The 142,425-nt window shown below is 42.5% G+C and overlaps 2 protein-coding genes across 2 annotated transcripts; one reads left to right on the plus strand and one right to left on the minus strand.

Moving 5' to 3' along the window:
* Window positions 1-3,412: 3,412 nt before the first annotated feature.
* On the plus strand, window positions 3,413-92,655 carry BMP6 (bone morphogenetic protein 6). The gene is made up of 7 exons (XM_063402067.1): window positions 3,413-4,141; window positions 66,300-66,492; window positions 78,423-78,571; window positions 79,714-79,911; window positions 87,629-87,705; window positions 89,714-89,824; window positions 89,916-92,655. The coding sequence occupies exons 1-7, from the start codon at window positions 3,718-3,720 to the stop codon at window positions 90,063-90,065; spliced, it is 1,302 nt and encodes a 433-aa protein (XP_063258137.1). The 5' UTR covers window positions 3,413-3,717; the 3' UTR covers window positions 90,066-92,655.
* TXNDC5 (thioredoxin domain containing 5) lies at window positions 91,177-115,778 on the minus strand. The gene is made up of 10 exons (XM_063402081.1): window positions 115,493-115,778; window positions 110,900-111,049; window positions 108,106-108,211; window positions 106,747-106,843; window positions 104,331-104,446; window positions 102,155-102,241; window positions 99,247-99,387; window positions 96,354-96,436; window positions 93,442-93,571; window positions 91,177-92,871 (listed from the first exon to the last, which is right to left on the minus strand). The coding sequence occupies exons 1-10, from the start codon at window positions 115,699-115,701 to the stop codon at window positions 92,749-92,751; spliced, it is 1,242 nt and encodes a 413-aa protein (XP_063258151.1). The 5' UTR covers window positions 115,702-115,778; the 3' UTR covers window positions 91,177-92,748.
* Window positions 115,779-142,425: the final 26,647 nt, after the last annotated feature.

The raw sequence follows: 142,425 nt of genomic DNA on the forward strand, positions 1-142,425 counted from the left end.
TGTTGTTGTTTGATTCTTTGCATTCTGAAGGCTTTCAACTAAAGTGAATTAACTCTTTACCCTTTAAGTGCTTTACATGTCTTGAATTGCTCCTCACAACTTTAGCATAAATCAACGAGGAAACTTAATTTGCTTAAATAAGAGCAAGGACTGATTTGATAAAAGTAGACAATTGAAAATCCAGTAAATCCTCTCTTACTAGAAACAGGTAGCTCAGCTTTTAATGGCACACAATTTAACACTGTCGTTACCAGGAGAAATTAACTGCTGTAGTTAACCCTTGCTGGCTCCATGCCACGCCTTGGAATGGGTGTTCTGTGGGGTACAGGCTCTGTTCATGGTCATGTATAAAAGACTTTCTTCATGAAGCACTGAGCAGGTGTGGGATTGAATATATACTAAAGTTTGGCTTAAGGGCAGAAAATTACATCAGGATTAGTCTGGGGGAGGGAGGAGACCTCTTTGCATTATATAGAGGGGGATTTGGTAATTTTTGGTTTGGGGTTGTTGGTTTCGTTTGGTGTTTGTTCGTTTGTTTGAGAGACAAAGAAAAAGAAATTTTATTGCTAACTTTCCAACCAGGGAAACTTCGAGGAACAGACCCGAGTTTCTCCTTTTTGCCACCAGATGTCCGTCATGAGCAGGGAAAGCCGGTGACTTGTACGATACCCGAACACCTGGATACGCAGCATTTTTGAAGATCTGACAGAGAAAACTCGAGTGAAATTACGTGTCGCTATAGAGTGTGGACAGCGGGTATGCTGCGAAGGCTTGCCGGTAGCTCTAAAATATATGTTTAAATCTTAAAACGTGTGTGTCTCAGCCTGCAGTACTTGTAGAATACAGAGCCTATGCGCTCCTCCAGAGAATTAGGTACGCAGCTCTCATCCAAATTCCTAAAATCTTTTTGGGAAGCTTGACCTTTACGATGGCAGGAATATCTGAAAGCAGTCACTGCATGTGACCTCTGGAAGGAGTCCTAGTCCTTTTCAGCCTCATCGAGCTGCTGAGTGACGCTGTAACTTTCGTAAGTCCAGTAGGATTAACTGAGCCCCACAGTAAAGCATTCACATCCCCAAGCAAGCACATTTCCAGGTGTAGGCAGCATACAGCTCTGGAAAGCACTGCTGGAAAAAAAGTGCAGCACTTAAACTTAACAAGGTGCAATGACTTCTGAAGGAGGGAATTAGCTTCCCACCTACAGGAGGGAATTTAAGTTACCTCTAGACAAGGTAACTTAAGAGGGAAGTACTGGAAGGCTTGCTGTGTGTCCCTGTCCTCAGACTTCTTTAAACTCAGATGCCCGAATGCTTGCAACTGTTATAACAGCTGCTGTTTATTGCAATAACCCCTATTTCAGATTAAAAATGTAAAGGTGATACACGTTTGAGACTCGAGCAAAAACACCCAAGAGCTGCTCCAGAGTTTGACACTGTCTGTTGCTAAACAAGCACCATCTCTTCTTGTCTTCGAGAGAAGCAGGGAACACTTCAGCAATAACTGTGTAAAGAGACATTTCCCTCTTTCATTGTCAAAACAGGAAGCCGAGGCTACAAAGCTCTTCTGGACACAGCCACAGGAGCTACACCCAAACGCTCAGAGAGCGGGAAGTGAATGTCTGTGGGAAGTGGCTGCTCTCCTCCCCCACCACCTGTGGGGTAAATACCTGCCTAGGAAACGTCCCTCCCTCACCTAAGGGCTTCTGCACTTCCTGCCAGCCTCCAGACACCCTTCCTAAAGGGCTGCAAGATGTCCTGCATCCCTCTCAGCTCACCAAGGGGGCAGCTTGTACACTGGACTCTACTCCTGGGAATCTGGGTTTTCCCAGCAGGATCCCACACTGCCTTACAGAAGGAAAGGTGTGTTGCTCACCTCCTCTCTGGGATTGAACCCTAGTCTCCTCATCTAATAAAAGCAGCCCCACTGCTCTATGTTGAGCAAAGTGAATAAATGAACCAGCAGTACAAAAATTTCCGTGGACACTGCCGCCTTCAATCCTTCCTGGGAAGCACAGACCTCTTTCATGAAGGTAGTGGGATCCACTACAGCAAAAGGAGCATGTTGGGTCTGTGCTGTCCCGTGCACCCCCTTTCCAAATTTCGAGTGTCTTCACAATCTGGGAAGAAACAAACAAACAAACAAACAAACAAACAAAACAACAACAACAACCCCCCCCAAACCCCCCAAAAAACAAAACAAAACAAAACAACCCTTCCCACAGTTTCAAAAACAACTTGCAACTCCCACCCCCCTGACTGCTATGTTCAAATCTCCTCACAGATGCTCTTTTTCCTATCAAAACAAGTTTTTAAATATCCAGCATTACAGCGTTCCTTGACTGGTGCCATTCAAACACACATCTGTAACCTTGCTTTCAGAGACGTGAAGGCTCAGTGTAACCTCCACTTCTGACAATAAAGTATTCTGTCCTGAATATTCTCAGCTGTGTCTCTGGGAAGCTGAAGATGAGCTTATTGCCAGATTCTGATTCTAATAAAGTCAATGGAAATTTTGCCAGTGACTTCAAATGGTCCAGATATAATTCTCAGGCCATCTCCTATGAAGTTATCCCAGTTCAAACCTAGAGCAATTGCACTGATTTCAGTGAGACTAGACTGGCTTTACTCATTCAATGCGAGGGAGATCCATGAAGTCAGAGATCAGGGTATGGAAGAGCTCAACCAAACTGCTGTTATTGGAGTGTTGGATGGTGTCTGGGTTCAGGGGTTTTTTTTCACTCTTTGATGAAAGTGATGAAAGCAGAGCTGCAGCATTACTGTAGGACGGGTTATGTTCTTTTCTGGCAGTATAACCTGCTCGGCAGGATGCAGACCGTACTCCATAAGTCAGGGCTGGCGGGGGGTACCTGGGTACACCCAGCCATGTACCGCAGTTCCCTGTTTTGATCCGCAAAACAGAAAGAAACAAAAGCTGTGTGGTATGCCGTAACCTGCTAAAATGAACAGCAAAGCTTATTCAGATTTAGAAAACTCCACCTATTTTCAGGACAAATAGCCAACACCTGCCGGGGGCAGGAAGGGTGGCCGAAACCCTTCCTTTAACAAGAAACAAGCCGGGAGAGTCCGGGGTAGAGGCGGCCGGAGCCGCGGCTTGGCGGAGCGCCGCTCCAGCGCAGCGAGCCCGTGACCCCCGACGGGGCCGGCGCTTCCCAACCTGCCCGGCCGCCCCCGGCCCTCCCGTCCGCCCCGCGGGGCCGCGCTACCTGCGCCCGCTCCCCGCCCCCGAGGAGCGGCCGCCCGCCCCGCTTAGAGGCGGGCGCGCTGCTCATTTGCTTTCGCTGTCAGCAGCCGCGCTCCGGCCAGCCCGCGGGGACCGGGGCTGCAGCCGCAGGAGCCGCTCGCTCTCTCGCTCGCTGGCAGCGAGAAAAGTTTGCAGCTCTTCACCCTGCTCCTTCTGTCCCCGCACGCAGCCCCCGCGGCCCGGCGCGGATCCCCCGGGCGGGGGCATGGCCAGCGGAGCGGCCCGGGGGCGGCCCCGCCGCACCTGAGCGGCGGCGGGCGCGGGGGGCTCGGCGGCGCGCTGCCCCGCGGGCGGCCATGCAGCGCGGCGGGGGCCGGCGCTGAGCGCCCCCGGCCTGGCCGCCCCCCGCCGGCCCGGGCCGAACCCGCCGCGGGGGGGCAGGGCTGGAGGGCGGCGGGCAGCCCCCGGGGACAGCGGGGAGCGGGGACGTCGCCCGCCCGCGCCCGGCCGAGCGCCATGCCGCGCCGGCTGGCCTGGCTGTGCTGCTGCTGGGCGCTGCTGAGCGGCGCCTGCCGCCCCGCAGAGCCCGCGCTGCCCGCCGAGGGCGGGGAGCCGCCGCCCGCCGCCGCCTCGGGCTTCCTCTACCGGCGGCTGAAGTCGCACGAGAAGCGGGAGATGCAGCGGGAGATCCTCTCGGTGCTGGGGCTGCCCCACCGCCCCCGGCCGCTGCCGCGGGAGCCGCCGGCCCCGCCGCCGGGACGGCTGACGGCGGCACCGCGCTTCATGCTGGACCTCTACCACTCCCTGGCCGAGGGCGCGGAGGGCAGCGCGGGCGCGGAGCGCGGGGGCCGCCCGCCCACCCCTGCCCCGCCGCTGCCCAGCCCGCAGGACAGCGCCTTCCTCAACGACGCCGACATGGTCATGAGCTTCGTCAACCTGGGTGAGTGAGGGAAGGAGGGAGTGAGTCCTGGGCTGCGCGGAGCCCGCCCAGCCGCGCACCGCGCCCGTCCCGCCGACACCCCTGGCCCGGGCAGTGCGGACGGGGCTTTGCCGGCGCGACCCACCTGGGACTGCGCGTGTTTCGGCCAGGAGGGCAGCTGACTTCGGGGAAGGGCAAAACCTCTCGCCAGCAGTAAAAAAATAGTATACACCCCAGCGTGCAAAACCTTGACGGGGGAGTGAGAGGAAGAAAAGAAGGAAGAAAAAAAGAATAGTTATTTTTTTTAGTAGTCCTTTTTCTGATGGTAGTGGTCCGAGCCTGTTGTTCAGAGTTAGGCACGCCCTCCTCTCCTTCTTGGGCAGCAGAGCTGGGGTCATGCCAGAGTACAGGTTGTATTCACTCTATACAAGGTCCCACAGCACAGAGATGCTTTTCTGGCTGGAACTAAGTACAGCCACTCCACGGCATCCTCTTCTTCTCCTTTTTAATTTTGTTTGTTTTTAAGGGATCAGAGCTAGTGTGGTGCTGAATATGTGACTCTGTGTAGGGTATGCTGGCGATTGAGCACGGGAACATGATAAAAATCTGTGTCATGTGGAAATCTTGAATCAAGTTCTGTTAGACGTCAACCTGCTCTTCAAACAAATCATCCTGTCAGCGATGTGAAGGGCTCTGAGGCGAGCATTGCAGTGGGAAAGTCATTAGGCTTTTTTACTTAAAGGAACTCTTAATACTATGCAATTGTAAAGAAACAGTGTAATTAGATTCTGCCTAATGTGGATAATGAAAATATTTCAGTTGGCAAATTACAGTTCCTTTTTTTAGGGAATTCCTGTGAAGCTCAAGTCTCTTAGCCGGTCAGCTGAAAACTTTGCCTTTTTAATTGTATTGCCAGAGCTGTGTGCCAGAACAACAACAGCTTGTCTTATTAAAAAAACAAAACCAAACCAAAAAAAACACCAAACCCAATTTGTTGTGTGTTTACTCGTTTGGAGTAGGGATATGTCACTGCAGCAGGAAATTTCTTGGAGCTGCCAGTGCTGGTACAGGTGTTCAATAGCTTTATACCATGCTGTCTGCATCTAGAGCAGGAGCTGATTAATTTTGGTACCTGGTGGAAATCACGTAGTAGCTCAGAAGAGTTGCAAATAGTTGTTTAAGGATTTGTCTACATTGAAACCAACGTGACCACAACTCGTATGGGTACAGCTGAGCTGCCTGAGGTGCTCAGACCTTCCAGGAGGGTGGAGCCCTGTTGCCTCCTTGTATTGCAGGTGTGTACCTGTCAGGGTCTCAGCTGCCTTGTTTAAAGTCAGCTTGGGGATGTTGGGTGGTGCTGCAGTCTCAGAGCTCAGATGTGTTTGATTGAGACATCCTGAAACTGTCCATCAATGGAACCAGTGTGGTTTATGCTCTCAGAAGCTGAGATCTGGGAAATACTGTACCGGTTTCAAGTCCAAAAGGGCACCTACCTCTGTTTTTCTTCCCTCCCAGCCTCCCCAAACTTCTCTGTCCTTTGAATACCCAGAGCTGCTGCTGCTGTCTCTGTTCTTTGCCTTGGGGACTTTCAGGACCTATACTTGGAGCTGTGAATTTAAGGAGTGTAGTGCTGGCTGTAGCTGTCTGTAAGCAACCCCCATGGCACATTTTACTTGAGGGATGTGAAACAAGGTGCCTGCAAGGGGCTAGGCAGCTCCTAAAAGAGCTGATTTCAGGGATAGGGAATAAGCATGTGGTGTTCTAGAAGGTAATTAGCTGTTTATAAAGCACCAGGAGAGTATTATTAGATTGTAGACCTGAAAGTATGTGTTGCTTTTGAAAATAACCCCTTCCACTCATGTGATTCAAATCAGTTCTGATAACTTGAATCTAGACACTTATGTAACAACAAGGAAAATTATTCATGTAATGTAGTAAAATAGTGCAATTGAAACGCTAGTTATGCATCTCAGGAAGCATGAATCAACTGTAGAAATTTCTCATCGGCTTCCAAATCCCTAGTCATAAACCATAATGTCATTTAATGTGATTGTTTGCTACCAGAGTGTTGACAAATCGATGGGCTGGGACTGAACAGCTGTTTGGCTGTTTGCTGTGGCTTCTCTGACATACCAGGGATTTTTTTGGGTCTTTCACCTGTTTATTGACATTTACTTTTCCATTTAATGGTAATTTGGGTCAGAAAACTAGAGGAAGCCTAAGGTTATATTCCAATATAGAAACCAAAGTTTTGATGGGAGAAAGCCAGCTTGTGATCTGTCAGAGTAGCTTATTAGATGAAGTCAGAAATGCAGCAAAAGATGGTGGGATCACTGCAGAAAGGGAAGAATTCTTGATTTCTAGCACACTGACTATTCCAATGAAGTACATGTCAAACAACTCTGAAAACTCCCAGCTGAAGTCTCCGTATAAGTGGACACTGCCAGAATTATTTTAGCTGGGACTTTCTGCGTGTGTCCATAGATACAGTTACTTCTGTTCAGTTAAAATTGACTTCTGAAGAACTTTGTGTTCAACCTTGAAGGCTTCCCTTTCCATTATTGAAGGGGCAACCACCAAAGAGATGTGAGGAGCCCTTGCTGCTCTCTCAGGGTGAGGAGTGTATGGTATCACCTGGGGATGTGTGTGCTTGTGGCTGTGTGGGTGTCAAGTCAGTGTGGGTGACCTGCCTTCAGGTGCTGATGCTGGTTCTGCTGCAGCTTAGAACTAGACAAAAGTTTGGTGCATCTTGTTGGGCTGGACAGGCATCATCTAGGTCAGCTGTGCAGAGGAGTCTGCCTTTGTAATGAGAGTTTGGCGGTGTTGATGTTCTTAGAAGAGCACATTTAATTTTTCCAGCCCTGTAGCTCAAAAAGAGTCACTAGCTTGTAGTCACTGCTGATTTTAAACATGCAGGGCTCCAGCCCTTCCTGAACGATCTACATTCTTCAGTATGGGGACTCAGCAGATGTGTTTTCTGTCTGGGGAAGGCTATGTTTCCATATGTGCTCTGGGTATGAGTCCTCTTTGCAGAGGTCTTGCAAAGCGGAGGGACTTTGGTGAGGTTTTGAATTATTCAGGCAGTGCAGTCTTGTCCCAGTCTCAAAGGTGATGGCGTTCTTGGATATGGTTTCTATTTTTATTTTATTTCTTTTTTTTTTTTTTTTAAGTGAAAAATGAAGGTCACAGAGGTGTGGAGGTTCTTCAGACACAGGTAGTTGCTGTCTTATAGGGAGGACAAAAAATATCACTCTTTGAAATGGGGAGTCTGGGATTTATCTTGCCTGCCTGGTGATGTCTGTAGCGTAGTATGGGCTTACAAGGTGTGGGCAATGATTCCCAGAAGGGCTGATTATAGGGGAGCTTGGTGTGTTCTGGGTTTCCAGGAGATGCTTAGCACTTAGTTTTATAAAGCACCTGGAGAGCAGTATCACACAGGAGAAATAATTTGTTGTTCCCATTATAAGCAAAATCACATGAGATATAAACCAGTTCAGTTAATTTAAATAATAAATTTAATCTATTGGGTTAAATGCCAAAAAATAATTTGACAGAAAATATAACCTGTCCTTGGTAAATCTGGATGCTTTTTTGGGAAGATGATCCTAGGAGTGTCTTTTTTGGGTGTTTTCATTAGGATGAGGCATCTGACAAGGCCTGTTTCTTTTCATTTCCCACATAGGAAGTCTGGATAGCTAGCACAAATGGAAACATCTGCATGGATTCACTGATGAAGCAGGGTACCAAACTTCTGTGCTGTGGAAATGGCTGTACAGCAGGGTTGTGGGAGTGCATTGTGGGCCAGCAGGAGACTTTGTGAAACTGTTCAGCTCTTCTTGTAGGAACAGCCTTGATATAAATGTGTGGCATGTCTTGACACAGTACTGTTGGGAGAATAACATCTGTTAATGTTTCCTGTCTGGAAAATGTACCTTCCTCATGACACCAGATAAGGTTATTTCCTCTTGGCAGAACGGCCCAGGGTTGGTGTGGAGATCTCTCTTAAGACGGTGATGCTGGATTGACAGCTTGACCCCAATGTTCTCAGGCACATCAGTGCTGATGTGAAGGGGATCTGCACTCCATCCTCTGTTTCACCAGCTGGTGTCTTCAGAGTAGTGAAGCAGCAGAAAGCAAGACTCTCAAAGACTTTGCTACTTGCGATGTAGGGTGAAATTCACCTCTCAGCTTCCTGGGACTAAGATAGGATATGTGAAGGCAACCGATAAAGAAGGAATGATCTACTTATTATCTGGGCTGCAGCACGAGGGAAAAGGAGAGCAACGGCCACCTCCTACCTACAACCTGGAGAGGTAATGAACACTCCCTTACCTGGATCTAGTGGTTTACAGGCACAAGAGTAATGTGTGATAAAGTGCACCTCACACTGGGAGTTGATGGGATAATGATCTGCTAGCTTGATCATCTTCTTGAAAGCATCATAAATGAAGATGAAGCTGAAGCATCATAAATGAAGATGAAGCTACATCCCAACTGCATCCAGAATTATTTGTCTGTCATGAAAGGTGCTGTGAAGCAGTCCTGTGTCAGAACATGGTCTTCACCCATATCTTCCTATCCTGGTATCCATCCTGAGAAGAAAAACAGCCAGGCACTTCCTACAATCAAACGCAAGGAATTCAGTGGCAGTCCGAGTTTCTGCCGTGACCCAAATCTGGGGCTGTGATAGCTTTGCAGGAAAAGTCTGAACCCATTAAACCTGTGTCCTGGTTTAGGACAAATTAGGGGAAAATCTCCAAAGGAGCCCCTTAAAGGAAACAAACCTTCACAACTCCTCCCTGCCCCCCCGAGTTCGGGAGGAATTTCCTTGGAGGAAAAAACTTGTTTATTAAGAAACAACAAAAACACTCCCCAACACAAGAAAAACAGCCCGAGATGACAACAAATGTTTTCACCAGTCCAAGAGAGGCTGAACGGCTTGGGCAGTCTGCTGGGGAGGGTGCCAAAGCTTCTCTCAGATGCCAACTCCGGGGGCACTCCTTGACGTTCCCAAATCAAGGTCCAAAGCAGGTCCGATGTCTTCAGAGAAGGGGAGGAAGGAAAGAAGGGGAAAAACAAAACCAGAAAAATGGCAAAAATGCTCAGAAAAGAGCAAAGCTAGCAAAGCAAGCCTAAAGCAAGCCACAGCAAGCAAGAGAAAGCAGCCGCGGGAGGGGCGCGCGGCTATAGACAAAACAAACTGGGAGCACGGGAACAGAAGAACATGATTGGGATACAAAGCATGAAAATGTCCTGTCACCCCAGGACAACCTGCCAGAGAAAAACATCAGAAAAGGTGTGCTTTGGGGTGTGGTACCTGGTTATTCAGCATTGCGGCTTTTTGTTTCAATGAAAATATTCATTGACACAAATGTTAGTATCCAACAGCACTGATTCACTGTACCTTTACTTTTGGAGAAAGGGTTTTCCCTTTTATCATAAGACCCACAGGTCCCTTGGGAGGGCTTCATGCAAAAGGTTGAGGGGAAGATCACCTTTTGCCAGGTAGTCCTGCAGTCAGCACTGAAGCTTCAACACTCTTTGAATTGAGGTTGTGGTGAAAAGCCTCTTCTATTTTTGAATCCCCAAACTCCAAGCAATCCCCATTCTCCCTACAAGGCTTCAAGTGTCTTCTGGGACAAGGATGCTCCCTTTCAGTGCAAGGAAGTTACTTGGAGGTAAATATAAGACTAGTTGTACAAATTCTCTCTCTCTCTCTCCTTGCCTATAAAGCAGCACTTTATGGATGTGATGTCTTACAAACACACTTTTCATCTTTTTGGCAGCAGTCACCTACCAGATTTCCTTCTAGGAACGATCTTGCACAAATCCATAGTACCTTAGTTGCAAGCAATATGCCTTTGTTCTGCACAGCTTTTCACAGGAGGGGAACAGTGCTCCAACATCCTTACACGTGTTTCTAAAGCAGGTGAATTTTTTCACCTGAATGGTTTGATCAGCCCACCTGCCTTTTTCCCAGTACCATGCTTGCTGTTGGGAGATCCGAAATGAGGCAACCAAGATGTCTCAGGGATGTTGCGTGATTGTATTGATGGGACTGTACCATTCATACTGACATCCCATCTGTTTGTACTCTTGGCCACGTGTTGTAAACGTCAAGACATCTACTCAGAGGGACTAACTGGAGTGTGTGAAGCTGGAGATCTGGCTGTGCTGCCAGCTGGCTGTGTACAGCCTCACTTGCTCGGCATGTGAGCAGTGTCCTCCACGTGTGTCCAGAGCAGGCCAGCATTAGAAATCATGAAGCTGATGATGGGAATGAGTTTACTGACTTCTGCCAAGCCTTGTATAGTGGGCTTTGATGCCAAGGCAGATTCCCAAGAGGTGAAGAGCAGCCTTATATTTGCTGTTCAACTGATGCAGTTTGAGATCCTCATTTATGTAGTCTCCTTGAAGTAGCTGCTGCTTGTGAGCTACCTGCTAGTGTGAAGTGCCTGACAACATGATTAAAGAAAGGGCCAATGGTCCTTTAGAAGTCCTCATCTCATCTGGACTTGGAGTTTGAGGGACTGTACTTTGGCTGGGAGCCCTGGAAGATGTGTGGCTCCTGGAAATGCTGCTCTTCAAAACCTGTACTGTTGAAATAAGTGGATGGTCATGTTCGTGTAAGCAATTTATTCAAGTCTGACTGTCATCTGGACTAGGCTACTGGAACCAGACAGTGTGACATTAGTAGGATTATTCTCTGTCTTGTGAAAGCTTTTCAGAGCTTGAGAATTTACAGCCTTATACTTCAACGTTTCACACAATTTTTTCTTCCAGCACCAACAATAACAACAGCAATTTATTGTAATTGTAGAAAGCTAGTATTGCCAAACCAGTCTTGATTACTTCAAGCCAAATTTTTTATCTGTAAATAAATAAAATGTTGCATTTTAAATTAGAAATCCAGGTGTGGGGCTGGTTGTGTTTTGTTGTTGTTGTTGGTTTGTTTTTTTGTTTTTTTTTGTTTTTTTTTTGTTTATAAAAACAGAACTTCCTAGTTCTTTCCCTCAGGAAAAAAATGAAGCTAAACCACTTCTTATAAAAAGGCTTTCTTTTGGCAGTTTTCTTCCAGCTCAACATGCTTTAGCAGAAAATCACTTGGGCAGCTGTCATGGATGTCTTGTGCTGAGCTCCTGCTGGGACTGCTTGCTGCAGGCTTGTACCTCTGCCAGGGAGCTGTGGGTCCTTGCTGGGTCTAGCCCGGTGCATTGCAGTGGTTACACTCTCTCTTGTAATTTTAAATATAAACTTCTAAGCGGTGTTTGTGATTTAGGAGGAAGGAAGGTGGTGTTTAGACTTTCCATGCCATGGAGTCACGATTCTTTTTAGGTCATCTTGCCTTATTGCTAACTTGTAGGGGGTTAGAGGAAGGTATGATTTACTTGGGATGTAAACAGTCCCACTGTGTGTTTCTGCTGTATCCCAGCAGATGCACAGCTATGCTGTGAGGTACAGCCCAGCTACTGATCATTCAGCATTGCCACTTGGCCATTTATATGGCAGTGTGAAGCAAAGAACAAGCACTATTGCCCAAATGGAAAAACGGCTCGTAGCTGAGAGATTCCCATTTGTTACAGCAGGTATCAGACCTCAGGGCCTGGGAGATGGAGGTTAAGGACTGGAAAGCTGTCTTCTGCCCACCTGATCCTTGGAGCCTGGTGTTGGGTCACACCTAGATTCCCTGTTTGATGGGGCAACAGTTTTAAACTCAAAGAGGGTAGGTTTAGATTGGATATAAGGCAGACTTTTTTCCAGCAGAAGTAGTGAAACACTGAAACAGGTTACCCAGAGGAGCTGTGGATGCCCCATCCTTGGAGCTGTTCAGCGTCATGTTGGATGGGGCTTTGAGCAATCTGTTCTACTGAAAAATGTTCAGGCTCATGGCAGGGATTGGTCTGGATGACTTTTGAAGATCTGTTCCAGCCCAAATTTCCTGGAATTCTAAGTGGGAATTGAAAGGGCACTTGGGACTGGGATTCTGTAGCCATGATATCTGAGGGTGAGGAGACGTGCCTGAAAAACATTCAGTGAGTCGTTTCTTTCCACCTTTTTTCAGTCGTGGCTGGCAGAGGATGAGGAGTGGTGCCTTGTGCAGAGCTGCAGCACTTGCAGCAGGGGTGGCTGGCAGCAGCACACCAAGTGACCCTGCACCCAGAGCAGGCTCCCACACAAGGGCTTTGGGAAGGGCATGGGGCTGCAGGGCTGTTGCAGGAGAAAAAAGCTTAATTAAAGAAGCTGAGTCCCTGTGGGATTGCAGGGGTGTTTAACACCTCGTAATGGACTTTGATTCCTAAAACCTGCTGTGGATTTGGGCTGGCATTTCCTGAACTTTCAGTTACTTAAGAGACAGTCTTGTAGTGTTGGGTAGAGTTTTGGAATGGATTTTTTTGTTTGTTTGAGTTTTGGTTGTTGGGTTTTTTTGGTGATGTAATGAGATTTTTTTTTGTTGTTGTTTGTTTGGTTTTTTGTTTGTTTTTTTTGGTTTTTTTTTTTTTGGTTGTTGTTGTTAAGGGCACAAGGATTTTGACAGCGCTGCTTTCAGCTCTTTTTATTTTATGTAGCAGTGTTCATCATAGCACAATGACAGAATTGAATCAATGGTAGCAACAGTGGGAACTTTTGGCAAAAAAGGATAATGTAGACAGAGCCGAAGTGTTCTGCTAACTAAAACAGTAGCTGTATTTTTCAGAGAGCTAGACATGACTGTTTTGATCCAATGTGGTGTTAATCACAAGAATACATAACTGCTTTCCTGTGAACTTTCCCCTTAAAAATATCCAATGATATCACCTGATGTTTTGCACGAATGCTCAGTATAACCAGAATTTAGAACAGCTGGCTCCATATAAACTTGGAACATTCATAGGTCAAATATTAGTGTATAAATAAAAACATTTTGAAAATGAAAACAGAAGCACAGTATTGGAAATATACTGAATGTGCAGATGTACTTCATGGCTTGAATAGCTTTACAAATTAATCAAGACAGTGTTAACACTTGTTCTGAAGAGTCAAATTTCCTGATAGTAAATGAGAGAGTGTTTTCAAACAGTATCCCAAAGATGTGTTATTCCATGTATGTTAATGGTTGTTTGCAGTGTGAGAAATGTATGAATTGGCTATTTGAAGCACTCTTTTAATGAATATATATTTGTTCAACCCAAAATCTTGTCAAACTGAGATCTACAGCTTCTTTTATCAAGTGCAGGCTGTAAAATGTGCCATGTTTAAAGCATGCACAGGGATGTTTATGTTGAAGTGTACTGCTGCAGCTTTCTTATCTTGTCGCTCACCGCATCGCGTTCGTATGGAGTGTATAGTCAAGGTATTAGACACTCTGTTTGTACAAGGGCTAAAGGGTGACATAATGTCTATTGAAGCACAAGTGTTAAGCTCCACACCAGGCAACAAAGAGCACTTAAAAAATGAGAACTGATTAGAGCTCATGAGCAGGGTCTGATAGTCACACATGTAAGCCAAGAGGTGTTGGAGGAGGAAAGGGTCTGCAGCTATGGTGTGAAACAGATGTGTCTTCTTGTATCCTTGTCTCTCTTGGGCTTTCCAGACCACTTGAGAGAGAAATCTGGAAGAGTAAAGCTCTTAGCAGTCAATTCCAGTCTTTTTGGAAGGAATAAAATTATCCAAATAAGTTGGAAAATAACGTTTAACTGTAACTAATGTGTACAAGGTGCAAAAGACTTGTCTGCTTCTGCATTTGTAAACTCTGTAATAATACAAAATTGTTTGAATATTAACACTTGCTGCAGCTTAACTTCTGTATTTTTCAAACTGCTTTAAAATATCTGGATAAAGGTTCTGTATCAGGGATTAAAGAAGTGGTCAGAGCTTTAATTCCTCATGGCACAGAGGTGCAAGCTCCCTCTGCCCAAATTCAGATGAGCAGAGGTAGAGGCAGCAGTCTTTAATCACCAGATGCTCTGCAGGTAAAAAGCAGGAGGCACTTCCTATTTCACTAATCATGGGCTTCCCATTCACATTTCTTCACTACTTTTGGCCACACCGGTGGTGTGGTGCAGGAAGAGGTCTTACACACTTTTAATGTACCTGAGTCTTCATAATGATGCCAAGCCTGGTTCTTCAAAACATTTGTGTGCAAGCCTAGACATGTGTGCACAATTTTGATGCAAAATAGTAGGAGGATAGTTCTAAAATTTAATCCTGATTTGAAACTCATGTTTTAATATCTACACAAAGATTTGATCCACAAATGCAGAATCCAGGTGCTCCATTTAAATGATGAAGGCTGGCAAAGAAACCCTGCATCTTAGAAAAGCAGCGGCCTCTCTTGCCCACAAACCTTCATCCTGAGACAGCATTTCAAGAATGCAGACCTTTCTGCTTAATTATTGTAACATCAAACATCTTTGACATGAAAGGGACCAAGCAGTGGCTATGCAAGATAATGACTTGTTTATAAAAATAATTTAAACAGCATATGAAAAGGATAAACATGCATGTCCTGCCAAAATTCACTGTATGTTCTGCAGGCTTTGGTGATTGTGAATCTCTTGGCTTGCTCTTTCAATTTTTTTTTAAATTTTTTTTAAACCCAGAAAGTAAAAAGGCAGAGGGGGAAGAGAGTGAAGAGAAATGAAGGGAGACTTAAAAAAAAAAAAAGAGTTCTCTTATTTAAGGAAGCTCCAACTTATTATGCTATGGAAGATAGCTGGAGAGAAAATACATTTGTTTAAAGTACCACAATAGATTTTCTCTTTGAGATGTCTGTGTCTTGTCTCTTGCATGTGATGGTTTTTCCACTTTAATGATTGTAGCAGCTGTCCTGTCCAAATATGTTCCATTCTGCAGGATATGTAATGCTCATTACTTGCTAGACAATATCAAGATACTACTCTGTCTCTTATTCAGAACCTCAAAACACTTCATAAGCATTGAAATCTCACAGTGCGCTCTGACAAATGTAATTCACTCTTATACTGATTTTCCAAATAACTAAGCTGAGGCTCGGAGATTGTGACTGGACCAGAACTGTGATGAGGTCCCTGAAATTCTTGCTTCTGGTCCTGCAATCTCACCATGAGCCTACGTGCTGTTTTACTGACCTGGCCTGTCCTCCAGTGGCTCACGGAGCCAGTGAAACAAGAGGGTCTTATTTGGTGAGCCCTGTCTTTTTTCAGGTGGCAGCATGAATCAGCTGGAGCGTACAGGTTCTCACTTGGCTTAGGCTTTAACTCTTCCTGCTTGTGAACCTTGCTTATCAGTGTTGCACAGTCTGTGCCTTCTGCAGCCACGCTCCATTAGGGACATAGCTCTTCAGACATCCTTGCTAACAGCTCAACATAGGAAAGGTGAAAGAGGTCACAGGCTAGCATGTTTCACTTGGAATTATCAGAGAGCCTGATAAAGTTTTGGTAGACTTTTGGTAATGCCTATGCTGCAGGGAAGCTAATAGAAGTTCTTTCAAGTTAACTGACTGTTCTGTTGAGAAATTTCCCTTAGGAACGCAGTGTAACCGCTGAAGTCGGTATAATGACTCCTTTATGTCTCAGAAGCTACTGGGATTGGGTCTGCCTGATACTTTCGCTATCTCTAGTCTCAGTAAAAACAGTTTTATGGGGTCCCAAAACAGTCTGTTGCTTCTGGCAGCCAGAGGGCTGGCAGCTCCGATGCACTCAGGCTTGAAGAGATAGTTCATTAATTCATGGCACTTTCCAGAACAAACATGGCAAACCTCCTCTGAAATAACAGACGGTAAATCCTCCTTGTCACTCAAGACTGCACATTTATCTTCAGAAGGGGGCTGTGAAAGAAGCTGTCCATCTCCCAGTGAATGAAAAAATAGAAGAAGAATTGTGCATTGTGTCATGCTTGACATGGTGAAGCTTTGGGGTGGAATAACAACAAACCTTTCCTCCCATCTTAGCCCTGTTAAGTGTGGACAGAAACCAAGCAATGCCCACTGGGCAGGCTATCAGATGGCATAAACTGTCATAGCTCTTTGCTAGGGATCCCTGGTGGGAATGCCAGCACTTTTTGCTCCTTCTTTGACTCTTTTTGGGAAGGTGGGTGTCAGCATCTCTCAGCTTCAGCTCCTCAGGGATAGGACCTCTGGTCTCTCTGTGCTGGGAGACGTGTGAAGGTTGCTGCAAGCCGGGGTTGCTCGGAGCGCACAGATGTTTTGTGCAGCTTGTTATTTTCTATGTTGGAGGTTATGAGTCAGATTACTGTTACCAAAATGTTTATGTGAAATCATTTCTGAGTCATATATTTGCATCATATACAACCTGTCTGACAATCAAAACATTCAGGGCTCAGCTAATGATTATACTAAGTTTTCCAACACTCTGCTCCAACATAACATAATTACATGGCAGAGTGCAATATATTATTTTGACAGAGTTCTTCATGCATCTTGTTATGTCAGAATATCATCATTGCTATTATTTTAAATTATCAGAGTTTGTTGCATGAAACAAAGCTAAAAATAGCGTGAGACAGTCCCTCAGAAACAAAACGCCCTGCAAATGTTCCTGGCCTCTTTCAGTCCCCCCAAAAAACATATTTCAAGAAGTTGCATAGTACTTTTAAGTTTATTCTCTCCAGAGAGTTGCTTGATCAGGACTTATTGATTTAATTGACAGATTAGCTGTGGACATTTGCCTGAAGAAATCATTTGGTGCCTGTGGGACTGCTTGGTAGTTTCTCTAAAATACATTTTTTAAGATAGAACCAGAGTATTTTTAGCAGCATAGAGTGTCTAAACTACAACTTAATGCACTTTATGTTTTTCTGTTGTGTGAGCTCTAACATAAATAGGAATTGCTTACAAACGTATTCTGAACAACTAGGGTGAGCATTTAAAATTACACTTGCCTTCAGGTGTGTGAGAACTCAGTGGGAGTGTTTGCCACCATGTTCCAGTGAATGCAGTAACTCCTCTTTACCAGTTTATTCTAGAGCAGGATGGGGAAAACTGAAGCATGCCCCAGCTCTGTGCTGAGGTAATGGTCAAGGAGATGAAAAGTGCATAGGGGCAAAGGGCTGCTCTTTTCTTTGTCTTGAAATACATGCTCATGAAAAAGCATGTGAATGTTGAAATGGAAAATGATGTTAGGGCTGACTTTGGTTTACAATCTTTTGGAATTGGTGTTGGGAGTGCAATTAAAAGTGTAAAGGGCACAGGCAGGTCCCTTTAAATACAAAATATCATTGTGTTTCATTGCTCTTACTGAGCTGGCAGGGTGCAAAGTGCAGGATGGATTATGATGGCATTCTTTATGTTCCTAGTGAAAAAAAAAAGTGTGAGCAGTACAGTAGTGGACTTTCCTGGGCTGTGCTGAGTAATTAGGGAGCCTGCATTTGGAGCAATAAAAGCATCCCTGTATAGTATTAGTGAGCACCATCTTTGCTTATGCACTCTCCTTAGCCAGCATCAGTGGCAAATACATAATTGGTCTATGAGGACCAATATATTGTGAAGTGTAGTGGAAAATGCCAAAATAAAATTTCAGTTGGATGGAGTCCATTTGTCCTGTGCTAATTTCTAGCCCTGTAAACAAACACAGCTGCTGAACGTAGAATCAGTGCTCGGAGAGGTTAAAAACAGTGATGCATTGCGAGTGAGATCACAGCAGAAAAAAATATGTAACACATGAGGCTGCAGTAAGGATTAAGACTCTCTCCAGCTCTGAAAAATTGTTTCTGTTTATATATTTTTATCTATTTATGATGCTTAGTATGTAGATTACTGTTGATTGTCATACCATTCAGCTGGGACAGTCAGCATATTACGTATTGATGAGCCAGTTACCATTAACTTCTGCAAAAGAGTGAATTGGCAACCAAAGGCTTCATGAATGTATATGTATGTATTTTATATTTCTCTCTTTTATACCTATATATATCATCCATTTGGTCATCTGGGCTTTGTTGTTATTTGTTTATGAATATGAAGGATCCATGCAGGTAGGTTTGCCTGCCACTTCATCTTAATTAAAATGTCTTTAGGAGCACTGCAGTACTGAACAAGGAACATGAGACTTCAAACATTAGAAATCTCAGGGCCAAGCCTGCTAGGTCATTGGCAAAGTAGCAGCACTTACACTGTAATTTGTCTCATGGCTCAGTTATATGTTTTGACATCCCTGAGCTGACTAATTGCTCTGGGGAAAAAAAGAATCTTGGTTACTGTAGTAGAAAAGAGTGTTTCCAACCTCTTCTGTCCATCAAATCTCTTATCTAGGGACAGCTGCATGGTCATCTCCAGAGCTGGCAGAGTAGGGCACTTTTGAACAGCATCAGTTTTAATGTTTTAGGCGTTTAATAGCTATCCTGGGGCTTTGACTCGTGGTAGGTGCTTCACTCCATGCTCTTGCACAGCACATGTTGGTGCCTTCCTCTTCAGAAGCCTCCTGGTGCTGCAGGAATAATTGGGTGTTCGTGTTGCTGTGCACTGGACTCGTGCCATCATGGATTTTGTCATGTCTGCAGAACACGACTGGGGTCCATCAGTGGCCTGGGTTCTGGAAACTCTCCTAGCCCCTACCCCAGCTCAGCTACAGGCTGGCATGGAGCATTTAAATCTCAAACTGTCAGTCTGGCACATTCCATAAACACTAAATTGACTCAGAGGGGCTAAGTCTAGTGCTATAAAACATACTGTTCAGGTATTATTGCCAAGGAAAAAAATTACCTGTAAATAGCAGACTTACAGCATAGGGGCTTGTTTCTGTGCTTATGCTTTTTACATTTCCATCTTTGCATCAGCTTGGCAAGAAGGTAACTTAAATGTCAAAACTATTTTTTGTAAATATATGCATTATTGAATCTCTTACTCATAAGGCAAATAGTACTTTAAACCCATACAAAACAGTTGAAGCTATATATATTTTCTCACTACTGAATTTGGCTTTTAATAACTTGGAGTGAACTGTCCAAAATAAAGTTAGGAATCAAGGGCACTTTATTTTCCAGCTAGTAACATATGTATTCTTGGCTTTGCGCTGTACCAATCTGAGATGGAAGAAAACCTGGACTTGTACTACAGATCCTCTCAGCAATCAAGAAGAAAGAAATACCATAGTTAAATAAACTCATTATTTTAAAATTAATGAAATTTTCTAAAACTGTATGAAGCTACAAAAAATATGAAGGACTACTAGGAGACTGTGGAGGCTTTGATATCAAACAGTGGTTTTCTAATGCGCTTCTCCTGCTGGAAGTGCAGCCTTGTGCCAGAGTCAGAGGCAGCAGTTACACAGAGAAAAGATTTCACTGAGGAGTAAGGACAGCAAAACTTGCCCTCAGCACGTACAGACAAAACCTCAGCTGAGGTTAGGGATTGTGTACTAAGCCCAGGTCATAGCAGCCTGGAAGGAGACGCTTGCTGTCCTTTGTGGGTTTCATGGTTTGTCTCCATGTCATGGATTTTCTTGCCCCGCTGCCCTCCTGCCTGCAGGAAGTTACTCGAGGTTGGTTCTGGATCTGAAAGATAAAGTGGGAAAAGTTGCATCAGGAAGTCATGCAGACAAGAGCTTGTTACTGAAGAGTGCCTGGCCAGTGCTCTGCCATCGCGTCCTGTGGGATCCACTTTGTGGCTGTCTTATTGCTCCCTGCCACTTGCTCAGTGTCAGAGCCACTGTAGCAGAGGTCTTCACTGCTTTTGCTTTGCCCTCTGTGCAGCAGGAGTTCCCTGAGCATGTGGGTGTGTTCGGGCTAACTGGGATGCAAAGAAGCAAGAAAGAGGAAGAGGGGAATCCTCAGCAGAATTGCATACGATCTGCCATCCCCGATTTCAGTTCAAGCTTGTAAGTCAATTATCCAGCAATTCAGATCATCTCTGGCTGGGTTGCAGGGTATTTGCCTTCCACTGTGTGTGGCATGAAGGACACACATTGCTGCTTCTGCCCTTTCTTGTTGAGTAAACCCAAGCTGTACTCGAGGAGAAAAAAACCTGTTGGAGTGTTTTCTGGGACAGCTGGGCTGTGAAAGCTGCTTTGGTTATCTGAGGCTGAAGTACGTGTGAAGTACAACTGGGGAAGACCCCTGAAAAAAGGCAGCGCTTGGAACGTTGGATACATTCACAAGCAAAATATGAAAGACTCCACCAGAGTTGTAGTAAATGCAGCAGCTGGTCATGGGTGGGTCATGTCCAGAAAATCACTTGGACTGGCCATGCATGCCTGATTTCATGGGCATGAAAGAGAGGAGAAAGTCTGGAGAAGGAGGAATGAACTGGACCAGAGAGAGAGTCGTGGCTCTTGCCTGTACAGGCAAGTGAATTTGAGGGATGGTGACTAAGAGATTCTGGTTTTCTAAAAATAATGCTTTCCACTGACTGAAACCACAGCTCTTGCTGATGCAGCTTTTGATTATTTTACCTCTTATTCCGTCTTTCCTAGTTTGCATGATTCAGACTTATGTAAACACTGGTGATGGTGCCTCACTGCGGTGAGAGCAGTGCTGTGTGAAAGAGACAACGTTCACAGGGCAGGAGAGTTGTCCTGAAAGCCTTTTTGTCCATGAGACCCCCTGTGCATCCTCAAGCAGCTGCTGGAGTGAGGGGTCAGATATCTCTGTTTGGTGGTGCCCAGAAGAGAAGTCTGAAGAAAATGATGCTGCTTTCTTTTCTTGTAGTGTCCTCTCCTACAAAACTTCATCATAATGACTTTTGTTCTTTCTTGTTAAATGCAGTGTATGTGAAAAGGCTGCTGAGAATGGGGTGCCTCGGGTTATCTTTAAACACAAGCCTTAAGGAAAAATTGAAACAACAGATGAATAGAGTGGTTGTGGTTTAACTTGAACCATAAATACTATTTTCCTTTTCAAATATGTTTTTGGAAGGTGAGGGGAAACCAATTATGATTGAGTTTAAAGCAAGCAGACTATTCCTATGTGTGATTCATCTTGACCAGCTGTTTCTTCGTTTTTAAGTCATTCTGCTTGTGTTGCATTCATTCCCTGAGCTTATTTTGTTAACCTTGCCACCTGAACAAATTAAGCACATGTCTTCATGTGGTGTTCCCTTAATTATGTACCTGCTGGTCACAGTTGGGACACCTATATTTGCATCTGCTTCTTTGTGTAGCCAGAGGACAATTAATGCTGCAGGTTTTTTCCCAACCTTTGAAAACCTTTTTTTTGGGTATTGTGCAGATTATATTAAATCACTTCAATGTCCTGTTTTTCCATCATTTTGGCATTTCTCTGTGTGCTTGGAGAACAGAGGTAGTAAGCTAGAGTACAACAGTTGGTACTTTCTTTAGCAGTGGTGGTGAACACAAGAAGTCCAAGTCAGAACTAGAAAGACAAATTCATGTTAGGACTAGGAAGGACCCACAGAACTATTGAAAACAAAGATGTTGTAGGTGTTTTGTCCAGCAAGCTCCACAGAAACCTGTTCCAGTTTTCCTCCGTGTCTTGCAGGTCATAAGATTCCAGCCAGCTGCCCTGGAAAAAAAAAAAAAAAAAAAGTAGGAGTGAAGACGTGAAAGCCAGCACCTGCAGCTGTAGGCTGCTGGGGAAGATGTGCTGGGAGTGGGAGAGGCCAGCAGTGCCACTGCTGGGTCCTCACAGCAGTGCAGCAGCTGTTAGCTGGTGTTCCCAGGTGGATGTGAGCTGTTCTCAGTGTTACAGAGGGAAGAGAAAATACCTAACGTGCAAACTCCTCCTGCTGCTTTGATTTGAGGAAAATTTCATCTCTGGTCCTGGCCTTAGCATATGAGAGATTGTCAGTAATTCACCAATGGGGTCTGAGCAGGCTCTTGCCCCACAAGAGACACTGAGGCTCTCTAGCTTGGGTCAGTACTTGATGCTTCTTCACACGGCCACAGGAAAAGGTTCAGATTGTTGGTGCAAGTCATGAAATGTGGGACTGCTACAGTGTAACTATGGGCCAGATGAGCAGGGGAAAAAGAGTGATCTCCTCCCACTTGATTGTGCTCTAGCAGCACTGACAAATTTGACACCTCTGTCCTCATTTTCCAAGTTTCAACTTCCCATTTCAGAAGCTGCAGGAGCAGTGGTTAAGTAGGACAAAGCACACCTCAGCTCTTATCCCAGTTTTTCATGTGGATGTGTGCATGTGGTGCTCACACTCTCTTCCCCTCCTGCTCAACACCCTCAGCTTTCTGTCAGGAAAATCTAATCCTTTGCAGTGCAAAGGTGTTGGAGGCAGCTTGTGAGAGATGTAGAACACAGGTACTGTGTATTGGCTGTGGGGGGAAGGATCTGCTAGTTGAAATTTGGCTTTTTGTTCTGACTTGTGACATCTCTATTGGTATAACAATACAAGTGTTACTATTGGTAGGAGCAGTGACTGAACACTGTTCAGTGAATGCCCCAGACATGAGCGTTGGTTTAGATAAAGCTTGACTTTATATCCTTCTTACGTATATGGTGGAGAACAGACTCAAAGATCTCCAACTGCATGCAAAATTTCTTTGAGTGCCATGTGGCCAGTAGGTACCCTGTGCGAGAGTAACTGGTGTGTCAAGAAAATGAGACAGCTTCATGATAGTGGGGGAAAAAGCCCTAGGGTTTAACTGGAACAGCATTAACAGATTGTCTCTTCGAATGCAATCAGCAAGCAGTAAGTGTTGTTAAATAGATACAAAATTCAAGTGACTTTACTCTTAATAAAGAAACAGCTAAATAAATATTTCAAAAAAACAGTGAAGTCAAATTGCAATAAATTTTATTGTTTAGTGCACTTTTAAGGCCCCAGGACAGCAATGTATCTTCATTCAGGAAAGCACTTAAGCACATGCTTTCCTGAATAGGGACAGTCTAAGGCTTATACTTAAGTGCTTTCCTGAATGTGGGCCAAAGCCTCCTAAGAGTTTATTTTAAAGACACTCTGCCCTTAATTAAAACACTTGGTCAAATGTAACAATTAGGTGTCAGCTTGCTTACTGTCACACAGCAACCTTCTGTAACAGCAGGCGGTAGCACTCTACAATGACTGAGGTCAGGAAGCAAAGACTCCTTCATCAGTTGACACTGTGAGAGGAAACTCAATTTTTATGGGCCTCCCAATAGTTCCCTCTGGCAAGTGCTGGCAATCTAAAATAAATTGAAGAGTTTGGGGCCACTTCTCTGCCAAGAAGTGGCCCCAAACTGTTTACAGGGTCTGCAGTGGAACCAGCCTGAGCTCAAGGCTTCTCCCTGCCGCAGCAGTGCTGAGCAGCACTGGAGCTCTTGCTGGTGCCGCCAGTACGCGTGGTTGGACCTCAGTCATTCTGCCAGGTGTTCTGTTCCATTTACTGAGACCTTAAGTTTTTATTTGATCGTTCCTCACAAGCATCCTGCTCTTTTTCTCACTCAGGTGGCTGGGAGCCAGTTGTGCTAATGGTACTATCAGATGTGCTGGGGAAAGTGGAGTCATTGCAGTGCTGCTTCTCCTCGATCCGGGGTCCTGGTTGGCTCTGAAATGTAGATGAAGCAGTGGTGGTTCCTCCTGCCCTTCCCTGCCTTGTGTGTTTGATGCTTCCCACCTGGAGGAGCAAAAGTTTCCAAAGTAGTTAGGAAGTTGCCTTACTGGGAGGGAAAAGTGTGACCTGGTCAGACTAGTAATTGTGAAATGAAGTTATTCTGGAACATGTTGTCAAGGAGCCCTTGTTCCCCAAGAAGATGGCCTTCAAGCATCTCCTGTTGTGCCAGGAAACATGGAAAAGTAAGGTTTTTATTCCAGCAGCTCGGAGGCAGACAGGTGACTGATGGGAGGATTTCCCTACAGAGCTCACCTCCGGTGAACTTGAAAGTCACCTGTCCAGAAGCCATTTTGGTGAAGTGTTGGAAGTTGTGTTGAATTCCTGCCTTATTGCAGTCTCAGCTGTCCCATGAATGAGGAAATTCACTCTTTGGTTTTCCTGAGGAGCTGGACTTTAAATATAAAGTGTGTATGGTTTGAAAGCCTGTTGCAGTCTCCTTCCCTCATCTTAGTACGCCTGCCTTCCACCTCATATCTAAAGCAGTTCAGTGTCTTCCCCACTTCTGCTGTCCTTTTGAGTTGACTCTGTTGTTACGATGGTTGCCCTGTCTCACTTATTTTTATATTCTTTGCTCCAAATTTGTGATCTGTAATTGTGGGTAGCTCACAGAAATTCAAGCTGTTGCCTTCTTGTGTGTGGTTCTTCTGAGTGACCCCTGCATAGAGTTTTCATCAGGTTGCAGTAACTTTGATTTTTACATCATCACTTAATTTCTGACATCCAGGGATGTTAGATGTGGCAAGGATTTAAAAGGCAAGGTGTAAGCAAGTCCATACCATGTTCAAAACTGATCCTGAAATATTTTCCCATATGAGCCTCACATGCAGTTGTCCCTTTCTTGTCCTTTTGGATGTAGTTTCAACTTGAGCTTGGGAGGACCTAAAGCTTTCTCTTGGCTCTTCCTGGCAGAGAGGCAAAGAACAAAGGAGAAAATATTTTTTGTGGCAAAAGATGAAGAAGGATGTAAGATTTGGTAAACAAAGACTGAAAATTGCATCCCCGATAGGTTGAATTTTCCACTTTATAGAGAATGTGCCAGAATACTACAATAAAATACATAATGTGTTTCCTCTGCCTTCCCATTGTAAAACTTGAGAGTCATGGCATATTAACCAAAACCAGATACATCCATTGAGTTTCCATACTCTGAAGCAGTATAGGGTGGGGTGAAGTTGGTATTAATAGGTCTATTCATCACAATAAATGTTCCTGGTAGATGTGGGTGGTTCAGACTCAGTGAAGAAATGGCTCAGAAGTGATCAGTCTCCACCCAGAGAAGCAGGAATTTTTAGCAGGGAGTGTCCCACATACCGGCAATAAAAAATGATGGCTAAATGAAGAGCCTTTTCTTGAAGGGTTTTATTTTAAATTCAGGTGACCTGAGGTTTCATTACCACCAGGAGTCATTTTGGTTCCCCGGCTGTTTCCTAATGCAGCTTGCTAATTATTGGTCTGTACTCTATAGGTAAATCTGCATTTGATTAAGAGCTGGCTTTAGGCTGTCGTCTTCTCACTTCTGTCCCAGTGCACCATAAAAAGCTCTATAAAATACGGAGGTTCTTGAGAGAGTTGGCATCTGCAGCGCTGACTGACACTAAACTAGCATTTTTGTGAATTTGTGTCATTATGTAAGTTGTACATTCTCTTCAGAAATTTATCTATTTGTTCATGGATTTAATTGCTATTTCTTTTACAGCAGGGCTTGGAGTTTGTAATGAGAAGTCTGTGCTGGGCGTTGTACCAATACATAACAGAGAAGGCAGCTCTGCCCTTGACTGCTAAGAGGACATGACGGGATGACAGGAATAACAAAAGGGGTGGAGGACAGAGTAGCAAAATGTGCAGAGATTAACAGAAAAATATGTGTCTACCCACATCAAATAAGTTATTTGAAATACAGGGTGTTATGTATCAATATGCAGGAATATGCATTTTACAGTATTCCATATCACATTTGGAGATTTATGTGGCTTTTTAATCTTTAATGAAAAGTAAGGATTGTACAAGTTTATTTCTGTACAGGCAGAATAGTCTTCTGTACCTAATCTTGCTTCCATGTCCCTGGGAGGCATGTGTACGTGGAAATAATTTTTGTGCTGGTGCAGCTGAAACAGAAAATGAGACATTGGTGATGTCTGTGTTTAGAACTTGGATATCTGCTCATAAATGGATGTTTTCAACTCTGCTTGGTGGACAGTAAAGGGATTGCTTCTCATGTTGAGTGATGGACTTGTATTGATAGTTGGTCTCAGCAGAATATACAGAATCACTTGGTATTTTGGAGAACAATGTGTAGGGGATTGAGTCAGTCAGCTGAGAGAAGAGGAGAAGAGCAAGCAAATTTCTATTGCAGTTCAAAGCCCAAACATGAACAGAAAAAACCTTTTCCCTTAAAGTTATGTTTTTGGGAGGATGGCAAGTATTCGTATAGGGTTTGTGACACAAAACAGTCACTGAGGTAAAGGTAATCTGTCATTTGCTGCCCACATGATTTGCTGTGGGCATTTTTAGAGGCTTGTAGGCATGGCTTTGCATTTCATGGTATATTCTACAGGGGAGCTTATGGACTCCCTGGAGGTGAGAGGAGCACATTCTTCCTGTGTCTGCTGAATGGGCTTTCTGGCCATTTTGATGTCCATACTGTGAAGTCACAGAGACCAAGTGGGTTGAACAATGGGCAAAAGTTGCCTGAGAAGGCTGGAAATGCAAATGCATTCCCATTTTGCACAGTAATGTGGATGTTGGTCTCAGCTCTGAGTTTGTTTGCTGTGGGCTTTCTGCAGCGATTGAAGACAGCCCATGCCTCCATGGAGGAACATTATCTGTTCAGCTATGCAAGGGCTTGTAATTTGATCACGTAATTCTGAGGTGGTCGCATTTTTGTGGGTGAATGTGGGAGGCTATGTGCCATGTCTCACCCTTGCTGTCTTGGGTTTTACCATTTAAGCCTCCTGTTTGCTGATTATGCAAATGCTGGGGTTTCAGTCTTAGGGCTTTATTTCTGGGTCTTCCTGTTCTTAACTTTGAAGAAAGCAGCAATCTCCACCACAGTCCAGCCAGTGTTCACGATGTGTCTTCTGGGTTGGCTTTGTGCGCGCTGTGGTTTGCACTGATGAACTGCTAGCCCTCATGGGTGAGAGGTGGCTGGTGCCAGGGTGAGTTTGGATGCTTGTGAACTCTGGAACACGTGGCAGTGAAGAATTCAGATGGTAAATCACGTTCCTGGTTGGTGGTGGTGAGAACAGATGAGTAGTAAGTCAGGCTGAAGTGGAAAAAGTGGCCAGAGGCTGGGGCCAGGACTCTGCATTGGTCAGTGATGGAGGGGAGAGAAATGTGGGACTGGTGAAATAGATGAGTCAGGCAGGAACGTTTCTGCACAGATTCCTGGGTGGAGGAGGGGGTGAGGTGGATTACTGATGCACTGTGTGAGCAAGTTGGGGTGTAAGGCTGCTGCTGAGCTTCTGGTCGTAGCTGGCACAGCACTGCCGAAATGCCACGCTTTTTGTGGAAGCAGTGGTACATGGTGGCATTAAAGAAATTGGAAGAGTGTTCTTATGAGTTTGAGATGCTGAATTACCCTGCAAGTGATATTTTGAGGGAATGGACACGTTTGTAAAGAAATTTGGAATAATTTTGCTGCTGTTGACTTTCAGAGGTACTCTGACTTGATCTCAACCACAGCTGCAAGAAGGAGGAAAAGGCTCTTGAGCACTGGATGACAGAGTTCTTACTCCAACTTGTCTTCTGTCCGTGGCCAGTTGTCCTTGGGGATGAACAGGGTACCAGCATGATCCCCTCCACTTCCTGGAACCAGCCTGAGCATCCCTGCCACGAATATAAAATTATTCCAAACCTTCTTGCAGCATATCTGATTGAGGGGGAGAGCTGGGCATGGCCTTTGCTTGCCTCTTCTTCTGGAAGTGCTGGGGGCCACCAGCTTGCAGTTATTTTGGAGTCTGAGTCAGCTCACAGGTACCAACAGTGTGACTTGTCATGAGTTGCACTGCTGGGTTTCAGCATTATTGTTGGTCAGTCTTTTTTAAAAATTAATCTTTTAGCTTTTTTAACAAAAGAGCTAAAGTGTTATGGTTTGGACTTTTTAAGGACATTCTTCTTCTTTCTATTGAAATAGAAATGAAAAAGAGAAGAAAAAGAAAATCAAAAAAAATAGTGTCTTTCCCATTAAGAAAGATTCTTTCTTCCATCCTTTTACTGGCATATGTGATGGTTATTTGCAAAAGTTTCTTTCATTTTTTTAAGACCCCCTAGCCATTTTTTCTTAAAGGAAATGTTTTAAATATGGAAAACATCATTTTTCATTAACTTGATTTTTCATTAAAGGGGTTTTTCTTGCTGTAAGCTCAGTTTACCAACTGGAGCTGCCTAGTTGGTCTCTTGAATCTGTTGGTGAATCTCTGCTCTCTGAGGGAATAAAAGTTTTCCTGTTTTCCTTTTTTTTTTTTTTTTGCCAGAGTATGATTAGAATGAAAGAATCAGCCAAAAGATAGAGACTGTGCATAGATTAAACTGTTAGTCTAGATGATTTATGCAGAAAACGTGCATCTCAGGCATTGTGAAAAACACCATAAAAAAAGTAAAGGGGTATAATCTTTTGAAGGTTAGCTTGTAGTGTGCAAAGAAAATAACCAGATTGCAGCACTTTGGAGCAAACCTTTTGCTTCCCTTTTAAAATAATTGAAAAATCAGTTATTTTCATACAGTCATGCATAAGTATTTTAGTGCTGACCTTGCCTTTTCATAACTTTTTCTTACACAGTTCTTCAAAAATTCCTCTACTGTTTTTCTCAGATTTTATCTCAGAACATGTGTTTTTGTCATTAATTTCATTCTTATACCTCCTTTGTTTCACCAACTTTTTGTTGGCCTACAGTCTATCTGTTTGAGCCTTTCTATTAGTTCCAATTCAGTTTGTCCTACGAGCGTGATTTCTGCTCCTTCCCTTCCTCTCCCGGCTTTCCCCTCCAAGACTCCCTTTGTAGTGCTAAGCTTCTGATGCCTGGAAGATTGTGGCATTGTCTTGCATTTGGCCCTGAACATTTCTTAGTGGCCACCTTTGGAAACAAAGCTCTGGGTTTCCAGAGTTGTTGGTCTGGTCCATTAAAGCTGTTTCTGTGATCTCATCAATCTGACTCTCTCTGGTTAGGGCTGTAAATAAGTGTGACTTGCTAAGTGCCACATCACAGACAGAAGGATCAGCCTCAGCCCTCCATCAGCCTTTGTTGGCTGTTATTTTGGTTGAGCAAATGAAACGGAAGCAGATCCTTCAGTTTTTGAACTTTCCATGGAGCAATATCAAGAGACTTTACTGGAAATTATCCCTTTCTTTGCATGTTGTTGGTTTTCTTTTCTGAGAAGCTTTGCTCACGTATTGCCTTACAGCACCTGCCTCCAGGGCACGAGCTTGTGAGCACGAGCTTGTGAGGGACCCACAACCACTTCTGTCAATTTTCCCTCATCAGCCTTTTCCCACATGAAAACTGTAGAGAGTGGATTGCCAGCCTTTCTTTTTTGTGTATTTCTAGAGCAGAAATAAGCAACAAAGATCAAACTCCTCAGGTTGTTGGCTGAAAAGAACAAGTTGGTTAATATATTTGTTCTTTGCTTTTCAGTCTTTAGTTCTGAATTTTCCTGTAGAAATGTAGAAAGATACTTTTATATGTGTCATTCAATACCAGAAGGAGTTGTGTTTAGTTTAGTGGCTGACTCAAGGATTTTGAATATGTGACAACAAATACAAGTGTATAATATAAGACTCATGATCAATATGGGAATGGGATGAAGTGCAATATCGGTGGTACAAGGGCATCAGCTGCACTGTGGCTGCAGGAAACCCCTTCCTATTGATCTTCTGGACAGACTGTGCACCAGGCAAGCTGTGTTACTCTGATGAAAAAAAGTAGGCACCAGTAACAGCTGTTGCAGTTCTAGACCTGTTCATTAGACGTCCTTGAGTATATACCCAAGTGGTGAACTACAGACCTAGGAAAAAATAAACCTGTTATCAATATGGATTTAAGTTATGAGAGCACAAACAGGGGGTAACCTTTTGAGGTAAGGTTATTTGGTTTGGACATATCTACAATTAGAAAAACAAAAATGTGTAAACAGATGTTTCAAGATTTTGTTTTGTTTTGAATGAAAATATCCAGTCCTAGCTCAGGGTTTTTTAGGCCAAGTTCTGGTTCAAGGCAGGTGGGAGATCTTACAACTAACTTAGAAAGCTCTGACATGACTCAAAATGTGAGTACCAGCATAAATTGTAGTGATACCCATGGACATCACTGACCTACAGATTCAGAGTGGACAGGGAAGCTGAGCCCCTGCCACGTGGCAGTCCTGCAGTGGGGCTGTTTTCACTGATCCCTGCCTATGCACTGTGCACTGTGTTTTGGGAGGCAATGCTGTGGTTTCTGTGTGCTTTTTGGATCCTGCAAGAATTTGGTTGTTTTGGTTTGGGGCTTTTTTGTAGTCAAGTGAGTGGACAGATTAAAAATCTGTTGCTGGCATAAGAGTTTAGTAGGGTTGTATGTGTGAATGAAAAGGAGCTGCAGATTTAATGTCCATTGAACAAGCCAATGGGATGGCAGTGAATGGCTGGGTTGCAGCTGAGGGGCCCTGGGATTTAGCTGTTAAAAAGAGTGGAATGAATTATTCCAACTAACAGACCTGGGATTCACAAGCTAGTCATTGACAACTGGAAAATTGAATAAGGTCTTTTGACTGGTTAAATCCTTGAAGCATTAGTAACCTTGAGAAGAGTAGTGTTTGATAGGTGGGAGGACTGCTTCAGAAAAATAGAGAAACTAGTTCAAGAGTTTTTGTTGTTTTTTTTTCCTTTTATAAGTTGAAATTTGGAAAGACACCTTTCACAGCAACTGTCAGGAAAAGTGAGTGTGATATGAATTACCCTCACCCCCTTGAGAATCCTCAAAGAGCTGGCTGATGTTGCTCTCAAAACCTTTCTTGATGATTCTGAGACGTGTCTGATTTTAAAGGGCAAGAAAGAGGATGCTGGAAATTACAGACCAGTCAGTCTCATTTCTGTGCCTGGTACAGTTATGGAGTAAATTATTCTTGGAGGTATGGAAAAACACCTGAAAGACCACGCGGTCATTGGTCACAGCCAGCACAGCTTCATGAGGAGAAAGTCCTGCTTATCAAACCTGATTTCCTTGTATGACAAGTTAACCCAAGCACTTGGCCAAGGGAAGCCAGCTGGTGTGACCTGTCTGGATTTCAGCAAACCTTTTGATGCTGTGTCTCACAGGACCCTCCTGGACAAACAGCACATCATTGATGGGTGAACAAATGACTCAGGGGTCAGGCACAAAGGATTACAGGGAACGGGGTGACATCAGACCAGGGATCTGTCACCAGTGGGGCTCCACAGGGCCCTGTGCTCTTCGTAAATGACTTGGATACAGGACTGGAGGGCACACTGAGCAAATGATACAGATGATACAAAACTGAGAAGAATTGTTGGCGCCCTCAGAGGCAGAGAGGCCCTGCTGAGAGACTTTGACAAATGAGAGGGCTGGGCAATTACCAGCAGGAAATATCAACAAGGGCAAGTGCTGGATTCTGCACCTGAGATGGGACAGCCCTGGATGTATGGACAGACTGGGGAATGAGAGGTTGGAAAGAAGCCCCATGGAAAGGCACCTGGGGGTCCTGGTCAGTGGCAAGTTGAACACAAGTCAGCAGTGCCCTGGCAGCCAGGAGGGTGAAGTGTGTCCTGGGTACATCAGGCACAGCATGGCCAGGCAGGCAAGGGAGGGGATTGTCCTGCTCTGCTCTGAGCTGGGGCAGCCTCACCTCGACTGCTGGGGACAGGTTTGGGAGGCCCAGTATAAGAAATATGTTAAGCTATTAGCAAGTGTCCAAAGGAGGGCTTCAAAGATGGTGAAGAGCTTTGAGGGAAAGCCTTATAAGGTGTGACTGAGGTCACTTGGTCTGTTCAGTCTGGAGGAGACTGAGGGGAGACCTCATTGCAGTCTACAGCTTCCCTTGTGAGGACCCAAGGGAATGGCCTAAAGTTGTGTCAGGGAGGTTTAAGTTGGATATTTTCACCCAGAGGATGGTTGGGCACTGGAACAGGCTCCCCAGGGAAGTGGTCACAGCATGAAGCCTGACAGAGTTCAAGAAGTGTTTGGGCAGTTCTTTTGGGTACATGGTGTGGTTCTCGCAGATGGTGCTGTGCAGGGCTGGGTGTTGGACTCAATGGTCCTGATGAGTCGCATCCAACTCAGAATTTTCTGTGATTCTGTGATTCTCTAGTTCACCTGTGAGCCATCTGAAATGTATCATTCCTCTTTATTCACTGGGCTGATGAGTTTCCAAGATGGAGGGCTTACTTCTTCCATGCTCACTTCTCTTAGATGTTTCTGACACTTTATCTCACACCCCGAGTTTTGTTTTGACTGTTCATTACTTCTGTGAGTTCAGAGTATAGATGATACAAGTTTGGATTGCAGTTTGGGGGATGTGAAAGGTACTTTGGTGAAGTCAGCAGAGCACTCTGGTCTGGTCAGGACATCAGGGCTTTGCATAGGGATAACGTCTCTGTGGATCAGGTGTATTACCTCGAGGAAATACTTGCAAGGATTAAGGAGGGCATGCCAGTAGCTGACCCTGCATTGTTCCACTTGAAATGTCTTGGGCTGCTGAGCTGCTGCTGAATCTAGAGTCCAGGAGAAATGTGTTGCATGTGGCAGCCCTCCCCTGTTGCAGGAGGTGCTGGGAGTGTTGGGGTCCCCAATTTCAGCACAGATATTACAGGAGGATCTCAACCGTGATCCCCAACTGCAGAAAAATACATTCAGTTTAGCCCAAAACCATACTTGAAAGAAATGAAAATTTCCTGACAACTGGAAATGTTGTTTTTCTGCCAGCTCTATACCTGGCTCCAATTTCATCTCCTAATGGAAACAACCTGCAAGATCCTAATTACTGGCTGACAGCTTGGGACAGAAGAGGTAATGGCACTGCTAAATGCAGGAAGGAGATTTCATCAGGGCTTTGTCAACTGCCCTGCCTACTCATTGATGTGAGGCAATGACTCCACTGTGGATCTGTGGTCTGGCCCCAGGTCCTTGTCTCAGACCAGATCACTCTGCAGTATGGATGTGATCTGGATCAGCTGTGAACAGATGACATGGGATATAATGATACCTCGGTGCTTTTATGTGGGCCTTATGTTGCCTGTGGGAGGCACAGACTGACAGATGACCTGCCAATACAAAGTCGAAGAGGCAGCAAGGACTGGAGCAAATTTCAAACACCAGAGGAAATTTTCCTGCACCTTGGTTCTTTATAATATTTTGTTTAATTTGGTAGTAGGACTTTTAAGACTGGATTCACCATACCAGTAAACCACAGCACCAGCATTAATACTGATTTTCATCCCCTTTTCTTCTGCTTTTTTTAGCTTGATTGTTTTGCAGATCTGATCTGGAGCTTGGCTTCCCACACACTTCAGTCAGCACAATAAGGGGCCAAGAAGAGCCACTGAGGATGTGATGTCCAGAACGGCATCCTGGAAGCAGAAAGGCAGACAGCAACCTCTAAACTGCCACCAAGGGATGTAGGTTGTGGGACTCCCCTCTCAGAGCTAGCATCTGCCATCCTAGCTTTTCAGGTGGCTTCAGAGGTGCTTCTTCTGGTGCTGAACGTTATTTCTTTCAACATACAGTTTGTCTTTCCTCCTCTTCTGTTTTTTATCCCCTTTTCTTTTCTAGTGCTTAAAACCGGTTTTGCATATTTTTTTTCCTTGCTGGAATTCTTGACAGTTTATCATTAGAATTACAAATTATATATTTGTTTAGAGGCCCTGTCTACAGATCCTTTTTTGTTCTAATGAACCTGAAAAAGTTAATTTTGTAGTATGATGTAAGAACTGTAACGTGGTTTTTTGTAAGCTCTTAGATGTGTTCATAAACACTTACCCTAAATGTTCTCTATTAAATCTGTGCCCAGAAAATTGGTAAGGTGGGTTGGCTTTGCTCTTTCCAGAATTCTTCATTCCTTCTTGTAGGCACATATGTACAGATATACTGATGTGCCTAGTTTGTGTGGCATCTAAATATTTACATGATTTCATTGCAGCTCTTGTAAGGTGACTTTCTCTTGCTTCTGCATTGCCACAAACCTTGATGATTTCGTGATTTTAAGGTCAAATATAGGTAGACCTAATATAGATATTGCATATATCAATCCATGTAAATGCATGTACATGTAGAAAAAGGAATGAAAAACAGCTATGCAGAAGGCAGTTTTTTTCTGTATCAGTATTGATACATTAAAAACACAGGGGAAAAAGAAAAAAAAATCCCCAAAGAAAAACTCAACCCCCCTCCCAAATCCCCTAGATGTGCTGTGATGTGAAGACCCTCTGGGCTTTACTCAAATCTCTTTTCCAGGTCTGAGTGAGAACAGGCTCAGAGATTTGTTGTCTCTTAACTTCTTTTAAGAGGGTTTCCTTTAAAAATCTGTTTATGGTTGGGGAGGACATGCCTGAAAAAATATTTGCACATAAAACAGCTGTTAAGTGAATCTCCACACACTGAGATCAAGAGAACGTGAAGAAATATGTACTTCCAAAGACCTCTCTGCCAACTTGGAGCCTCCTTCAGAAAGTAAATACAATCTCCCTACAAGTCTCTGGTAACTTAGTTACTGAAAAATAAATTGAGCTACTTAGACCCTTGAACCTTCTTATTTTTTCTCTCCCTCTCCTGCTAGGTCTGAAGCAAATGCATAAAATTGTGCTGGAATGATATGCACCGAAGCCAAATAGATGGATTTTAATGTTTCTTTGGTATGTTGTCAGCTAGTCAAGTGCAGGCAGCGATGGAGTTCATCTGTGTGTGAACTAACCACTTCCAGTGGTGCAGCTGCCAGCCTTCCAGCAATAAACTAAAACATCAAAAAGCACTTTTTAAATCTCCCCTCGTTGCCCTCATTTCATCTAAAAAGATCATCACCTGTGAGGGGCTGTTGGAGGTGCAATACAGTGTTATTAAGGACTTTTTCTTGTTTACAGTTTTAACTTGTCTTTCCTTCTTTTGCCTGGCCCCAAAAGCAGAGCGTTCACTGTGGCAACATGACTCAGTTTTGCTCTGTTTTTGTTTGCTTGGGGGTGCCATTTGGTCCTGGTGTCCTTCTAGTCAGGGTGCTTAGGTCTCAGTTCTCTGCTGGAACTTCCTGGCCCTTTAAAACGCTGCATGGCCAAAGCCAGGAGCGGTTGGTGGTGCGCTACAGATGTTTTTACAGTTCGTTTCCGAACAGCTGCTTTTTCCTTCTTTAGTCTGTTTTTCCTTTATTTATCAAGTCCCTGAGGAGGGCTGACTGCTCACAACCCTGGCAGGGGTCCCTCTGTACGAGCCATAGCACGGAGCCCAGGGGCAGACCCCCGGCAGCACCTGCTACTGCTGGGGGAGCGTCACTTCAGCAGGTTGCAGTGAGCCCAGGCGTGGGCTCCGCAGGCTCAGCCTTGGGCAGGCAGGCCAGCGTACCTGCAGCTTCTCCTAAAATGGTCTGGGAAAATGATGGAAAAGCACTTGAGACAAAGGTGGGTCATGCCAGGGCCCCTCTATAGTGGCTGGAGCTGTCCTCTACCTTGAGGGCACACCATCTGAATAGCTTTCGTCTGACTGCAGCTCCTTAAATGAGATCCCTGGATTAGAACGTCGAGGCACGTACCCTGTCATCCTGGAGAGGAGTGCACGCTTGCTCACCTGCTGCTGCCATCCACCCACAGTGCTCCCTCATGTGCCTTTGGCAGAGATTTGTCCTCTACTGACATAAGAAGTTTTGATTGCAGGTAGTGGGCAGAAGGAAGAATGAAACCAAGCCAGAGGGCCCTATTTGGCCAGCTGACAAAATTTCCCAGGAGTTCGCGACCAGTCCTTGGCTCATGAGACGGATTTTTCCCATTCATGTTCCCTTTCAGCAGGCAGATTTCTGTGGATTGTTTCAGGGGAAGGAGTCCAAAGATGAATCCTTTCTCCACTTGTACTCTAACAAAGTTATTTGTTTCTTAACTTGTTTGCAAAATCACGAATATATTTCATGTGCTGCTTTTTCTTTTAATTTTTCTTTATGGCAGTTCCTTTCTTTGTTGGAGTGCAGGACAAGTGAATGCTGTTGGGAGGCTCCAGGGTTGTTACAGCCATGTTTGCCTCTGTTGTGTGGGCCAATAAATCCAGGGCTGCTTTTTCCCAACGAAGTTTCAAGTTTTATAACAGCAGGTTTCAGATGTCTCCTGGACTGGAGGATTCTGATGGAATTGGTTGGTTGAGGGTCTGGTCCAGCTTTGTTAACTAGAAGGCCTGTCAGCTCTTTCATCATTGTTTTGTCAAGTCTGGGCTGGGTAGATAATTACTTGTGACAACTCCACAACTCTGAGAAATAGAGTTGATTTTTTTTTCAGTTCAGACCTTAAGAGCAGCAGCTGGAATGCTGCATGCCAAACCAAAGGGTTTGCTGGATAAAGAGACAAGTGGTGAAATGATTTTGCATTTTGCGATTCTTTTGTAGAAAAGCTCAGCTGGCCACCCCTAATGATGAGTTAAATTAGCTGTGTGGTCTTGCAAAAGGAGGTGCAAGACACTGCCATTCTCTTTTAATAGATGGCCATCGTGCTCTGGCTTCTTGCAGAGCGAGGGGAATGGGGGCAGGTCTGGCATGGAAGGAAGAGGCACTGAGAAATCAAATTTGAATAGAGTCAATTTTATGCAAGCTTTGTGTCCTGGAGAGAAATGGCAGGGAACATGAAGGGTAGTCTTCTGCTTGAGCTGATTTCTGAGGATCCTCAGCAGAGGGTGAGGTGGAGGTTGCGTGTGGAGCAGCAGGGTCAGAGGGCAGCACCACTGCTGGGGCTCCTGCCTGCCCAGGGGCAGGGGGGAAATGCCTGAGGCTGGGTGCATTGGGTTGGGCTCCCAGCCAATGTGTGCTTGTGCAGCAGGCAAGCCAGAAGGTTGCAAGGATTCCTGAGAGAGGGACGAGGTAGGAGTGTGGTAGCACTCACCCTCTGGACTGGGGTCAGAGTGCCCATGAAAGAGAATGATGTGTAAGTAATTATTGTGGAGACACCCATGTCTGTCCTTCATACCAGTTGCCTGGTTTCCTCACACAGCTGCATCACAGATGGACCCTTCCCTCTCTTTCATTTGAGAAGACTACTGTTCTGCAAGTGGTTGAAGGTGATTTCTCATTTGAAACACCTTCCACCTTAGCTTTTGAAAGGCAGAGGTGCTTTTTGTTGGCATTTGAGTTGTGTCACTCCTGTCAATACTGCCCTTTCTACATCACTGTCACTGATCTGCCTCTCCCATGCCAGATTAAGCGGTTGAAGCTGAACATGCCAGACTTGTGTAGTGTCATGCAAAATTAAATGTAATTTCTTTGCCTTCTGAGTCAGGGAGGGCAAGAACAGGGATGGCATTTGCTAGTAAACTCATTTCCATACTTTGGATATTTGGCAGTAGCTTTGAGCTTTTTTCTCTTTCTGTTGTAGCAGTTGATTTGTTTCAGAGCTTATCTGCTGTTGAAGTAAACTCTTCAGAGTTAGCATGGTGAGATGCAGTTCGTATCAGCAAAAAAGTTATACAGCAAGTTTTTCCTATGATTTTATCATTATTTTATCATTATTACAGCATTTTTACTATTAGGAAATGTGCTATGAAAAATATTATAAAGCTAGAAAGGTGTATTTGTCTTTCACATTTTAAAATCTGTTCTTTATGACAAACCAACTTTTTAAGGTTAATAAAACAGTAAGAGCTGGGATTTTTTTATGTTCTGAAGTGAGGCGTCTTTATTCCTAGTAAATAAGAAGTCTGATTCCTTTTCTTCTGTTCAAGTAGGTTTACCTGTCCTGCCCAGACGTTAGCTTAACTGCCCTTTGAAACCTACTTGCTTTTGATTTAGGCTTGAACACCACAAAAACTTAAGCTGATACTTAAACCTGTGTACTTGGAAAAGACTCATTAAAATTTGAGTGGAATATAGTCAGCTTGAAAAACTGTGCTTTTGAATACTATTTTGGGGAACTGATGGAGCATTTGGGTTCAACAGAATGAGAGCACTGCTTTGTTCTGTGTAGCTTGAGAAGCATAACCATGCATCTTCCTGAGAGCCTCTTTCTGCAACCCCTCCTCTTACAGAGTTGCTACCAACTGGCTTCAGTGGAAGATCCACGCTGAGAAACTTTGTCACCCATGATCATTGTGTTTCAATGACTATTGAAAAACACTGTGTAGAAGTTCATCCTTTAGAGAAGATTATGGGAAAGCACTTCATTTCACTTCTGTTTAGGATTATTTTTGGCCAAGTTTTTTTACCAAAAAGGGCTTAGCTTCAGAATACTAAATGTGAAAATCTGTACTGCATGACTTCATTTATTAACAACAGAAAAACTGTCCCATATGCTTTACTGGCAGGGAAAACATATTTTTACATAATAGAATTAGAGTAGAAAATATTGTTCCCTCTTGGAAACGTTATAGCATATTAAATATGGACTTGGGAGCTACATTTCCAAACAGTTTGATTGTAAAAGCTTATTACAGTTTGATGTATGCTGTAGTATCTTTCAATTTGTGTTGGTTGCAGGCATATTAATTAGCTAAGAAAATGTCAGTTGATGGCTGTAAAATTATGAATGTGTATCTTGATGCTCCTGAGTCTTCAAGCAATTTTCAGGGACTACCTTAGCTTTTGTGGGGCTTAAAACTGGAAAGGCAGTTTTCCTGGCTAAATGAGTGAAGGAAGTACACACACAACTGGCCTTTAATGCCTTAAGAGCTACTCCAAGCATTGATATTTATGAACATACTGTTTTGTTTGGTTTATGCTGACATCTGGAAGCCTTGATCTGAACTGGCGCTCTCCTGTTGTGCAAGGCACTCTACATAAGGATCAATCCTTGTCTAGGAGAGTTCACAGTCTAATTAAAACTAGATGCAATAAGTAGCTTTGCCAAAAATTCAAAAGGGAATAGGAAGAGGGAAATGGTAAAGCACGGTGGTTTTCTTTGTCTCTGGATTTATATTTAAAAGCCCCCAAATTCATAGGAAATTGTGAAAGCAGTATTTTAAGTTATGAAACTCATTGTTTTGCTGGTACACTTCACATTTTTTCACAGTTGGATTTCTACAGCTGTGTTCAGATGAAGGTTGGAAGGTTGCAGTGGTAGGAAGATCTCCTGGTGGGAGCCTGGACAAGTGCAAAGCTCATGGAGACACATCTGCTGGAGTCTTGGACCTAAGTGCTGCAGCCTCCACTGTCAGCAGCAGTCTGCAAAGAAACACAGGCAGAGAATTAAAGTGTCTCTGCATTATTACACTCCCACTGGGCATCCTTGACCAGACATTTAATATATGTCTTGACCTGTTCACGATTCCAGGTTGCTCCTAGTCTTCTCTCTGCATTTGATTACAAGCAAATTGCAACCCATGTTGCTGGTAGGAGTGAGCCCTGCTGTGAAAATGTAGGCATTGCCTTGTAAAACAGGAGGGTTAAACCACTACCTTTGGTCCTCCTTAGGAGTCCTGCAGACAGGTTTGGAATGCGCAGCAGCAAGACACATTCTGCAGTGCTGTTTCACTGCTGTCCTCTTTCTTCTACCTGGGGACGTGGTGGCTGCATCCCTCTTGTCTGTTAAGGAGCCTTTCCACAGGGATTGGCAAGAAGGACTCCTCCTGAGGTGGTTTCCCCTTGACGCTTCTTCTAGACCCTGAACTGGGAAAAACCACTGCCCTTCCCAGCACTGTAGCCTTCTAGAAAGGTTACAAACATTTCATCAGGAGTTTATTCGTTCAGGGCATGCTTCAGCAAAGCAGGGCCAGTAAAGGGAAATCTTTGTGTAAACACCTGCATCATAACAAACCTACTGTCATTAGGAAAAGGAAGAAGTTTCTTGTAACTCTGGATGTATGTACTAAATCTTATGTTCAGTTTTTATATTTAACCCCCTATTATTTTTAATATAGACTATTACTGGAGATGGGGAGGAAAGAACTCTCTTTGGAGAGGTGCCTTCAGGCAGTAAATGGAGATCAGAAAAAGTATTTGAAGACTGGCCTAAGCATGTTTTAATAATACTAAATAAAACCAAAGGCATAATTCGTGGTGGTTTTTGTTAGCATATTAAGTGAGCTTTTGTTATCATCCTGACTGTCTCGTCAGAGAACGTTTTAGTCATTAGGCAGAGCAAGTCAGAGTATAACTTTTTTTACTCTGTCTTTGTGTTGCATTGTGTGCTAAATGTCCACATGTGCTTTCATGAACAATGAAGACAGTATCTTGGGTCCCAAGTAAGGTAGGATTTGAATTAAGATTTTTGATGTGGAACACTCACAGATGAGAACTCATAAATGCCTCTGTCAACTGGGATTGTAGGGAACTCCTTGAAGAAGCTTCAGGTGTTCTTAAAATCCCACCCATGAAATATCCTCCAAAATACCTCTTCCCTGTGTCTGTCACAGAAATCTAGGAAGTGGTATGATTTGTCATGAAGCTGTTTCAGTCCCAGGCTCTCTGTGATGGCAGCAGCTTGCAGGCAGATGGGTGCTCCTCTGGTTTGCTTTGCTTGCCCAGACTTCAAATGAGACTCTGCGTAGAGTGAGATTTGAGAGCACCAGAAGCTGAGCCCACATGGCCTGACTTAAGGAGGCACTGGGTTCCTGTGACCATCCTTGGTGGCAGAGGGGCTTGCCAGAGGCCCTGCTGCCCCAGGTATGTGTAACTGAGCCTTTGCTAAGGCTGCCATTGGCCTCTCTGCCCAGAAAAGCTCCTGTTCATTTTGTTGGCTGTTGGGTTAGCCCTGCGTTTGGCAGGCTGTGCTTAATAATGCTGTCACTGAAGGACAGCCTATTTGTTCTTCCCAGTCTTCCCATTACCCATGTTTATGGACTGTCAGCAAGTGCCGCAGGCTGTTAGCCGCCTCTCCATGCCCACGCTGTCTTCATAACCAGATATTTCCACAACAGAAAAGGGGATTAGTCACAGGAGGAAGCAGGTGTGTCATGTGTAGGAAAGAGCATGATTGAACAGTGGTATTTTCTGCTTAGGCTTCTCCAGTGAACTGGAGGAGTCATCCCCAGCACTGTATTTGCTGCGGTTCAGCTGCGAGGCTCAGGGACAGGAATACCCCTAGGCTAACACCTGCATTTGGTACAGAAGCATGCTGCCTTTAACTAATCCATGGGAAGTTTTCTCCTTTCTACTTGTGAGCCTTTGGAGGAGGAGGAAAAAAAAAAGAGTTCTTGAATTCACAGTAAATATAGTTATAACTCTTTTGTGCTTTTTTAGCTAAAGGTTTTCCATGTCTTTCTTCTTGAAATTATTGGTGTTTTTCTACTGAGTTTTGGCACCCCCATAATGTCTGGGAATCTGAGCATCCTTGTCTGAGTAAGGCAGTGTGAAGGCAAGAGGAGAAGTTTTGGCTTGCTGCTGTTGGTATCACCCAGAACAATGGAAAGGTCATCTCCTCCTTTTGCTCTGCTGCACCTGTGCCTGCCATGCTGTTTGTTCCTGACTCTCCTGGTGGGCCAGCAGCCAAACATGGGTTTCCAGAGTGATGCTGTAGTTCCTGGGGTCATTTTTACTTTGCCTTAACCATAGCAGGCCCTTGTTCTAGCGGTGTTTCTAACGTCAGACTGCCCCCCCCTTGCAGAGGGAAGGTGTGTACCTTGATTAAGGCTGGACCTTGGCATCCTTCTCACTTTTCTCTATATCAAAATGGCCACATATTTCTGCTTTTCAAACCTAGGCTGCAGTTGCTGTGGATGGCTTTACTTCTGTTTTATTTAAAAGCTTCATTTTTGATTGTTATGTTGCTAGACTGAAGTTGATCTCTTTGTCACTGGTTTTTGAATTGTTGAAATGTGTTTGAGAGAAACCTGTGAGAATTTGCACCGTGAAGCTGGTTTTTGCCTGGTTGGGTGTCAGCGCTTCGTAAAGAAAAGCAAATCCAGATGAAGGGAAATTTGTTTCCTCTTTACTGACATTTTGGGAGTAAATTTCATCTTCAGCTGCACCTGTGTTACAACTACTCCCATGGCAAAAGGGAATAGAATTTAAGCTTTGATGCTCTGATCTACTATGAGACAAGGTTCAAAGGGATTTTTCCCAGTCATATGTTGCTTGCATATTATTTTTCTAATATATTCATCAATAGTTTTAAGAAATGACTGAAAAGGTCCAGAATGAAAATGTATTGTTATGCTACTGTTGTTCAGGCAATTCAGAGTAAAACACTACATGTATTTTGACAGAGACAAAATAAATAGTAGAACTTTGTACCTCACTACCCTTCCACCGTTGCTCTGTATATCAACTGCAGTAACGAAGTAATAACACAGAGATAGTCACCTCCCTGGAGTGGTTTCTAACGTGCAAGCAGAATTTATGGGGGTGCATCGTTCAGAAAACTTATTTTCTCTATGTTAGATACTGCAACCAAGTTTATGAAATGATGTGTTGCTGAAAATAATCCCTTGTATTTTGACAGCAGCTTCTGAAACCCCCTACCTAGTTCAAGGATTATCTTAATCTGGATCAAGAGATACAGATGAGAATTTGTAGGATGTAAAAGTATTTCGAGGGTGTTTTATGTACTTCAGGCAGCTAACGAGAGATCATGGACAAATTTTGCTGATGTCTTACTTAAAGTGAGTATCCAAAATTATAAGAGTAGATGCCATGATTGGACTGTGTACTTAATTCTCTGATATGAAAGGATATTGCTAACAGAGTCCCTCTTCTGTCTGATGGTCATCCTGGGAGCACTCTGCCATGCACCTGGGGAAAGAAAACAGTGATAGAAACAACTGGAAAGGGAAGCAGCCCTTGGGAATGCAGATTGTGTCAGGAGGTGTTGTTCAGAGGAGGCATGGGAAGGTAGTGGGATGTGTTCAGAGACTTCTGTGGTGCTGCTTTCTCTAACCTCCACAGTTCAGAGATCCTATCATGGGGATGTGGCCAAAATATTAGGTCACTAGTAAAGGAAAGATGATTATGAGGAGTGTGGCAAGACACAAATGATATGGGGAGGTTTGAATGCAAGTAGCCTTTCACATTGGCTAGTATGAACTGGGGGGTTTTGCTCATAAAGCATAGCCAGTCAGCAAGTGGGATGGATGGCATTCAGAGATGGTCTCGAAGTAGTTTTGTATTCTTTCTGTCGGGGGCAGGAGGCAGACCTTCTCTGTCAGAAAAATTTTATTGAAGAAAGAGCCTTGTTCCAACTGGTGACAGGGCCAGCATCATCCCTCAGGTAATTGTACCCACCACAAAAGGGATTTTGTGTCAAAGGAGCCTGACCCGATTCATCAGGTGGGTGAGGGGCTCCTTTAGTTGGTCTGAAATTATGATTTCGATGATAGACATGGAAAGCAATGAAGTTAGGCTTGACTAATTGCAGGCTTTCTGAGCAGCAATTAACATGTCAGAAATGTAGCTATGCTTGAGGGAAATGCTGATACTTTCCTTGCCTTTTATTAAAAAACCCCAAAAACCCAAAACAACAAAACCACAAATGGAAGTCTCCTGTAAACTAATGCAAACAATCTGGTAATGCTTGGGAACCTGTTTGTCAGCGGTGTGACCCGACCGCTGTAAAGTGGGCTGCCAGCAGCTCTAGCTTTGCTCTCACTGAAAGCAGAGAGGATCACGCTGTGTGTATGAGCCTTGTTAATGCCCCTGGCAGCTGTAAGAATTGCCAAGTCTATAAAAGCAGCTTATCTCCTGAGGAGGAGAGCCCCCTCACCAACCCCCTCCAAAATTAGACAGATTAACTTCCTAAGAAATGGAGAGTTATTCTGCCCCAAACGTACACTGCTCATTCAAGCTAATCTCTGGAGGGCTGAAAGGCCTCTTGTCTGTGATTGGAATCATATGATAAAGCCTTGCTTGCTTTCTCTTTTATTGTGCCAAAAAGTTTTTCTTGCTTTTGATCTAGCTGAGAGCTGAAGTGGCTTTTAGTCTGTTTATATGTCATGCGGAGCATTTCGAGAGAAGAATTTTGGGTCTTGTCTCTGGGTTTCTGGCATGGTATGTCCTCATACCCCATGTGGTGCTCTCCTCAGGCATCAGCTGTACCTTCCCCATCCTCGTGATGGCTAAGAGCACCTCCCAGGGAGCTTTTCCACTGACACAGTGAGGCAGAATGCAGACTAAACAGGGGTAAAGTTATCTCCATTCACAGACTGTATTCTGTAGGCTGAGAAGGAGAGAATGCTACAAGAAACTGTGATCACTCCTCCTCTCCTGTGTCCTGGCCCCATGCTGGGGAATGACACTTGTGTCTTCTGCTGTACTCAGGCATGGCCTGTAAAAATACTGTTAGTAAACACTGAATTGCACTAGCTGCATGATAATTAAGAGATGTAATGAATAATCTCTGCCCCACTCTTCTCTGTGGTCTCCTAATTCTTGCCTGATGAACACCAAGTTTACTTCTGAAGAGGTCTAACTTTGGCATAGATGTGTGAAGGCTATAAATGCTGTGAGATTTTTTCTCAAAAAAGACTAACTTTCCACTTTATTAAATGCTTGAGAGTCTTTTACATCAAAAATCTGTTACAGATTTTTTCCTAAGAATAAGCACTCTTTCCTCCTCCCACACAAAAAAAGTCCCAAGGAAAAAAAGAAATCTTTCCAGTGTTCAATACATCAGGGTTGTAAAAAGGCAACGAGCCCTGAGTGCTTGGGTGACTTGAGTGCTCCCCAGGAGTGGATCCTCGTTGCTCTGTAGAGCTACAGCACACAGGCTTTGCTTGGGCATGCTAAGATGACATTTCAGAGGGGCGGGGGGTTTCCTCCACGCTGTTTTCAGTGCTGACGCCAGAGGCTGATGCTGAGGTGTCCCCCGTGCTGCTGCAGCTGTGGGTGTCTGTTGTTGCAGCCTTCCCCTCTTGGCACGAGGAGCTGAGCTGGGAGGTTTACGGCAGAGCCAGCGTGTGCTAATGCTTGGCTGGTGCTGGGGGAAGCTGAGGGACTGATGATGATGATGATGTAGGCTACAGGCTCCCCCCCAGCTGGTTACTCTGTGCTTTCCCAGGGTGCAGTAGATTGGTACCATTCCTGCTTTGTTTATTGCCAGCTGGGATTGAGGGTCCTGGGAAATGCTTGTTCCTGAAAGCCCTGAAAGGAGCAAGAAAAGAGGAATAGCAGGACATGTGGTTAGTTGGTTAATAATTTGGGAACATCAAGGCAGACTCCCAGGCTCTCTTCTGATAAGCTGAAACACTCTAAACTGTGTCAAAAATGAGACTTCCAAAAACATCTGAATTTGGATCATGGCTCAGACCGTGGCTCCCTTCTGATCTTGTGTAAATCATGTAATTTCCCCTAAGAAACATAAGGGACCTTGCCCTTTGAACCTGTGATTCTTGGCTTGTCCCTCTTCTGGCTTTCCTGTTCAACTCCTGGAAGCCATTCCTGTTTGCTGTCAGGTTGGGGAACTGACTGCCCCCTCTTCTCTTTGCAGAACAATGGGAGAAGAGTCATTTATTCATCTGGAAGATGGTTTCTGTCACAACAAGTTTTTTGCCTTCCTCCCTTTTTGGTCTGTCTTGCCGGTCTAAAGTCTGAATGACTTAGAAGCCTGCCTAGCTAATGTCACGTGAGGAATGGAACATTTTGCAGTAATGGAGGGAATAATGATATTGTTTTCCTGAACCCTGGAGGCATGTGATGTTTTGGGCAGGAGAGCCTCTTATCACTGAGCATCCTGAAACTCCTCTCTGTATCAGGGGAGGAGCAGAGCATCTGCCTGGCTCGCTTCATTTGAAAGAAACAAAAATACATTTTGCACACAGTCTGTACTATTCTGCATGCACATATTTGTACCATTCAAAAGAATTGTTTTTTTTTTTTAAACCTATGTTGTTTCCCATTAATTGATCAGAAATACAGTAACCAGCATCACTTCAACTATGCTTTGCTTCTTCCATCACTTCTGTGAAGGCCAGCATGGATGCTTTGGTGGTTGTGTTAGTGGAAGCTGTCACTGAGTGCTTGCCTTTTTTTTTTCTTTCTGTGATGATTATAGCAACTTGATGTTTCTTAAACCATCTGTGACAATTAGTGTCCTATTGTTTTCCTGCTCTGCAAGTAGGAAGGGAAAAATATAAATTTTCCTTTACAAAAAATTGGCCTTTGTCAGATTGTTGACTCACTTAGCCTTGGTGAGCTGGACTGCCACAAGTGGGCTCATGGTAAATGTCTAACAATGTGTAGGTCATGCCTCATGTTTTTTGAATTATGAGATCATATACTGGTATACAGGTATGAGGAGAGCTCTGGATCCATTCAGCACAGGTGAGATTGTTATCTAGGCAGTAATTAGCTTGAATAGGAGACTGGACTTAACTGTTTCCTCATGATAACTTCACAGACTTCAGACACTGAGATGCTGATGTTGGGGTTTTTTTGCAATTACACAGGTTGCTTTTCTTCTCACAGCTTATCTCTCTTTTAAATGGTTCAAAAAAGATGGCATTTTAATTGTACAGATGGATAAGATACTCTGGAATGAAACCAGATCTTTCCCAGTGAGGGTCATGCTGAAGTTTTCATGTAATGGGAATGACTATGAATCAATTACTTGGGACCTCATGATGACGAAAAAAACAAACATGGCATCAACAGTGGGTTTAGCAGCCTTTGTTTCAAAAAGGAACTTGCAGAACCATTTAAGGCAAAATAGAATCCCAGAGAGAAGCATCAAAGGGTTCAAATGAGAGCATAAAATACTCTACAATGAAAAATGTTACCAGAGCTTCAATGCCTTAGATATGTATGTGAAAAATTTCAGGCTGAGCCTTCCCACACTATGGGAGGTCATCAAGTAAAGCAGAGCTAACTCTGTTTATCTCCAGTTGAAGCGGCACATGACTTCATTTGGGTTTTAGTCTCATTACTGCTGAAGTGTGAAGTGTCAGGTTAAAAAGACTACACGCTTTTCACCCCTAGGGACTGCTCTGTTTTAATGGGTCAGGTCAACACTATGGCTCAAAACATTTCAAACGATTAATGTTTAATACATTTTCAACTGGAGTCCTTGAGAATGTAAAATTAACCCTGTGGATGTCTGTGGCTGGGACTCCTTGATATTCAACTGTTTCAAGGAATATAGTGTGCTATTGCTGCCAATGGAGGGCTGAAACAAAACCAGAAGATATTTTTCTCAAACCCTATTGTTCTTCACAGAGTGGTCCTGGCAGTCTCTGTTTCCTTGCATCCTCAGAGGTTGCCAGGATGAATTATATTACACAAACATGTCAGTCTTGGACTATGAGAGGACAGCAAGTGTCCAACCTAAGTCAAGTAAGAAAGTGCTGCTACTTTTCAACCAGGACCTTCCCATTTTTGATACTGAAACTCAAAAAAAAAACCAAAAAACAAAACCATCAAACAAAACCAAACCAGATAAAACTGAAGAAACAGGAAAAACCCAAGAAAAAAACCCCAAAGCAGACAAAACCAAAGCCCTCAAAAGCCCTTACCCAGAAGGGGGAAGGTTGCAGTTTCTGTAGCCATTTTAGTGGCAAAAAATAGGAGACAGAGTGCCCTCCTAATGCCCACAATTTTAAAACTCTCCCATGAGCTTTTCCAACATACCACACAATACCTCTGGTGTCTTTTGGCATTGTAACCATAGTGGTAGTTGTCTAAAATGAGTAACTAGAAGAAATTGGTGTCCTCTTCTATCTTGTTGGGAATATCACTTTTGTGGTGGTTTATCATTCCTTGTTAAGTCTAAATAATTCAGGAAACACTGGCTAAGAAACTGCTTAATATACTGCCTTTTTTGGAGTGGCATGTGGACAATTTGCCTTAGTCATAATTTTAAAGGAATGCAATAGTCTGTACAGTATAAAATCTTAAGAGGAGCACATTTCTATGTTGGTAACATTCTTCATTCAGACCTTTTATTTAACCTAAACTACTGGCACATTCATTTCAGAAAGGCACAGATTATGTCAGTGTTGAGTTTGTGGCTGTGTAAAACAGTGGGAAGATAAGTTAAATTCACATATATTGCTTTGTGGCTTACTTTTTATATGATTTAGTAAAAGGAAGCACAATTAATCAAATGTTTCAAAATTTAAAATCAGTGTTGTTTGTCTGGGTGCATTATCTCTTAAGGTCCTCCCACAGCTTTTGTTGTTGAATGTCAAAAGAAATGCTCTGATCAGCAAGGCCTAATGGAGGGATGTTTCTAAAATAGGATTATGGATCTTGTAAATCTTTCTTTAGGAGCCTTTTTCACTGTCTTGAACATTAGGCCGGTGTGTCACAGTCTGTTACTCTGGACCCAGTGGAACAAATAGCTTTCAATTAGTTGAAATCCTGGTTTTGAATTTTTTTTTTTTTTTTAATTCAACATTTGTTCTTAGGAAATAGAAAGGCTTAGAAAGATGTTGATATTTGTCCCTCACCAGCAGTACTGGAGTTGTCTATTTTTATTTACTTTGAGAGGCAGGGGAAATTGGACAATTGGCTGAACCACAGTAACCAGCATCACCTGCTTCTCATTATTTCTGATGCTTCCTTAAACTTCTGAAATCTAGAGACTGTAAGGAAAGCACAGAGCTGCTTCTTCTTCTGCAGCCTTTTTTTTTTTTTTTTTTTTTAATTTGAAAACCACATGTAATCTTTCAAAAATTCTGGTGCTTTCAAGCAATGACAAGATATACACTCTTGTCTTTGATCCATATGCTGGGAAGGGCTTTGCCCCCTACCCCATCCCTACCCTCCTTCTCTTTGCAATTTAACTTGGACTGTCAGAAGTGGTTTCAGTGTCTAATCCTTTGCAGACAGAAGTTGATCTACATCCCTACAGGAGCTGATTTGGCTGGCAGCCCCCCAGAAATAAAGCTTGTGGTCCTGGTGTTTGCATCCCACCTTACCTTGGTGCGAGATGAGGCACTTTTGAGCAGATGAGCTGTCCCAAGGAAAAGTGGAAGAGCAGCTCTCAAGCTGGGAACAGAATGCACAGTGTGGATGTTGTTTTTTCCTTGTGGTTGGGTGCAGGCAGAAAAGGATGAAAATGTGGTTCAGAAATCAAGCGCAGACAACCTCTGTTCTCCTTGGAGGACTGCACAGAAAGTGTGTGTGTGCAGGAGACATTACTGACCACATCCCATTCACCATCCATTAGGGATTTTCAGAGTCCACAAGCAAGCCAATGGCAAAGGACTTGTATCTTTTTTCTTGTTTTTATGAGGGCACTTTATTGTGAGTATCTCTTCTAAGCTTCTGCAGCTGGTGAATTTGGTTTATGTCTGAACTTAAGCCTTTATCTGGGCTGGGAGGGGGTGGGAAAAGTTCCATGGACAAAGAATGGGGAGTTTATTCTGGGCATTTGCAAGTTCTTCCTGGGGATTTAAACTATTTGTCGATCTAAACCTCAGATTCAGCTGCCCTGTGGAAGGGGATTTGTCTTCTCTGTTTTCACTCTATTCCCAGCATTTTGAGTACAGTAGCATAAAGCTTTGAAAATACTGCACTGAATAGTCTCAGTCTTAAAAGGCTTTATATCAAAGTGTGGTTGGCTAAGTCTAGACAAGTGGCTTAACCCTGTTCAACTCCAACAGGTCATATGTTTTCAGCTCACTTAAAACGTGCATTTAGAAGTTAGGCTCTATCCTCCTGGGATCTGGGCTGGTATCCTGGTACTCCACTGTGCCTGGGTCTTGCACTGATTTGGCAGAGCACTGGCACCTCACAATCACCCCGAGCTTGCATGAACACTGGTGTGGCCAGTGAAACTTCTGCAAACAGACCCTAGCATCAGTCCTCTCACTAGCCTTGACCACACATAAAGGAGGCTAAAATTCACATTTTCACACTCAGAGGCTTTTGTCAGCTTTATCAATTCTATTTCATGTGATTTCCAACTGGGTTTGTATGTATCATAAAAGCCTTTTTCCCCTTGTCCGATTAATCAGAGCTAAATCTAACATGCAGAAGAAGTACATGTTTCCAAAATTCTTATTCCTTTGATGAACCTCTGTGCTTGGTAAGAAAAAAACAGGTCCTTGCCACTGCTGTCCTGCTGAATGTTCTGGTGGTGACTAGGGAACTGGTAACTTTTCTCTCTCTGTGACAGTTCAGGGGCTTACCAGAGAGGCACACGCCATCTCCTGCTGGTGTCTCACTGGTGGCCTCTGACAATGCAGTATGCAAACATCCTGGTCCATGTAGCCAGGAGGAAGGGAGGACTTCACCTAATGTAAATTTAGTTTTCAAGCAATTGTCTTAATCTCTTATTTGAGAGATAAGAGAAGTTAAAGCTACAGAAAAAAAAAATACAACAGGAAATGGCCTGAAAACACATTTTTACACTATAACATTTGTAACCTGGATAAAAGTTTAGCAAGTGCCTGCATGTATACTAAATGAGCAGTGGAGAGTAGATTTTTAGGAGTTAAAATAGCTATTAAGCAAAGTAGATAATGCAGTATTTGATCATGTATTTTCCAGTCTTTCTTAGTCTGCTCCTGTACCTTGTGATGTGGATGCTATGTTCTGTAAGTGCAAACTTTTGTTACAGTTCTCTGCTATCTATAGGAATGCAAAATGAACTCTAAATATATGGAAACTTTCTATTACCTACATAGACCAAAAAGCAGATGTTAGTCTTGAGCTGGTGGAGGTGAACAGCCAAATAAAGTTCAGCCAATTTTATTGGGAAATGAGGAAAATCAAGTAGATTTTCCACCATTAAATTGCCTTGCTTCTCCATCATGCTACTGGTATTAAAAATATAGATTTGCTATGGGTGCCAGCAAAATAGTTCATCTTGTAGAAAGAAGAGCATTGTGAGGGAAGCTGCAAAATAATTTACGTTCTGCTTTTCCAAAGTCTTTCCAAGGTCTTTATTGGGGAAAAAAAGCAAAAAAGCAAAGTGCTGTTGGTAAAATAACTTGGAGAGAGGTTTTTTCTTGTAGGAAGGTGTTTCCATAAGACTCTTAAGCACAGCTTAAGAATGCAAAGGGGATTTCATGAGAGCCTTTACCTACCCATTGCAGTTTTGTGAAAGGTGTGGCTATTCCATCACTTAAATTACTTGTCCTAAAGAGCTTTTAATTGGGGCATCATTTTGATTGTAGTGCTTCAAATAACTCAGGAGTGTCAGGCATGGTTTTGGTTGAGCCTTCTTGCTCAAACCAGTAGGGCTGAGACCTTCTGTGTTTCTGATAATTGTCTCAGCTCAGCTGAGTTCTTTGTGAATTACCAGGAATTACTTAAGTGTACTTTTGGATTCTACCTGATAAAGCAGCAACTTTTGATGAAACCATGTCAGGTTTCCCTGACCTCTTTCTCTTAGCTTGCTCTGCCCTCTATTGAGGTGAAATTAGGCCATTTGTATATTTTCATCTAGGGATTTCTGTTTTCTTACAAGCTGGAGTTTTTACGTACTGTTAGCATGAAACATTTTGCTTCAATGAAATACGATTTCATTGGTTTTGGTTCACTTTGGGATGTTTTGGTTCCAGTCTGACACTAAAGAACATCCGTTTGGAAGTGTCAAGGTTTTGGAAATGGAAGCTCCATTTCTAGCCCTATCATAACTCTGGGATCCCAGGACTGCTGGGTGTGTTCCTGTGACATTCATCTTTTAATGCTTCCCTGTAAGGCATCTGAGCTGTGATGGTGTCCATAAAATTTGTAAAGTATTTCAAACTGGAATATAAATAAGAAATATTTGCTCCTTATTCAGCAATATTCCCTATTGAAGCTCTGTTTTCCAGTTATGTGGAATTCTAGCAAGACCATAAGTTTCCCAGCAAAAGTGGCTGCATTCAGAAGGGGTTCCAGGGGGCAGTTTCTTGCTGTTGCTTAATGCATGAACTTGTAATAATTGAACTCCTAAGCTGTATCTCCTTGCACAAGGAATGAAAGCTAGGGATAGAAGGAATATTTGTTGTATTCTGAATATGACATATGAGTCCAAAAGACTTTTGATTCAGCCTGTGCTGCTTATTTAAGAGTGTGCAGCCTTTCATAAAATTTTAGTTTTAAGAAGAAAACTATTCCATATCAGAAAATAAAACATTAAAACTGCATATAGAAGAAATGAAAGTCTTTGAAGGAGAATAAAGTGAAAATACATCTCACAGCTTTACCTGAGCCATGCAGAAATGCAGCTTTAGCCTCTACTGATATGCAGGACATCACGAATATGGAGCACAGAATGTTAACCTGAGCACTGGCTATTTGTATCTAATAGCAGGTTATAAGTGTTAAGGCATTGAACTATTGCATTCATGTTTCTCTTTATTTAAAAATAGCAAAACTTTTTTTTTTATTCAAAGTGATTCAGCATGTACTTGATTCCACACTTACATATGTACTAGTTGGGGAAGTTTATCAGTGCACATTTTGCTGTTAGCAATGAAACCAAAACTAAAAATCTTAGTAAATCCAGCTAAATTTGCATTTATTTGTGGATAGACTAGATAATATTTCTTTCTCCCTTCCATCCATTCTGAAAGCAGAATTCACATTTGACTGTCTCTTCAAAGCATTTCAAACACGCTCTCTTCTTTGTGCAGAGTACATCTGACTCCTTTTTTAAAAACTAAATAGTCCTACTGCTTCAGATACCTGACTGAAGACCTTAATACTTGTGCTTCTAATCCCACGGTGCCCTAACAGGACTGATCTGTGATGCACTGAGCCAAATCAAATATTTGGATGTAGCAAATCACAGGGGGTAATAACCTTATCTCAGGTCAGTCATGCTGTCAATTATCAGACCACTGTCCCTGCCCAGAGCTGTTTTGGGTGAGATGCAGCTCAGGTAGGTCCTGTGACAAACATTGCATTGGATGCATTGGATGCAGGGCAGCCATCCCAGCTGCTGCTCTGCAGAGGAAACAGTAGAAAGGCAGTGGCAGAGGAAAGAAACTTTTCATAAAGTTGAATTAGATGTATGAGGCTGAAACAGGCACTCAAAAAAGTTTGTATCATTTTTGCCGTTGTTGAGTATCAGTATTTTTTGTATATAGAATAAAATCTTGTCTTTGAAAAACATTTCTTCCCACTAAAAAAGCCACCTTATTGTGCTTTTTTCTTGTTTTGTTCCCCTAGTAGAAAAAATATATTTCAGATTCTAAAATATTAAGAGCATAATTATGAGAAAAGCATTTCTTATGGAAATACTTACTAGAAAATATTTTTTCTTTGCCAGGATTTTCTTAGGTCCCAAGCCTTATCTCAGTGCCTACAGTAGAAGCTGAGAGCTCTGTTTCACCCAGCCTCTTTCTGGCTCAGCCTAAAGCAGAGTTGCTCAAGCTATTGATATTTTCCACATGGTAAAGGCAGAAACATTTCATCCCATAGAAAAGATTTTCTAATACTGGATGGAAAGACCTTCCAACACTTTGAATGTATGCTATCCCCAGTAAGATAAACCTTCTATCTAAAATATTTTCCATCTCAGATTTTCCTCTGATGGAAAGATACGGAGTGATTCTTTCCATGGATTTGAGTACCAGGGTGAAAAATAATGTTGCTACAAGCTCTTCGGGATCTTGGAATACAAAGGCGATATTATTCAGGTTAGGGTTGGATTTTTCTTTTTTATATAATGTCTTCAGATGAAAAGTGTGGGTCAGAAAGAATCTGGAAGGTTATATACATCAACACCTCACCAAGACATCAAGCATGTGGAATTCAATATTGCAGTCATTATGCTTGAAAGAATGCTTGAAAGAATTCTCCTTGACTACCCAAACAAGTGCACATATATCAGGTAGTCAGAGGTCTTCAGAAAACAAACAAAAATTCCACCAAATAATCCCTTCTTGAGCTGGTCTATTTCCTGTAATTTCCTAACTAGCATAAAGTAGCCAAATTCTGTGGTCTGGAGTGACTTGTTCTGCATTTTTTTTTCCTTAGGGATTTACAAACCACAGAGACTTGGAATGGATCAGAATAAATATTTGCTCATGCACCTACTGATTAGAGCTTTCAAAGTCTCCAATCTTGTTACAACACCCATGTGAGCATTAGCATTCATATAGGTTAGGTAAATATAAGGGGTTTTCTCTCTACCTGCTTCTCCCCCCATCAATTTCAGTTTCACGGAGACAACACTTTAAATGTGGCGCATTTTTCTTTTGGTCTCCCTCAGTGTTTTCTGCCTGGCAATTATTTTAGACTGTTACTGTACCAGAGAGTACATTTTTTAAAATCCTTTTTATCCCCCTCCCTTAATATCAAGCATGTTATTACTCATCTTGGAGCACTTCATCACTGCTGTTTCTGAGTTGGAGATTCCTCCAAGTATGATAGCAGCTGCAGCTAATAACATCAATTATACACCACTGAGATTCCTGTTCTCCTATTTTGACTGGAGGAAGTTCTTCACTAGGACATGCCATATAATTAATTGCCTTTTTCTCTCCATGCAAACATTAGAAAAGCTTTAGCCTTGCTGTGTCTATGGAGAATAGCCATAAAAAGATTCATTTGCTGAAGTCACAACCCCAGTTGTTAGGGTGGCTTAGTGTACAGGGGTGAAAAAGATTTAGGAAATTTGCATTAAAAGGCCTGGTGTTTTTCAACTCTCCCCACTGTCCACATGTTTGTAAAAAGAGCGCTTTGATGTGCTAACCTGATCCAAACTTTCTTATAGTGGATGGCTTTCTTATTAAAGCACAAATAAAAAACTGAGCAGGTATGGCAGCTGTCTCCATGGAGTCTTGTTGATACTGTCAGATACATAGCATTGCTCTCCTGCTGTAACTTTAAAAAATATTTTAAAGGACTTACGGAAAAAAAAAAGAAAAAAAGGCAATTTTTAAACCAACGTGCCTAAAGTCATAAACTAAAATAAATAGTCACAAACTGAGTCATAAACTAAAATTTGTGTCTGGGTAATTTAGTTGTTGACAACCTTAAAAACTCTTCAGGCACAACAAAAGATAAAAGATGTATATTAAGAAGAAATTTGTTGTCATTTATTTAAATTGATTTCTCTGTACATATTTATGTATAGTCAACTTTGAAAGAGTTTTGATGTTTTTCTCCAAGGATGGCATGCAGCCAAGACAAGAGAGGAGGGCATTACTAAGAGAGAAGAGCGGAAAAATAAAATCAGTGATGACAAGGCTGGATTGGGTGGGGCAGACAAATGCTGGGATAGCCAAACAGCCAGGACATGATTGCAAGGAGTGAAGATATCGAGGCCAAATGTCTAAAAATTAGTTTGTGGGCAAGTGGCTCTGCTGAAAATTTTAACACATTCTCTTTTTTTTTCATTTTAAATTCTGTCTCCAGGAACCTTATAACGTAAAGAAAAAGGGCAAGATAAACTGAAAGCCAGAAATGTCAACATACCAGCTTGTTTTTTAAACCAGTGAAGTTTATTAATTTCCTATTTGTTAGCCTGAGACCTTTTGCAGTCAGTTTATATGCTATGACTTTGAGAACATTTGTAGATAACTTTTGATTTTGAAATGCCTAAAGCCTAAGGAGTGCTTTGGGTATTTGGTGAAAGTGAGGGGGGTGAGGAGAAAAAAAATAAAAGTAGTACTTGGCAGAGTCTGTCCCTTTTCCTGCTGGATGGTTTTCAGGTGAACTGCCCAGTTATGCTACTGTATGTCAGTCAGGCCAACTATGTGGAACTAAGGATTATTCCACAAATACTCTTTTAATAGTTCTTTTAATAGTGCTTTTCTTCAAGTCTTACTTTTTTCCTAGGGTTTCCTATCCTGGCTGGGAGTCTCCCATCATTCCCAAAGCATTGCATCCCCCTGGCTTTCACCAGGGCTGGGTACTGTGCTCAGCAGCTGGGAATAGGAGCTGTGTCCCCTGCAGGCCCGGCGTGGGGCTGCTGCCACTGATGGCTTTATCAGATGGACAGAGACATTCCAAGTATGCTTCTGGTCACTGTGGGATATGGGAATATAAAAAATAATGAAAAAGGGAGGCTTAGACCATAGCTGTTAGTTACACCAGGCATTTTTGTCAAGACTTTTTATTTTCCTTTATTTTTTTCTTAACAAGTGAAATCCTTTTACTCCTAAGCAGATTGTTAAAGCTGTGTGATGCCATTTTCTTTTCTTTTTAAAGCTGTGTTTTGATCAGCTGAAAGCTGCAGGTTAGGTAAAACTATTAATGACCATTTTTTGACCTCTGCTCCAACCGCCCACAGCGGCTGCAAATTTTTAAACGTCTGACGGCTGCTTGGCTCTCCACAGCATCATTATGTTGGTTGACAGCAGATGAGGTTTCAGAGGTAAAAAAGTCACTTCCCAAATTGCACCCTGCTAGCATGGCCAGTAGACAGATTAAAAAATGGGAGTTCAGTGGCATGGTAGGGCAGGAGAACTTGGGGTTTTTTATGAGTAAGGCATGCCAAGAGTTCCCTCTGGTTCTCTCTGCGTGTATGGTGTGGGCAAATCATGACACAGGGCTAGTGAGGGGAGAATGCTTTGCAAGATGTTATTGCCTCAGAAAGAGGAACACTTACCTCACGTTGCTGTAAGGGCTGTAAAATATTCTGGGATTTCTGGGGTTTTTTTCAGTTTTCATGGTTGCCGCTCTTGAGTACTTCCCAGATGTGTTAGGGCTGCACACATGAAGCTGCACACATGAAGCGAGCAGCTTCATGGCCCTTCTGCCTTTGCTGGAGAAGGCTGTGTAAGTGGTGAGGCTTTCCTTTGCCTTCTTTTGTCCTTCTTTGCCCATTTTTCTCTCTTTGTCAACTTCCTGGGCCTGAGAGAGTATTGCCTGAACCTTCAGGGAACCTGTCAAGATGACCAGGACAGAAGGATAGAGAGGAAGGAGTGATAAATAAGAAGTGTGGCAAGAGAAATAGCGGGTTTAGCAAGGGTGCTCTGGTATTTCTGTGTAGATCAATGTCTTCCAAGGTGCTGGTTTTTTCCAGTTGGCACCAGGAGTTGTCCTAACTCTGTGGTGGTGTTCAAACCCAGCAGTGGTTGAGAATCTCCCGTCCCAGTGACATGTTGGAACCCTTTCCTCTGGATCAGTGTGCCAAGCCAGCACATAGTGAATGGATGCACTGGGGGGGTGGGGGGTCACTTATAAACAGTGCTGTTCTTTGGACAAATATACATAGCCAGGAGTAATAGTCTTTAAAACACTTTACTGTTTCTTCAGGCACTTCACAAGTTTGCTCTCCTCAGTCTTCAGAGCTGTAGCATCATCTTGCTTTGACTGTCACAAAGAGTGTTTGCTTTGTGGGCATGTTAAAGTTTGTGAACTTGTGGGTCTCCAGACCATGATTTTACTTTTTATCCCTGCAACCACTCCCTGCCCTTCTTAGGGGTAGTGCTTCTTCCTTTCTTGTATCTTCTGTTCTTTGGCTCATGCCAAGTCTGGTGTCCTTCATGCTGTCTCACAGAGTGCCCTGCCCGTTCCCCAAAGCCCATGCTCTTTGGTGGTCTTTCGGCTGGATGCTGCTTAATTCAGTCATTTGAAATTGGAGCCTTGTGCAAAACACTAAATAGTGAACAATAAGTGAGGCAACAGCATTTCATGGTATCAGCTGGAGTCACAAGTCATGTCAGCAGTGGCAATGCCCTTAGTGGTGGTGCAGTCTCCAGGATGGCCTGACAACCTCTGGAGCGGAGCTGGATTCTTCTGTGTATCTGAGTCTTGAGTGCTGGATAAAACTTTTCCAAAAATTTATAAAGCGCTTAAGCGCTCTGGACAGTATTTTTATGGGGAGTGATTGCACTGTGCTCAGGAGATATCTTTTTCAGCTGGGCCATTAAATGAAAAGCTGAAACCTGCCTGTGATGCCAAGAGATGAGTGCTCAACAAAATGAAAGCGTGCAACTTAAATTGCAAACATTTGTCTGTTGCCTGCTTTCCTGCTTGCTGCTGGTTGATTCACAGTTATGCCATTAAACATAAAACCTCACCTGCAAGAAAAGCAGAGAGGATAATGCCCATAAATGAAAAAAACTTCCCCACTTTGCACAACCTGCATTTTGAAATTTAGCTCAGACTTGCAAGTGAATTGGTTTGTTCTGCCTTAAATTCCTGCAGAAGTACAGATAATTTTGAGACATGGTGCGAGGTGACTGTGCCATTTAAAAAATCCTGAAAATATTTCCAGACCCAGCCGGTGCACCCAGGGCAGCTGCGCTTCCAGGGAGCTGCGTGCCAGTGGCCGTGCCAGCAGGAAATGCAGCGTGACCTGTGGCGAACCTGGAGGGTGGGAAACGCTGCGAGGAGATTTCTATGGGCAGCTCTGAGTGTCCTCGGCAGTTTCTGGGTGGGTACAGACACAGGAGCCAATGCTGAGCCAAGGGAGCAAGCAGGAGCAGGAGGAGAATTCCCTTCCCACCACGTGCACGGCTGCGAAGCACTTCCGATCGTGTCTCTGTGCCGATGGGCTGACAGCGTCGCCTGCTCCCCTCCTACCAGCTGGCTCTGCACGCATGAAGCCTGGCTGTGAAATAGAAATGCTTTTTGGAAAGCATAATATTATTTTAATCATAAATTATTTGGAAACGGAATACAGAAATAGCTTCAGACCACTTCTTCCAGAGGGGTGTTTTTGCAGTCAGGGTCTTTATCAGCTTCTCAGTGGGAACTGAATTAATATCGCCACAAAAATGCAAACAGTAGTGCCTTTGATAAAGCAATTTGGCATCCCTTAGGCAAAAAGATGTTTTGTTTTCCTAAGATACAACACTGCTTGCAGTGCAGGGGCCTGCCGTATGTGCCAGCATACGGAAAGAACGTACCAGTTTTGTTACCATTTGTGTTGGGAAGGCGTGGGGAAGGACGGAAGGAGGCGGCTGTGGAAGCAGGTCCAAAGCGATCTCTGTTATTGCAAGGGGGCAGCCCAGGAGGCCCCAAAGTGAGTGTTGGTGGCAGAGGTGCTGGTGGCCTGCAGTCACCTCCTGGCTTAGCTGCCCCCGAGCACTTTGCCAAGGGCTCTCCTTCTCCTCAGTTGTGCTTTAGCTTTTCCCATTGTGTGCTAGAGCAAGGCTGGTCCGCACTGCTGCCTCTTCCCATTGCGGAGTGGAAAAGCCTTAATGGCCATACAGTAGGCATCTTTGTGAAAATGTGAAAATGCCTTTTTAGTACTTTCTGGTGTCCCATGGGTATTATGTATTTGATTAGGGCATTATTTTGATTTTTAGACTGCCTTTGGTTCAAGAATCCTGAAAGGAAGCTGTTGTTGCAACTATTTTAATCTGATTTTACAAGCTGATTCCAGCTTGATTCCCAGCACACAGAAACAAAGAAGAGCTCAGTTGCATTTTTCATCCAAAAGTAAAAAACCCTCCTCCTTTGAAGCTCTTCTGTAGAGTGTTATGTTTAGAGAGCAATTTGCTATTGTTTAAATTTAATCTCCATAATTACATTGGGATTGGATTAATGATGGGTTATTTTCTGAGTCATTATTTTCTGGCACACACAGCTCTCCAGCATAAAGCCAGGTCTTCAATTGGCTGTAAACTGGCATCGCTCCACAGAAGTCTGTGGAATAATTCCGCTTTATATTGTGTCAGCCCAGATGTGATATTAGAGCTCTTTTGAAGAAAGCATCCTTTTGGAGTTTGTTGGCCTTGAATCTTTGTATTATTGTAAAGGTGTCTAGGTGTTACCTTGAAACTGCATTAAAACCGCACAGAGCTGGTTGTTGTGTCTAACCCACCTCAGCTGAATCTAGAGGGATCAGCAAATGGTGCAATACCAGACTGAACCATAGGTATCTTGAGGTTTTTTTTATACTTAAAACCTGCCTTTTATCCCTGTGGATGTGGGACAAGCTCTTCAGGGAGGCCTGGCAGACTTTTACGTGCTCTTGTCTTGGTCAGTTTCTTTGGAATACTGTACTGAAAATCCCGGAGAGATGTCTGAGAAGCAGAGGGACTGCTTCTTTTTGGAATTAGTTATTTTTGCTCATTCTGCTTCTCAGAAATAGGTGAAGGGGGTGGAATTTGGGAAGATCTGGCACATAGAAGAGCAGGAGCAGTAGGCAGTGGACTTGATGTAGGTGATGAATCCCTCATCATGATTGGGTGATAGAAAGAAACAGTCTTTTCGTGGGAGATTCTGGGAGGCTGTGTAGAATTGCTGTGACCGCAGAAGGTGGTTGAAGTTGCTGGCCTGAGACCAAGGTGGGAAGAAATTATCTCCCAACCTCTTGTGCATGTTAGGCAGGGAAGGCTTTGCTTTCAGACCTTTTATTTTAATGTCTCATCTGAGTTTCCTCTCTTTTAAAGAATCTTCCTTCTCACCACTTGTGAAATGACTTGTTAATAAACCATTGTTTTGGGAAGGGGAATGTTTTGCTTTCTTTTGGGTCTTTACAGCAGGGAGATAGTGGTCAGTCCTGTCGGTAAGCAGCAGTGGATTTAGGATGTTGCTGCAGTGGGATAGAGTGCTTATCTCTTTATCTCGGTGCCCAAGTGACAGTGGCACACACTGTATATATGTAGGTGTGTAAAACAGGCAGCAGTGATCCTTTTCTGATGCATCCTCACTACTTCTAGGAGCCATCTGTTTTTGCTGCTGGCCTGCTCTTGAACCTGCAGTCCCACCCACCCAGAGCAACATAACTTCTGTTTCCTTGTTAAACAGCAGAAAGTACCTGTAAAGCCTTTTAGTCTTCTCTCTTTCCTATTTGAAGATATTAAACTGGTACATGGCGCTCTTTGGGTTGTACTCTGCAGTTTTTAAAACAGTGTTTAGGAAATGCTGCTTATTTTAGGAAGAAATGTCAGCTTTAGTCTTTAGCAGTAACAGTGCTTCTGCAGTTGTGATCATCTCTCAAAGATGTGGAACTGTTTGGGAGATGTGGTATCTTTTTTTAGATTGACCAGATGTCAATCTAAAAAATGTGTAAACACAGACAAGCCTTCAGGCACATGTCTTCAGAGTAAAAAGAAAGTGCTGCAGACCCCATCCATGTAGATCCACTGTGGAACAGAAGGCAAATTGTAAAATACAAATGAAGACCAAGTCTTGCTCTGAAGCTGGACATCCCTCAGACTGGGTGTACAAACCCCCACATTCTTACTCTTTTTTGCTTCAAAAGAAGCAACTAGCAGCTGTGGACCAAGATCAAGGAGGAGGGATTTAAGCTTATATAAATTTTGTTCTGTGCAAGCCATTGTCAGCCAGTATTGAAGAAATTCTGGTGATGCCACTGTAAGTTCACAGCATAGATCAGTCACATATGTACATGGTCCATTTATTAGAGGGGACTGTTGGAGCTTTAGTAATGCTTAAAGCATTTGAGGCCTGATACATTGCTTCATTGCTCCAGATGTGATAAATGCTGTTGACTTAGAGCAGAAATTGGTGATGTCATACAGAGGAATTGCCTTTGTGCTGATCGTGTAGATGTGGTGGTGAGTCTCCTGTTAGCAATTCCAGTTTTCAGAGGTTTTCTCATTTTATCTGGGAGTGGGTCACATGTGAGGGCTGAGAAGAAATTAATAGGAATGGCTTACATTTGTTCTCACCTGAATTCAGGAACACTTATGCAAAACTCATTTTGCATAAGCAGGCTATGAATCCTGGCTGCTTTTCCTGGAGCATGGCAGCTGTGGCCCTGCAAAACCAAGTCACCATTAAAGACCTTGATGTGCAAACTTGTGTGAAACTACCTTCAGTAGTTTCAGCTTTGCTGGGGTCAGGACAGATGCAGAATGGCCTGTCCCAAATAGTCCTATCTTATTAATTTGCAACCCCACTCCTTCTCTGCACCCTCCAAGGAATTACATTGTCATGGAAATCATAATCATTTATATAGGAAAATTATTAAAAAAAAACCTTCTGGAGATCTATGTTAGTATTTTTGGCTTTATTACCAAGAGTTTGAACTAGAGACTTTCTTAAGCCAGTATTTTAATTCTTACCTGGGCACTTGGCCTAACATTTCTCTCAGCAGCTGAGAACTGGAGAAAATCTCCAGATGTTATGATACTTGATGCTGCTGTCCTAAGTGAAAATTGTGTTTCCTCAGGAAAGGCTCTTGACCTGTTATTTCTGCATACTGGTTTAATTTAGATCCAAAAGAAATGCTTAAAATTCCAATGCAGAAGGAGAGTTTATTTCCTTGACTGTCATTAGGCTTATAATTCCTTTGGTCCAGGGTGTGTTCTACACTGCCAAATGGAAGTAGGATGGTATAGTTGCCAAAATAGATGTGTTAATTTCTCAATTAATTTTTTTTTCTGTGCAGTGTTTTTAAAGTAACAAGTATTGTAAGCAGCACACTATTTTTAAACCAGGGACATTTTGTGCTGGAATTGGCTATTGCAACACTGGGTTAGAATTAGAATACACAAAATTCAAAACCACAGTAACCCTAATTTTGCCATTCTTGCCTTTTTAACTGCTCAACAATAGTGCTGTGTTTGTATAGTACTTAAAAATATTTGTTAAGGGGAATGTAAAGAGCTACTGGCAGGCTTCTCTCTTAACTCTTTCTGCACGCTCTGCCAATGTGCTCAGAAACAGGCTCTAGTGAAAACTCAGGGGTGAGTTCAATGTCCAGAGCTCACACCTTCCTTTGTATTGCAAGCAAAGGAGCAGCCACCAGCCAGGATGGGGACAGATTTGCACGGTAGAGTGGGCAGTCCCTCTGGCTCATGGTGGGCTAAAATCTGTTTGACAACCCCTTTCCCAACTCACCCTGATATATGCAGGCTTAGATTTATAACTTCCAAGGACTTACTCCAGCAAAAGAATAAGTATAGTTTGGGATAATACAGTCTGACCATGAAGATGAATTTTATAGGCTATAGTTCATGCCATGACCTTACAAACACTGGTTCTGCCTGGCTTGGTCCTCACCTTCCAGCCAGTACTCTGGGAAAAGGTTATGGGAGGCCAACAACACTCAGGGCTTCTACCTTCCAACCTGCCCCAGCTGTGAGCTGCCCGATTTTCCCTGCAAGAGCTTTGCACAGTTGGGACATGCTTATGTCCATCTTCAGACAGAGATTAGCTTTGGGTTTCACATCACTGGTCAGACTGACCCAAATGTATTCATGTGGAAAAAATAACAATGGGAAAGCAGCTTGAGAAATGATTTCTGCTTTTTGCTGTTGCCTTGCATTTTGGTGTATGCTGTCTGTATTTTGAATACAAGCTCATATGATGCATTGTAATGTGATAGCAATCCAGACTGGGTAATCCTGGGAACCAGCAGCTTGAATCTTGCCTTTCCAAATTTTACTGTTCTAAAACTTGACTTCTTTGTTAAAGATGAAGAGTTTCCAGGGGGCAAAAAGCCCCCAGAGAAGGACTGTTGGCATTTTATATTTTTAAGCTGTCTTGCTGAATGAAAACAGTTGATTATTAGTTTGATGGGGTGACAATGAATATATAGAACTTAAATATCTCACCACTCCCTCAAAGAAAAAAAAGTCCACCCTCCATTGTATCATGGGAAGATACATAGCCAGAAAAACTTTCCAACTCGTTAAACTTTTATACTTGCTTCATACAAGCTTAATGTAGGCTTTTTTCCATCCTGTGATGTTGTTGGGCTGCTTCTGAACTGATCCCGGTGGAGGAGGACACCATCAGCTTAGCAGTATTTCTTTCTTATAACAGAAACCTGCCTTTCTTATAACAAAATAAGCTGAAATGCTTAATTTGAAGGATTAAAAAAAGATTTCCTTGTTTGTGTGTTTCAGGTTGTTTATTCTGCCAAGCCTGATAATGAAATCAGTCTGAATGTTTCCCCTGTAATCAGTTTAGTCAGCTTCTATGATTGTGTGGCATATTTGGGCAAGGACAGGGATAAAGGAAGAAAGTTTAAAAAAACAGGAAAATACTATTGTGAATGTATCAGGCAAGTTATAAACTGGGAAAGGGTAATTGGAGTCAAGCATCATACCTGCTGTTACTTGTCATGCTCTGTGGTAGATGTTTTGGTGGCCTTTTTTCCTCTTGTGACTTGTGTTTGACTTTTTAGGAGATTTAAAATGATACTGATTTAAAGGACTAGAGTTTGATTATGTCACTTTTAAACTGCGCATTTTGTAGTGATGAGTGGAGACCAGGCCCCTGTAACTGACTTGAGGTCAGAAAGGAACAACAAAAAGTGATGTCTGGGCTCTCCTGCACAGCTCTGTGCTGTGTAGGACAGCTCCAGGCTCTCTCCTGTGCTCTTGGAGAGACCATATCACATCTTGATGTGAGGCAAGAGCTGGCAGGAAGCATCAACAATTCCTTTGCTGTCTCTGGTGTAATTTTAGCTTTCTGGCACCCTGATGGAGTTCTGTTTCTTATCCTGCTTTTGTCCTTCCCCTTGCTCTTCCTGCTCCTTCTTTATCATCCTCAGCCATGAGCCGGGGAAAAGCTGCCTCCCTGCACCTTGCCTGTAGGTCACCTCATCCCTGTGACAGCACGGAAGGGGGTGTGGATTTCAGCTGGTCACTGCACCCATGAGTGAGGATGTAGCGAGTTCTAAATCGAGAATTGTTGCTTCATATGTGTGCCCCTCCAAACCCATGGATTTAGACATTCCCTCACCATTAATTACATCCTCTCCTCTTTTAGCAGCGAGTAAACGGGCCAAGCTGGGCACGTCCTGCTGCAAGCAGCCCAACTCAGTTTCTCATTGGTTGGCTGCGTACAAGTTTCTCAAAGTAGATGGCCCCTCTCCTTTGGGAAGTGCATCCCGTGGGACTCTCCTCAGGATGGGGAGGATGGGCAGCTCAGGCCCCGTCTCTGAGGGCGTCCGTGCGAGGGACACCAACCAGTCTGTATTGCCGGAGTCGATCCCCGTTAATCACAGGGGCGGGTGCTGCAAAGGGAAGCCCAGATCACCCATAACCAATAACCAGAGAGGTTATTCCTGGTGGCACTGGAGTCGTGTGTGCTACCATCATCCGCCTTGGTGCAGTCTCTGATGGAGATGCTGGATGTCACAACCTCATTTCTGGAAGCAATAGAGCCCAGTCACACTCATTTGCCTGTTGTTTGACATCTGACAAATGCCGTGCTCACACAGATGCAGTGCAAGACTAGCAAAACTGGCAGCACTGTCTGACTCCGGCAGCAGTTGGAGAATTTGCCCGTTTGCCTTGTGGCAGCCCTTAACACATTATCCCCCAGTGTGGTGTCCCACAGAATGCTCGGCAGCAGTCATGCAGAGGTGCAAAGATTTCCAGGTGGCTTCAAAGAGAAGGATGTGACTAACTGTCTCACAGGGAGCCAGGACGTGGGCCCAGCCGGATGAGGCAGCTCACATGGAAGGGCTGCCAAAAGAAAGGGAGAGGACGGATGAAACTGGCTGGAGAATGAGGAGGAACAGGCAGTTGGGCAAGGTAGAGGGGAAAGTCTCCATGGGCTGTTTCCAGCAGCTGGGAGATGTCTGTTCTTCAGGGAGGTAACCTGTGGGTAAAGTGCCGAACCTCAGGCACGCTGGCTGTCATTCCTGGCTCCGCCACAAACCTCCGCCGCCTGTCCTTGGACAAGTCACCCTCCCGGTGACTCAGTATCCCAGCTGGAGAACAGGCATTGCTGCTTACCTCATGGGGATGTTGGGAGACTAGGCTCGTGGATGCCTTTGCAGTCTGATATATTACATGGGGGAGGGGGGAGCAACAAAAAGTGGCCACAAAGACAAACATTGAAAGGGATCTGTTCTTCCCTTGCTGCCTCTGAACATCATCATGTCCCTAATGATAATGTAATGGTGACTTATTCATCACTGACATATACTCCTTCAGTTCCACTGGTGGGAACGGCTTTTTGTTTTTACTTTTTGTCCCCTCAGGCTTGTAAAGATATAATTTTGTATGTTTATATAATATGTTAATGTTTTAAGCTATTTCTAGTAGAAAATTAGGAAAAATAACAAATGATTAAAGTCAGGCTGAACCAAGATGTAATCAAGTAATACAAGAGTGGCACTGGAAGCAGAGTTTGCAAAGAGAGCCTCAAACAGACAAAATTCAAATCCTGAGACCTAAAGAAGGAGGAATTCTGTTTTGTGTCTGTCTTAAACCCTATGTCTGAGAGTGTACCCAAGGAGGTCTAAGACCAGAAAGAAAAAGTGGTCACTCCTCAGCTCTCTCATTCTAAAACAAGCTTCTGCAAAGGAGGAGGAGCTCTGGCTGACTTTAACCCTCAAAATAAATGTCATGTTGATCATATTCACTCACAAGGTGGTCCAATGGCTAGTGTACAAACCTGGGAGGCAGAAAACAGGAGGTTTTAGGGCACTTAGGGAATTGGTTGACCTGGGGCTATCACTTGGTTCTGCCTGTGCCTAGGTGTGCTAAAGCAGAATGGAACTACTTGTCTCCTCGCTTGGAAGAGGGCTGTGAGACTTAGTGAAATGCTGTAAAGAACATGGAGAGCCACAGGTGGAAAATGCTGGGAGTGGTCACAAGCTTCCGAGTTTTACACAGGAGCAAAATGCATGTTCATATTTCACCAGTCAAAGCTGGCTTTTCTTTAAAAAAATAGGATTTCCCAATGGAATTAGCTACGGAAGAGGAACATTCATACTCACTTAGTATTGCATTTGAAAAGTTTTAGTTGCACAAGTTTTCCAGGCAGTTGCCAGTGCTATCTTTGGAGAAAAACCCGATTCTTGGGGTTTTTTTGAAGGAACAGGTGGCAGCATGTAAAAACCTTTTGTTGTTAAATTTTAGTCATGGTTCCTTTTTTTCCCCTTTCTTTCCTTTTCCCATCTGCAGTTGAGTATGACAAGGAGTTCACGCCTCACCAGCGGCACCACAAGGAATTCAAATTTAATTTGTCTCAGATTCCTGAGGGCGAGGCCGTCACAGCCGCTGAGTTTCGGATCTACAAGGACTGCGTTGTGGGAAGTTTTAAAAACCAAACCTTCCTTATCAGCATCTACCAGGTGCTGCAGGAACATCAGAACAGGTATGCAAGAGGGGGCTTTCTCTGTGCTATCAGCTGCTGTCCTGGAGAAGGCTGAGCTTATGCATTAATATTGATAGGACTGAAAATAAGTATCAGGTTTGTTCATGTTAACAGGGTTATGTTATTGCAGAGTCCTTTCCTTATGGGTATGGTAGAATGAGTGTGAATGAGGGTGTGACATAGCTGCAAGCTCTGTCTTTAGATAAAGAAAGAATCTGCTGAGAAGCAGTAGGTTTTTAAAGCACTGCTGGCATTGCTGTTATATACTGAAATTCACATATCCCCTTTCAACTTAATACTGCCAGCCTGTTTGAAAAATACTGGTAATTAGTTCAGACTTGATCTGCTCTCAGCTGGACTCAAAGTAAATAAAGCAGAAGAAAATTGAGCATGCTGACACAGGTACAAAATCATTTCTGGTCTTACAGTGGCAATGAGAGGAAAAGTGAGAGAGGCAGGGTAGAAACTGTGACACAAAAATCCAAACAAGTGTAAATGGAGTGATTAATTTAAAAAGAGTAATGTTTCAGATGGAGGAATCATGTAAGGCTAAAAGATGGAAATACATGGTCAATTAAATGTCAGAGTAATGCTGTGGTACAAAAGTGTTTCATTACTTCTACCAAAACTTGTCAGGGCTGTAACTGTTCCTCTGCTACAGGCATTTAAAAAAAGAAATCAAAACCAGCAGTGTTTGAAAAAAGTTCAATTTGTTTTCTCTGTGAAGGCTTCATGAGTGTTTTCCTTTTTTCTCCTTCTTTCTCCAGCCTTTCCACTGGTAACATTTGGAGGGATTCGCCTTTGATAATTGGCAGTTCTTAGGGCAACATCAAATAGGTCGTGGTTGTTCTGTGGGGAGTGTGGCCTCTGGGGAAAAGAGAGAAATACTTGGGTTAAATAGGTGATGGGGAAGAAGGTGTGGGTTTTGGAAGACCAGTGTTCCCTTTGTGCTTCAACTTGCAGATTGCTGGAGTGCCTTCTGGGGTGGTGTGCATGCTGGTGTGCATTGTTACATCAATGCCCATTTGAAGAACTGATCAAAGACCAGACAGTCATGCAGACTTCATAGATGTTAGATATATTGTTCATTCAGAGGCACATTGCAGTGAAAATGGCAAGTATTGGTCTGCTTCAGATTCCACAAGAAGAGATCCCACCTCTGGAGCAGGAAGGAAACCCCTGCCAAGTGTCTGTGGAAGAAATTGATACGCTGCTCTGTGACAGGCACTGAAGCAGGGCACAGAATAGGAGAACTGTCAACTTCTATGTGGATATAACATTTTTTCAGAGTAAACTAAGCAAGCAAGGCAATGTGGGAAAGAGAACAAAGTACTGGATAAAGTACAGGATATGGCCCCTTGTATACCCCATTCCTAACAAATTTACAAACTCTCTGCTCTGAGAGTGGCTGTGTGCAACAATGCTGCTGGGACCTTGTATCTGTTTCACACACCATAGCAGAAGCATGCCAAAATGGGATTGCACTGTGAAACTGTGACACGAGTCCTTTGGCATCTGCATGTCCTGGGCATCCCCGGGTGCTGGAGACCCCGCTATGGAGCAGACACAGCAGCACCTGGGTGGGGATCACCAGGTGGTCTCAGTCCAAGGCTGGCGAGTGTTTTGTGTCGTTCCTCCTGCCGTGCCTGGCGGCCGTGCTGAGGGGATCCCGCCACTGGGACTGGGACTCGTAACGCGGCTGCCTCCAGGCAGGCTGCCAGCAGCCCCCTGTCCCTCCTGACAGGGCCTAGGCGTGAACCGCTGACCCGCGGATGAGTGTCTGTAGTTCATTACTAACCCCTGACTCATCCAGTCCCTCAAGGCTCCCTTTTTGTTTCTTTTCCTGCTTTATTTATTTACTTTTACTGGTGGGAAGGAGGGAGACGTTTGGCTAAAGCATTTTGTGCTTCAGATGAGTGTGTGGGACTTGTCACATCATCCTCACAGAGGTGGGCAAGATGTGGCTCACAAATTCTTGCAGCTGTAGAAAGGACGTGCCCTTTTCCATTCTTTTTTCCTTTCAGCTTTAAGGACTCATTCATGTACGTGTAAAATATAAAATCATATTTGAAAACGTGTGCTTCTCTATGAATACATGGGTAGGCTTGTATTTTCTGTATGTATCTGTATACAAATGTGCATGTATATTTATTAATTGTCCCCTTTTTATTAAAAATATGCAGCTGTTAAAAGAGTTAACATAGTGGAAGCTGCATATTGCATATTCAGTGTTATACCCAGTTGAGGTCTGACTCCATTTGCTACAGCTGCCATAGGTTCAAACATTCACCCTCACTGGTTACCTGGGTGGACTTTGGCCTGTCCTCTCTTAACGAAACATTCTTGAAAGCAAATACTAAAAAGTTATATTTAGCTGTTCATTAATATCTCTGCACGGAGGGGAAAAAATGCCCCAGGATTATTCTGGTATGCCTGAAGAAACGATGTTATTTTAGAGGTTATGGGTTTTGCTCATCCATTCACTTACTTGCTTTTACTGGGGGATAAAAAAGTCCAAAATACTTTTTTCTGAGCAGATTGATTTGGAATACAATGTTCTCTTTTCCAGTTCAGAACACTGGAAGGTGGAATTATAAGGAAAAGAAGGCACTGGGTTTTGAAGGAACTTGCTAAATACTTGTTAGGCTTCTATTGAATTTTAGAAAACATCTTATGAGCCAGAAAATAACAGCTGCCTTTGACTTAAAAAAACAAAAACTACTAAAAAAAGTTGTGTCACACTTACTTTAGATTAATGGTTTTGAATAACAGTCTGATGTTTCCTGACACTTTATGGCATTTTATTGCATGAGGAGGAGTCTGCACAGATCTTGAAGTCTAGCTGGTGAACTAGCAGGTGAGAGAGAGGACTTGATGTCACACTTTTTAAAATCTTTTTGTGCTGACAAATATTCCTTCTGGTCAGGGCAATTCATCTCTAAGGGCTGCAGAAGGTGCCTTCTCAGTTAACATTTGCAGTCTTCAGAGAAAGTTCAAAGACACCATGTTAATCTTGGCTTTTATGGGGTTTACAGTTGTCTGGGGCAATTACTGGTAGCTCCTAAAGTACTTTTGGGCACAAATGAGTCTTAATAGGGCAGCTGGCATGTATAGATTTAAACCAGGGTTTTACAAGGGAAAGGCAGTGTGCACCTCTGGGGGAAAAATATAAAGAAAAAGGAGCTGCCTGCTTCTGTCGAAGAAATAAGTTTGGCAGGGCAGGAGATAAGAGAAATCTTCAGTACATACAAATCTTCACCAAAGCTCAGAGCCTGGAAGTATCCCTTGGCTCCAATTAAGTGTAATGAAGTGGCTTAATTCAGTATTACTTGAGCAAAGGGAAAAAAAACCCTCATCTGGACAGTAACAGCATGAGCTTGTGACTCCAGCCCAGATGTGCACTGCTGCACGGATTCACGAGGCGTTGCTGGCTGCTCCCTGATGGCTAAAAATGGAACCAAGCCTGAGGCTAAAATTTCTGCCAGTTACTGAATTATCAAACTGATTTTTGCCACTGTAGACAAGGCTAACATCAGGGACTGTATGGGACCATTTCAGGCTATCTTTTAGGCAGACATGTATGGAAAGAGAGCATGAATGATCAGAGATCAATGCTGATTGAAATAGCATAAAACCTCTGGTCAGAAATGTGACCTTGTCCCATCAGAAATATGAAAAATATACTTGTGAGGGCTCCAGGCAGTGAAATCACACTGAGGACAGTGTGGTCTATGTACATTCTCTCTCAAAAAAGAAAACATTTTTAATACTGACTCACTTGTGTCAGTAGTATTTTCATCTCCCCATTCCTTCCACCCTTTTCATAAGGTAAGAAAAATAGTGCCTAGAAATGAAGCTTTTGTTTTTTAACCAAACCGTGGTTAACAGCCACGTTTTGTCATAACACAAACTGCTGGAGCTGTCAGTGGGATACTGCGAGGAGATTAATGAAATCCTCAGGATGGATGGGTCAAGCTTGTGGCCAGCCATTAGTGCTATGCATTTTGGGCTGTGGAGAAGAGGCTTCACCAGGCAGGGCTGAGGTGACATCTGGTTTGCTTTGAGGGGGATGACTGGGCTTTGAAACAGGCTGTGGGCTGTAGGGGCTGATGCTGGGAGAGGGAATGGGTGATACATCTGGCGGATGTTGCTGCCCTTCAGCTTCTCACGCCCCAGAGTTTTAAGAGACTGGGCTGTTTGAACACTACGGTGGGATTTTTTTTTTTTTTTTTTTTTTTTAATTTCAGCAGACAGGAGCTACACAGCCTCAACTCTCCTCCCTTGTGTGGTACCAACATAAAGCTAAACCCAGCACCTGGGTTTGAGTCTAAAATGCAGGACTGATTTTGTGGGAGAACCAGCAAGGCCCACTGTGATTTCTGGTACCTCTTGGGAGCGGAATGCCATGTAAACAAGAGCTTTACAAGGGAAGGGAAGAAATGAGTTTGTCCCTGAAAACAGATCATTATTTAAACAGTTTCTTTCTCAAACCTTCCATGCCCTCACCCAGAGAGGTGTCAGGTCAGGCCTAGGGAAGGCAGTTTATGGTTGATCAAAGATGTTAGTCCTTGGTTTGGATCATCAGTATGTTTTCAAGTGTAAATATCCTGCTAATGCAGACCTCAAAACACTCCCACACTGTCCAAACAACTGATCTATGAAAAACACAGTGGCCTGTGTTAGTGATCAAAGGAAGATACGGTACGTTAATGGTCAGTTTATTAAACAGTTTCGTTTGCACCCAGAATGAAATATGGGAACATGATGGTCAGGAAGATTCCTCCTACATGAAAAGACATGTGTGGACATAAATGGGCCCTGCAGAGCAATTGCCTGGGGACCATGTTTCTGTTCCACTGAACGCAATTCCTTAAGGGTTAAGGCACTTGTTGGTTTTAGCTGCCAGTTATAGTGGTAATAAAGTCTTCCTCTTTGCAACAGGATATTTATACAAATGCGATCCGAGCTTCTAATCTAAAGGGCAAATTGATTCAACGGCAGTGTTTATAGCTTAGAAAATAAATAACCCTCCTCAACTGGGTTTTGGAATGGGTTGTGTAATACAAATGACAAAGCTAGCATCAATCTGTTTCAAGTTGGGGTCAGATTTGTATATAGTGTGCATATAATGTATATGATTGGGCTGTTTCCATGATGCTATAGAGAGGCGTCTGTCCACATCTCAGTTCAGCTCCCACTGTGGGTATGTGATTTGTTGTGTTTTAGGCTGGTTGGTTTAGAGCAGTTTGAAAGTCAGAGTTATTCTGGGTGAAATATACTGGTTTCGTAACCAGCTGACATTCCCTATCTAAACTAAGGAATGCCATATCAGTGCCTTATTTCTTTACTTAATGGACAAAGAGAAATACTACCCCTTTGTCCACTCCCCCATCTTCATGCCTCAAACTGCATTTAAACTCTGAAATGTACTACTATAGCCATCACTACATCTGGAATAACCCTTTTTCTTACAGAATTGTAGTTTAGGAAAAAAAGGTAGATACATTTCTTATTCCTATGACTTGGGATGATTTTTTCTTTTCTTTAACTGTTTCAGTTGGTAAAATATTCATTCCTCAAATCTGTAAAGCTCAAGACCTTAAGCTGAATGTATTGGGACACCTTTGCATCCACATGTCTGTGTTGACTTTACTGGGGTTTATCATGGGCCTGTAGGCTGCACTTCCCATAGTCTTGGTGTCTTCTAGCTCTAGGCTGTGATTTTCCACTCTTTGCCAGAGGCAGATCTGAAACCTGGGTTTCACCCTGCTGCTCTCTGGTGAGTCTGGAAGACTTAACCCTCTGTCCATGGAGGCTTTGGTGCCAGGGGCGATGGACACAGAACAACCTTTTCAGCACAGGGTTACTCATTGTATGGAGCAGTGGAGTTGCAACACTGAGCTTATCCATTCCTTCTTGTGCTTTTCCACATCTGGATGCATCCAGGATGGCTTTCCCCTTCCTATGCTGAATTGCAGACCTCCTCCAGAAGGTCCCAACACTTCCATTCCATGCTTTTTTTCCTCTGCTGGCTTTCAGTTCTTGCAAATCAGTGCCCAGCTGCTGGTCTTCTCTTCCACCTTGGAAGCAACTTCATTTGTAGGTTGTCATTTCTTCATATCTCCTTCCTTGCTTCTAAGAAACTCTTACAGGCTGTGTACAACTCTCCTGGCCTCAGGTGGCATTGCTTCTTCAGGACAGGTAAGCTGAACCTCGCTTCTCATGAAACAATGGAGACTGTCTTTGCTTCCCATGGCAGCTCACTCCAGGTGCTGGCATTCCCCTGCCCGAGGCTCTCTGTGCAGGGGAGCACAGATAGATTAAATGTTCTATGCTGCTGTTAAATCTTTGGAGTGCTGGTCATTTAGATACACTAAGCTGTTAAGGTTTTGTATTGCATCTCTTGGCAGTACCTGTGGGAGCTCCACATAAGGTCCATTCTATAAGTAGTAAACACTTTTCAGTTTGAAGTAGTGCTTATATCTATGCAAGATGGGGGATCTACAGGCCTGAGAAGGCTGCAGTTTCAAGGTTTTATCTGTGTGGAGATCCATTCAGCTCTGTAAGACTGTGTTAGTTGTGGTTAAGAGTAATTTGCCCACTGAAAGTAGATAAGAGCAAATAATCTTGCTAGTTTGCTATATGCACAGGATAATTTTTACAGAAAGTTGATGTCACCGCAAACTAAAGACGCTGATCCTGAGGTATGCAGAAGAGTATTTAGAAAGTGTATTAATTAAAATGTAGATTCCACACACTTCTGTGCAAAATTCCCTTTTGAGAAACTGCTGCTAGGCAGTCTAGACTATTATGTCAACTTGTCTTTGAAGAAAAGTAAACAAAAAGGTTGAGCCGAGGAAAGTTTTAGAGACTTATAGTAATTAATGCTTTGGTAAATGGCTGTTGATGCGTAACAATCCTTTAAACACCTGGGTAATTGCAAGCTTTGAAGTTGGGCCAAAAATGTTGTTCCAAGACATGTAATTAAAATACGAGACCTTTAACTTGGTCATTTTGAAGGTGAGATTTCTGTTTGTTCTCACTGTCTCCCTGGTAAAACTTCTGTCTGCTAGGGGAAAGAAGGCCAATGAGGGTGGGAAAGTAAAAAAAAAAAACTAGTTCAACAGATGCTTCTTTAAATTTAGCTTTTTATAGCTTTGGTGTTTTTTCCTGTAACAAAGTTCCATGTTGTAATGTGTATCCAGAACAGAGAAATTATTTTAATGTGAACATTTCACTAAGTATAGTAACTAAGAGAAACCACTTGACCTGGTAACTAATTTGACTGAATTCCAATTTAATTAGTGTTCAATTAAAGAGAATTAACACCCAGAGACATACTGTTGAAAGGTTTACACAGAGGTTTCAGTTACCAAAATATTTATCTTAGAAGGGAAAAGCACTGAAGCTAAATGCAAGCTGTTTCTCCTATAAATGCCCTGAGCACATGGTTGGGATGCCGACATTAAGAATAGTAGTTATACTTGATATTTATATCTGACAAATCTGCTCTCTGAGGACATTGGAGCTAAATCCTGCCTTCTGAATTACACAGGCCATATTTCCTCCAATAACTGTGTACTCCTTTCTGTTTATTGCAGCCACTTGTGATTTCTCTGTTGACCTTTCTTCTCTGTCCTTCTCTAGAGTCTTCTGAAGGCTGTGGAAACACTCCCATTTATTTCTTGAGACTTGAGCCGTACTTCGGGGCCTTGATGCAGAACCAAGACCTCCTGTTTCGAGTTGGGAGTCTCTAATTCGCATCTTCCTATTTAATATCCTCTCTTATATCAGGAAAGTTGTTTCAGCTCATTCAGTTTCTCCCATTCACTTGCTTCCCTTTAATAATAACAAAAGGTTAAAACAAATTATGCCTGCAGCAGCCTTCCTATGGAAATCAGTAACTGGACTCATCCAAATGGTCAAGCACACTGAAAATAAAGATGAGACTCTTGGGCGCATTAGTGACAATGAGATGGCAGTAGCTGTGTAAAAACCTAGAGACAGGTTTAAACAGAGAGTATGGTAAGAAGCTGCCTGTTTTGGTGATGAAATTTATCTTCTGTACACTGCATTTTAAAGTCCTATGGAGGTCTTGTGATGTCCTTGGCATCTGGGGTTGCTTGGGCACGAAACCTTTGGACTGACTGCTTTCTTCAGCCTATGTTGAGAGCAGATACTTCTTCCTCTCTCTTCAGTGATGCTGGCTCAAAAATTTCTTCCAGCCTTTATTTTTCTAGCTTTTCTTGTTCCTCACACTCCCTTCCTTTATCTCTCAGGTTCCATCTTGCCCTCTGTTGCTCTCAAAAGCTGAAGCTTTCAGACACTCGTCCATGAATGTGACCACATACGCAGTTGCTGCCTCCTCTTGGAAGGCTACAGCCTACCTCACTGCACAGGATCAATACTGTCACTTAATGACTAGAAATTTAATACTTCGTTTTGTGTGACTTGTTCAGTGTATGATCCATTTCTCACTTTCTTGTCCACTCTTAAATTTTGCTTCGACTGTGGGCTTGCATTTACTTATGTGTAGTGCTCTTCAATATGGTGTTTGCTTCCTAAACTATTTCTCTTTTGGACATGGCTATAAGGCCTCATTCTTGTAGTGCAGATGAAAATCTTTGTAATCCCTTTTCCTCTGCAGACTTTTTATCCAAGGTCTCTCCATTTAGTCCTTGCATGTCTCTGCATCCACCACGATTGCAAAAAACCCTCCACCTTTCCCTGTCTAAAGAGATATTCTTTCCTTTTGACCAGGGGCTGAGATGACATATTCTTTCCCTTTGACCTTCCTTCCTATTTCCCTTTGGCCAGAGTTTTTTGGGTTTTTGTTTTTTTAGGAGTAGCAGGGGTATCTCTTAGCCATCCGGCTCTAGGAAAGAGCAGATTCCCCTCAGGTGATTCATGGTATTTGGTTTACCAGGGGGTAAAGGAGGGTAAAGTATGTTCCCTGGATTTTTTTGCTAAGAGCCAAATCTCTGCTGAGCCTTTGCAGGTAGAAATTTTCAAGTTTGAAAATTGGCCAAATTTGAGGTGATTTTCTTAAGCGGGGAGGGACATACAAGATTTCTGTTCTGAAAAATACAAAAGAGTGGTTAAAGACACACAGTTAAATAGTTGGGAGAGTTTTTTATGTGAGCAATTTTTTTTTTCTCCCTAATTTTGGCTTTGGAAATAGGTGACTGAATATTTTTTTAAAACCTTCATGCCAAAATGGAAACTAGTAATGATATGCAGTTCTTTGCAGCCAGCTGAAGCCTGGGTGACACAGGTTGATTGAAAAGAGGCTTGAAGAAAAGGTGTTTAGGTATGTTGACTGCACATCCACTATGCCCTAAAATACTTGTGGGATGAACCTTCAATGTTGGCTTCATCCAGTCGAACAATGCAAAAGTCATGTGAATAGCAGAGCTGACTGAAAACCAGTCTTTTATGAGACTTTTTGCAGAGACTTAACCAGACTGGAAACCCCGATGGTCCATTTTTCTTCATTTTACAAAGGAATCAAGAATCTTTCCAAAGGGGGAGTGACACACTGGGATAAAGTGGCTCATTCTTGTTTGGTAGAATTGTTCTTTGGTCAGAGAGTTTTCTTATTATATTTGTGGAGGACACTAAAATGGGAGATACCCATTGGAAGGCAAGTCTGTATTTCAAAAAATCTAATAATTGTGGAGGTTCAGTCTGAGGTGTGGTGGGGGAAAATTTGATTTGGTGGAAAGGACAGTTACATTTGGCCATGGAAAATCATTGATGTAGATACACCCTAGGGAATGACTGTGTCCTTTGCGGTTCAGCAGCATGAATCTAGGGATTATAGTAGATCACAAGGTGAACATGAGTTAACAGTGTGAGTTTTGTGAAGAAGCCAACATCATACTCTGAGGTGTATGAGTAGAGGCACAGTCTGTGAGATGTATCAAGATTATCCTTCCCCTGTACTCAGCATCAGAGAGGTCTTGATCTGAGCTGTGTCAATAAAAAGCAATGAGAGAAGTCAAAGTCTATAAAAGAGGGCTTCTTAAGGAGACACTGAAGATATTGTTGTAATAAGAAAGGGACATTGTTGTGACATTTAAGTTAGATAATAGAGAGAGGAAAAAAGGTCACATGAAGCCCATTCAATTTCCTGGAAAGGTAAGAGAGTTCCTGAGGCTGGAGATATGCAAGATCAGGTCAGGCAGACATCTCTCAGGAGCAACATGGATCTAGGTGATCCTGCCTGGAGTTCAGAGGAATGGGCTACATGATGCCATGTGGGACCATTTTGGCTTTACAGCTCTCTGATGTCCAAGTGCATTCCCAAAGATCAAGGCAGTGGGAATGTAAACTTCCAACCTCTTTGTCATGTTTTTTTTAGACCTGACTACTCCTATGTGTGTGCTTCAGTGTTCAGGAGGTTTGCTCTTACAGAGTTCCTTGTGTAGAGGAGTTACAAAGTACAGAGATCAGGAAGCAACTGGTGTGAGGTGGAAGGTCAGAACAGGTGCTAGGAAAACCCCTTTTCAGATACAGTTGGCTTCAAGCATGGGAGAGGCCCAGTGTTTAAGTCATATTCAGAGGTGGGAATGATCTAGAAGTTAATTCCTCTCTTAAAACTGGAGAGAAAAGAGTGGTCACATCTGCAGCTGCTGTTTGCAGTTGCCTTTAAGCAACATTTCAGTTTATATACCCTGCCTGGGAAAGCTCAAATCTCTCAACCTTAAGGTTTCCAAAACATGTAGCAGCTGACCAGCCGTAGCTGCTTGCTCCTGTTGGAGATGAAGGTCAGAGTTGATCCTGAGCCCTCTTCCCGCTGGAGGAACGGTGGCAAAGTCTCTGTGGGAAAGGCTGCTGAGTCAACCACAGTGTGCAGCTACTAGTGAGGTGGAGGAAAGCCTCCATGCTGTAAAAATAGCTCCACTAGGAGCTCTAGTACACTTTAGTGCTTATTTTTCCATGTGTGATCTCATGCAAACCAAGCTGCTGGGCAGTATGACATAGCAGTTGGCAAAAATAAAATGTAACTCAACCAATTTTTTTTTCTGAACTTAACATTTGGTGGGTAGGAGAGACAGGTACCCTGTTTCCTCATTTACATCATTAGAAAAAAAAATCCAGAGGGAAAAAGAGATGAAGATGGGATTGACACCTGGTATCCATTTTGTGGTGATGGCCACAGGTAAAGGGTAGGAGTTGTAGCTTTCTTGCATGGTAAACTTACATCTCTAATATAGTAAGAAAATATACATGGGATTTCCCTGGGTACTTCTGCAGCTGATTTAATTGAATGGAGTTTGGGTGAGTATTTGGTGCTGTAAAAAAGTTATTGACTTAAAAGCATTTGAAGCGGAAGCCCATGAAGGTGGTGTAAGATCCGCAGCCTTGGAACAAGGCATCCAATCCTTATTGATAAGCCTCAGAAAAATGTCTTTAGAGGCCTTTAGAGGTCCATTTCGTTCACTGTTAGATGCTTGGCTAGTTGTTTATTTGGTTCTTTATTTTGGTCAGTTAAGGTAAGCCTGTGTTTGTGTACAGTGAGCTTAAACCATGACACCCCTGTAGCAAAGTCTATTGAATGCCTGGTCATGCTCATGGTTCCACTGGCTAGGAATGTAATAAATGTATGAATGAAGTAATGTCAGGGCTAGCAGTACACTCGTCAGGAAGAAGAGTGCCTTACTAATCCCTAGCTGGTGGAGAAATGCTCTGAGGAGTAGGATTGCTTTCCTCCATCTTAGAAAATGGTGAAAACCTTTATGATCCTGAATTTCACGTGTGGAAGTATATATGTCTCATGGCAAAACTCTGTATACAAACAGGCAGATTTGAGACACTGTTTTGTTCAAGCATTAAGACAGAACCATTTCAGATTTTGTTTCTGTAACAGCAAAAGCCTGGAGAGAGAATCCCCAACCTCACAATCTTGTCATTACCCTTCTCTGCAGGGCCTCGGACCTGTTTCTGCTGGACACGCGGGCGGTGTGGGCGTCGGAGGAGGGCTGGCTGGAGTTCGATGTCACTGCAACCAGCAACATGTGGGTGCTGAACCCCCAGCACAACATGGGACTGCAGCTGAGCGTGGTGACCCGGGACGGTAGGTTATGGGCCAGGCAGCACCAGTCACCCCCCAGACTCCTGGATGCTGTCTGGAAGTGGTGCTAACAGAACTCAGCTGGGGTGGGGCACCCTGCCTTCATAAGGCAGCTGTAGCCAACACCCTCAGCAAAGGCACAGGTGGTGGGGCTGTCCTGGCTGTGTTCTGTGATGGGCATGTCTTTGCCCATAAGTCAAGTCGGGTGTCTCTCGAAAGTGCAAGGACCAGCTGGTGGAGGCAGGTTTGGGTAGTGCCCCAGTTTCTGGGTAGGAGGTGAAAGGGGGCATGGAATTGGGATGCCATGTGGAGTGAGGTTTAGGGATGAGAGGAAGAGAGAAGGCAGATATAAGGGTATGTACCTCCCCGTGTGGGTTTATGTCAGCCCTCCTGGCTGGTGTCACTGCTGTTGGTCTCATCAAAGCTGATGTGGGAGCACTGCTGGAGAAACTGTGTGGCTGCTGTGTGGAGCAGCTGTTATGGCAGCATTTCACAGCCTACAGAAACTTTGAAAGGTGGAAAGAAAAAGAAGAGACTAAAAAAGAGCATGAAATTGAGCATGGATTGGACGATAAGCAATGGAGAGGATCTAGATGAGCAGAAGGTGACAGTGACATCTTGTCTCCTGTAGAAACCATTCGCCAACCTTGGGTTTTTTTTCTACTGCTTAATGTTGGAATTTGGTACACCTGTGATGTCAAGTAAGACCAGAGGGGCTGTCCACTCCTCCCCGAGGAAATGTTAGTGCCAACCTCTACCTTCTCAGCTGGGCCGAGAGCCCATCACTGTGCTCCTGGCAAAAGCCCACCATCTCTTTGCCCTCTGCTGTCCCCAGATGTCTCCTAATGCCATGTCTGCTTCTTGTGCTGCACAGGCAGCAGGACTAATTTCATGATACATTTGAGTTTAGTGTTTTACATATCTATTTATATAACTTTACAGCCAAAATGGGACTAGAGATGCCAAAGGGGAGCCAAGGAACCAGATGCTGCAGTGAAGGCTTATCCAGCATGGGTGGAGTGCTGCCATAAAAATGTCCATAGGTGATGGTGGCAGGAAAGGAATGTTTGGTGTTTAGAGTATGAGCAAGAACTGCCTATGGGGATACCATTTCTCTAACACTCTCTTTTCTGTTTGGCTTGAAGGTTTCAGTGTAAACCCCAGAGAGGCAGGGCTGGTGGGGCGAGATGGCCCTTACGACAAGCAGCCCTTCATGGTGGCCTTCTTCAAAGTGAGCGAGGTTCACCTACGCACCACCAGGTCGGCGTCCAGCCGGCGCCGGCAGCAGAGCCGAAACCGCTCCACCCACACTCAGGACGTTTCCAGGGTGTCCAGTGTCACAGGTAACCTTGGAACACGGGAAATCTTGCAGCACAAGCTGGGATGACTTCTTGTGATGGCTCTGGTTGCTTTGGAGGGCAGAAGCAAGAAGGGGGTCCTGAAGTGGGGTGCTCTTCCTCGAGGGAATAGGTTACATCTGCAAGGTTGTGGAAAAGGAGGTCTCACAGAATGAAACTTACAGGAGTCCTCTTGAATCTAGCGTGGAGTCCAGACCCCCATGGGAAGTTGCATTCATTGAATTCAAGGTGGTGAGGTATTTTAACCACAACTCTTGTGCTTGTGTTTGCTTGCTATGCAGTATTTATCTAGAATTATGCCCTATGAAATGCAGTATTTAAAAGACTCTATCTCTGTATACACTGAGATTTATGGTGTTGCATGTATTCCCAGCAGAGCTCATTTTCAGTTTTCTTAGGAAAAATCATGGAAGAACTGCAGAAGATGCTTTATTTTTTTAATCTTGTGAGAACATCAGCTTACACGTGGTGAAGTACCTTTTCAGGCAGGCAAAGAAGTTTACCTTTTTGCTGTGGAGAGGTTGCATGTTGCAGGTGTTGTATGGCAGCCTTGGGAGTGCTGTTGTGGGCTGGTGGGGCAACAGAGTAACAATGACATTTTGGCAAAAATTGAGAGTCTTCTGTCTTCTAAGACTTGTCTGCTTCCATCACCACAGTGCTGCAAGCCCTTCATTCATTGAGTACCTTCTTTCCTCTCAAACATTTCAGCCTATTCCAAGTTGCTTGATTAATTTGCTTATGCTGCCCCCTTCATTTCCAATAGGATCTCTGCTTTTCCCATGTCTAGAAATGATTATGCCCCAAGGAAGAGAGGCAGCTGTATTTTCTGAGTCTATGTCCAAACACAGCAGAGGGAGATGAGCCAGCATTGCTGACACTTAGCTGTTGGGAATCTGTAGGCTGTTCCCTGCTCGTGCACGCTTGAGCTGTGGGTGAGCCATGCTTGCACCCAAGGTGGCTCCATGCTGCAGGGACAGAGCCAGTTGGGAGCCCTTCCAGGACTGGTGGCCAGGGTTTGTGCATGGCTATGTGTTGACTCAGTTCAATTGCTCCAGCCCGCTGTGGTGGTGGACTTGCCCTCTGGGCTAGTGTGTGCCAGCAGCAGTTGGCCTCTGGTGGCCTTTGCCTGTCCTTGTGGTGCCCACTGCAGCTTGGCTGAGGGTTCCTATGCCCTGCCGTGCCAGTGCCAGACTTGGCTGGTGTGAGATGTCCCTTCATGGATTTTCAGGGCAGGAGGAACAGCTCAGTTCTGCTGCCCGACCTCTCTGGGAGAGGCTGGCCAGTGCTGGTGTGGCATTTCTGGAGGAGTTATCTAATCTGCCATGGGAACACCTTCTGTGGATCTAAGTTGCTGAGACCTGCTTTGGTCCTGGTCTCCTTCAGGTTTCCATGCTGCAGCTTTAACGCTGGGCATGGTAGCTGCTTGCTGAGTTACTTTCCTGTGTGATGAGCTTGCCAAGGGCACAGGTAGTTTATTCAGCTGGGTACTGTAAGCTCAGCTGTTATGCAGGCAGTTCTCCCACTTAGGTAGACTCAGCTCCTTTACAAGAGCCAATTTTTTAATGCATTCACAGTGCTTTGAGAAAGTTACTTGCTGCATTGCTGTTTTGTGGTGCTAGTGGCACTTGGAATCAGGATAAACTCCAGCTTTCTCTCCCTGGCTCTGCAAACTTCACAGTGCTGAAGCAAAATTTTCACACTATTAAATCAGGTGATGTGACTCAAAGCCCCAGAGGGAGCAGATATGTTGGGCAAAAAGGGCCATTTGTACTTTGCTGCTTTCTTGACTACACCACACATCAGGTCATAAAATTCTAAAATGACAAAAAGGGGAAAAAATAGCTGGCAGTCTGTGGTCTTGAGGGCTTTTTTTGGGCCAGCTTTAATTTAAAACCTGGAATTTGGCAGTGTAGGAGTCAACAAGGTATGGTTGAGACTGTGGATTTAAGGCAGGGGAAAGAGGGGAATTTAAAGTTAAAATGTATGTTTGGTTGGTTTCTGTGTTTAGAAAAGAGAGACTACATCATCTTGTTTTCCTTTCTAAGTGTGACACTCTCAGACTGTTCTCTTTAAGAAGTGGTTGATTTAAGAGCCCAAGAGGCACCAATGACAAAAAAGTGTTTTTAGCACTACAGATCATAGGGCTTTTTTTTCTTTTTTTTTAACCTGTGAGGATAAAAAACCCATGATGCATGGTGGAGCTGAGGAAGTGTTTGCTCCAGGACGCAGCAGAAGGCAAGTCCAGGGATTATCCTAAACGCTGCCTAGCTCTTCTGAGGGTGCCCTGATGCATCTGGGTGGGTGCCGAACTGGGATGCTGCAGTTTCCTTCTGTGCTTCTCCTCACCTATTCTTCTCTCATTGTATCTCACATACTGTCAAATTTTTGATCTGTGCTCTTGCCCAAGCAAGGATTGCTGCTGCCTACCAGGGCTTGAGAGCAGTGTCTGTCCTGCAGAGCAAGGCAATTTTTCAGTGTTGGTTTTTTTTTTTTCTTTTTTGGTAGATTGCAGCTTCCTTCCTCTATGTTAATTAATACACAGAGTTTTCTTTTTTCTGTCCAAAAAGAAACCCCTTTCCCAAAAAATGCTGTGACTTGTTTTGGGACAGTGTATTTTAAAAAAGCCCCATTGACTGTCCAGATATGGCAAGTATTTCAATCAGTTTGGAATGCATGAAGTGTGCTGCTGGGCTGGTACTGGAGCTGGGGAGGCAGGGATTTAGGTGAGAGCATTCTGCTGTGTGGGAAAGGGTCCCAAAGGGACCCCACTATGCCCCCTTTGATGCGCAGTTGTTGTCCTGCAGTCATTACCAAGAGCCCAGATGCTAAGGCTGTGTCTGTGGCACAAGGTTCTCAATGGTCTGTTTGTTTTTTTTTTTTTTGCCAAGAATGCTTATTTCCATGTATTATAAACACGTAATTATCACTGGCTTATATAAAGCAGAACTGAGCAACCACCATGGTTATAAACTGCTTTGACATAGAGCCCTATGTCAATGCATTCCTGGAGCCTCAGTTCTTCTGCAGAAGGAGGATGAGCAGGGAGAAGAGGGAGTATTTTCCTCTGCTGAGGCAGAAGGTCATATGCCAGGTCTGGCCCTGGACAGGGAGGAACGCGGTGGGTGGGAGGAGCACACAGGTGTCCCTCTGCTGTTGTCTGCAGGGTCTGCAGGCCCTCGCTCAGCTGAATCTTGCAGTGGGTTGGACTCGTGCTCTCAGACTTGTGCTGACCCTCCAGCTGACCAAAGAGATGGGACTGTCCAGCACAGCAGGCGATGAACCCCTGCCCTTCAGCCAACTCCATGATTTATGGGTTTTGCACAGGGCTATCTCCTTGTCCAGTGGGGATAATCCTTCTCTTCTGCAAGTCAGCCTCCGGGCACATCCCTTCCTGTCAGCCCCTCCTCATGGAGAGAATTTAAATGCCTGACTTTGGGCTTCACTTGCTGCTCTGAATGAAACTCAAGCCAAGTCCCTCTTCAAGTCCTTACCTTTAATGCCCCCTGGACTGATGTGAGGTGCTCCATGAAAAATGGAGAGGCCCTTTAAGTGGCCTTTCCTTCCAGCAGACATGCACGGCACCAGACAGATCTCCCTGTGTGTACAGGAACCAGATATTGCAAAGGGCAGGGTGAACAAACACTGAAGGTAAATAAGGCCAAATGCTTTTGTGATGGCAAGGGCCTTGTTAATAAACTTTGTTATCTGGCAGCCAATCTTCCCTTCAGTGTAGTTTTCCCTTCAGTGCGGTGTTTGGATGCTGCTGGAGCAGCATGGCCAGCATTTCCATATGTGCCTTCACATGCGGGTTCACGTCAGCCCCACATCTCCCCTGCTTCCCACCCAGGCAGATCACTTTCATGTGAAGTGGGCTGTTATTAACTGTGTGATCAGTTTACACCAGCTTTATCCGGACAAATCGCCGAAGTCAAACACCAAGAAGAAGAGGCTGGCCTTGGAGACCTCTGTCAAAGCTATTTTGAATCACAGAAGCAATTAATTACTGTGTGGAATTTGGTAAATTGGCACCTTGGGAGCGGCGAGGCTGTTCTCAGATGGATCGACCTCAGTAAATATTTATATGTTCTTTGCCAGCACTTAACGTGGGAGAGGTTATAGGAAATCTAAGGTGGGTGCGTAAGTATCTCTGGGAGGAAGACCATTAGGGTCAGGCTGTTCTCTCACCCTTTTCAGCAGCACACATGCCAGTGTCCAGCCTTAAAAGAAACATCTGTGCTTGCAGAAAGTCAGACTTGGGTCCTGGTGAAAGCAGACAAGATTCAGTGCACACACACCAGAGACAAGCCATCATAGCTGTGCTGTTTTAACTGTGCTGCTCCAGGAGTTATTTTTAAGTGCAGAACTAGGGGTTTGAGCTTTTTTTTGAATCTCTGTTTTAGACAAAATTGTTTGCAGTATGATTAAATGCAGTGCCTTGTAAGTGCCAAGTTAGTGTTTCTGAATTGGTATGTTCAGGGGAAAAAATAGAGACAATATTGCTAAACCCACAATGAGCCTACAGGAGCTCCCAAAGCAGCTCCCTAAACTCTCAGAGATGTTGGAGGCCTCTGGCACACAATCCCTGCCAACTCTGCCATGGCAGGGTAGGCCAGCCCTGTGGCAGTTGTTTGCAGCACCTCCCCTCTGCAGGCTGCCTGCTCTTGGCCCCCCTGGCTCCCTGCTGCAAGGCTGGCAGGATGGGACACAAACCCTGTTGCCTCTTGGCAGATGGATCTTGTTCTGCAAACCACCTCGAGTGGCAATTTGGGCTGAAACAGCTGAGCATGCTGGCCTGGGGTGGCTGATGCTGCTTTCCAGGCTTTGCAGAAAATGTTTTATGGAAGCCAACTTCAGTAGCGCAGTGAGCTTTAGCTCGCTGCCAGAATCCTGTGACTCTGTGTATTCCTCCTCTTTTCAGGCTCATAACTGGATGTATGTCCAGTGTAGGGCATATGCTGAGCCCCTAACTGTAGGGAATGGGTCATGATTATGTGCATCTGTATTGCTGCATCTTTTTCTCAAATTCAGAAAGCCACTGCTAAGGGCTGTGTAAAGGTTTGTGACTTACCTAAAGTTGAGCTAAAATAGCTTCCATAAAGCAAACATAGTAGGCAAACACGTAACAAGAAAAGAGGGCAGGGGATCTTGGGGTGAGGGTTAAACAGGGAGGAGTGTAAAGCCAGGGAGAGGGGATATTTAGTGTGTTGACATTTAGGAAAGCAAAGGCTGAGGCTGGATGAGTGAGGAGGTAGAGCTGTCTGCATCTGCCCTGGATGGAGAGCAGCCAGGGCTCCACGCAGAGTGTGAATCAGGTGACTCTGACCAGTGAGCTGAGGCGAGTTTTTGGGGGTAGTGTGAGAGAGGACACGTTCATAACAAGTTCTGCTTGGTGTAGCTTGTTAAGCAGCTCTTTTTTTCCACCCCTGTGTTTTCTTAAACTTGTGATTGCTTGCAGCCTTCCTTCCCACTCCTGTTTTCTCTGCCTCCCTTGCCTTCTCCCCTTTCCTGTCACAGATTTGGTTAAATTGTAGCTGGATTTGGAACGTAGCATCATTTTACCCACTCAGTTGTGAACAGATCAGCTCCACTGTCAAATATGGGTGGTTTTCCTCTAAAAACCTCTATATTTCCCATTGAAGAACAATGAAGTTGTGTTCTCAGGTGCTTTAATGAAAGCAATGAAAGTCGTTGATCACTCAAAATATCTTCTCATTTTTTTTCCCGCATTATGACCAAATCATTTCGAAACATCTCATGCTAGAAATTTGCTCCTGGGCTGAGCCAGGGACTGGAAAGCTTCATCTGAAATAAACCACCACACCCTGATTTCTACTGGGTATGTCTGGTTTGAAAATGGAAAGCTTGAATAGAGAGACTCGCCTCCGTTCTTGCTACCGCGTGCTCCTGGAAGAGTGAATGTTTATGCTGCAGCAGGCTGTTAACCAGCTCTGCTCACCTGATTAAATCCATGATTGAAGCAAAGCTATTCAAAGTCTGAAATGCAATCCTTGGAGTTTAAAACCCAACTGCTTCTAAAAACAACTCTAATCTTTGGTGGTTGGGAAGTTGGGTTTGAGGTGTAGGGTTTTTTTCAGCCCTCAGTGTTAACTGTACCCAGCTGTACTGCTGTGCTGCCCTTAATGTCAGTTGGATGTGCTTTTAGTATTATAGTTTTTCTTTTGAATAAATATTTGCATTTGTAGTTCCCAAACTTCGGGGGGGGGGCGGGGAGAGCGGGGGGGAGGGTGCTGAAGGGAAGAAAAAGAAAGGCTTATTCAGAGCCAAGGAAAAAAATCACTAAAAATATTTTTCTATCCCAGCTGCTGCATCTGGGGAAAGCTGCACTGGGAGGGTGCCCTTTCAAGCCATGTTAGGGGCACCAGGGGGCTGGTAAGCTGAAAGGCCCAGGGCAGCAGGAGGCAGGGACATCAGCCTGTGGCATCTGCCTGCTGACAGGAGCGTCTTTACTTGCAAATGAGGGCTGTGAGGGAGGAGAAGACCCCAGGGGAAAGGCATGGAAGAAAACATGGATGGTGGCCTGGGCTTCCAAGCTGCTTGGCTGAATTTGTTGCCATCTCTTTGTCTCATGACTACCATCGGGTGTGGAGCACAGGATCAGCAGCTGTAGCTGGTGGCCAAGTCACCCCGCTGCAAGGGTGGTTTCTGTGGCTGCTCTGCTGAGGTCCAGCAGCCACCTGAGGTGTGACAAAATCAGGAACCACCCGTCAGGGTGGATCTGTGCAGCCACCTGGAGGTGAAAGGTCCCTCTGTCACAGCACAGCTCCTCCGCTCACTGTGGTCTCAGGTGTTCACATGCTGAGCTGCCTCTCTTTCCAAATATAAATGGGAAATTCCACTTACTGTCAAAAGCTGTGCTTTGTGGGATCATCAGGAGCAGCTCCTGCATGGTTGAAACATCCCCATACACGGTGCCATGGCAAGGGAGAAGGTCTTGGACAGCGCTTTGCATCCTGTGTCCCCACTTTTACTGACAACAAGGAGCAAGTGAATGGTAAGAGCATGTCAAGTGCTGTGTCATCTGCAGATAAGCAGTTCATGGAAAGAAGAAATGTGCTTTCCAGAGCATGGTTAGTAAAGGTCCAAGGGCAGAGGTGGTGCCATGGATCACATGAGGTGTGTGGGGCAAGCTGAGGTGAAGCAGAGAGAGGAACAAAGACATGACTTCCCTGCCTATGGGACACCTTAGTTGTTTGAGGACTTCTGCAGGCTGATGCAGGGGCACAAGGTGATGTTTAACCTTCCCGGGGCTGTAATTCTGTCTCTCGGTGAGTGTGTGCATCTTGAGATCCCCACCTGGGGCAGAACACGTCAGAAATGGGAGCTGAGGAAGTGTGGTGAGTGTGAGCACCCAGAGGGGATGCAGCCTATGCTGGGCTGATGGAGCAGATTTATTTTTAAGAAGTTGTTTTACTGGAGGTGTTTTCCAAGCACTTTAAAGACAGCTGAAGTAACTATAACTGAGTCACTGTTATTTGGGTTCCTCCATTCCCACAGGCATCTTAAAAGCTTCAGCCCTGCTTTGGATGTCCCTCAACACCCTTATCCTTTTGGCTGCTGAGGGAGCTCGTCACTTGTCGCTACTGAGCCCACAGCATGCACACATCTGGCCAGTTGTGCCCTCCAGCAATGGTCTGCCTGTTTTACTTTCTAAATTCTTGTTTTGCTCTTTTTCTTTTAACAGATTACAACAGCAGTGACTTAAAAACAGCGTGCAGAAAGCATGAGCTTTACGTTAGCTTCCAAGACTTGGGATGGCAGGTGTGTGATGTTTCTCTCTGGGTAAACCAGACATTTTGTTATGAAATGTTATCTAAACAGTGTCACAGTAATTCCACTTGAGTCTGCCATTATGCTTTAAAATGTCCCTTGTGCCTCCTCACTAAAACCAGTCACAGAGAAGGGCAAATAAATATTGATAGTTGTGACATTTGATAAGACCCAGAGAAAGCTTGATACTTTATGAGATTCAAGTATACAGTCATTCTCTGTCACTCATGGGAGTCATGGTACGGGCAAGGGCTTAGATCTGTGTGCCTCTAATGATAGGGAAAACAATCTGATGTTAAGCAGTGATTTTTAACTAATTTTTTTCTGGTGATCACTCTGATTTTAACCTTGGCCATTGTTTGAAATCCTCCATAATCCCTGCCCCACAATTACCACTGCCTGTGGTAGGTAGACTGAAGACTGAGTTTAGTTGAAACACCATGAGGCCAGAAAAGTTGTTTAGAGTAAGTTATTTAGGACCAAGCTATAGTGCAATCAAACATCACCTTTCAAAGAATGTCCTCACTTTCTCTTTTTATTTTTTTTAAATTCTTTCATTCAGCACTTGTGAGGGAGGTCCCATTTCTATCGGCTAATGTTTTACTGGGTTATAATTCAGGATGCCAGGGCTGTCCCTGCTGCTTTTATAATACACAACACATGAAAGTCCTCTCTCAGCTAATGGGAGAGCAGCATTTTTTGTAGGTTATGTGTCAAGTCCAGACCACTAGCTGCTACTGTGGTTGTGTGCTGATTCTGTTCCCCATTACTTTATGGATGGCTTTTCCCTTAAGCCGACTCTTTCCACCACTACCTTATCTTACTTGCCCTGCTTTTGGAAAGGAATTGGATTTCAGTTGGGAATTTCATGATCGTGAAGGCACTACCTTCACCTTTTTAGCTGCTAAAAGGTAAGATGCTGCCAGAGGAAGGCTACAGACCAGGAGGTCTCATTTTAAGAGTTGGAATCCAGGTCCTACTTTTTGTAGGAAGGTGATCAAGGCAATATTGAGCCCCTTGCAGTTGTTGGATATTGCTATTTCCTTCAGAACAAACTCGTTTAGCAAAGCTGCAGCAACAGTGTGTGGCTGCTCAGGCCTGCTGTAGCAAAATTTAGGCAAACTCAGGTAGTTGTCAGGTAGAGTGGGAATTGCCTAAGAGATGCGTGCACGTGAAACACACTAGCACGTCCTTCTGCTGGGTGATCTGCAGAGTCCAGTACCAAGGGAGGCCAAGTGTCTCCTGTTAAACAGTGCTGCTTTTAATTTCCCTTTGGCTCTTTTGTGTCAGCAGCAGGCAAGCTGTAATTTTTTTACTAGTCCTTTGGTGAAGAGTCCCCTTTTTGCCTAGTGTGCTGCTCAGATTGCCATCAGGGCCACCTGCTTGCTCGTGCAGCTCAGGCTGGCTGTCCTGCCCCTCCTTTAGGAGTCTGGCAGATGTGCAGAAGCTGTTATGCAGCTAAGATCCCCCACAGTGTCTTTAGCAGAGTAGTGCTCCTGTGTAGGAATGTATAAGCTAGGCTGTCTCTGAGGCAGCACACCAGAGTTTTATATTCCTGTTGCTGAGCTCCCTGGTGGAATTGTGCCTGTGTACCTGCTTATATGTGATTTTCTCCATGAGGGGACACCAGCTGTGGCTGTGACTCAGCCTAGGAAACGTTTTTCGGCCAGAGGGCCTGCAGGAAATGTTGGAACATAAAGGCCTCCAAACCACAATCCCCACAATGCAACCCAGTGAGAGTTGTAGAGATAAAGCCCTCTTAGTTAATGGTAGTCGAGCTGTACATAGATGTGCACCATTTTTTGGATATTAAAATCAGTGTGTCCATGGAAAAGTGATGGCACACAAAAAAATAAGAAAAAACACCCAACTAAAACCCGAGCAGTTTCAGTGAAAACACATTTTCACCCTCAAGGAAGAAGTTAGTGGAAAATATTCAGCTGCTCTTAATTGCATGCAGTTGTCTGTTGAACCATGTTCTGTTTGTTTCCCTAAAAAGGACTGGATAATCGCTCCGAAGGGCTACGCAGCCAACTACTGCGATGGGGAGTGCTCGTTCCCACTCAACGCCCATATGAACGCAACCAATCATGCCATTGTACAAACTCTGGTAAGTCCCCAGGCAGCTCAGTGCCTAAGCACCAGGTGAATTTGTAAACAATATACCAGTGTCTCATTTGTGTTTTCTTTCTTGGCAACAGGTTCATCTTATGAATCCTGATTATGTTCCCAAACCATGCTGTGCACCTACCAAACTAAATGCCATATCTGTACTTTACTTCGATGATAATTCCAATGTAATCTTGAAGAAATACAGAAATATGGTGGTAAGAGCTTGTGGATGTCACTGACAAACAGTCTTCACATGGACTCTGTAATGCTGCCATGAACTTGGATACAACCCTCCGTGTTTTCACGAGCTGGGCTAAAAACCCATGTGATGAACCAGCCTTCAGAACACCATGTATGTGCCTTGTGGGAGGAAGGGGTGTGGGGAGCACCCCCGGGGTGGGAGCAAACTGCTGGACTTCTTACAGACTCACCCTACACCATGCTGGCTGCTCAGCTCAGCAGCAGCAGCAGCAAAATGCCCACACACTTTATTTGGCTGGGATGGTCTTAATCTCACAGAGAAGCTTGGCCTGGAGCAGGTGCTTGGATATGTGCTGCAGATTTACCAGATGAGCACTCACCATCCAAAACAAGTGAGGTCTCTTTGGAGGTGGGGAGGGAAGATGAAGGGGAGAGACAGAGAAGCTAAAGAAAGTGGTGTTAGCACTTCAGATGTAGAGTGTACATCTCAAGCAAGATCCTTTTCGCCAGAAGGACCACTTACTGCACCTAGACTGTTAGTCTTCTCCTGACATCTGTATGACAGTAAGCATCTAAAATTGTGCCAAAGCAGATGTTTTAGTTCTCTTATGCTCCCAGCACTGTTTAACTCTGCTCTTGCAAGTGTAAGAGGGCTTGGCTGCACCCTGTGTTGGAAATACTACCATGAACTTAGACCCTGGCTGGTCTTCCCAGTTCACCATCTGAGCAATACAAATTTATACAATTGTTCTTATGCAACTTCCTTCCACTCCCGCTGTGGAGCTGCCTCATCTACTACCACTTGCCCAGGAAGGAAGTCAGGACACTTCTTCAGCTGTAATTCAGACGTAAAAGCTTAGGGGTCATTCATTCCCTAGCTGGACAGTTTATTTACAGGAAGACAGAATGTCAGCATTTGCAATCTTTCCCTTTCAACTCATGCAACTAACAAACTGGTATAAAGGATATGCAGCGTAGAGCCATGGTTTGTCTCGCAGAAGCTAATAGCAAATTGTTTTGATCAATATTAAACTTGTATTAAATGCACTTACCTCTACTTGCATTTAAAAAGGCTTCTTGTAAATACAAGCTATAATTTATTGCACTCGTCACTGTATATTCATTGTGCTGTATCATTTATAGAAAGACTGCTTTTTAAAAAAGTTTTTATTTAGAAAAAATCTCAGTGTAAACAATTGTACCACTTGGATTTTATACAAGAAACTCATGAGATTGTGCTTCACTAGAAAGTTGTTAAAAACACAATAAAGGCTTCCTGAAAGGCAGAAGTACACACGTTGATCCAATACCTCTGCCAGTACAACACTTAGCTTTCACTGTGGCTTTTTCACCTTCACACATTTTCAGACTGAACAGAATCAAAAGTTCTGGACAGACAGTGAAGTGAAGAACCAGGAGAAATTCACTGGTTTAAAAGTTCATTGATGTTTTGCCTTTTTTTTTTTTTAATAAAAAAGATAAGCAACCCAACTTACTCCATATGATGGACAAAACCCAGCATCTTGACAGATTAGTCAAATTAGCCTGTAGCAATCCTCATTCCATGAGTTTCTTTGCACATGAGACAGCAGAATTCAGTCCTTGGTTTGCTGTTGCCTTTGTATCGTGACCGTCTCTGCAATGTAAATTCTTTGGCTTTCAGTTAAGTCTAACATGGAACATCTTATGCACCAAAGAATAGATTCATATTATAATTCAAAACACCACAAAGCGTGTGGTCTTAGCATTCAAACTTAGCAATGCTTACAGCTTGGAAAAATGTTAAGGCTCAAGGAGAGGGGGGAACTATTTTACACTACTGCAGAAGAGCTGAATGGAAAAAAAATATTATACATTGTACTACTTGTTGTCCTCTAGGTACTCTGACTAGGGAGCAGGTCAGCACAATGGCTGGATTCAGGCGGGGGTAGGAAACAGGTCGTCAGCTCTGGAGTCTAACTGATCCTTTACCATTGAGGGAGCAGTTATAACAGCACCTATTTTTCACTCTGGCTCTAGAGAAGTAGAGCATAGTTGTGCCTCTGGAGCTGGATGGCAGCAGCCTATGGAAATCCACCTGACACATGTACACTATGGCACCAGTAACGTTCAGGCACATGTTACAGTACCATCACTTTCATTATGGCTAGACCTCCCATGCTGAAAAGATTAACAAGAAACAACCAGCTCATGGTGGCCTGGTATCTTCCAAAGGTGTGTGTGTTTTCAGTCTTTCAGCAGCTATATTAAGACAAATAGGGATTAAGTACAATTCTAGAGGTAAGAGTGACTCGACGCAGCTGTAGCTTTTGCCTTTCTAGTAATGGTAAGCATTTGTAAGGATTACTTTTTAACCAGATCTAACCTGAAGACAAAAATATTCTACTGCTGCCCTTCAGTTGGTTTTCTTAACGTATTTTGGTCTCAAAGGAAACCATTTACACTTCATTGCGGGAATGCAGAAATGCAGTGCAACTACCAATGCTGAAAATACTCTTGATTTGCACAGTAACTGCTTGTTAGCTTTCCTTCACACACACAGAGGCATGTCTCTAACACACACACAAGGGGAAGATACCAAAGTTTAGTACATTCACTTTCCTAGAAACGAAGAAACAAAAAAAGCCCCACCCCCCAAATACACTGTTTGAAAATGAGCAAAGATAGAAATCCCTCAGCTACTGTACAGAGACAGCCAAGGACAGAGCATCCAGACGTTTATTACAACTCATCCCTTGCCTGACGCAAGACAAAACTATGAAGTGATTCAAGGTCTCTCGTTCCGTTGTGTTCGCTGACTTTCTTTCCACCTCGGAAAAGCAGAAGTGTGGGATAGCCACGTACCTTCAAAAGACACACACCAGAAAAGAAACTTGCTATTAATGTTCAAACTTGTATCCATCACTCACATTTACCTGATTCTGAAAAGCCATCAAACCCCTCTAAAACAGTAAGCCATTTTCATTTAAAGAAACCAAACCCACAGCAGAACTTTCAGTGCCAACCTGCAATTTCTGAATATCAATAGAATGGGGTAATACATGTTCTTCTAGGCTCTTGGAATGGCAGCTCCAGCTCTGTCTGCAGTTGTCTGCCTAACAGCTCTGAAAGACATTTTTTGTCTAGGAGCAGAATTTGGCATTGGGTACCACAAGACTGCCCTGATGCTTTCAGAGAGAGAGGTTTCCTAAAGTAGGGACTTCTTCAGCTTTGTCCAATAATAAGAATGACCGAGTCTGAACAAACTGCTCAGGAAAGAAATGGTGTCACCAGGTGCCTCTTTTTGGCGAACAGAGACCACAACTGTAGGGTCAGCAGGCACCTGGAGTGCAGCAGCCAGTTGGGCTGCACGCTGGAGCCTCCAACATCTGGCACACAATACTGTCCCCTTCATTTCAGAACGTTCACACTTACAGAAAATCTGTTGCAGACGTTACGTTCCACAGTGCAGTCCACTTCTGCTATTTTGACATCAGTCAAACCTGGAAATTGCTCTTTGGCAAGGTTCTCCCAGGTTGGAGCCAAGTTCTTACAGTGACCACACCTAGAAACAAACGAGGGAGATATGTTTAGCAGATACACCTTCCTCTTGATCTCTACTGTCTTGCTGCAATTGCTGTAAGTTTAACTAGCAGCCTTTCCTATCCCCTGATGATTTGGCCCTCCAACTCCCTTGCACTATTACGTCAGTAAATGAGCCAAGAAAACAAGTGATTTTATTTAAGCACTGAAGTACTTTCTGTCCTTTGTTAGTCTTGCCTAGAATGGTATTCTAGATATTGGTACATTAACATTTTACCCCACAGAGGAATATGAAGACAAATAGAGACAAGCACAGAGAATATTTAACTGGAAAAAAAGATCTCTTAGAAACAAAAATGCTTTTAGGAATACACTAATGTATGTACAGAATGTTTGTAGTACGAATTAATTTTTCAGGTTGCATATACCAGTTATGCTAAAGCTACGTAGCCCGAGTTTAATCAGTTTAATGAGATTTTAATTTCCCTATTAAATTTCTTCCAGTTCCTAATGGCCTTCTTGACCAATGCATAGTAAAGCATTCATTTTGTTTATATTTTGAACTTGGCTTAGCCAAGTTCCTAATGTGAACTTCTTACTGCCTTCAAGAATTCCCAAAGCACTTTGGACTTTAAAGCTGCATTGCTCATTCTGTTCTAACCCAGCTGCACCTTAATTGGGTTATTAAAACAGACCCATATTTGCCTTGAGGCTGGATCAGGGCATTTACAAAAATAATGGAAGATGTCTCAGCAGAAGTTTTCTTAATGCAAGCCAGTGTATATTTAAACCACCTTGTTAATACACAGTGACAGTATAAAAGCATTTCTGACCACGCACAAAACCTACTAGAACAGGATGATTTTGTGCTTACGATGCAAGTTAACATTAATATTTATCCAAAACTAACTGAAGGGCAGAACTAGAAAGCAACATAATAGTGCTTGCTGAGCCCTACATAAGTTAATCTTTTTGGAAGAGAATATGGTCATTTATATGCAGAGCACTACAGGCAGTCACAAGCCTGACTTTCAGAGCCAAAACTAGGATACGAGATACACAAATATAGGAAGCATTTTCCTAAATGGTGGCTTTCTGAACATTGCAGCCAGGCAGCACACATTGGTGACTCTACATCCTGAAATTGCTGCTTCTTGGCCTGCCATCCAACAACGATCCTGTCTGTGAGATCCTGCAGCATCCCATGAGAATCTCATGAGATGAGGACATGGTATTGTTAACAAAAGATAATCAAAAAGGGAGAATTTCTTGATCTCAAACTCTCCCAGAAAAAGCTGCTCCAGGTAATGAACTAGTAGCTATGCCAACAAGCCCTGGGTTCAGCAATCAGACTGGAAGGTGCTCTTGAGCACAGGTGTGAACTGAATTTCCCAGCCAGTTCTGCAGGTGGGGCAGAAGCAGAACAGGCAGACTCAATCTAAATCCCTCTGAGAGTACAGAGGGAATAAAGATAGGAAAAAGCATAAACAGTGAGGGGAGTGCATGCTGTGGGCAGGGTATTTCTTAACCCAGTGGTGGCAGACACTTGCTCACATCCAAAAGCAGATCTTACAGATGGAAGAGAGCATAGAAGTGGTTCTCAAGCAGCAAAAGGTGACAACACTGGAAAAGCCTGCAGCATTGAGCTGAAGCAAAATGAAATGTTCCCAGGTAACTCTTGCCTACACTAAGAAACACATTCATGCCTACTGTTGAAGTTACACTGTAATATTTTGAGATGCCTGAGCACATCTAAATATGGGTTGCAGTTGCTTTGTAATGGGGCCTTTTGTAATGCAAATGAAAGATCTTTTTATATTTTATATCCTGTGTTAATGGAATGCAAGTGGTTAAATCAGAAATGTGTTATGTTTCACACAGTGAAATACAGCTTAATTTTAATCTCTCCTCCTATATAGGCTTCCTGCTGTTGGCTAAAAGACCAGAAATGGATGAGCAAGATGGCATTCAAGTTTCATTAAATTCAGTAGAGGCACAAGTAAGATGAATTCTATAAACCAGAGAGAGAACTGTGAAACTCTTTTTCTCTCAGAACAGGAATAGTAAGAAAAAGGGGGAAATATTTGTTCTACAAGTTTGTAATACTGAGGTCTTAACCCAGCTGGTGTCCCAGGCTCTGCTGGATATAGCAGGAATGGCAGATGCCAGGTATTACTTCCATTTCCCCCTCCAATGCCTTTCATTGGGTAGCTACACCTACACCATCTGCACTGGCACTTCTACTTTGGGTCCCTCTAAGAACATACTACATGAACATACTCTTAAGAACATCTTCAGATTGTCACTTGTGCAAATTAGTTTTTTGACAGTTATTTGAAGAGTAACAAGCAATTAATTATCCATAACTCAACAGTCTGTATCAAAACTCAGGTGCTCGAATGAGGCTTTCAAGTGAGCCTGAGAGTGCCCTAAGGCCAGCATCCTCTCCTTTGTCAGCACAGAGATATGGTGATGTGCTCCCCTCATCTTACCCTGATCCAGGGATAGGAGCATGCTGCACCTGCAAAGAAAGCTTCACCCTCCCTGTTAGCCCAGCAGTACCTGGAGGCTGACAGGGTAAAGCTTCTGTGTCAGCCCTTCCAGAGAGGCAGCTCAAGGGAGCTAAACAAGACTGAGCTTTTTTTTTTGCTGCAACTCTTGCCAGTACACACATTCTTCAGCTAATTCACAGTTTAGATGGATGCAACAAATACAGTACTACAGCTCAAAGACCTACAGCAACTAATGCACTCACAGCTTAGGCCAGCAATAATCCTGAACAGCAGCTGCTGCAAACTTCTTACCATGGAGCGTAGAATTTAATAAAGGTGATCCCCCTAGCAATGGTTGCATCAAAGTCTTTTTCAGAGAGAGAGAGCACTGCAGCCTGTCCCCAGAAAAAAGAAAATAAAAACAGAGAAAAAAAGTCAAAACTTTTGTATATATAACATCAGCCTACTGAGATTTTACCTTCCTAAAAGGAAAACTGAAACTGGAAAAGATAATATTGTTAGTAACATAAACAAGAATAGCAGAAGCAGATCTGTCTTTTACTTCTCAGCTACTTTCCTTCCCTAGAGAGATGTAGAGAAAGTGTATTTTATACTGAATCTCATCTATAACCGGAGAAACAAAGCTTTTCTATTTTCATAGGATTTGTCTGTATCCAAATTTTCAGTAATTGTAAAAACTCACCTTAATTTTAATACACTTTTTCAAGGAACAGCCCTTAGAGGAGTTGGCTTCAAGCAAGTAATGGCCATCTGAGATTTTAATGAGGTATTCAAGGCACACAAGTGATGTCTCAAGAGCTGTTCCCTCTGTTCTTTCTTCCCCTGCGTTGCATGCACAGTAAAAAACTTAGCAGAAGCACAGATTTGCCTGTCAAGAGGACATCACAATACCACACTTGCATGGATGCCAGGAGAAGTTTCTACTCCTAATAACATCAGGAGCAAGGGAATGATGGGAGGAAAGCACATTGCTTACAGTCTCATATGAGAGCATGAAGCTAAAACTTAATTTTTTGCATGAGACCTTTAAGGGTGGGAGGGATTATAAATGAATAAAAGCACCTCATACCTATAAAAGCTTCAAAATCAAATGAAGGCAAAAGAAAAACAAGATCACAGCTGACAGTATTAGCTATTCTATTTTAACCCCAGTAAATTTTGTGAAGCCAAAAATAAATTTGAAAATCCAGATTATCCAGTACCTTTAAACATTTCTGTAAATAACTGTTAGTTCATGGAATTATTTTACTAAATTGAAGTGTTATTATCTCTAAATAATTATTTAGAAATTAGAAATTATACTTTTATATTTTCTGATTATTAAATAATCAGAAATAATTACATGGAGCAAAAAATAAGCACTATGCCTCTACTCTGATTTTCCTAAATGGATATCTGAAACTGGTGTTTCAAATATAATATACATTTTAAGATACAAAATTTGAAAACCTGATTAGAAACACCTTTCCCATGATTTGCACAGTAAAATGAACTTAAAAGATTTGTAGATTAGTATCAGAACTATATAACCACAAAAATAAATTTAATATCAGATATCTCAATTTTAGCTTTGTGTCTCAAAAAACGACATCTAATGCAATCACATAATCTGAGCATCTGCTGGTCACGCTGCCTTAATCCACCTGGATCATTTTTTGAATAATTTTAGCCATGCTTGGCAGTAGAGAAGTCTCATGGATGTAAAAGCACAGCTTCTGTAAAAGGGCTGGCAAGTGCTTGGGCTATATGAGACATAGGGAATCCAAGTAGGGGCTCAACAGTGGGACACACATTGGGAGTAGGAACTCATTGCTTTTGCTGCCTGTGGTACCAGCAGTGGTCAACTGATGGCAAATGCAGTCAGTGTTGCTGGCTACAGGGGCTGGCCCCTTGTTTCAAAATTCATGGAAACAAAGAGTCAAGGGGTCTGAAGATAAAAGTTGTAAGGACGAGTCCTACATTATGTCTACTTTTATTTGGCAAAAACATTCCCCAACAATCCTTTCTTCCTTGTGTGTGTGCTAGTGAATGCAAGACAGAAGTGGGAATTTGTGTCACATGTGGTTTGTGTTATTTCTATAAAAATAGAAAGACAACTAATTACTTTTGGCATTGTACTGTCACCAGCTCATTGGGTTTTTCCAAATATGAGGTCAATTAAAAAAATAAAAAATGAAGAGCATGAGAATTGCAAATCTATGTGGTCTGTAATGTTTGGCAAGTCACTTTATACAATGCTGCTGGAAAAGTCAGATGGGAAAGGTAATATTCTCCTTTAAGAGGCTGTATTTATATTAATAATATTAATAATATTAATATAAATATTATATTAATTAATTATATTAATAATATTGTTGCCTAATTACTTAAATTCATTCTATATCACAAGCGAATGTAAATCCCTGTCCCTTATTTTATAGGCAGAAAGTATGTTCTGCACATTTTATGAAAAATTATGTTTGAAATCTATCCCTAATTTCTCAGCCTCACCAATTTTTCATTCATCTCCCAGAAAAATGGCAGATCAAATGCCAAAGAGATTAGAAAAGACAGAAAACTATATGACACGAACTACAACAGTGCAAAGGTTATTTCTGCCAATTTCTTCACAACATAAGCCTGTAGCTCCTACAACGAAGATTAAAATAAGTCTCTAAATCCCAAGGAGTTTTCTTGTCACAGGGCACGTTACCTTACCACAGTGGTACTAGTCTTCATAATCTTTGTTCATTGTTTCTGCTGATAGGTTTCTAAGTATAGAACCCTGGCTTTTGTTTTTTTTAGGGGCTTAGCAGTGTGCACCATCCTCCTGGGTTCAAGTGATAATCTTGCAAGAAATGTTCATCGCTAAAATGGTGAAATATGCTGTCATATAGACCCAGGTGCCAGCAATTCCATAAGCCAAAAAGACCACATTCACACCTGTATCTGAATAAATAATTGCAACCATAAAATAGGAATCAGATTTTTTCCCTTCTCCAATTCATCAGGTTAATAAAAATATTTCTAGGATTTATGATCTGATTCCACTCATTAATTAAAAAAAAATAACCAGGGAAGTATTTGGTACTGTTTACAACCAGAAATTGTCAAGCTGTCAGAAAGAGAGAAACACATGGAAGACTCAGGCAGGCTGCTAAAACCGTCTGAACACTTTACATTGCTGCAGTGCAGGAGCGCGTACCTCAGCATGGGTGGGCTCTGCAGGTGGCGGTAGGGCTTCAACAGGTTTATCTGCTGGTGGCTCTTTCCCAGAGCTCTGTAGTTGGGAATCCACATATTCTTTCAAGGAATCAAAATCCCTCTTGCCTTTGTACTGGTCACCCTACAATTAATCAATAGTTTGTTAATTGCAATATTCTATATGCAGTTGACATAGCAAATAAATAATTGCTAGCAAAACGTAAGATTGCTGAGTGTAAGCCTATAAATAATAAATATGATTATCTTGTTCTTAAACTTCTCTATGACATTCCATTCACTCCATGTCTTCAGCTTGTGCCATAGATTCTTCAGTACCCAAAGGGAATAATCTAGAATTTCCTTGAAATGAAAGGTATTTTAGAAACGTAGAAGCAAATTTTTGAAACTTTGCCACTTTGACCTCCTGGTCTTACCCTAGTCAGCATTTTCAAATTTTTTTTTTTTGGACTCTAACTCTACTACAAGGAAAGGAACAATAAAATACCCACTGTGGTTTGGGTGTGGCCTGTGTTACCCTGTGAGCTCTACACAGTGCTTTGACAGGGCTCAGAACCTTAACTTGCATGCCTCTGGACTACACGGTCATTCCTCTGGCCTACATACTTGCCACAAATCCTTGGAAAACCCAAATAGTAAGGCCATGCACTCTGGGCACCTAAGTTCACCTGAGTGCAAGAGACAACAGCAACCTGCTGCAGGGCATACATTTCCAATGGTACCACTCTCACAAAAGTCTAATCCTACTTTTAACCTGCACATAAAGCATTCAGCCAGCCAGATCTTTGAGAGGCCACAGTTTACCTAGGATGCTTCCCCATATTTCAGGTACTTTCCAAATCTAGAGAACAAGACAATCAAAGAGATTGTCAGAACAAGAAATCAGAGCACTCGTGAACAGCTTCTTTGTTTCTTTCTTCTCTCAAATCCACTCTCGGCCTTCTCCAATCTGGGTCTTGCATGATTGCCCTCAGATTGCCTCAATCTGTGAAAATTACTACTAATTTTCCTGTTCAGAAGAGAGATGATATCTTTGAGGCATTACATATCCATTTTGGATAGAATTCTTGATGCATGGTCCCATGTGGTGTGGGCTGCAAGATGAATCTCCTCAAGCAGACAGGGAAGACCCTTTAAGAAACAACATAGACTCTTCCATACATTAGAAGGAAGAGCAGACGTCTTCAGCTTTCCTTTATCATTGGAACTCTTTCTACACATTTTCCTTCCTTTGTAATTGATGTTTCCTGTAACTATTGCCCCTTCCCTGGCACTGGGTGTCAATCCCTAAGGAGCAAATACAAGCCTGTACCTGTTTGTACCCATGCCAGCAGGGCAGGGTCAGGGTTCCTCCCAGCATCTGCTGCACCTCACCAGCAGCAGTGGTGTGATGTCAGACTGCAGTTATGGCAAAGGGGATGAAGGCATTACTGACAAGGCTGGATGACTGAATCAGTTCTCCTCCGTACCCTTACGGAGCAGTATCATAGCTGCCAGCTGGGACAGATGATAGGAAAATGGTTGAGGTTGTTCTGTGCTTTTTCAAATATGTTGTTTCAGCCCATGCAGGAACATGTGATTTTGGTGGCAGTATTCCACCAAGGAATGCCACACTGCCAGTAGGGAAAGACAGTCTGATGTCAACTGAGATACATCGTTCAGATTAATGGCTGAGGTTCAGCTTTACCAAATACAACAGCAGTGATTTTTTTTCTTTCACTGCACTCTTGATTCAAACAACTCCAAGGAACTCAAACTTCAATTATTACAACATTTAAACTAAAATTTAATTAACTGAAAACCTTTAGCCTTGGACATGCCACCATGCATGATTTGAGCACTCCCTCAGCTTCCAGTTGTGCTGCTGCTGTGTGCCTTGAGAGGTCACAAGGCTGCACACTTATGTGAATCTGGCTGGGATTCAGAAAAACTGGGGCTGCTTCATTTAAATTCCCTAGTCTCTGATCTTACAGAGATGCTTATACTAAATCTCATATGCACTGCTATGTGCTTATGGCCTGTTTCTCTTTTGAGTGACAGAAAATTGCCACAAGCAGGGACCACTAAACTGTTTTGAGTAGCAAAATTTAACATTGCTGATACTGTAAATGTTCAAACAGGAAAGCAAAATGAATGGGAGAAAACCCCCTCTTCCTTCCCCTCTGCCCAGAACTCAGCAGGTAAGAGCTAGAAGTGTAGGCCTGGGTTCTCTTGCAGGCCTGTGTTTAATATCTATTGAATATATTTAACTGATCTTGAAATTATGAAATATAGTATGAATAACACTACAATTTATAATATGCTTATTTACTGCTGTTCATATATGTGGTATTTATAAATATTTTATCTCATCATGATTTCAGAATATTTTAGTTCTCTGAATTGCTGTAAGGAAAAATGTCAATTGGGCCCACATGATTCTCACTCGCAGTATCATGTGAAATGTTCAGGTTTGCATAAGGAAAATTTGCATCTGTAGACATCACTCAGCAGATGAGCATCACTTTGAGATGAGAACCTTCTGATACACACTGGGAAAATTACATACTTTATTATTTCTATTTCAGTTATGTTTTTTTTGTTCCATGCAAATTAAAATACTATGATAAAGTAAACCCAGAATTCTCTCACACAGCAGCATAACTGGAGATACTGCTTACAGATTTATAAACATTGTATCGGTTGTTTGCAAAATACAGAGAACAAAAACCTTTAACTTTTATCTGTGGAGAAAGTACTCTTCTAGTACCCAAATGAACCTCCAACACCTTTTCTCTTACAAGTAGATTTTTGTATATGTCCACTTGATTTTTTTTTTCCAGAATGTAAGCATAGTCCAAATATTATTCAGAGAAAAATGGTGTGATCATTTGCTGAACTGGCCAACTCACCTTTTCACCATTCCTAAACCAGAGGAGTGTGGGATAACCACGAACTTGGGTTTCAGAGCAGACTTCATAATGCTGGGTACAGTCGACCTACATTTTGGGAATAAAACCCAAAACCATTCAGTGCCTAAAATAAACACACAACAAGCATCACAGCCTCCCTTGTTTAAAAGCTCAGAAAAATACAGGAACAAGCAATAGAAGGCTCAGCAAAACTCAGTACCAAGTATTGTCTCGAGAATGATTACGTCTGCCTTCCAAAGAGTGGTTTTGTTGTACAATTGGGAGGCTCTGTGTGTATTTGATTTATTTATTTGTTTTAAGGAGGGATCGGGGAGGGAGGTATGGCTAGAGGAAGTAGTAGCAGTTACAAAGAACAATGAATACATAATTAAATATTTCAATTAAAAAGTACTTGATATTCTCAGCTAATAAAATCAGTGCATGGACAATGAGACAAAAAAGACTAATGTGAGAGAGATTTAAAGGGAGGACATACTGGCTCACACATTTTTTAAAAGACTACTCCTTAAAGACTTCAGAAGGCATGTCAACAGCTAGCAAGTGAACTGTATTCCAAGGGAAGCTCCAAGTGCATAGCAACATTCAATTCCAATAAGTCACAAACCAGTCTGTAAAGTTACTAGTTTATAAGCTTTTCACTGAAGATAAATTCTAAAAATTAAACAGTTTTAAGACACTATTCCCCCAGATTAGATGAAGGTCATGGTTCAACCTTCTTAGAAACAGTTGTGTTTCCTGTTTACTTACAGACTTCAAATCTTAGCCAAGACATGCTTCAAAAGATATTTCACAAGCTATACAGTTACATAAAATTGTCTAGGCATCAAGACAAATCTTAGTGGAGGTATTAAATAGCAACTCTCAGTAACACGAACTGCCAACACCACAGACAACAGATTAGAACAGAAATTTTGGAAATTTATTGTTTATTTTTCTCTGGGTATCAAAGAATGGTAACTTCATCAAGATACTTAAGCAATGATTTCATAAGACAGCAAACAAGGATGTCAAAAAGTACAGAAAGGTTCAAAGGAGAAAAAGCTTCTGACATTTCATTCTCAGAGGGAATCTAACTTTATATCTACCAGGTCTGAATATATATATATTTGTGTGTCTTCTCTGAAATTCAGCTGTACTTACATATATATATGTCTCCTCTAAAGTTCAACTCTGCTGGCTTGTGCTGTACATGTACAGCACACCTGAATTAACAGATTTTCAAAAGCATTAAAAAAAAAAGTCAAGCTCATCCCTCCTGCTACAGCTGAAAGTGCTGTGAGGGCAGAGACAGGGCAGACAGCAGAGGGAGAGTCCCTCTGCAGGACTGACAGTGCTGCTGCCATGCAGTATTTCTGATCAGTGGAACCACTGTGAAAGTTTAGGGACGTGGAAGTTGATCCGGTCCAATTTGCACTGTTGGCAGATACAGAGGGATTCCCATCGTGAGCCACCTGGACTTAGGTATGGGTCAGCAAATAAAGCCAGTAACTGCAATTGCCAGACCACCTCCATACCTCTGCACAGAAGTCACTCCACGTACAAGTAACAAGCTCCCATGGTAAATACACCACAGAACCTGGTTATCAACCCTAAGGAAATAGTAAAGCAGGACAAGATATCAATTTTTAAGGTGTAAGACCCCCTGAAACCTTTTAAAAGTTTTATGGGGAAAAGGAGGAAAAAAACCAAAACCAACAAAGAAATAACTCATCATAAATACCCAGTAGGGCTAAAGCTTGCTTAGGAATCCAATGCTGCAAAGAACAAATTAGAAGTCACTTTCCCACTCAAAATAAATACTGAAGTCTATCAAGTTCTGGCAATGAAGAAAATGAATAACAAAAAATAACTCTCAAAATATTACTCCCTGCATCTGAAGTATCAGACTCATTCCCAGCTCTCTGAAATGCAGAGAGGCAGCTTTGTTTGCAAAAAAGTCTTTGCTTAAAATGGGGGAGGTCCTGTTAGCTGTGGATGTGGGAGGAAAAAAAAAAGACCCTCTCAAAACCAAAATACAAACTATGACTATAAAAGGATTTCAGAGGTGACAAACAAAACAATTGTTATTTGCAAATCATAGCACAAAAGGCATGATTCTTGGCTGAAACATACATTGACACAAACCATATTTTCAAACTAAGAGTGCTTCACCTACCTTACCAATCTTGACAGTTTCTGAATGCTCATAGACTTGAGCCAGCTGTTCCCAGGTTGGGGCCAAAGCCTTGCAGTGACCACACCAAGGGGCAAAGAACTTGATGAAGTGATTACCTTTTAAGTAAAAAAAGAAAAAAAAGAAAAAAATATTTAGCTCATTTGGAATGAACTTGGCTGCACTTCAAGCCTAGGTACTAATCTCAGGCTGCAAATTTATCATGGTATTTCCTGAGTTAAAGATAGGAAACACTGAATCAAAGGCCAGGACAAAATACCTCAGCAATTAGGTTTTCAATACTGTATGCAGTCCCACAGCGTTGCCAAATTTCCTGAAAATCCAAACAGCTTCACAATCTCAAGCCAACAAGTGAGATATTAAAACTGATACTTTTAACCTAACCATTTACCTTAGTGTTTAATTCTACCGTGTCAATCAGTTGCCCTGTTACAGAGTAGAAAGATCTACCAAGGAATATATGTTGATAACAGCATAAATCGAAGTATTAAACTTCAGCTTCATGCAATGGTGTTTCCTAAGAAATGCTTACATCCATGAATTACCTGAAAAATGTTGTTCAGTATTGCCTTCTTCTTTTTCTGCCTTGCTCTTTTAATTTTCATGTCAGCTACTCAGAAATTTCTGCCTTTAGTAGATGTTTGTGGCATTTTACACAGAGAAGAGTCTCTGTGCTATCTTCTACTAAGGTTTAGTTTAAAAGTATATGTTATTGGTGGCAAAGTACAAGAATATGCAATTTCTTTCACTTAAGATTAATTAATTCAAATTGGTGCACATTTTTGCACACATCAAGGCAAGGCTCTGTTAAATGAAATAAAAATGAACTTAATTAAAATAAAGGGAAAAAATTAATTTGCAGGAAACACCAGCAACTGGAGAAAAGCTCTTTTTAGCAGAATTATTCATAATCCTTTGAAGACTGCTTTGGGGCTGGTATTACTTGAATTCTTTTCTAGTTTGAAGGCTTGTCCACAAAGGAAGGTCAGAGGAAAGGCAGTACAAAATAACCAGGAAACAAACTGTAGTAACAGTGTTCTCTAACTTGACTGGTCTGCATGTGGAAAACTTTCAAACAGATTGACATGCTCTGTCTTGGTCAAGTAAACTGCAAGATTAAATTTCCCATGAATTAATAAGAACACTAGTCAAAAACAGCTATTCTTTACCATGGACTCTGACATACTCTCCTCAACAGCAAACAACATAACTTATTTTTGTCCCAGAGCAGCAAAAAGGTAAAAGGAGGCTGTTTAAGAACAGAAGTCAACATTGCTGGTATAACTGCTAAGCCTCATGTTAAATTTAAGCACCAAACTTCTCATAACTGAAGTCAAGAGAGGACAACAGATTTACAGATGATCATAAACCTGCTTAACCATCATATTTGACCATGAGAATATCTTCTCTATGAAGGCCAATGGATACATAATAAAAACACTAAAACATTTACAATGCACTGAACTTTACAGTCTGAGTAGGTAGTTAAGTTGACAAATGCTTGGCATATCGCTGATGGCTTAGAGGGAAATTAACTGAGAATTTTGATTGAATTCCACAGTAAGCAGACACGCTGGGAGATTTTAAGTTAGCTGCACAAAATGCTGTTTTACACATGGAAATATTTCTAATCAGCTAATGGTTACTTTAAGAAGTTCTGGTTCAACCTCCCTATTGATATCACATGGGCAAACATTTAATTTAATCCAGCCTTTCTTTTTCAGATAACAGATGGAGAAAGTAGGATCCTCTGTTGTCATGCCAGCCCCAAGTCTGTATTCTAAGATTTTGCTCATTGTCTAAAAAATCATCATGTGAGGGGTGAAATTTCCCATATTAGGTATCCCTCCTCGCATTAATTTTAAAGCTTCCAGACAAAATATATTTTAAAGTAGCCAAACAGACAACGTGTTTTGCCCACATTAAATTCTGGAGGAAGGAAGCTAAACAATATCAAATAAAGGGCCAGACTGGAGTGGGATGGGGGCTGGAAGGAGGAAGCAGGTGGGTTGTACTTATCCAGAATAACAGCCTGGGCGGAAGAACAAGCCAGCACCTAGGGAAGGAGGAAATGGGACTTGCAAAACACAAAATGGCAAGGCTGTGACTGAGCAAGGAAAAGGGACAGTTTAGTGCAGCAAGCCCCACTAGCTTCCTCCCTGGGGTTAGGAACCATAATTTTACTGCCTTCTGAGTGCTGTACTTAACGTTCTCATAGTCTGCAATATGTAATTTAAGCAATGCATTTTTACATAGTTTGCAGTTTCATCCTCTTTCACTAGGTATTAGTGGAAAATGAAAGTGGGAAGGAGGTACCCTGAAAACTAACATTTCTGGTGTGGACTTCCCACTACTGTCTCTGTAACCTAGTTTCTCTTATTTGGAAGAAAACAGTTACCTTCTGCTATGTGCATCTTGAAATTGTCTGCTGAGAGCTCATACATTCCCTGCTTAGGTTCAGGAGCTTTTGGTGGTTCCACATCAGATTCTGGGTCCTATTCACGAGAAAAATTAACTCTTATTTCTCTTCTACAGCAAATACACAACATTTGTTTCCTGTATCACACCATTATGTGATAGTGCCATAGACTCTGAAATTTTAAATTCCTAAAGCAATGTCCGTATTTAGCTTCATTTTGGTACCTAATTTTTCCTAAAAAGCTCCTTGAAAGCAAAAGGTGAAAAGGACTGCCACTAAAAGAGAGTTACCAGAGTCTGTGGAATACCAGTCTTCACTGTGCTCTAGTACAGTCACAGGGCACAGTAACTGCTGTAGCATTCATTGGATCACCATATATTAACACGCTTAAATTATATAACAGTGCCTCCAGAGCATCACACATCAGCCACAACTGCCATCACACCCATTTCAGTGGCCTCTGGGCTACTTAAAAATAGAATAAAAGCTATTTTCTGCTCCTCTGGTGTCAGAAGGAATGCTGTCTACTAATGGCTCCATGAAGACAGCAAGAATGGAAATAGAGCAAACACTCAATATATATAACTTGCAAGAAGCTCATGAGCATTTCAGCAAAAGCAAGTGAACACTTTCTAGACTCTAATTCTAGAGCTGAAAAGAATTTTTAAGGAACCTCAAAGTGTATTTCTTAAAATAATTTGGCATTTAATGCTAAATTATTAAAAATACCATGTTTGTTTAAATGTAATCACATTCTAACTGTGGTTCAGCAATCACTAAAGCTTCCTCTTGATTAGAAACAGCAACCAGAAATTAAATTTTAGGTAAGGCTTGGCTCCTGTATGTGAATGATACCCCTAAACTTAAGGATTTTCCTAGTGATGGTATTAGCTTAGCTTGCTTAATTGATCGTTTTAAACCTTTTCTTTAGGCTACAATATTATCAGAAAATAACTCAGCTAAAGATGGCATCCATGTTTTAAGAGGTAATTAAGGCCAACACAAATGCAATTTATAATGTACTAGAGCTAAATTGCTTCTCTTATTCTAGAAACATTATGGCCTACAGGTGTCAAATGAATTGACAGCAAGGACTGTACCTTAAAATGTCAAATGTATAATGCATTGTGTGCTGTAATTTTAAAAGCAGGAAACAGAGAGCAGGTCACAGGATGACAGTTTTAATTACTATTCTGACTTACATGTAAGCTGTTTCAGATTGATACTGCAACCTGACTTGTATTCTCAGAAGCAGATTTCCTCCTGAAAATTGAAACCTAACTTAAAGAAATGATAGATAAGTAAGCCTGCAGAAAAGAGTATTTCCTTTTCACTTACAGGTGGTTCCTCATTTAGTTTCTCCAACATCCAGTTTTCCAGTGCCTGGAAGTCCCTAGGGCCTTGGTATTTCAGAGGTTCTTGTCCCGGTTTAAACAACTTTAGCCTAAAGGGTCAAAATGTAGAGCAGAGTAAGGCAAAAATTTTCACACAGGAAACATTTTTAGAAAGTTAATGTGCTTTGCTAATCCATGGCAATGCAGCTCAGGCTGTAGTAACAGATCTCTTGACTATTAACATCAGCATCAGGCACCTCTTTCAGACTGAAGTGTCATGGCTAGAACTTAGGACCCTTTTTCACTCCCATGTAAGCTTTAAAGAGATTTTTAAAAGTGACAATAAAATATACTAAGTTAAAAATCAGCATAGTGTAATATTACTTTGATCAATAAGAAAGAGCAATTTAAAAATTGCAGCATTCAGTTCTATGAATCCTAGTTCAGTTTGTCAAAGAGCATCAATTTTGTTTCATTCACCTCTCTATCACCTAAGGAAAAATATCTAGTGCTTATATCCCCAGGAACTTTTCTCACCTTTTGTTCCCTGACTGCTGTTGTAGTGTGGGGCTTTCCATGTGGTATTAAAAACACACTGAGACAAGACTATAGGACAAGAGGATAAGTGACTGCTTGTAGGCATCCAGACTTCATGACTGTAAAGTTCAACAATCGCTATCAATACTTTTCCATAGACTAAGCGAAGCTTCTACTACTAAATTTTAAGTTAAAATTGGAAATATATTTAATAAAGGTATGATACTGAATTCTGACTTAGTCTTCTTTTTAAAGCTAATCAGAGTTTCAATTACTAATGTCACCTAGCCCTCAGTTCCCCTTGCCAAGCTGTTATTTTGTACTGTTTGTTTAGTTTCTTGAAATGTTTTTCTCTCTTCTTGTTCCACGGTTGCAAGAAATGAACATATGAAAGTGTTGAAAAACCACACAATGCAAATACATTCAAAAGAGACAGGAGCTCCCACTGCCATTTCTGTTCAAGGCATTCTTGAATGTTCCTTGTGATGATAGAAAGAATAATAAGGAAGCAACGGAAATGGAAAAAAACATCTAAAAGACACTTCCTGGCAATACTTTTGAAAAGTAACAAAACAAATTCAGCTAACATCTTAAAAAGAGCTAGCTGAACATTTATTTTCTGGCAACATGGGTAAGTTTTCTCTAGTTTACTTGAGAGAGTATTTATTTTGCAGCACCAAATAATCCTGAGACAACTGCGATATGAAGTGCAGGGACCTGCTCAGCCACTTTTCCTCTGAGGGGATGAAAAGAGGATGCAGTCTTTCCTTTGACAGGTGTTTGGAAAAGCAGCGTAGGGATCAGCACATCCTGGACTTGTGACAATATCTCTGCCTGGGGAAGCTGTGAAATTTCCCCGCTGGAGGTTTTTAGAAACAAACCAGTTCAAAACTGACTCAGATAGGAAGAGAGCTGATACCATGAATTCCCCTTCATTGCTATGTTTCTATACCTAGCAGATGGCTGTCTTATTATTTTTAACTTTTCAAATAGATAAAAGCAAGCACTAACTATTCCTATATATTCAATGACCTTAAAGAGGAGAGAGGGGGAAAAAACCCTCCAGCAATTACACATCCATTGATTTTTTCCTATTCAAAATCTCTGTCACTCTATTTTAAGAGGAACAGCACCACAACATAATCTGTGCAAATATGCAACAACAACCAATGCTCACTTCTGGAGATATGAAAGCAGAACTGTAACATTCATTCTTTCTTGGCATTTGTAGTGGAAGCAAGACACACACTGCCCTTAAGGACAATTCCTATCTCAACAAGGACTGTGCTATTTATAACTCTCAACTTCTACTCAGTCGCACTCATCTGCGTCCAAGTGGGTGCAGCCAGGAGCGAATGAAAAGTTCAGGCTGTTGCTGGGCTTGGCAAAAACACCAGACAAAGTGAGCAAAGGGAAGGAAACTGAAAAGTACAGGCTGTGGAAGGGCTACAGATGATTACAACCTCCACTTATCCCCACTAAGATGAGTAATTAGTAAAGCAGTTGAAAGGATCCTATCCATATTTGCAAGAAGCTTCAAGGAAGACACGAGTGAAAAATCCTTTTGCTCCTTTTCTGGCAATTTAAAAGGGAACACACATCTAACCCAAAGGCACTGACCTCTCATAGGCACTCTAGACCATGTTCTGCCTACCAAAGCTGAGGTAGTAAGACATACATCCTTGATAACAGCATAAACATATCTTAAAATACTTACACAATAGATCAAGATAAGCAAATTTAGCTAGGAAAAAGTCCACACAATATCACCAATGCTATGCTAAGTGATACTATTAATTTATTACTTTATAAGCTCTAAGTTCACTAAAAATCTAAGAGATCACCTCTAATGCAATTAAGAAGGGTGCACTGTACAGACAAACTTGTGGCAAGCTACTTTTAGAAGTACTGTCAGTAGAAACCAGCTCTGTCACGCACATCACAGCTGCACAATGTACTGTTGCTTCAGAAAGAGGTACTCCCAGACAAAAGAACAGGAAGATTCTGGACTTCAGTTAAACACAGACACCTTCCAAGACATAAAACAGCTTCTTGAAGAGAAAAAAAAAAGCCCATAAGAGTACTGCGTATCACATGATACTTGGCAACTTGGTAAAAAGGCTTAAAATGAATACAGCAGGTCCAAAGGGCTACAAAGAATCCCAGCAAAAATATAGTTTAGAAGATAGCTTCAAGAAATTGGCAGAGGATCATGGAAAACTAAAAGAGAAAAATAGGAGCAGACTTCTTTCTATACTTACGTAGGGTATCCTCGCACGCCAAATTCAGAGCACAGTGGAATATCTACAGTACAATCCACTTTAACAACATAGACCTGTGGGTTTTCCATGTTGTTGTATTTATCTCCCAAATCATTCCAAGTTGGCTGGAGGCGCTGACAATGTCCACACCTGTGACAGAAGGAACAAGACACTGTTTAATAGCTGCTCACACTTAGAAAGGAATGAAGCCATGGAAAAGTTATATGCAGAATGGTGATTTTGATAAATTTAAATGATTTTTTAAATCAAAAGTTAAATCAGTTACATCAGAAATCTTCCATACTCAAGCACTGTTACACTAAGCAACAGCAAATGCTGTTAAGAACTACAGCATGCTGCAAACTCATCTCATGTGAAAAACACCAAGATTTGAGAATCTCTTGCTACTCTCCTTTTACAGTACAGATCCTATGAATACCCCCCAAACTTAGTAAGGCTATTAATCAAAGCACTGTCAGCCTTCCAGCTTTCTCGAAAAATCCTTCAAGGCTGCCCAGCTTTTCTTTACATTCTAATATTTCAAAATTCCCCTTTTTTAGCAATAGGTAAGAAGATAATAGTTTCCAGCCTCTTTGTAATGCCACTTGCACTTCCATGCTTTGGAGGAATTGTAACACACAAGTCAAGAAACATCACAACTGATTTCGCAATATGGTTTCCCTTGTGGGTCCCTTCCAACTTAGAATATTCTGTGAAAATCCTCCAATCCTATGCTCTGTCCCAGCAGGACACCATCAACTCTTTAAATCTGCATACACACAGAAAACTGGCCTCATACAGTTGCTACAATAGCACCTCCTCAAAAGTAAAAAATAGCTATTATTCTTTTCACTGTTTTCCTAGTCTTTCAAGTCATTATAGCAATACTCTAATCCTCAAAGTATGATGGAAAGTTTTAAGGAATGGATCTTCATTTCTCTTTAATGGCTGCTTTTGCCAACCCTCCAAGACATCGAAAAAATACTAAGTTAGAGTAACAGAAAACATTCTTGCTTTGGCATCACCTACAACTTCTACTTTGTAAGTAACAACTAAATCACCATTAGGACTTTGGAGAACTTTGCTCTGACTTAGTATAGTTTCCCTCTTACGAAAGATTTTGAGTACACTTGTAGAAAAGTTGCAGGGATTCACACCTTTTTAGGTATCCTGAGATCATTGAGATTAAAAAAAAAAAAAACAACAACAAATAAACCCCAACAAAATGAAAAACCTTGAGATTTACTTTAACATAAATAATTTTTTTTGATCTTAAATTTGATCTTAATAAAGTTCAATAACAGTCAGGCACAGTGATCACACATGCTCCCATGATGTGGCTTTATGAAACCTCCTATGTGATCTTATTCTGAATTGTCCCGGTGAAGGGATACAATGTGTTATTATTAAAATCAAATATTTCTTAAATATTTAACTTCTGACTGAAGTCCCTCTATAGTCAACTCCTTCACAGAGCTTGAATTAAGAGAAGGATTTTAGACACCCTGATCCCTTCCCGTAGTGGATGCAGTGATTCAAAATACCAAATGAATACTGGCTGGTGTTAGAGAACAAACCATGGAAAACTAGGTAAGGAAATCCCATCTAATTAACCTCTGTTTTTAAAGCACAGCAGATCTGCCTTGTCCCTACTTAATACTGTGATCTCTGCTATACACACCCCTTCCCCTCCTTCTTTGGATTGTAGAAGCTGAAACTGAGAATAAAGCAGGAAAAATGTCCCTATCTGAATCAGTAATTGACTAGTTAGTAATTCTCTGAGAAAAACCCCAAACAGTATTATATAGAAGGAAATACGTGATAGTCCCGAAAATGCTTTTTCTGAAGTTTCCAAGGAAATACATATGAAACCAAGGAGGGCAAAATCAAAGAGCAAGACCATGCAATATCACACACTTCCCTCAGCCCTATGCACCTACACAGTCCTTCACTGCTGCTCTCTACAACACATTAGTGGGGCTGGGGGAGCTGCTGGGGACAGTGGAGACTTGGGTGTCAGTGAAGAGTTCTGCTCTTTCATGCCTGTGTGGGCTAGAAAGTTGTGAGCACCCACAACCTCCATTGGCAAGAACAAATGAAGGTCCAAAAGAGACTAACACAGACATTTCCGGAGGCCCTAGTAGAGCTTGAACTCTGCACCCAGCAAGGGCAGCTCCACAGCAAGATACAGCTCATCTCTTTATCCAGTTAAAAACATAGACATGGCTAAGGGTATAAACAGCCCAGGACCAGTCCTGCTCTGCACAGAAGAATTCAACTGGAGTCAAATCCAGTCAATAGAGTTTGATTCAACAGCAATGAACTCTGGTGATCAATTCTGCTGCAGCTCAGTGGACTTGCCAGGTTTACCAATAAAGAACATATGTTGAAAGATCTGTAAGGGTCAAAAAAATGAAGTGAAACTACTCAGTTGAGATTCCTTCTTGCTAAAGAACCAGGGGAACCTTGCTCTTCTATAGAAATGCAATTGCCATGGCAAAAAACTCAAAAATACTTTGTGCCACCGAGAGAGTAACCTGTTCTGTCCCCAAGTGTACCTACCAAGTGGGACAGACTTCTGAACAAAAAACTTAGGACATGTGATGGCAAATGACTTGGAATGCTCTCTTCTTGGAGTATCCTGCCATCTCTGAAACAAATGTAGGACCCCCTGTGTATCACCACTGTTCCTGAGTGAGGCCCTCAGCAACATTTGTTTCAAGAATCTGGAAGAGAAGGGTGGAGTTGGCTCTAACCCAGCTCTTACTGGTAGCATTGATGTGCAACATCAGCGGCACCCACACAAATCTGAAAGACAATCCCAGCTGAATCTTGGGCTGCTCCCTGTTTGCCTTGGAACTACAGACAACAGCCTGTGGGAAGCATTAGGAGATTAGCACATCACCTCGGAACAGGGCAAGAGGCTATAATGTAGACTCCAGGACTGTCAGGCTGCCCCCCCGACAATAAAACTACTGGTGTGTATAAGCACCTCTCTCAGGCACTTGGATGTTCCCTTTGTTCTGCTCTACCTGAAACCTGGCCCTGTTGCTGCCTGTCAGGAGCCAGACATCCAGACCAAGGGCCCTGAAGCCAAGAAGCAGAGATCTGGAGATTTGCTAAGGATGAGGAGAACATCCAGAGAAGCTGCAACAAATCTGGTAAAAAACACTGTTCCTTCACACTTAAGTTGGGCAGAGATCCTCAGCCCTCCCAAGGGCACAGTGTGATCCAAGTCTGCAAGGCCAGCACTCCCTTTGATCTGTACTCAGGACGTGCAGCATATACTGGATTCTGCAACAGCCCTTTTGGCAGAGGGTCTCCTACAAACAGTGTCTCAGGATAAGAGAAAGCTCATCTGGCTTGAGGGATGCCTGTGAAACAGTCAGTCAAAGTGTGGACAGACACAGATACCATCACCTGAGTACAGAAGAGAACAGAAGCACTCCTGCCCTGTACAGGCATTTCTTAGGCCCCACTGCACTCCCAGACAAAATTCCTGCACCACCAAGTCAGGCGTTCTCCACTTTTGTGATCTTCAGAGAACAAAGGCTTCTGCTCTTTCAAGCTTTTACTTAACATTTTCTCATGGCATAAATAAGTCAATATTAATAACAAAAAAAGCTTTCAAAGGAAACGCTTTCCTGCTATGGAATTCAAAGACTCTCACATGCCTAAATGGCACCATGTAGCAATGGTAACTTTGGATCAAAACGTAACTTTTTTGCACATTGTTCCCTTAACTTCATTTTATCTAGATTAAAGAAAACTTGGGAGGAAATAAAAAAGGAAAAAAGAAACCTAACAACCCTAACAACAGAACTCCTAATAACATCTACTGGATATCAGCAAGATAAAAAAGGGTAGGGGAAGAGGCAAAGAAAAGAGAAGAAGATGAACAACTATGAGAAAAGATGCAGAGATGAGAAGTACTGTCCTCTTGACTAGGAATATCCAGAAAAGCACTGTTCTCTCATTCATCTCAACCATTCTCGTGTCAAAGTACCAGCCCGGGACAAAAGCCCGGTGGGTCTCTTGTAAACGTAAGAACTCTCCAGCTCTCCTACGGATACCTGTGGCCTCGGGGACACAGCACGGTGGTTAACACAGCAAATTTACCTTTAAATTTCGCGACTGCAAAGAGAACATAGATTCTGCAATGAAAGCATCTGCGAGCTTGGGCTGGGGGGGGCACAGGGTAAGTAAGTGACGGCGGCCAAGTGCAGCTGCTCTGGGTCTCTCTGAGGCACGCCGGAGCGACTCCCCCGCAGCCCCAGCCGGGAGCGGCTCCGGCCGCCCATAGGCTGGACCTGATGATCTCAGAGCTCTCCTCCAACCTAGCCGAGCCCGCGGCTCTGGGGCGGGGGCGGCCGCCGGGGCCCGGGCCGGGCACTCGCGGGGCTCCCGCTCCCCGTCCCGGCCCTTCCCCGCCCCCGGGGCTGCCCCTCCCCGCCATTCCCCCCGCCGGCCCCGCCGCGGGCTCGGGGCAGCGCGACCCCGCGGCCTCCCCGCGGCCCGGCCCGGCCCCGCCACGTCAGCGGGGAAGAGGCGGGCGGAGGGCGCGGGCCGGGCCGCGCCGCGCTCGGTACCCACCACGGGGCGAAGAACATGACGAAGTGGGGGGCGGCGGCGGCGCCGTGCCGCAGCATCTCCGCGCTGTAGAGGTGCCGCCCGTGAGGGTCCCCCGCCGCCGGCGGGCCCGGCTCCGGCTCGGCCCGCGCCGGGCGGCCGCAGAGCGCGGGGCCGAGCACGGCCAGCGACAGGACGCGCCACCACGCCGGGCCGGAGCGGAGCGGAGCCATGGCAGCGCCGGAGAGCGAGCGGGCAGAGCCCCGGGCGGCCGCTGCCGCCTCCGCCCCGCCCCGCCCGCGGCCCCCGCCCCCGCCTCGCTGCCCGCCCCCCCCCCGGCACCCCCCAGCACCGCCGGAGCCTCCCTCCCTGCTGGAGATACAGCGCGCTGGGAAAGTCGTGTGGGTATAGAGCACGACAGCGATTTCTTATGTTACGTGTTAATTAAACCGCCCTATACATCCATATTAAAATTTAAAAGAAGTGCCGATTTTATATATATATATATATATATATATATATATATATTTGTATACAAACATGCTTATTTCTGGAAATCCTTGATTTTATAGAAGCACAAAGACGTTATTTAAATATATATATATAAAATTTAAATAATATAAAAATATACCATATAATATTTATGTTTATATTATATTTTGATTATATTTATCCATAAATCTATATTAGAATTTAAAACAACAGCAATTTTTACATCTTTTTATATGCACACTCATTTCTGGAAATAAATAATAATAAATAAATAATTTTATAAAGGCCTTAAAATTTTGTTTCTATAACACATCATATCTGTTTTGCATTATCTATATTAATTATATCGATCCATGGATTTATATTAAAATTTCAAATAATAATTCTTTGCTCTGTATTTACACATGCACACGCACTGCAATGAAGCTTTCTGTGCATAAATGAGTGATGAGAAGGGAGGTGTGGTGGTACCAGGCAGGTCAGTAGCGGTGCTGTGCCTCTGGGAGAAAGCCTGGCCCCCGACGTTCTCAAACCCCTCTCCATGCCCAGCTGGAAAGATGTCTCTGTCCCCTTGGCTTGGTTCCCTTACTTCTGAGGAAAGGGAACAAATGGGTGCTCACACTTCTTGAGGGTTTTTGAGCTGCAACAGAGTAACAATAATCACTAAATAGTAATATTAGTAGTAGCAAATAATACAGCAAGGAGATCAGTATGAGATAGCTGCAAGCTGATGTAACACAGGAGAAGGAGGTTGTGTTTCATGGAATCACAGAATGGTTTGGAGTCAAAGGGACCTTAAAGATCACCTAGTTACAACCACCCTGCCACAGGTGGGGACACCTCCCACTAGAACAGCCCTATCCACCCTGGCCTTGAACACTTCCAGGGATGGAGCACCCACAGGTTCTCTGGGCAACCTGCTCCACGACCTCTCTACACTCACAGTAAAGAATTTCTTCCCTGCTCCAGGACCTCTCTACACTCACAGTAAAGAATTTCTTCCCAATATCTAAATATATTCTAAATTTCTTCCCAATATCTAAACCTACCCTCCTTCATCTTAAAGCCAGTACCCTTGTCTTATCATTATGTACGCCTGTAAAAAGTCCCTCTCCAGCTCTCTAGCAGACCCTCTTTAGGTACTGGAATGCTGTTCCTAGGTGTCTCCAGAGCCTTCTCTTCTCTAGACTGGACAACCCCAACTCTCTCAGCCTGCCTTCATGGGAGAGGTCCTCCGGCCCTCTGAGCATCTTTGTGGCCCTGCTGTGGGCTTGTTCCAACAGGTCCATAACTTTCTTGTGTTGGAAGTCCCACAGCATTCCCATAATTGCTTCAATTTTAATTATTTTCAGTTTAGATTTGAACTTCAAGTTCTTGAGCTTATGATAGCAACATGGGTAATAATCAGGGACACACCTTGTTTAACAGTAAAATACATATCTATGAAAAAGTCGGGAAACGAAATAATTCGTCGTGCACATATCTGACCTTTGTACCTGCAGCTGTCTGTGTTGGTGTGATATCAGGACTCAAAACCAGCAAGACAGGCCCATCCTGGCACTGCTTTGCTCACTGACAAGCTGCAGCTTGCAGTCAAGTGCCCGGACAGGAACAGTTCACTTCAAATGTTGTCCTCCAGATTCTTCCTTCCCCACCTCATCTCACCAGTGAATGCTTCACTCTAGCATCACCTTCTCCACAGGACTAACACAAGGAAGGACCTGGCACGTGCATGTGTGACATCCACTTCATTTCCTGGGCTTTTTTTTGCTCAGAGCCTGTGCTGTGGACTCTGGTTGCTCAGCTCCCTTTTATGCTACAAAGGCTACCCTTAGAGCCAACAAAAACCACTTCTAAACCCTTCCTCCCACAAAAAAAAAAAAAAAAAAAAAAAAAAAAAAAAAAAATTGGAAATGTCTTTTCTTTGAATTTTTAATTGCTTTCTAAAGCTATTATCTGCCTCAAAATTAGTCTTCCAAAATTCCTCATCACGTGTATGTGAAATAACTACAAAAGACTCAAACTACACTTATTGACAAGCTAGAAGAAAGGACAAGCATAGAGTATCCAGAAAAGTAGCTAATCACCTGAATCAAAATTTAATTTCAAATCACTATGTTTAAATACAAAGCAGTAGCCTTTTCTTTAAATGAAGTTCCTTTCTGTGGTGTTCAAATTAAGTGATTGACTAATTATTCATTAAAAAAAAGAGAAAAAACAAAATGACAAGTGCAGATGATTTCCCTCTTCAGCACATGAACAAAGCCCCTAAATGAAAAGGCAGTATCAGAAAGGGTGAGAAATGACTAATCTCAGACCTTGAGGAACACCGATACAAACAGGTGAGTGGTCTAACCACAGAAAGTACCTCCTGCTGTTAAGAGAGCTGTTTCTTTTCCCCATGAGTGTATTTTTGATCTGCTTTTTCTCTGTACATTTACCATACTTAAAAATAGACTTTTAAATTACAGATCCTCTTGCCTTAATTAAAAATGGACTAATTAAAAGCTATTGTAAAATATTTTTTTAATTGAACGTGCAGAATTAAGGCTTCCATCTAAGGTGCATACCCACTGAGAAAGGGACAATATTATTTTCAGTAGAAATGTGAGTATAATATATAATAACATTCCCTAGAGGAACAGGTGCAGATTATAGTTAAGCTCTTGTGAATTAGCCAGAACTACTGCTAGGTAGAATAAGAATAAGAATAAGAATAAGAATAAGAATAAGAATAAGAATAAGAATAAGAATAAGAATAAGAATAAGAATAAGAATAAGAATAAGAATAAGAATAAGAATAAGAATAAGAATAAGAATAAGAATAAGAATAAGAATAAGAATAAGAATAATTCTTTCTCTGAGAATACCTCTTGCCTCTCCATTAAATGCTAATAAGTTTAATATCATTTATATAAGTTAGTGTTTCCTGCTTGCTGATTTGCATTTTGATTAAAACTCAATTACTTTGTCCACCACCTCACTCCAGCTCCCTGCTCCCTCTGCCTGTCCCAGAGCAAATGTTATGGAACAGCTGAGAAGGCAGGACCTTGGGCAAATAGTCCCAAGGACGAAGAACCACCAACATCAACGCTTGCTGCAATTGCTTCTCAGTGATCAACAACTCACAGCAACTCATTTTGGCTGCGAACGTGCATCTGGAGGTAAAAAACATTAGGAAAAACAAAGCTACAGATGGTAACTGATGGTGAAGACTGATCCAAACTAACCTCCTAAGGGGAGGAAATTGCCAATGCACAGCAATTAGCTCACCATGTTTATAAACATGAGGGCTCATCCTTGGATGTCAACAGTCACTGTGAATTATGACTCCCGGTGAATCCTACAGACCCTGGGAGAAATGCCATCTCCCAATGTCCTACATGCTCTCTATCTCAGTTCTGGAAGCACAAATAATCTCAAAATCTTTGCAGAGAAATAATCCTGATACCTCAAACCTAGCCTCTTAACTCCGCATGCAGCCAGCTCCCTCTGGCTAAGAGGCACCAGCTTATTCCTAGTGGAAGCTTTGACCTGCAGAGGTCAAACAGGACAAACAAATTATTTATCCACAAGTGCTTGACCAAAGAAAATCCTCAGTGGGTAGTATGTGCTCAGAGAAGCTGTGCAATGCATAGGTCTGATGTAAATGTTTTGTAGGACCAAGGAGCCTAGGACTGGAAAAGACCTCAGAGTGGATGAATTTGAGTCCTCATTCTGCCAGATAATGGCATCATACAATCCTATTTGTAAACAGTCTCCGCTCTACTTTAAAACAAGCAAAAGGTTGGAGGTTTTTTTGCCTACTCCTCTCTGAAAGTTAGTTTCTTGCCTAGGATTTTGAACTTTTTTCATAGTCAGCCTACATTCATTTCTAGCTCATTCATACCAGGGCATTCCTCTGCCAGCATTCTTTTCAATGAAATACTCTTTTCCTGTCTGACAGTATTTAGAGGTAGCAGTGACATCCTTTCTCTCTTTTGTTCTGCTAGACTAAACAAGCCAACAGCTCCCATTCATGCCTGAGTGCCATCCCACAAATCTCCTGCACAAATCAGACTGGCAAATAAAAACAATCATTCATCTTCTCGTTCATTCCCACACAGCTGAGCATCAAATGTGTGTTCTAACACTCGCACATCTCAGTCATCTTTCCCCCAGTGTTAAATGCATTTCAGAAATGGGACTAACATCTAATATAAGAGTCTGATTATTTTGCAGATGTGTCCCTTTCCATTCATGTCACAGACAACTACTTCCTCTCAGTGACTCAGACCTGAAGAGGTGATATTATATATGCATTCAGTTTGTTTTGGGTTTTTTTAAATGTGATTTTCTTAATGTCAAATAAAGCAATATACAGCAAAAGATTGCCCTGCTTGACAGAGTCCAGAAATAGGTGCCCTGACACACACACACCCCTTGGCCTGCGTGGCAATGACCACGAAAGAGTGGAGCTCCTTAGAGCACCAAGGAGGGTGCATAGCAAGCTCACCACTGGGCTTCAGGAGAGCAGACTTTGGACACTTCAGGGATCTGCTTGGTAGTATATAATGAGATGAAACCCTGCAAGGAGTCCAAGAAAGCTGGTTAACATTCAAGGATCCCCTCCTCCAAGTTCAGGGATGATGCACCACAACAAAGAGGAAGCAGGGAGAAAGCTCCAGGAGGCCTGCATGATGAACAAGGAGCTCCTGGAGAAACCAAAACACAAAAACAAAGCCTACAAAGGGTGGAAACAGGGACAGGTAGCCTGGGAGAAGTACAGAGAAGTTCTGCAAGCAAGCAGGGATCAGGTTAGGAAAACTAAAGTCCTGAGACAATTAAATCTGTCCAGGGACATCAAGGGCAACAAAAAGAAAAAAGCTTCTATAGGTATGTTGGTGATAAAAAGAAGACTAGGGAAAATGTGGGATTTCTTCAGAAGGAAACAAGAGACTGGTTACCAGAAAGATGTAGAAGGTTGAGGCAGTAGGTGGCATTTTTGCCTTGGTCGTCACCTGCAGGTGGTCCAGTCACACTGTCTGAGTCACAGAAGGCAAAGGTGGGGACTGGGGGAATGTGGAAGTGCCCACTGCAGGAGGCCAGGTTCAACCAGCTGACCCCAGCTGACCCCAGCTGGCCAGAGAGATGTGACACACCACAGGATGTTGTGCTCATCAATAAAAGCTGGGGGAAAGAAGGAAAAAAAGGGAAGTTCAGAGTTATGTCATTTGTCTTCCTAAGTCACTGTTATGGAAGATGGAGCCCAACTCTTTTAGAGACAACTGATATTTTCCTGCCAGTTGCAAAGTGTGAATAAATCCCATATTTTGTATTGCTTGTAAACACATCTTTTGCTTCACATATTAAACTGCCTTTATCTCAATCCATGAATTTTCACACCTTGAGCCTTCTGATTTTCTCTCCCATCCCATTCAGAGAGAGTGGGTATGAAGCTGGAGATGGGGTTTAAACAAACCAAGATACTTTTCCCAATCTTTTTCCTTTTTTTATTTTTTTTTTCCTTCTTGACTGGGGAAATTTTGGAGAGGTTTTCTAAAACTACCCAAGTTGTCCCTTCCAGTCACAGTCCAAGGCTGTACTGAGACTCTTTGATTTAATGCTTGTTCACAGCAGTTTGCAGACACTCAGTGTCCAGCATTAGATGCTGTTAGAGCACAGCTGACTTCAAGACACTGGACAAAACCTGGAAAATCAGAGCAGATTTTAGTACATATTGTATAGTGTGATAGTACACAAAGGGAAAAGCCAGCTTTACCACAGGATACCAAACCCCACTGGGTCATTATAGTGCTGCCATTTGCATAAGGCTATGATTTACAGCAAATACCAGTTCTTTTAATTTGTCATTTGTATCTTGTGTGTATCATTTAACTTACCATGTAAGTGTAGCTTTTTCATTAGCATTCCATTGTTAACTCTACCTTTTATTCACATACACACAAAAAAGACAAACTCTAATGTACAGCCCACTAAGAGACTTCTAAAGCTCAAAATAGATCAACTTGTATTTTGACAGCTGTCCTTTGAATCCCAAACTATAGCCCCTCAGGGGACAGAGCATTATGTAATTTTAGTGACAGCCCAATTGTCATCCAGCTAGAAAGAAGGATGTTGTGATCTCAATGGAAAAGAAAAGCGATACTGCCATCTGTAAGCTTACGGACCTTTTTCTTTGGTAATTTGTACCTCTCATGAAGGGTTAGGAGTGGAAATTGCTACAAGCTGTTGAGTAAAATGACATCACTTTGCCACCCACAAAATGTTACGAGTTTGTCAGCCTAGCAAATGGCACAGCAGTCAGCAAAGAGCAGTCTCATGGCAAGTGAGGGCTCTTCTTTCTGGAGGAAACATACTCTCATTGTGCTGGCCAGCCACTGTCTCTGTGGGACTCTGACCACTGTGGCCACAAACCCCAGTATCAATGGCTGCTCTCTTCATTATCTGCAGGAAAAGAATATATAATTGCTGGGAGCGCTCCTCCCTCCGTGGTCCCCTGATTTTTATGGTTCAGTCAAATGAAACTGAATTTTGTTTTCAGGCAATTTACTCTCAATTGTAAGTCACTATGTGGCAAAATTAATAAACAGAGAAATTCACTTTTGCAATTAGAAGTTGTTAGGAAGAATAGGATAATATAGATTGAAAATTTCATGGATCATAAAGAAGGAATTTCCTGCTATTAATTCTGCAGCTGCTTTAATGTATTCCTCTTAATGATGGAATACTGGAGGCTATTTTTTTCCATGGTTGAATTCTCTTCCATTACACTGCACACACCCTCTTAAGTAACCTGCAGCTGCTTTTATCTGCCAGTACAAATGCTGATCCATTGTGATATTTGACACATTACAGAGCCCCTGTGATTTCTCCACATACCATAAATAAAACCAACCTGAAGTTCAAGAAATGGTGGCTGCAGGCATGAGAAGAATTTTAAAATGCCCTGACATATTGAGAAGGTGATTAGGAAAAAAGAGACCAAAAAGCACATCTGTAGACAGAGTTACTCACTCATAGTTTTTGGCCAGCTCCACATGCTGTAAAGCAAGAAAACTGGTTTTAATTATTTTTTAATCAGCAGTTTCTCCCTGATCTGCCCTGCACTCTTCTGGTGGCTCATAACTAGCATACTCCAATATCCACCCAAAGAAAATTTGGACTCTGATGTTACCCCTTGAAAGCCAGCTGCAATTAAGGGAACCAGTAAGAGCAATTTTTTTTCTCTAAGTTTTTTCTCATTTGAACAACGACACCACCTCTCTTTAGTAAAGAAGACCCAAAACTGAGAAGGAGTGTAATTCTAACTGACAGGGCTGCCATTACTTAATGTTTGTTTTATACTTGCAGTACGTCACATAATCTAATTTGGAAGTTTTGGAGCACTAATGAACTTCTCTTCCCTGCAACAGCTGATGTCAAATGCAATTTTCAAGGCTTCAGAGAAGCAAAGAAGGATGTACAGAGATTAAAAAAATAAAACAAACACCCAACCTTTTAAATGGGAGCTAGCTGATTTGGATGTAAACACAGATGCCTTCATTAGGTGCACTTCACTCCCTTCAAAGCTGGCTGTTCTTAAGAGCATGAGAACAGCTGGAAACTGCTCTGGCTGGCAGATCCCACCTGAGCCTGCTGAGTGAATCAGGGACCACAGAGCACACACCACACTCAGCACTGCAAGATGTTACCTACCAGGGAGCAACCAGACTGCAGGGAGAGGAGCTCGCAGAAGGGGCTGTCAATACTTACACCTTTTTGTTGAGAGGTTTATTCATGGCAAGTGAGGCAAAAGTCATCAAAGGGGCACAGATTATAGAGGATGCTAATTTCTTGGTAAGATGGGCACTTTAGCAAAGCCAAATAAAAAGCCTTGTGCCTTGAAAAAATGGATCATGCCCTAATGTAGAGAGTGAAGGATGGTGTTCAGGAGGCAAGAGGTTCACAAAGTGCTTGGGGAGTGTTTGGCTACACAGTCAAATGGCCAAAGACAAAACACAGTGGGACTTTTCCCTAGAAACCAAAGAAAGGAAGGGAGAACACTCATGGAAAAAGAAGACAGGAAAACAGACAGGAAATGGGAAATAATGTCACAAAACTAAAGAAAAGACAAATCTTCAAACAAGACAAAGTCATCAAGCAGGCCAAATGTAGCAGAAAAACATGCCATCATTGCCCTGAACACAGAGAGGTGTTCACAAACTCTTTGGAAATGTGTAGAACTATTTCTGAAGAAAGAGAAAACCTAAGAGGATGGCAGCTAACGGTGATTAGATATAAATAATTTGGCTAGACAATGATTTAGCCAAATTAAGTCTTTCTAGCTCACCCTGGGAGATCTGTTCAACTCCTGCTTGGTGAGAAGACATCAAAACATGATGCAGGTTAAGCACTGTCTTCCACAGATTTTTTTTACTACCATTCCTTTACAAGATGGGAAGAGGGGCTGTGGTAGGATCTTTGGAGGTTATTTTGGATGCCTCATGACCAGTGCAGTTTCATCAGCTTTTCTGTCATTCTCCTGTGTGTCCAAATTGTTCCCAAGCAGAGACTTCTGTTTTAGGAGTATTGACTGTGTCCCTGCCATTTCAGCTTGCTCTAAACTGCTTTAGCTATCAGAGAATTTGGAATCATTATTCTTAATAAGAAAAATTGCTCTTTTTGTAGACAGAATTTAATCTTATCTCATTTCATGAAACATGATCATGTTTCTAGTGCACTTGGTTTGCTAGAAAAATATTAGGTACCTATATTTCTGACCTAATCCTTGGATAAATATGACTGAGTCAGTGACTGTAGTTTTAAGCATTCAGCCAGGGAGAAATTAATCTTCTGTGCTGATGTTCTCAATGAAAAGCTGAGGTACCTCAAGCAGTTTAATAAAACTAAACCTGCTGCATTTTCTCTGAAGGCTCAGTCTATGTGATAAAAAGCAAACTCTTCCTTGATTACTATCTTGCCAAGACACATAGACTATGTGTGCCAACTGCTAGAAAACATTAAATAAATATTTTCCCTTCATGCAAGCTTGAGCACACTTAGTTAAAGCTCTGCATGCAGAAAAATTAAAGTATTATAATTACACAGTTACAGCTCTATACATTTCAAACAACTTAGATTTCATAGAAACTCTTATGCAACCAACTGCACAAGGGCAGCTAGTGAAATTGCATAGTTAACAATTCTTTCCCTTCCCACTTAGATTCTGAAAATGAAGGAAAGACAATCAGTTATTCATACATAGTCCTGAAGTTGTCACTGAGGCACATGGACTCCAATGGAAAACAGCATTAGCTTGCAAAGAGGCTGGAGCAACAGAAGTTACTGACGACTTGTAACATACTACCACCAACCTTTGAACAATTTCACCTATTTTTTTCCTCCATCTCAAGTAGAACAACATTCCATTTGATCAGAAAACGAGGCACCAAGAGTAGCCCAGGTACATCCAACCAGTGGCATTAACCCACCAAAATTCCTGTTTCTGTGAAACTGTAGTGACTGAAAACTCTTCACCAGGGAGTGATGCCAGCCTCTCATAGTGTTCCTCTCAAAGACAGTGAGCCACCAGCCACCAAGCCTTTCTGATGTTTAATTCTCTACAGACTTTCCAGGTAAATAAAGTGCCTTTCCCCCCACTTATTCTGCTATTCAACTTTCTGTTTGGAAGGGGGGAGGTGAGAATCTCGTGCTGTTTTTACAACTTAAAATATTCATTTATCCTCACATATCAGTTACTGAACTTGTTATTCTATATACTGATTGATGATTTCATGTACTCAAACCCAGCAATTGTCTCAGGGTCTGATTCTCTGTCACACTAAAGAGCTCTCAATCTCTGTAAACAGCAGAAACGGAGCCATAACTACTTGCTTTTCATGTGTACAAAGCACTACGTGGGGTCCCTGATGGCAAACAGGTCGTATCACTAAGTCAACAACACAATTTAACAGCCATTCCTGCTGGCACAGGACACACCAGGCAACAACAAACCCGGTGCCCTTCCCACACTGGAAAAAAAGGAAGGCACCTTTGCTCTCACACCAGCAAGACACCCTACACACTGGATATGTTTTTTTAATTGGAATTAAAAAGTTAACCTCAATGAATATTAAACTCTTCAGGAATACTGACTCAACTTTGAATCACTATGTCAGAATTTTGCACTGTGTTCCACAAACATTAGGACAATAACAGGCAAGGGCTAAGCATGTTTTGGATGACAGGGCCAGGAGAGAGAGGAAACCCAGGGTCGACATGCAACCCTTGTCCACTTGGCAGTTAGACTCTTCATTCAGATATAATGAATCCATTCTACATAAGTTTGAATGAATTCTAGTGTCAATCTGAAATAACTCAAGCACAGAACAGGGCTGTCTGTCCTGCCTACAGAGTACCCCTGCTTCAAGCTATTGCAGTGAAAACAACTGTAAGGAAATTTTTAACATTCACTATTAAGGCTTATGTGCCAAAGAGTGTTTCTACTTAGAGAGCCTTCCTTTGGTTGGAAATATCTATCTAGTTACAGGACCTGAAGAAGCTTCCAGCAAAAAAAGGAATCTCAGGCTTTGACTTAACCACCTTAAAATGACAGGGCATAAAAAAATCCATGAAACCACCTTTTTCCTCCATGTGTGAATGAGATGGATCTGTATGAACCCTCCCTGGAAAAAAATATTTTGACCACAGTATAAGAAGAGAAAGACATTTTGGCTGTACCTCAAGGCATGCAGAAGCCCATGTGTTTACAGGCTCTGGATCCTGTTTGATACAGAGCAGATCCTCCTTGAGTAGGCAGCACCTGACACGGGCACTTGTTTCATCCACTGAGATGTGGTCCTGGCTCAGGTTTCTTTCTCTGTTATCTCAGAGTGGAGGCAATCTAGGGTCCTCTAGATAAGGCTGTGTACATAACGCTTGTTTGGACGTGGAAGTTATTTTTTAATGGCAGATCCTGCTTTTAAAGTTGATCTTTTATTGGCAGCATGTGACTGACAGGCAGCTGGCTCAGGTCTCTAGCACTCCTGGCAGAGAGGCAATGTCTGTGCAAACCTGCTTCAGTGGTCATCAGCCAAAGGATCCAAAGATTTCAGTGCTACCAGGTCTGGAGAGACACAATAAGCTCAACACCTTCCTGATGAGCCACTGAGCAGTGACAAGTCTGTGCTTTTGCTTAGCTGAAAAGAGATCTATACCCAGTTCACAAGAGTGCTGTAAGATTGATTTATGAATACTTGCAAATTACCATAGAAAAAAGATATAAATAGCAAATAACTTTTATTGAGCACTCCAGCTAGTAAATGCAGGAACAACTTCTAGCATATGGTTAACTTTTGCTTCATTCTTCCTGTAAGTTTGTTGTTTCCTGTTCTTTATAGTCACTCAAATTAGGGTGAGGTTACAGCTCTTAAACAACCCTACTTGGACATTTCTACTGCGTAACAAAATATGTAAACATGGATTTTACAGTGTGATTATGAGAAATCTTGCTAAAAAACAAGCTTTGTAATATCTGCTGTTACTCTTAACATCTGTCTGCACAGTGACACCTGGCTTGGGGTCTCTGTTTGCAGATGAAGTTCAGGCAGCAGCAGAAGGAAGTGCAGATCCTTGACAGAGCTCCCTAAGTCAACACAAGCCACCAGCTTTATTGCAGTGAGTCACCTCTCCAAGCCTCTGTGTGCTCAGCACCTGGCAGCGAAAGGACACTTCACCATTTCAGGTACAATAGCACAGCAACTAGTGCTCTTGGGCTACAGTCACAATTTCTGCTGGTTGGAACACAAGTCATGAGTTTGACATACATACCCAAGCTTTCCCAGGGTTGGAGGGCACATTGACACCGAGGGCTTTGCGTCACTCCCATCATCAGAGGCACTGCACTGCCTCTAGCTGCTTAAATCTTCAGCAGTTGTAGGAAATGAGACACTGTGGAGAAGGACATGAGGGTTTACATGCCACGTTTCTCATACAGACACGCCTGAAATGAATGGACCTGGTTTTAGTGTGTAGAGCATTAATTTTATGTGGTGATATTGGGCAACATTTCACGTTTATAACCATTCTTACAAGGCACCTGTCTGACATTCCCAGTTCCTTAAGACATTGCATTTTCTAACTTTGTCAAAGAAATAGGGAAATGGGAGAGGAATCAGTTCATAAAATATACTAAAATTCTGAAAAAGGCTTTGACAGAATGTCCAGCAACTTCCAGACACCACCTTCTGAACTGAAATCTCCAAACCAAGCTGCCACCCCACAAATGCCCTTCTTTTGGTGGGGGCTGTCCTGGTGCTGTGCGTGCACCATGTTCCAAACTCTAGGAAAGCCCTTGGTATCCTCTTAATGAAGAAAGAAAATTGCTTTTCCAGGAATGTATTTAATTAATAATAGGAAGGAATTGTACGCAGGCAGCTCAGAATAGAAGTATTTGTTGAAGTAATCTTTTAGATCTCTAGGTTTCTGATCAATTTGGATTCTTTGGGGGATAGATTCTGAAACCTATAGATCTGGATTAAATTAGAATAGTTCTCACTTTGACCTGTACCTGGAGGAAAGGTTATTTGCCTTTGCCACTTTCAAATGCTATTTTGGAGTAGCATTGTGTGCTCTTTCTCAGCCAGCACACTGAGCGTGTTCAGCGCTGTTTATTCCTCAGTCCCACCCTGCCAGGTGCATCTCCCAGGTGCTGGCAAAATAACGCTCTGGGGAGGGGGAAAAACCACAAACAGCTGTGCCTGCCCCTGAAGAATGTGAGATGGCAGCTGTATGTGCTACCCAACTTCTAGAGTCCTTTACTCCACCAACAAATAGAAGGTGGTGCACCTACTACCTGGTGCAGCTACCAGCTGCACATTTTGGGTGTTGTCTTTAAGTTTGTTAACATTTGTGGTAAGAAAGGGCATGAAGAAGGATGAGATGTCTCTTAGAGTCCTCTGAGCCAATGTTACTGCTGGGTGTGAATAAGAAACTCTAGAAGAAAAAGCTGAGGGTCCCAAGACAAGGCTCCCTTCTGATCTCATGCAAGTGTTCAGATTCCTCTCTCCCTACATTTCACTTGGGAATCCAATGTAGCTCATGTTCCTCATCTGTATTTTGCTACTGATAAAACAAGAAATCTATAACACTTTAAAGAGTTACGTATCATCCATTCAAGATGAAGAACTGCATTCCAGCCTCCTCAAATCCTTGCAAAACCCCTTAGAATTCAAATGAAAAGCAGAACTGAATCTTCGGCAAAGTTAAAATGATGCCACAAAAAGGAAACTTAAGGAGACATTAAACAGAAAGGAAAGAGGAACAGTGAAAACACAACAGACAAATAGAATCACTAACACATCATTAAGAAAAAAGTAGATTAAAAAAGTACATCAATTGACGAACAGGTTGCAGCACTGCTAATGCTAGTATGGCTGAATGCTCATGAACATGGGAGGTAAGCTAATGGGATGAACGCCGCAGTATTTTAAGGGGAATGAATACCAGTGGCTTAGAGACTCTCAGCCCTCACTCACCTGGCTGATGTAAGCAGAAAGTCATGATGAAATAAGCAGCTCCTGGCCCCACCACTCCCTGCTCATCCCCTCCCTCTTGTGCTGGCACAGCTGTGCACACCTTCACTTGACAGAGCCCACCGGGCACCAATCCCGCTTCAAACACCTGGCACAAGGGAAGAGCACCACAGCAACAAGGTGGGGAGCACTGCTGAGCCCCATCAGGGGTTCTGGCAGCTCTGGCATCTCTGGTCTTGGCTCTGCAGCCACTGCCTGAGAGTGGCTTCCAAGGTGGCTCTCAGTGAGCAGCCCACAGTGCTGGTCTGACTTGTCATTTGGGTGTCCCAAATGTCCTTGCATGGCATGGCAGTGCCTTTAGTCAGGAACAGGGGTGCTACAATGAAAAGGTGGATTTCATCCATAACACTGGCTATGTTGATTTCTCCCAAGAGTGGTTGCATTTTGAAAGGAAAATACTTAATTAAGTTTGTCTATTTCTTGTTTTGCTTTGGGATCTAATGTATCTGTCTTTTCTTTCCTTCCTTGGCACCACCCTAGCTATTAGTTATTTATAGAGGAATCAAAAATGGGATAAACTCTTAAAAAAGAATAGATATGGGAGAGGTGTGGTCTCTCATGCTAAAAGTCTGACTTTAGATTCGATGGGGTAAAGTGGGAGTGAGAAGGCCGGAGGTTGAGATGGGCTCATGGACAAAGATTACAGCATAAGTACATTTTGGATATTCAGTTTTTATAATAATATTGTTGATTCACAGGAAATCATCATTTTGCCATCCTGAACTCATACCTCAGAAATAAGTAACTTTCTCATCTGTTGGTCTGGTGGTTATCAAAAATTCCATTGTAAACTGTCTTCATGCTGGTTTTTTACCTCTGTTGCTTCTGCTGTGAAACAAAAATAATGTTAACAGTTCAGTAAAGCCTAACTTTAGAATTCAAAATACCAGGAAATTTAAAGTTTAAAAACCGACAGCAATTTTTCTGTCCTGTGTTGAAGGAATTAGAGTCCTAAGTTAGATATGATGCTTCATGAAAGCCAAATCTGAGATCTGAAGTGAAAAGTAGCATGATCAAAGACAAGTGGAGCTGGAATTGTATCCTGGTTTTGGGGGGAATCATGTGTCTTTGTGACCCTTGCAAAGAGCACGTTGCAAGCTGAAGAGTAACACATGGTACAATAAAAGCTCAAATGAGAAAGCTGGATGAAGTTGTGGAAAAAACAGCCCTGCAGAAAAAAAAGGGTGGAAGGATCTCAGTACAATATTGCTGTATTGACAAAAAAGAGGAAAAAATAACAAAAAATAATCTCTACCAAGCCAGATTGGAAAGACAGTTTCTGACATTGAGTCATATCAAGAAGTAAATTTGATTTAAGAGATGCAGAAAGAATTACATGATCCAATTTCTCCTTAATCTGAAATAGGTTTAGCAGTATGAAGGCCAGCTACAGTAGACAATTCACAACATACCGTTTCCCACTTCCACCCACTCTAAACCCTCAGATTTGCTATACTCTTTTGTTAAATTAAGCATATTGAGTTGTATTTTATTAATCATGATGAGATTTGTGTAACAGAACTTTTATCTCCATCAGTGTTCCAGTTCTATTCAACATGCTATTTGGTAAGATGTGTCTTTTGTCCAAAAAGCCATGCAAATATCAGCTGCAGGGCTGTAAGTTATCATTTTGGTGAAGCCTGAGTGTCTCTGACTAGCTAGCAGAGGGATCTCCTCTCAGAGAGAACTGTAATGCAGTCACAAGGTCAAATTTTCATATAGTTTTTGTAAGAGAATATGCCTCAGGTGTTGCTGTATTTTTAGCCTTGAGCAAAAGAGTCATGCAGATCAGACACAGAAGCATTGATATGAACAGGTGATCACTATTTTGTAGAATAACACTGGAGAGAAACAGGTTGAAATGTCAAATGTGAACTGCTGTGAGCTCGTTTCACATCACCCTTACTACAGGACCTGACTACTGCTCACATTTAAAAAACCCAGCACTTCACCTGAGAAGACCTCAACCAGCTCCAGGATGAGCGTGCATTTGTGGACAATACTTGCCTCGGGACCTAATTATCTTCAGGGTTTTGTCAGCGTGGCTTTGGCACCTGTAAAAAAGCTGCTGCATTTGGCAGGTACTATTAGTAGACCACTTGAAATAACTGGCTGGCTCTCCCAGAGTGTTCCATTAACAGCTGGGTGCCTCCTCATCCTCCTCCAGCAGGTAAAGCCTGCAAAGCGTGTTGGCTCTGGGTTGATCCTGCTGTTTATCTGTGGCAGGCAAGCAGCAGCCCCTCTGCTTCCAGAGCTTCAGCCTCTCCCCGTGCTGGTGATAAGTTACTCCTCGAGTCCTTTCTGCCAATTGTTCTTGGCAAAGGGACCAGGGAAGACTTTTGTTGTTGCTGGCTGTTATCTCTGCCTCTGACTCCACTTGGCAGAGGTGCAAATCCATCTCTCTCTGGTGTGGAAACAAGCTGCTGGACTTTGGATGAGTCAACTCATTAATAAACAAAGAGCTACAAAGGAAGCAGGGATCAGTCTTAACAAAATAAATGCTTTGAAAGTTTATTGGATGCTAGAGTATTTGTCCTCCCCAGCATGACACTGCTTTATCTTGGGCCCCAGCCTTCCTATCAGAAAATGGGGAAGTTAGTAGTTTATCAAATTTTAATCAGCTTAAATGTTGATGTATTACTTACATAGCATGGAAAGTATTTTCTCTGTTGTTACTGGTGAAAGTGGGTTATTTTTAATTATTAATTTATATCTATTTCTATACCTTCCCTGCTTTGTGGAGTGCCAGTGCTAACTGGAAAACCTTCCATCACCTACTGCTTACCCTATCTCTGGGAGGGAACCCAAGCCAGCTGCTCTGTGGGAAGCTCAGGACTGAAGTATTAAATTCTCATGGAGTTCTCTTCTTTGCTGAAGCAGAAGTATGTGATCATATTCAGGAACACGGGACTTGAAGAATGGGGAGTTGCAGTTTTTTGGTGGGTGGGATTGGTGGAATTTGCTTTGTGTTAGTTTTGGGCTTTTTTTCAAGGAGAGGATATTTAGATTTTCTGCTTGTCCATAGCCCACTATTGACCAGGAAAAATTTCCTTTGGATGGGGCTTTAGTTTTTGTCCAGCAATACCATTTCAGTGATAAAATGAAAGCCTGGCTCATCTTTCTTGATGCTTCTTATGCCACCCCTAAGGACAGCAACCCCACTTTCCCTGTGCCAGCACTGGGAAAACATCACAGTTTTCTCACCTGCAAGATGTCCACAGCCAGATGCCCTTCTCTCACCTTCAGGAGCCAGTCCTGCTCTCCAGCAGACACTTCAACAGTCAGTCCCCATTCAAATGCACAACTCTTCCCGTGGTATTGAAACAAACCAAGATAGGAACACTTCAGAAAAGCTGGAAGCAAAAGGAGCTGTAGGCAAACATGCTGCTGCATTATTAATTCCACATGAAGCAAATATGGACACATAGATAGAAAGCTTATTTACAGCAAACGCTTAATAAATGAGAGCAATGAAGTATTACAAGTTTGGCACAGACTGCAGCCACTTTGCCTTTCAATACCTTTGCATGGTAAATTTATTTGAAAGTCCAGAAAGTCACTCTAATGGCACGGATGTATTTGCTTTATAGGGGAAAAAAGTTGGGATTCATTGTATTTTCCCAGTAGAAGCACGTTCACCTTCTCTCCCCCAAGTCAATGTGCCATTTAGTTTCCCCCCATGGCACCTTTCAAAGCCATGCAGGATCCAATGTCACTTCACCTCATGCAAGGTAGTTCCAACAAACTGCACTGGCCATTCTTCCTGATCAAAATTCACTGACAAGTTTAGCACTGGAAATAAATGAGGTATGACCAGCCAAGTGCATTCTCCTCTTCAAGAATTTTGTGAAATACACATGAATGTTTATCTACCCAGGAAAACAGTGAGGTGCAATAGGAAAAAGGATACATCATACTTCCAGTAAAATGTGAGATTTTTTGCTAATTCATTCCTAGAGTTCCCTAAGAGTTAGATAGCAACTGTCACACAGTATATAGTGTGAAATAGATTGTTTGAGGAACTAAAATCCATAGAAGACACACACCTTAAGAAAAGTGTCTGATAAAATGCCTTTATCTGTGTTAAAAGATGTTGTGCAAAGGATAGTGTTCAAGAGCTAGGAAAGGTCATGATGAAATTAGGCCAAGAAAGCCAATGGCAAGTTTCCTAAGCAGAGTCCTTCAATGAAGCATGGACAATTTTCCCAGAAAGTTCACTGACAAAGCAGTTGGTCAATGACAACCTATACTGAGGACAACAAATCAATTGTGTGTTATATAAAAAACCTGATTTCTCTAATCAGTTGTTATAGTCAAATAGATTTAATCAATTTTCTCTCTACTCTTGGATAATAAAGGAGTATGAATGGATCTATGATTTAGTTTATGATGTTTACTGTATGAAAAACTTCAGACCCCACACCACCTCTCTAAAACTTTGTCCCTACATACACACGTCTCAAAACTTCATTAGAGTTTTGCTGTCCTTTTCCTTTCTCAATCATATTCCTTCTTAGGTGGAGCAGACTGTATTTAGTAGCCCACGTAAGTACACACTATATATCAAGGTTTTACATTATTTTATTTTTAGTACTCTTAATCTACCTCTTAATACTACCTCATTTCTCACATATCTCTTTGCTTTTCAGCCAACATGGCATGATAGAAAGATCCTTTCTCTCAGTTCTTCACAGCCATATCTGTGTTCTTTTCTCAGGTGGTTTCAGTGAATTGAAATCTAGTATATACAATAGTCAACATTGTTCTCTAAATCACATTACATTGCAATAGCAGCTTCATCATCATGTCAGATTGTCTGATCTTTGTTAAGTCCTTCCACATTTCCTTCTCCTCCTTTCTGAATGTGACTGAGTAATTTCTTTGGGGCATGTGTTGATTTTACAATCCCACTGCTTGCGCCTTCCTCCAAATCAAACATTAGAGAGCACCAGCACAAACTTTGGGGGAACTCCATTTAACCTTAATTAAACTCTATGAAAACAACTTGCATCCACCTTTTCCGCTGCAGGGTATCATACTCTACCATAAAGTAAACCAAACTGACTTTTTCATGTTAAAGAAAGAAAAAAATGAAGAAAAAAACCCAGAACTGTGCAATCCCTGATATAGGCTTGTTGAGGAAAAAAGCGGGTAAAAGAAGCTAGAGCCCAGAGGGCATCACTGCTCACTAGGAAACCAAGCACAAAACAGAAAGGAGAGGAGAGAAATCACAGAAGTGAAAGCAACCCTTGAGGGCGAGTCCCACACCACTCAAGGAGGCCATAGAAACGATGGCCACTCTCTTGGTCGGACCACCAGCACCTGGCGTGGTCAAGGAAGGGTCTGGCCATTGCTGAAACATGCACGTCCTCGAGGACCTCCTCTCCTGCAAGTCCACAGGCAGCTGCTCTACCCATTGCCAAGGGTTTATGGGATGCAAAAACCAAGTAATAAAAAAAATAAAGGCGGGGGAAGAAATGTGCTAAAACTCTCCAGTCTTCTCAGGTATAATTACAGAAAATAACAACAAATATAAGGTGGCTTTTGGCACTTTTGGTGTTCCGAGGTGTTTACTGTTCTGAGTCGCGACTGCGGTAGCGCGTAGGACGCATAAACAGCGGAGTTGGCCAAGCAGCACGGGCACGCAACCTGCTAATTGGGGAAAGTCTGCCCCAGCCTCCGGCCACGGGCTGGCAACACAACAGCCCCCAGAAAGTCAATTTTTATTTTTAATAGTTGTCTTAAATGCTGGCTCAAACACCGACCTAAAAACTAAATGAATATCCGTGTAATATGCAAAATGAATGGGGTTTGTTCTGAATATGTTTTAGCTTTCATCCCTTCTCTGTTTGTAGCATTTAATAGTAAGAAATATATAAGAATAACATAACAGCCAATGCCTTATCTATGTAGTTACTCCTGTCTCTACAGTTTGGGTTTCCTCCTTTTTCTTAGTTACCCAGAAGTTACACAGATCCCAGGAGCAAGATATTATAGTTAGCACAAACCCCAGCTATTCCACCAGCATATTCAGGAACCAACCCCCCCACTAAAAACAACCCCAAAAGCCCTACAACCCCCCCCAATACTATGCTTGGATGCACAGTACAGTTACCTGTTAGAAAGAAACACAATTTGAGACCTATTCTTTCCCTTTCAATTTTTGAGAAAATAAATTTGCAGCCTTCATGACTCAATTATTTGCACAGTAAGAAAAGGTGGCAATCCTGTTTTCTACAGACATTAAAATAACTATAATAAATTCCACTCCTCTCTAATAAATTCCATGTTTTTTTAAAAATAAAATATATAATAGATTGCCTAAGATTTCCAGACCATATATTCTAAAATATGCTTTGCTTCCAAGAAAGCTGACACTTGAGTCTTCTTATCTAATCTTTAGCTGTTTATTGCTTAATTCAGTTTCTTCAGATCAAAAGGCTTAGCAAAATATCAATATAGATGTTACAGAATACCAAGACATAATGACTCTTGGTTTGCTTTACTCGGCTCTCTGGGACTGTTTTTTCTCCCCTCCCTTTTCTTCCTTATGATCCCATAATGGAGCGAGGGTCTGATTCTCAGCCCAAGTTTCAGCTAATTGCATGGGGCCACAAACACTTCGAGTATAGGTAGGTAAACTACGTACTTCTAATTGTGAAAGGTGGCAACCAAAATAATGTTTCACACTGTAAATTATCTGACCTTTCAGTTAAACATCTGCTACCGGCTTAATGGCCACTAATGGTGTTCCAGGCACAGAAATAATTTACTGCCTTTTACTCCTTTTGTGTTACACTGCCAACTCAGCAATGAGCTGAAGTGAAGCCAAAGGGGGAGCACTGGTGGAAAGCAGAGCATCAAGTCCTTCAGCAGTCACAACCATGAGGCCATGTGAAAAAGGACAGGAGGTGAAGCCTATAGGGCTCTACCAAAACAATTGTGGAAACTATCAGCTTATCACCTCTTTACCATGAGCAAGGGTAGAGAAGGCAAAATGGAAATAAGAAGTTCACCTTCATACGTGCCTGTTTATGCATCCAGAGCTATCAGGTAGGAAAAGAAAGACCTACTTAACAATACACTAAATTTAACCTCTATTATTTTTTGGTTCATGTAAAAGCCACTGTGACATTTTGGGTAAAAGACAAAATACTCATTACCTACCCTTCATAGGTACTAACAACCAGCCTACTATTCCCAAAACATGTCATGAGCCATGAAACATTCTAAAGTTCTTTGACCTCATTACTCATGAGATGCCTTCCATTTTTAAATGCTTGGAAAAAGCTGGTTTTAAGTTGTGATGAACTAATTAAATCTTGATTTAGCAAACAGGATCACATCTTCACTATTCAATAAAAGAGAAATAATTAGATAAGTTACAAACACACAACAATAGATCCAATTTGACAAAGATCTAAACAGCATGGGCATGAAAGTTCAGTGGCATGAGAACAGTGATTACACTAATCAGATTTCCTCACCACAGTTCAGGGTCATTATTGAAAAAAGGGACTACTTGCATCTGTCCTCGAGAAGCAATGCCTGATTACAAAACCCCCATCTAAATTCTAGCTGCAGTGAAGTTAATGTGAATTTTGCTAAAGGCTTCACCAGGAGCTGGATTTTGTCCTGTTTTCCCTGGCACAAACATAACACAATGTGGAGACATGCAAAGGCCTCTGCCGAGTCCAGGTCTTTCTGGCCAAGGGATCCCTTGTAAATGCTGAATGTGCTTCCAGATGCTGAGTGCAGACAGACTTTGCATTCTCTGCTGCTGTGCTACAAGTGATCTCACACAACCCTGGATGGGTAGAGCTCTGTCAAGTTCTCTCAAAGAAGTAACAAAAGAAAAACAACTCTAAGGAAAATTATATGATATCCTGTATTCTCATTGAATCAGAAATATCTTCCTTCTTAATTAAATGGAATTGATACCTTTCCCTTTTAGGAATATTTTCTTCCTACTCCACCCAGATGCAAGAATGAGAGTAAGTTCAATTAAGGGCTTCTGGTTTAATACTACGTGATTTTTGATGTGCATTGACTTACAGTTTCCTTGTTATGACTTCACAAACTTAATCGTGCAAGGTTCCCTGTGTTGCCTTGCTAAGATTCCTCATTTTGGATCCAAACACACACTTTTCAGAAGTACTTCCATTTGCTATTTAACATGTAAAGAGAGCTCTTCAAAGATCAAGAGCATCCACTCTTCTCCCAGGAGCAGCTTTTCATTTTTTTATATGCCAATATAATGTCATACAATCCAAACTGCAATCCCCTCTAAGACTTACTCAAATACAAATTAATGAGTAAGCTGAAGATTAACCTGCAAAAGCAATTATTATTAGTATTAAAAGCATCAATAAAACAAGGAAAAAAAAAAAAGAGACCTAAAATGAACACAGAAAGCAGATGCAGTCATTTCAGAGTGACAGAAACTCCACTAAGATAATGCTGGTAAAAACTACACTCATTGAGATGCATAAGAAAGAGGTAAAATGCTTTGTCATTTTTTTCCCATATGTTTTCCTGGTACAGCACATTTCTGAGACCACGTCACTGGCTTTACTTCACAGAGATAAAATGGGGGGAAAAAAAATCTTTATTGTACTTTCCTATCTCTAAATAAATTTGATTCAAGGTACTTTGCCATCAGGTTCCTGTTCCTTCTCTGTGTAATTCATGTGATTGCTAATGAAAGCTCATTAGGAAAGAAGCCTTTGCCGGTCACTGGACAGAGGAGGATGTAAAAGCACTTCATTGTTCCTGCTCTGAAGAAAAACAATTTGCCACAGCCAGACTCCTCTCCCAGCAGTGCCAAGCACATGGTAATAAATTACCTCTCGATGTCTGATTCCAAGCGAAGGAAACTGAAATGTCATACCTTCATTCATAACACCGTCTCATGGAATTATTTTTTCCGGATTCCTGGGAAGTTGAAATATTTGAGAAGAATATCAGGAACTGTTGTTTTAGCCTGTTTGGTGAGTAGATAATTGCCTTCCAACTCTATTCTTTCAGGAAATGATTTCAGGAGTGTTGCATTGTTCCTAGACGGGGGCAGCAATGTTTTTTAACAAGACACACACATACATATTTTTAAAAGAAACAAAACACAATAAAAACATGCAGTCTAAACCACTGTACTGAACCAGACTTTTTGAATCTGGCAGAGATAAGGGGTTGGCCCAGACAACATGTCCACATTTCACATAACTCAGAGCATTCTTTAGAAGGGATGTAAGCAACACTTTTTGTTGAAGTACAAAAAAAGAGAAATTTCAAACAAAACCTTTTATGATGTGCGAGTAAAAAGCTCATTATGTTAAGTGATATCAAGCATGACCAGAAAAGACCCTAGGGAGAAATTACACTTTCTTTATTGGATTCTGTGGGACAAACCAGCCTGGGAACTTGAAAGCAGAAGGAAGGTGCACGTGGAAATCACATCATATATGAAGAATAATTCCTTACCGTGTGAAAATTATTTGGAAATAGTTTTCAGCTCAAGTCTCTCTTTATGGCAGCTTTTCAAAGGCAGCACACTGAGGCAATGACCTACAGTAGCACTGATACAAGGGCTGCTGGATAACCTCCTTGCAGAGGTATGTGGTCTTGGTCCAGTTACCTGTCAACAGGCAAAATATAATGAGGACTGAAACTTGTAAGAACAAGGGCTCACTTTGAACCTCTTTCTTTATTTTGACTAAAGATAATGGCGAAAATTTAACTCAGCTTTTAAATTTCGGTTTAATTTTTGATTGAAGTAAAATTGGGCCTGGAAAGGGTATACTTTTTCTTCTAAGAGAGAAGGGCTTAAGGACTAAGGGACAGCATGCAGAAACTCTGCTACGGCTTTCCATGCTCCAGACTGACCACTACACACTTCTTGAGGACTTGCATCCTGTACAAATTAACTGAAGAAAGATTTTTGCATTTAGCAACTGTGTGCTGATGGTGACCACCTCAGTGGCAAATACAAACTGTACAACAACCTGATGTAGTGGGCTGCATCGTCCACCTCCTCCCTACCTCAACATCTGGCTAAGAAACAAAAGGCAATAACTAGAAAGCTTTATTACATACTATTCTATCTGTTTATGGGTGTTTTGAAGGAAATCGCATTTTCTGTACCATCTGCAAGTCACGGCTGCAAGACAGTTTCAAAACACAATGCATCCTGGTTAGCCCAAATTTATTTTTTTTAGTACATGTGTATATATTTTGAGATTTGTTGTTTTGGTTTTTTGAGTCTTCTTACAGCCAGAGATGGTAGCCAGTGATTAGGCCCACTTGTCCTGCATACATGGGTGCCCAAAAAAGTGTTAAACAAAATGGGAGAAAGGTGCTGTCGTACACTAGGTATCTGCAGTATTTGTATTCCGTACGAGGTGCCCCAGACAACAAATCCATCACACTGGTTGATAAAATGAGCATCTCTAAATTTGTTCAAGACACAAATATCACAGTCCTGTTAGTATCAAGTGCTTCTTGATTCCAGAAGATTTTTCCACTCTGTGTATCTGGCGATGTATTGCAGGCCACTTATTCTAAAAAAAAATTTGAATCCTTAGGACTTTGAGAACTTGATAGATAACTCCTCCTTAGGATTCCAAAGGCTAATTTGTTGTTTGAAACCAAACTGATACCAGGCATATTGCTGTAATTGTACTTTACAATTTTGAACATTCATTGTTTAGTAAATAAATTACGCTCAATTTTCTTTCAAATCAGTACCTTAGAAGGATGCACAATATTTCCTATTTGTGTAATTCAGCTTGTAAGGTTTTTAGTTGACATAGTAAATATTGGAACATATTTAGAGCCGTCTGGAGAGAGGATTTTCAGGAACCGGAATTTATTTAATGAGGGCTAAAAACATCTGGAAAGGACAAACTTGTGTCCACTCATAAAGGACTTCCTATGATCTTAAGCAATACTGAACTAAATTTCCCAGGCCTAAAGCTACTGAAAAGCGCTGTGCATATTCCAGAATACATTGTAGCAAGAGGCATTTTTGCATATCCTAGTTTGGGATAGCACTGACTAGGGACCACCCCACAAGCCTTCCAAATCAAGTGGGAAAATTTATTTTACAGCTAATTCAAAGACAAGTAAAAATGGTTATCCAGCTTCTGCAACATTTACTGCAGCAAGAACAAAGGTTTTTTCTTTTTTTCCAGCTTAAAGGATATCGGGACCATATGTCATGAAATGCTGGATAAATTTATAGAATATGTCCATCTCAAAATGTTAGCAAGGAGTACCAAGCAAAAGCCATAGTGCTTTGGTTCCCACTAAATTCCATTACATCACATTAAATGCAACGTCGGATAAAAAATAATAAAAAAAATTTTTATATATATATACACTTAATTGCAGGTCTCCTTGTATCCACCCAGTGAGTCATTAGTGGGGAAGACTGAGGAAAGGTCAGATTTTATTTTAAATTACAGTTTTAACATGCAGTATTGTCCACCCTTCAGTACAATTGTCTTGAAAGCTCATCCTGAAAGGGTTGTCTTTTTCTTCACCATCGATGAAATGATGTTAAATAAAAATGTGAATCATCTATGCTCCGATTTGGCCCAGACAAAGCACATAAACTGGCAAACTCAAACTTAGCTGGATAGCTCTACATGATTTCTAGTTAAGAAGTACAAGTCTGAGCCTGGATTTTCAAAGCTACAGTTTTACACCCTAGCAGGACTTCTGCAAGATTTTCCTTTCTAATGCTCACCATTGTCTTGAGTAAATTTGTTCCTGCTTTGCTCATCGCTTATATATAAAACTGCCAAGGTACTGCATGGAAAACTGTACACTCTGCAGAACTGGAAGGTACATGGATGTGGAGTAATGTATTTCTACAAGATTCCTTTCAACCCTTAGAAAACTCCCTTTGTTAATTGCTTCAAAATAGACTCTGATGCTTTTGACTTCTGCCTCCTAAGTGTCTACATTATTTGGACTTTTTGAACAATCTTTGACTAAACTATGAAAGTTGTGTTAATCATTAACACCCTACTACAGCTGCTTCAAATCCATCTTCCTGCAAATTTTGCTGCACCCTGACACATAGACCAGAAGCTTGACCAGCAGCACAGGGCATACTGCATCTTTAATACTCTGAGAAGTTAATTACATTGTAAGCAATTAAAATAACTTGCCTGCTTTGAAAATGTGTGGTACAGTAATTTGGTTCACAAATTTTATTTGCAGAAGTTACCATTTCCTTTTTATGGCACAATTTTGTATCACATCTTCAGTGATTCAGTGAAAACCAGATCCACTAAAACCAACAGTAGTAAGAATGCAGGTCTTGAATCTCCAACATTTGAGTCTAATCTCAGATTATAAACTTTAATTAGAATGCAAAAGAATTGCAGACAACAGTGTTGACATCAGTACACGTTACATAAATAACTTTAAGAGTGTCCTGTTTTAATGGGGCAAATGCCATTGGTAAGTAATGTCACTTTATATTTCAGAGTATGGGGCTTCATCCACAAAACTTCTTTTACTTACACAAAACACCGTGTTACAACTGAACAGCAGCATTTACATTTCATACCTCATAGAAAACCAGGCTTCCTCATGCTCCTTCTCCAGCCTACACTGACACCTGCTGGGGAACTTCTGTCAACCTCAGAATCCACACCCTCGAGAAATATTTTTCAACTCAGCAGTGAACTGATTCAATTCACTGGCTGATTATGCCACATTTTGTTGTGTATTTTGACTCCTGTAAAAAACCTTTTTTAAGGAAACATCTAACAAGCCATAAATTATTCGAGATGATGTGATGTTCCAGTTGTAATGATGTACTTTTTCTATTAAAAGTATTAGCCAATGTCACCACAGAAACAGAGGAAGAACACACAAATC

Source organism: Prinia subflava, chromosome 1, assembly GCF_021018805.1.
Source record: "Prinia subflava isolate CZ2003 ecotype Zambia chromosome 1, Cam_Psub_1.2, whole genome shotgun sequence".
In the NCBI taxonomy this organism is placed as follows: domain Eukaryota; kingdom Metazoa; phylum Chordata; class Aves; order Passeriformes; family Cisticolidae; genus Prinia; species Prinia subflava.

Excerpts from the sequence above, each read along its gene's own strand:
- BMP6 (XM_063402067.1), top strand. The coding sequence starts at position 3,718 with ATGCCGCGCCGGCTGGCCTGGCTGTGCTGCTGCTGGGCGCTGCTGAGC. Across the intron at positions 66,493-78,422 it reads CTGCAGGAACATCAGAACAG|GGCCTCGGACCTGTTTCTGC; the intron begins GTATGCAAGAGG and ends CCTTCTCTGCAG. Across the intron at positions 78,572-79,713 it reads GAGCGTGGTGACCCGGGACG|GTTTCAGTGTAAACCCCAGA; the intron begins GTAGGTTATGGG and ends TTTGGCTTGAAG.
- TXNDC5 (XM_063402081.1), bottom strand. The coding sequence starts at position 115,701 with ATGGCTCCGCTCCGCTCCGGCCCGGCGTGGTGGCGCGTCCTGTCGCTG. Across the intron at positions 102,242-104,330 it reads AAACTGTCAAGATTGGTAAG|GTCGACTGTACCCAGCATTA; the intron begins GTAGGTGAAGCA and ends CCCAAAATGTAG. Across the intron at positions 96,437-99,246 it reads CAGAGCCCACCCATGCTGAG|GCTGCAGTGCTCTCTCTCTC; the intron begins GTACGCGCTCCT and ends TTCTGGGGACAG.